We start from the raw sequence: 144179 nt of genomic DNA on the forward strand, positions 1-144179 counted from the left end.
GGAGGTGAAATGAGGTAGTCTCATAGGCATCTTGCTGTGATAGACTCAATTTTCAAGCAAGATTTCAAGGACTTTTTCCATAGAAGACGTTTTCAGGGCAGCTCACAACACAAACTCGACTGAGCTCCCTTGGTCCCCCATCTGACAAAATACACCCCTGACCGCTCTCTTCTTTCTCCTCTCTGCCCTGATCCTAAACCCCTCCCACTCCTGGCGATGACGTCACCGGGGCTGTCTCCAAAGTGTTTGCGAGCGTCCAGCTAGTGCGCATCTCAGGACTCGCGAGTAGCGGTGCACCCAAAACAGCTCGACGGCTTGAATCCGACTGTTACGACCTCGGGGAAGCTCACAGGGAAGACCTTTAAACATGGGTGAGTGCATTTATTTTTTGTATCCATCCACTAGAAACTTGTTCGACTGCGCAAACTTTTTCTCTCGCGCGTAACAGTCTGTTTAAACTTTTCGATTCAACTGTCAGAAATGTAGCAGCGGTGTGTTTTGGAATAGGCGTTGTGTCCAGAGTGGGATTGAGTCGAGGAAAGCGATTAGAGAGATTAAGTGTTGCGGGGTTGCGCCTGTGCGCGCGCTCATGCACTGCTCTCTTCCACTCTTACTGCTTCTCGCTTGTCTTTCTCTCCCACAATGTTTATTACCTCACACTGGATGCACGCCTTTGCTGATCAGTGATTGATCAGCAATGAGATTCGATCAGTCAGGGCTTGATTGTCTTGTGGATGCATTGTTTTGGTCAAGTGGTTGAAAGTAAATTCAACTTTTACAGTGATTAAAAGTTGAATTTACTTTCTGCATGTACTGATGTAACACTGTCACATGGTTTTAATATTATTTGCATATCCCATAATACACACCGACCCACCCACACCCGCACACACTCACTATTTAGCCAACACTGACCAATTATTAATATTTTTTTTATGATATGAAAGAATTCCACCCAAAAAATATTGGCATTATGCTGTACACCAAATATGTATGTAATGTTTGCAAACAAATAATCACTTTATAATGTTAATACATTTAGTAGGTATTTATTGTTAACTGTACTGGGGGAAAGTTTTTTAAAATCTCAAATGTAATGACAATCAATATAGAAAAACAAAAACACAATGAATGTAAAGGGGAAAAAAAAAATCTTAACTGAATTAGCATATATGGAATATATAATTTCATTGGCCACACCCCTTAGCACAGTTTAGTGGAAACCAGTTGATGAGTTGTTGTTGTGTAACCTTGCTAATCCTGGAGCAACACTTGGAGACAGAATATAACAAATACTCAGTGGCATACATTCTTTATCCCCTGTGAAGATTGACTAAATTAACCACTGCTTATAGCTTTATTGTTCTGACCCCCCCCCCCCCCCCCCCCCCCGATGGTTTAAGTGCACACAGCAGAAAAAGCGGCACAATAACCAATGAAGCGAAGCTAACACATTTGAGAAAATTTAACTTTTCTACATTCTATTTATTATTTATGTTTTTTTTTTTTATAAAGACCAATATGATTGAGTGTTTTTTCTTATTAAAATTTACAAGTAAACAACAGCAACAAACTGTCTCGGTTTCAGGCTATTTTACCACAAAATGGCCGCAAGCGTGTTATCCCGTGACCCCCCCTCCGCCGTGCTTATGAGACGTATGTGAGAATATGTATCAGTGCTCATTAATTCGCTGGGAGGCTCCCACAGAGGCGTCTTTGTGCTCCTAATTTGGAGGCGCTCCTTTGTTGCGGCGCCTCCGTTCATGAACACCCAAGTTCGCTGAATCGCGGCAGAGTCTCACAGCAACGTGGCCTTTCAACGGAATCCCCGCAGGCCCCCTCCTCCTCTTCCTCCGCTTTCTTCTTCGTCGTCCTCACACGGTGACCACCATCTTTTTTTGTGGTTAACACAGAGGGAGAACATCATGGCCTCGGAGTGATAAATGCAGGAATTGGCTTCTTGGAGTTCAGACGTGAGAACGTCCTTTCTTGCTTTCATCCGACCAAGTTTTCAGCCGCGAGCCTTCAGGGCATTTCCTTGTGTGGTCACATGTTCCCACCATTTTGTCACTTATGTACTTCAGCTTTCTACCACATTGCCAAAACATGCAAATGAGACCTATTGTGAGTGTAGTTGTTTTTTTTGTCAATACGTGCCCTGTGATTGGCCAGTCCACCACTCACTTGGTTAGCTGTAGATTTGAGCGAATGGGGTTATTTTAACCCAAGGTTGGGTTCATTATTTTATCCCAGAATTGGGTTGAAGATTGAATTTGAGCTGAAGCTGGCTGCTATTTTGGTTTTGTTGTCTACTGACGTTGAAGTAAACGTAATTTCTTTGAAAGTATTGGTGGCGGCGAGATGACTCAGTGGGTAACACCGCTGACTTGGGACATGGGGTCAGGGTTCAAATCCCGGTCAGGGCAAATTCACTTGGCCTTTACACTCTTTATGCTGTTTTCAAGCCACTCCAGGTCCAGAATCTGGATAAAAAAGGGGTGGGCTGATTAAGAAGGGCATCTGGTGCAAAAACTGTGCCAAACATACGCTTGTAAAACAACTGGGTCAAAAATAAATCAAATTAGGTCAGCAATTTGACTCAACTTTCAGGTTTAACCCCCAAAATTGTGTTGCTTCGTACAAACCCAAATTTGGGTCAAATTGACCCAAGTAGTGGGCCAGTCCAATTTTGGGCCTGTTTTTTTTTTGACCCAGCATTTTTTAAGGCTGTATCATGCGAGTGACTCTGGGAGGGGAAAGTTGTTTCTTCTTCTTAGAAAATGTTGATAATAAAATTAGTATTATTTTTATCCACAGTTATACTGATAACCTGGCAACCCCCACACATCCAGAAAAAATCCCCTATTTAAAAATAATATTACAAAAAATAATTATTGCCAAAGAGCAAATGTCAAGCGAACTTATTTAGTCTCCACTGCTGAGACAGTTTGCTGCTGTTTTGGTTAGCAACACCATTCAAATTCGTAACTGTTGTATAAACAATTGCATTATGAACCGTGTTAATTACTGCTACAGTTAGGTTTTTTTTCCCCCACCCTAGGGATGTGTCTATTTGCGTATCTGGTTGACACACCCAGTTACTAATTGTCAATCATGTCATGTTCTTCATTTATTTAATGATCTTAAAGCTCAATATGGCACACAACACATTAGAGCATCGGTGCTACTATAAACACATTGATGCATAAGCTCTACATAGACTTTTGTATCACTCAGTGGCGTCATTTCGGTTTGTTTCGCGAGGATTCCATCATGTCACATTTAAGACCTAACTAATCAAAAGCAGCACACCATTTCCATTTGTACTTGGGAGCCAATTTCCGATCATAAAATGTACACTTTTCATCCTTTACGGAAACTTTTCCCGCGCCGTGGACACGCTTTAGGTGTCCAAATCGGGTCCAGATTTTTAGGACATGACATTAAATATGAAGTGAGTGCTTCTCGGCTGACGTTCGGTAATGCCTGGGTGATGAAATATGTTTTCCAGCTGCCTTTGACAGTGCGGAGGCGTGAACGTGGTGTCAGATGTTACAAAGTTCTCTTTGCGATAACACACACGCACGCACGCATTGTGATGATTTTGTGTCTTGGACGAGGAGTCTGCTGTCTTGGATTTCCACATTCCTCCAATCTCAGTGTGTATGTCTGGAAAGTGTCACATCAGCACACACACGGTGGACAGTGTGCGGCGTGACCTAGTATCTCGATGTCGGAGCAGGGGAAAGTTTTTTTTTTCACGGTTAGCATCAATAAGGGCAGCATCTAAATGGTCTAAGCAGCATGAATGTGAGTGTGAAAGGTTGTTTGTCTTCCTTAATCTTCTCCTGAGACTCATTTTAGCCGCAGATAGAGGCCATTTTGGCAGCCAAATGATGCCTCAAATGCGCCAACCTCTACTAACTCCACTGTATGTCCTCATCAATCAGCTCAAACAACATTACGTCTTCAGTTTGTTGTCATTAATTGCAAAAATGATGCTCGGTAATGAGGTGGCCGTCACCAGACTTGCATCATTTCTGGGCTCATTTCCATTTGGAAACCAAAATACAGTTGACCGCATTCAGTTTTTATATGAGGCAACTTTCTTTTTTTTGTTGTGTGGAAGCTCTCAAGTGGAACTCAATCATTTCTGTGATGCTGATTGATTTCCAAGTTGTTCTCATCAAAAAAAAATATTGAAAATAATGGCAATATTAAAAACATTTTCTATATAATAATATTCAGAATATATTTTAATGTAATGCAATAAAGTGTGTGGCAGACAGAATAGCGTAAATAAACACGAGATACCGGTCGTCATATCGTAGCTGCTATGTGAAAAACACTTATGGCCATTTTCTTTTCTTTTATTTATTTTTTACGTTTTTGGGATGTCTGCATTCAGTTTCATCCCAAAAACGTAAAAATAAGATATATTGCATGACGATATGTTGCATAAAATCAACAAATAACCCCATCAAAACAACAGAAAAAGTGAAAGAAAAAAACAAGGCAAATACTGGGCTGTGCTGTAGTGTCACAAGAGTTGCTGACGTATCGCACATGATGATGGTTTGAACTTCCAAGTTTTGACTTTTGTGGCTTTCCTTTTTGTCTTTCCTGCAGCAACTGTGCCGTGCTGCTTGCATGTTAATGTTCTGGAAAGTTCTGACCTGCTAAAGACAAAGCCAGCCCATTGACTATTGTGACTTGTGAAGTGATTGGAATAGAAGGTCCTGACTGGGGATGCCTGTGTTCAAGCATGTGCAATGGCCTTGACCTCTACTCGGAAGCCTGTTCGCTGTGTGTGGATGTGTGTGTTGTTCGAGTATCCACATGGTCCAGATGTCTAACACAGTCAGGTTCATAAACATTGGGCCAATGACGCTATTCTCATCTTTTTGCAGGGTTTCCGTGGTTCATTAACTCATTCACTCCCAGCCATTTTCACTCAACCGACCTCCTTCGCTCCCGGCTGTTTTACTGGATTTTGACTGATTTTGTTCTATTACCATAAAAATATGCAACCTACCAAAAGAAAGATTAGAGTCTCTTCTTTCATCAGGAAAAAAAAGTAAATTTCTATCTGTTTCAGTTTTGCAGCCATTAGCATTAGAATATAGCTAAGTTTCATCCCTATTCACAAATCTGTGTAAAACTGTGGGGGAAAGAGCTTTTTGCAACATGACACTGGTTGATCTCTTATACTCTGCTGCCACCTGTTGGCCGTTTTTGTAATAACAACCATTGCTTCAAACATTCTCTTCAGTTCTGAGGCTGCTTCAAAGCCTTCTGTATGCTCTAGCATAATAACTTCCATTAAAAAAAAACACGCATAAATACGTCTTTGGGAGCATGGTAACGTTTAAAATAGAACGTATGTATGCATTTTTTGGGAGCAAATACGTATTAAGAGTCAGTGTAACACAATTAAACAAATATCAATGTGATGTAAACATTTATATGTATTTGTGGGGACTGGTGGCTAGTTGTAATTTATCATGAAAAAAATAGTCTGGAGGCCACGAGGTGCTTCATGTTTTAAATACCAATTGCTCTGAATTTGAAAAGAAACCAATGTTTCTGTCGCCAACATCCAACATGAAACACTAATGCCATATAGTGGCAGAAAATTACCTCAACACAAATGTATGACTCAATGTTTCACACTCCTTTTAACCGTAACTATCAACTGTAACTTTATGACCACGTGGGTTTTAATATATGGTTTCGGCTTTAGATCTTCATCGCAGTGGATTTGAAAAGAAACAAACAAGATTCTGTTGCTTTTGCAGTATATGTCGGATCATTGTCCATCTGCACTGTGAAGCGCCATCCATTGAGTTCCGTAACATTTGGCTGAATATGAGCATTAATTCTGCAGCTTTTGTCAGTAGTCACATCATCAATCAATACAAGGGAACCAGGTCCATTTTGAATTTTGGGTTGGACTTCATTTAGTTGCAGCTACATAAGACACAATCTAACCTTTATCTTGCGCACAATACCTAACCCTCTTGCCACACGCATGCATAATAAGGCTTTTGATTAGATTTTATTTCTATGCGTCCACAATATGTTGGCATCTTGCACGTCTGCTGTTTGCCAGTGGCGTAGAGGTCCGCGTCTGTGTTTTTGTTCACAGTCAGATGATTGTTCTGGAAGGCCCGCGGGGACACAATAGAAGCATGCAGCCGATGAGCATTCATTCACACATTCAACAGGCGTCCAAGCGCAACTGAATTCGCATTTAGGCTTTTTTTTCCATACCGCCTCAGTGCAGTAAGTGAGGAAACATTAATACAGAAGTAAATTGTGCATTTTCTGCTGTTAGCCTGCAGTGCTGAAGAGAGTTGAGCGGTCGCCTAGACAGTAAAGTCCAGAAAGGCTGGTCAGGATCTGGGCCAGAGGCGGGGGGTGGGGGGGGGGGGGGGTGGGGGGGGGGGGGGTTCAACCAGTGGGGGTTGAAGATTGAAGCTCTTACCTTAAGTCTTTTAGAAAAGCAGGATATAAATGAATAATGATTCAATACAGGCTAATGAACTGAAACATTCATTGGCGTGATGCGGTTGCAATTAGACTAGCAAGCAGTGCTTACAGCAAAGGCGTCACGAGGAATTTGATCACTTGACATAGTGGCCAAGCTGTGTTTTTGCAACTGTGATCTCCATCATATGATGCACTGTAGCCTAAACAAGGCTAACGGTTATGCTCTTATTTTTATGGTGAGTGGAGTTGCGATTTTTTTTTTGCTGAAGTCACTTTATTAGGCACACTTCCATAACCTAATGCAGAGTTTCAAAGACATACTTTTCATGCATTATCCAAATCTTGACCTATGAGCTTAATTTGTTTAGTGACTACGCTTGCAACTCAAAACACTTCTATCTCAAATACTATTTCCCAATCGAAATGAATACAAAAGCCGCTAATCCGTTCCAGCCCACAAAATAAATACCAACAAAATATTTGTGTTTCAATGAGAAAAATAGCACATCATTTACTTAAAAAAATAACATAATTAAATACAATTTGATGATCATGATTTCACCCTAGCGACCAAGGGGGCAGTATAATACAGGAACAAATAAATACACAAAGAAGACAGTCACAACTAGGTTGAGTAAACAGCAGTAATAAGTCATTTTTCACAGAGGATAAAGAAATATATTCTTGTGAGTATTGTTATATGATCTATGTATTGTTGCATCATGTGTTCCAATTTATGTTGTTTAAAATATAACTACACAAAAAGCAATGCTAGTTTTGTTAGGCTGTCTATGATATTTTACATCGCGTGTTAGCATTAAGCTAGCGGACTTTCATAAGGCCAAGTTTCTTGGTTTGCAACGTGTAATTCTCTTGGTCCACAATGGCAGGAAACATTTCATTCAATGGTGCTTCACACCTCATTGCATTTATTTATTTATTTATTTAAAGTCATTCTTTATTGCCATATTATGAAGTCGGGGCTCACCAAGATGATGCCCAGTAGCCCCACCAGCCAATGGGCATCTTCTAAAAATAGCTCACCAGTGAATGGACATTGTGATTTCCTAGTATTGTTGTAGGAGTGCATATGTGTGTTCATGATTGCTGTTTATTTGTAAAATCAGTGTTTATAAACATTGCCAGAAATAATTAACACGATCACTGTCTTCACATAGATGGATATCATTAGTTGTTAATAAATGAACGCCAATCAAAAGTGAGCAAAAGTCTTGATTCAGCTCTTGTATCAGATCTGCCCTGTCAAGCTCGCAGCCTTCGAGTGACCCAACACCTGCGTGTGATTCTTCCTTTCAGCACCACCAGTAGAAATGAATCGCGCAGACGGAGAAGAATCCCTTCCAGCTAATTTCTCCCGCAAGTTCATTTGCGCTCGTGTGTGAGCGAGAGAGCAGAATTCATTAGTGCGCTCCTCCACTGTGGGACCCTGCAAGGATTGAGCTGTTGGCCTCGTGCCCGCTCGAGTGTATTCAAGTCGCCACAGATAGGCCTTTGTGTTCGCCGCTTTCTGCGCCGCTGCTAAATAACCGTAAGACAAAAGCATGTTGGGGGTGCCGATGAGAAGTGCTCGGTGCTTTGTAGAAAAGTCTGACAGCAGATTGAGGCTGGTGCCAATGTAAAATTAAAGCCCGCTGTATTGCTGCATCTAGAAGTAGCAATAATGCCGTTTTTTTTGTAAAAATGTATGATATGAAATTTGGTAGGCACATCTATATGTTGACCCACGAAAATGTTGGAAGAAGCCATACCTTAAAAGACACAGGAATTTTGAGAGGGACTTCAATTTTGTCTTGATTGTGACAGAATTTGCACCACGTAAGAACCCCCAAATTGTAAAAGATGTGAATTGTCGCCGTTATGTGTGGGCGGAGCATGGCGCCAAAGCTTGATGACTCATCCTGATGTTGTGCTCCCAAGGCTGCCAAGTTAAAGGCCACTGCGCACACCTGCTTTCTCTCTCACTTGTTTATATGCGAGAGCTCTCATTGTCTGCTTGTAATCCTCGGGAGGAAGGCGCGATAGGCCCACAGGAAGCATCTCTGCCAAGCTGTTCGAAAGTCTGCAAAAGTTGAGCTTTTGCGCAGCGACAGATGCTGGCTGGGAGGCAACGGCGGAGCGGGGAGGGAGTCGATTGCATGAACAGTTGCATTTTTTTTTTTTTGAAGAGTGCAAATGAATGATGAGGATCTGTAAGCGCTGTATGTTTAAAAAAGACAGCAAGTTATGCAACAGGGACCGTTTGGCAGCGGTCTCATCTGTTTGTGCTAAAGAAGAAAGAGGAATGGCAGCAAACAGCAGCTTTGGGGAAGGGGGTGGGGGGGGGGGGGGGGTTGAGGGGCAGGAAAGCTCAGATGGGTGACCCCGAAACCACACGCGGACCCAAAGAGGGACGTGTGCGTGTTATGAATATTACATCAATGTCTCCTAAGTCATTTTAAGCTTTTGACCCCCACTGCATGGGAAACGACTTCTGCAGCATCTGGAAAGTGTTCGAGCTACTTTTTACGACTGTTGTTAACTTGGAGAATTTGCGCACGTGATCGTACACTATATGGACCAAACCCTAGGGACACACCTCCCAATCAATCAATCAGACCTATAGGTGGACTCTTTAAATCTTAATTTTCAACTTTTTGAGAGATTCAGAATATTTTTTGCTTTTTCTGCTCCCAGTGCCCAAAGAAAGGTCCAAGGTTTTGTCTAGAGCCTTCCCAGAAACTTTTATTGCACTGGCAACATACTTTTGTCCAAGTTCAAAGGTTGATAAAGGTCAAGCTGTCCTAGTACTTTTGACTGTATCATGTACAGAAATTGTGTAGTTTAATAAAGTCAGTAGGGCAAGATACATACATTAAACAAACTATTGAATTCAAAGACAAAAGTTGGAATCAATGGTTAATTATATTTATTACAATTTTTTATTTTATTTATTTATTTTGTTTTATTTTATTTATGTAGTTTACACAACATATGTGTGCCAATATTTGTCGGTATGATGACCGTAAGCAAAAATATTGCGGTATCATATTAAAATTCCAGCTCTAAAGTCACCTTTAAAAATATATATACATTTGGCTAACTAAAAACAGCCCCCAAACCCCCCATTCAACATAGTCTATTTTTAGAACAGACCCATGGGCTTCTCATGATGTCCTTGGGGCTAACTAGTACTCCCTGCCACTTTTTTTTTTTTGTACAATGCGCATTAATCAGCAAAAAGGCATCAGTTTTTGCAGTATCTCGTCTTGATTGGAGGTAATCCTCATTTACTGAACTCTGCAAGCAGCCGATCTTTTTGTGCCCTGCTTAGATTTCCCCTAAAAAAAAAAGTAGCGCATATTAGCGGTTATTAAAGCCTTGACTTTTTAAAAATCATCCGTCAAACCGGCCCATGCCTACTTGTGTGACATTAAAGAATGATATTAAAAAATCATTCATTTGCACTGATAACATTTATTTAATTTTACTTCTTAATAATACTGCCAATATAAACTACATAAGATTTATTATGATATATAATAATTCTCTTATACCTTATGTTGTCAAATATGTTATTCCAATTCTTAATATATTGTTAAAAATTGTAGAAAATACTGTAATGTAATGAAATGCTATTTTACAAACACATCTGTACAAATAAAGGTCTCCTCTAATATATTCAATGCCTTTAATAAATACTTGGTTCTCTGCAGTTGAATCATTAAGCACCCCTTGCCACTATTTTTAAGAACTAAGCCATAACATCGAACTGGCATGCGCTCATAATGTAAACAAACAATGACACACTGCATTCTTGTTATTAATGATATTACAAGTACAACTGTCAGTGTTTATATTGCTCCTCCACTTTAATGGATTGTGCACACGGTGCGAGTTGAAAGTCTGCGTTACACAAGTGAGTGGAGTCCCAAATGGCTTTCACTTTGCACACTGGATGCTTTTGGATGACTGGCTGCCTGCAATAAGGCCATGGATTGACCCACTCTCACAGGAGGTCAGTACACAGACACAAGCGTCCATCAGCCACTTGTTACGATCCCCTTTGCCCTTGTTTGGGTCCGGCTGGGATTGTTCGCGTCAGCTTCAGGTTCGGTTTTTGTCCATCTAGGATCCAGAACCAGGACGCGGGATTTGCGCACCAATGATTGAATTAAAGAGATATGTTGGGCCACTTTGCTATGACAGGTTGTGGGGATTGGGGGGGAGGGGGGTGTTCCAGGAGGGTTTGAGACAGGGCCAAGTGTTGGGTCAGGGGTGAGAGGCTGACGGACAATAGCGGAAAGAGATCCCAGGAGGGAGGGCTGCGTTCATGGGAAACACCCCTCGACACCCCGCACCCACTGCTGTCTCCATTATGTCTATTGTGTGTGCGTGTTTGTGCGTGGGTGCCAAGGTGAGCAGCTGGACTGTGAGAATGTTAGTTGAGGAAATATTCATATGGAGTGAATGATGTCGCCGATGGCAACATCGATCAACATTTTTGCCTTTTTAAAAAATGGACTTCTTAAGCTTTTCAAAAATAAAGTTCATTATAGGACATTTAAGAGAGCATGAGTTTTAAAGAAACACTTTTTTACATTCACTGCCATTGACGACTATAGACGTCAACAATTAATTTGAACTATTTCTATTAGTTTTCTACTTTTTCCACTTTTGTTAATAAGCGCATGAAAACCTAAAAAAATATATATATATTGTACATTTAGAACATATATAAAATGTGTGATTAATCGTGAGTTAATTATTGAAGTCATGTGATTAATTACAATGAAAACATTTATTCACCTGACGTGATTTAAAAAGAAGAGATTCTAAAAAATTGGGGGCGTCAGGCGATTACAATTTTAATTGTAATTAATCGCATGACTTCACTAGTTAACTCACGATTAATCAATCTGTTCTAAATGTACAATACATTTTTTTTTAATAGAAATAGTTCAAATTAATTTTTTACGTCTATAGCCGTCAATGGCAGTGAATGAGTTAAAAATAGTGCAACCTCATCATTTTACACACTATTTGTTGAACCAAGAAGTAGACATGCAAGCGAACACAAATCACACCCCACAATTATTTGACCACTCTTGTTCAACAATTTGGCATGGATGTGCATCCTGACATTGGAAGTGCGGTCCAATTCCAATAGCTCCGGTCCAGAAGAGGCCTGCATCAGTTTAAACTGTCATCCGTGAACATGGACTCGGCGTGTGTGTTTTAGTGTTTGGCAAAGGACTGCACGTGCTTGTGGTCAGAATCAGCAAGGGGTGAATGACGGTTCACGCTGCACGACCATGTAAGGGATAACAGATATCGGTCCACTGTGTCAACACATTGTTCCTCCATAAAGGGGGAAAATATCTTTGATTGTTTTTAAAGTAGCTTTCATGATTTTTCTCACACTGGCCCGACTTTAGCTAACTGCATACGTTGTTATTCAAGCTTGCTGATTGGCTGTCGCTCTGAGCTAAATATAAAGATGCTTATGGCAATGGTGTTGAGAGCATGGTAAGGGATTAACCGCACGGAATGGGATTTGCTGGCAGGTAACGCTTTGAGACATGTCATGCTGTTTAATGTTTAATTGAAAAATAAAAACTATATTCAGACGAATAATAATAATAATAATAATAATAATAATAACAATAATGATAGTTAAAATATATTTAAAATAAAATAAAAAATAATTAATGTTAAATATATATAAATGTCATTTAAAATTACTCTATTTAATTTTTTTATTTTAAAATAAAAAATAATATTCAAACAAATTATTAAAAAAATATTAGTTACAATATATTAATAGAATTTTAAAAAGTAATGTTGAAATATATCAGTAATAAAGATTTTTTATGTGTTTAAAATTATTTTCAATTTTTTTTAAATAATTATCTTGTGTCATTAGTAGGGATTTTTGATACCACATTTTTTTCAGACAGATACCAATACAAGTTCTCAACTCTTGACTAGTCACCGATACCGATACCAAGTACCAACACCACTCGTACTTTTCATACATAACAATGACAGAACATTTTAAATAAAGACCAACATATCGCAATGAAATTATTGGTCATTTTTTATTCTTTCAATTTCTGATTTCTAATTCCTGATTGCAAAACAGCCACAATACTGACCGCTGTTGCGAGTACAGACTCCTTGAAATAAGGTCAGGTATCCGTATCGGCCTGATACTGATACCTGGTAACAGTACTTGCCCATCCCCCGTCATTATATTTGTACATCTTATATAATTAAAATACAAAATAACATATAAATGACCATAAACAAATGCGCTTGTGAGTTTTTGAAAATAGTTTTCCCGTTATGGCACTTTTCAGTGCTGTGTGCGTAATTTGGCGTCACATTTTTCTGTAATGTAAGATCAATATGAGTTGGAAGCAAAGCAAGCTTATTACCCTCCATTATCCTAAGTGAAAAATAGAGTTGTTGTTTTTTTTTTGCAGTAACCTTTTATTTTGGTCAGCTTTTGTAAGATGAGCTCTCTGTAGCCCGGAAGCATGAACATTAAAAATAATGAGAGAAAATGCAACGAGCAATCCAAATTTCTCATTGAAATGAGTCAATTAACATCTTACAATTGTCATTTTGCTCACTGCCACATCTTTCCAAGCGTGCCTGCAGTAATTTGGAGCATCTGTCTCACACTTTTCCTGCCACGTGCCGTGAGCCAAAAACCATAGCGCCTGTGGATGAGCCACATATTCAGTCTTTTTTTTTTTTTTTTTGGAAGGACGACTGAAGAAAACATGGCTGGAGACCGGTCCCAGACCTAATAAGACTGTAACACAAACATGCAATTAGAATGGGAATGGTGCTGAGTCAGGCACTGTTGTTTGGCCATTGTTTGGTCAAAGGCTCGTTAGAACAGCAGGAAAGGATTGAAATCTGAGGAGCACACTACTACTTTCGTGCTGCAAAATGTTCCTCTTATGGGGATACGCCTGTGTAGGAGTACTTTGATACACCAAACACATTTGAATCCACACGCGTGGCGACCTGATCTGCACATGACTTTAAAGACCCTATGAAGTGAATTCGGAGATTTGTTTCTACATCCATTATACATGTTAGAAAATAATTGCTGAAATCATGTGCGAAAGACTGAGAACTGTTTGGTACTCAATTGTGTAGCCCCTCCCCCACCACTGCATCTTAATTTTGCATCAGCGTGTGACCTGCACTTGAGGAGCTAGCTAAGCCTACAAAATGCACCTTCCCTTTGGGTAGTACTTTGCTGCTTTAGAGCGCCTTGTTGTTGTCTATGAGCGTACGTCGTAGTAAATAGTAGCCTATCCCAGCTGACATTAAATGGATACTTTACTTATTTAGCCTTTTTCAGCAGTAAACAGTTCATATTTTGTCTATAATTATTTTGATAACTTCTGTAAAGTTAATGTGACGTTCAGCCGTGATTTGTTGTTACTTGAGCCCTGAGCACATGTGATGTCATTTTCTATCCACAGGAAGTGGTAAAATGTGTTTTTTAAAAGTATTAATTCTACATGAAGTTGTCGAATTAATTATAGGCAAAATATGAAAGTCTTACTGCTGAGAATGGCTAAAAAAGTTAATTATCTGTTTAAAGCGATGGGCTACTATGTTGAGCTACGTGAGTATTACAGTAATGTTTGCTACTATAGGGTGGAGCAAAATGCATTGCTGGTCATTGGTTGATATAAAAAAGTACATTACAAGGAGATGGTCTAAGTAATCTAATAGTAACTAATAAAGTAATAGTCAAATATATTATCTAATGGGAAGAATTGTGCAAAATACTGTGCATTGTGATTGAACGTGACAATAATTCGTAGGGGTGGGAATCTTTGAATGTCTCACGATTCGATTCAATTCCGATTTTTGGGTTTGTGATTCGATTTGGAATCAATTTTCGATTAAGAATGATTTTTGATTCAAAATGATTTGATTGACAATGATTTTTGCTTCAATCTATAGATGTGCAAGGAATTGTAATGATCTACTCCAGTCTGACTCGCTAATGCTAACTAGTGCGCGACTCGCGGCACTTTCATCACTCAAAAGAACGGCTCCACACTGCAAAAAAACAACTTTTATTGGAATAACTTGATCGTGACTTTTTTCTTCTACTCTCTAATGTGGCTACAACTTAACAGTGTAATAGACCGCGTGGAACCACACTGCCCCTCAGTGGCCAAACCGGGTACAACATGAACAGCGCTCCAAATAAAGGCGCATACAGACAAAAGCAAGACAGTATAAAATAATTTAAATAAAATCGATTTTGGGACATTTAAAATCAATTCTGAATCGTACTAAATGAGAATCGCGATTCTTATGAGAATCAATTTTTTGGCACACCCCTAGTCATTTGTACTTCTCCATGTATTTATTTACCCTTGTGCAAAAAAAGTCTGGGATACCATATCGGTTATCCTACAGTGTACCAGGGTTATTATAGTTCACGAAAACCACAAAATAACTTAAATTCATTTTTTAAATGTTACACTCTATAGAGCATTTATTAAAAAGATCCAAATGAATGCCAAAACTAATAAAAGCTCAACTAAAATGAGACATTTTTGAAAAATGAAAACTAATAAAAACTAACAAGCCCGCTCTAAAAAGTATTTAAAACGAACTAAATAAAATGTGTTAAAAAAAAGTCACAAAATAAAAAAAAATCCAAAACTATTCTAACGTTGCCAAGTGTACAGTATATTGTATCTAACTATATTGGTAGCGCGCAGGCCTGTGCCAAGTAACCTCAGTTTAGACCTCTGTGAGCTTCTGACCGCTTTGAAACAACACAAGATGATTTACAGTCATGCGATGTGAGCGTAAAACGCGTTGCAAAAGAGCCTTTGAAGGCATTCAAGCGGAGAAGGATGCATTTCTCTTTTTACGAAGCCCCGAAGAGGCATGAGGCTTCATATAAATCAACTCCTTGTGGCGTTTCCTCTTTCCTCTTCTTTCTTCCTGCTTGGATACTTTTTATTTTCAGACACTGACCCCCCCCCTCAACTCAATCAAGATCGGTTTGTTTCTCATTATCAGGTGAAACTAATGGATAACCCTCTGTTTTTGTTCTGTTTTTCACATATTGAATTTGTTTTGTCTGCGATAAGTGGGTCAGTAAAGCAAGTGAATGGATCGTTGTAATGACTTTGTGTCCTGTGCTTTTGTTCAAGCAATCAATGAGTTTGATTGGAGGCAGACAGTGAGTGGTATTTGGAACTGTGTCACTTCACTACACGGTATTCACCAGTGGACCACTGCCAGTGGACCACACCCTCAATGCTTCTTGGTTCTGCTGCTGCTTTTGTCCCGCCACGTTGAATGGCACCAAACCGGCTGCCTGAGAACCGAGGGTGCGGGTCTTTTGTGGCCGACTGAGGAGCATTCAGTGTCGCCAAGCTAGCTGTGTGAAAGCCACAATGAGGCCTTCTCTGCTTCTCTGTTGGGCCTTCATCCTCATTCAGATCAAGTCCTGAGTGTGCGACTCTCACACTTGGCTAGTAATACTTTTATCTTTTTTGCTTCTCCTTACATTCCAATTTATTGATAATGACAAGTTTAGACTATTGCCACCTGTTAGCCTGGAGACATATTGATATTTCCTGTCATGCTGTAGGTCCACCTTTATTGCTTGGACACAGGGTTGTTAAGGTAAAAATCGCTGTTTGCCTAAATTAAATATATTTTTTATGTAAATGATATATATTTTTTAACATTCACCCTATTTTACTGAGCAGCCAGGACAGGGATTGACGATAAGTGCAGTTTCCTATTCTTTTATTATGGTATTTTGCTATCACTTATATCCTTCTTTGAGTACTATGGAATTTAAATCATTAAATTATGTAAGACATTATTTTTATTTTATTGATTTTATTTATTTTATTTATTTTATTTATTTTATTGATTTTATTTATTTATTTTATTCATTATACTTTATTGGCCAAGTATGTGACACTTTATCGATCAACGATAGTTATGCAAATATGTAGAGGGCTGAAGCTGCAATAATCAATACAGTTATACTGTCACACGGGAATGTGCAAAGTTGGCACACAAAAAAACCGCATCTATGGAATTTTTTGTCAATTTTTAAGGGAATTGATGGCAAAAGGGGAAAAGCTATTGGAATGTCTGATGGGGGTTTATTTGTGCATAGTTCAATAGCGCCTACCTGAGGGAAGGAGCTGGAAGAGGTGGTGACCCGGATGTTGAGGGTCTGAGATAATCTTGCCTGCCCTTGCCTTAGCCTCGCCTGATTTAGGGTGGCAGCGATGTAACACAAATTCATACTTAGGTGAAATCTTGTAGTGGGTCAGACAGTAAATGTAACGCAGTAAATATAAATAAATACAGAACAATAAATATAAACACAATACAATACAATACAATAGAAAAACATTTATGTGCGTCTTGTGCCAGGTGACCACAAATTTTATTGCCGCTGCTCATTGTGTTTGTAACCATGAAACCATATCTGTCGCAAACTTCAAATAATCCCATTTGAAATACTTTTTCCATGTTTGCAGGTTAGTCTCAGTACTTTGAAACCCGTCGTTTTAATTTGTTTTTGAACTCATGCTACAATTAGAGTTGGGCTATTACAAAATAAAGGTTCAATAAACATCTTAATGCGACCATAAAAAGAGTTCAAACGAAGCATCTCGTATTTACAAGCATGATGTCAGCTCTCCCGGTGTTCAACAGGGCCGACAATGAAAAAGAAAAAGTCCGAAGATTAGTGCGGCCATTTGTTGTTGTGTTGTGGGATCCCTGCTAAGTTCGCTTCCCTGACCCCTGAGGCCTCCCCTTTTTCTCCGAAGTCTGGTATCCGTGAGAAGACCCCAATCCAGCCCCCCCTCGTCCCACTCCCCGTTGAAAGGCCTTTCTCTCATTAGCATGCCCCCAAGGGCCGCTCTCCGCGTCGTTGCCAAGATCCCCCCCTCCCCCCCGTCGCCCCGGTCATCCCTCGCCGTCGGCCCTCGCCTGTCTGTTATTTTTAACAAGCTGCTTTGTGTGCGCAGTCTAAACATCGCCGCCTCTTCAACTTCTTCAGTGTTTTACCCAAAAATTAGATGGAAGATCACAGCAGAGACAAGCAAACCATCACCAACACCTCGTTTGACTGACCTCACACATGGGAAACGCCGAGCTTCTTGACACCTCAAATTTGGGGTCCTATTTGGGTTCGCCCCACTTCCATCAGAAATGTATATTCATGGTGCTACTTTGGTCTCTGGAAAACGTCTGAAAGTAGCTCAGTTAAGGTCACAAGTATTTGGACAAAGGTTATAGGACTCTGGATTGGCATTGCAGTGTACTCGCCTGGGTTCTATTCCCACTCAGTGATGGTGTGAATGGTGCCTTGAGATTGACTGGTGACCTATGGGTGTACCCGAAGTCAGCTGGGATTGGTTCTAATCCACCCAACCCTGAATTGGATAAGTGAGATTGAAAAGGATGGATTTTGCTTTTATTAGTCGCCATTATGGATTTGATGAAATTAAATAAAAAGTAAATACAGTGTGACCCTATTCAACGGACAGAAAATAGTACCCAGTCCACTCAGAATGGCACTTTGTACAGTAGCTTTCAAACTTTCATAATTGGCCACAATCACCACAGTGCTAGTAAACAACGCTGACTTGTCACGTTTTTCAGTCTTAAACTGCTCTCATGTCATAGATGAACAGAATTACAGTAGACTAGAGCAGGCAAAAAAGTGCAACCAATGCGGCAGCCATCTTGGTAGGGGCATATGTATGTACATATGTGGTGGCCATGTTAGCCGTTCCACCAAAAGTAATGAAAAGCATGGCCATTAGCTTAGCATCGGCATGAGCATGCAGTTCAAAAGGAGCATGTCACATCTACTGATTCTGTCTTATTCTATAATACATTTACAATAATTTTGTATTGTCCTGGACATTTTTAGGTTACAAAAAGAGTACAAAACAATCATTTTCTGCTCTTTTGTTTTTAGGCCACGGAAAGAGTATTTCAATGTAGGACAACAGGTTCTAAATGCTTTTCCACCAATTATGCTGTAAAAAAAAATATATATATATATTCTGTTAAATCAAGTTTCCACTGAATGCCATTTACCATTCATTTAGGAATTACAGCCATTTTATGCAGTACAAATCGGTCAATTGGCCATGGGCCCATAAGAGATGTAAACAAGGCAGCAAGTGAAGACCGGACCTCAGACCGTCCCAACTTTAAAATGATTCTTTATTTGCGACTTTTTTTTTGGACAACTCTTGAAATAGAGATACCAATGGATGTCAATTCATCCAACCAATCATTCATTTTCCGTACCCCTTCTCCATTTCAAGGTTGCTGGGAGCTAGAGCCTGTCCCACCAGCTGACATCAGGCAAAAAGCAGACTACACCCTTGATTGGTCGCCAGTCAATGAGAGGGCACAAATAGAGACAGACAACCATTCACACCGTCACCGATTGGGAATTGAACTCACTACAAACTGACTTTCACTATATTCAGCAGCCCGTTACCATGGTTACCTACTGCTGCGCCACCCAGCTCCACAGTATAATTGTTGATGCGTAGCTTCTCTTGAGACATTTCCAGCTGGTAATCCTCCTTCGTCTGTCATCTTTCTTGCGTCACGTCACGTTTAATGACAACGAGGCGCTCGCACGATCCGTTCAATCTAACCTCGGGGTGCGTTTCAATGGGTCTTTTGCGAGGGACGAATGATTAATGAGGTGGATGAGAGGAGGCGCCGGGGACAAAGATAAATGACTTGTCTTGCAAACAGATTGCTACAAGTACCATGCACACTAAAGAGGAAAATATATAGCGTGAACTCGCTCACCCGTGTGGTAGGAATCAGCAGTGGGATTGAATCGTTAGTGGTTATGTGCACATTTGTAGATACATGGAGGAAATAATGACATATTAGGAATACAGAAGGAACTTTGGCAGTGGTAATGCAATACCATAATAACAATATAGTACATTTATCATTGTGCCTTTGTGTATCACTTAACATTGTGATTCTCTAATGTGTGGTACTAGGGGTATGTGGGCTCCCTCTAGTGGCACGCAGAAGAATCACTATAAGTACAGTTCAGTTGTATTTAACTTTTGAGTCCAGTGTTTTCATTGTGAATGTTCACCTGTGGATGGATGAAGTGCTGTGAGCGGCTATCATCGGGACAACTGGTGCTTGCCGTCTCAGCAAAGTAAACAAGGAGGCCACTTTTGACAAATTTCCTCTCACTCAGACTGGAACTTGTCTCTGGAGGGAGGCCATTAGAGCCATCATCGCTTTTTTAATGCTCGCCCCTGGATCCAGTGTGGAAAATAAGACTCATAGATATGTTTGTGTTTTGGCAGCTCTGCCCTCAGAGCGCCAGCAAACAATAGTGAGCTGTAAACAGACACATCTGTTAGCAATGAGGGCAACGCATCAGATTAGAATGTGGATGGTGATTTTTTTTATGGCGATAGTGGCTTGCGGGGCTCAAGGATGATATTCAACTTGTGAATCCAAATATGTTTAAATGACGATCTAATAAAACAGAAACAAAAACACACAGAAAACATTGTATGTTAGGATGCCACTGTTTTTGTTTTTTTAATACTGTAGGTTTAGAGATAGTGGCGCATCTTTTCTTGTAGTAGTGATGTAGTAAATAATTATTTTTTGCTTCACAAATTAGTTGAGGAATGCAAACAAAACATCTCTGCGGTCCTTCAATGTTGTTTTGGATGTTAAATTCAGAAATTCAGCCCCCCACCCTCACACAAACACTTTTGCTCCTGAAGTGTTTTAAGCTTTTAATATTTTAAAGGGTGCCTATTATGGTATACAGTAATCCCAGCTCCATTACGGGTTCGTGGTGCCGCTATTTTACTGATTTAATAACTCTAACTTGGTCCCTCGTCTGTATCGGGTGTAATCCTGCAATCGACCATTAGATGGCAACACACCTGTTTAGTCTGAGATGGTGTTAATTTGAAAGAAGAACAACAATAGGAAATAACTGAAAGTTCAGCAGAGCCATTTTTTGTTTACAACTACAGAAAGTGATGCTCTAAGGTTAATTGTTTAATGTATAATTATTAATAAAAAAAATTTAACCTGAGATGGAACACCCAAAGCGATGCAGCAGTGTGATAAGGTGATATTCAGTATGTATTCATTCTTTATCCTTTGTTGTATTTTGAGAGAAGAATATATCAGAGACCTTTTATTAAGACACCTGAGAACATGTCTGTTTTACGTGACAGTGCCAGTCTTGTATTAAGCTCCTCATTTTCTTCATCTAACAGTAAAGTAGTTGCAAGTGACTCAACAGCACCTCCGCTGGTTGCCTCCAAGTAGTGCACGCCAATTGAATGCAATTTAGATTTATCATTCACAATCAATAAATCTATTGTTGTTTAAAAAACATTTGATTTATAAAGGGGAACTAGTGACTAGCATGTTTGCTCCACAGTTTTTAGGTTCTGGGTTCAAATCTCAGTCTCTGCGCTATGTGGGTTTTCTCCTTTGTATTGGAAAAAAAAGAATGGAATTCTGACTTTATTGTCATTGCACATGTCACAAGTACAGGGCAACAAAATTAATGTAACAATTAAGTGCCCCAGGAATGTGATTGTGACTGACTGGTGACCAGTCCTGGGTGTACATCAAAAGTCATCCAGGATGAGCTGCGGCTCACCCCCGGCGGCCCTAATGAGGACAAGCACAATAGAAAATGGATGGCTGGATTGTGCGATAATTCCGAGGGTGCCCTGTATTTACGCTTCCCAGCTGTTAGAAGGTTTTTAGCTTTGTGGTGATGACAGGCCGCAGCCATGTTGTGGTTGGTGGTGATGGATGGATGGATGTAGAGGAGGGGGGTTTACGGGCCGGGGTTCCAGCTGCAGGATTGTTAGTGCGATGACATATAAAGCAAAGATGCCCCTCTGACCCATCCTCCTTCCAGCTAAGAAACACTTTTTTTCCTTCTTTTTTTTTTTGTGTTAAGTGGTTTGGCCACTTGAGGCCAAGCGCTGCGTGTTAGACTCGGGTTGGAGCCCAGCGGTTGGCCGGAAAAAGCTTTGCCGCGGTTCTCAGCGGAGCTCTGAATGAACTGGACGTGATGGAGAGCGGAGAGTCGCACACAGACACGTCTTTGTTTTCAAACTTCTTGGCCTCTGCCTCTGTTTTTTTTCTCCTTTCTTTCTCTCACACAATGACACAAGTATCTCTCTCCTTGTGATGCCAGCGTGACAAATGAAAGCTCAACACAAACAAGTTGTCTTCCCCTCCTCGTCCTCCTGTCGCCTTCACGAGTCTAACCCGAGCAGGAGTGTTGTACGGCGGCGAGATCGGAACCATGTGAAAGTCATCAAAGGCGGAGGGGAAAAAAGTTGCCAATGTGATTTCTATTATGGCCGACGGGATTTGTTAGCTGTCAAACTCAATAAGAAAACATATATACTGTATATATAGAAACATTTAAATGCATAGGCGTGCATGATATTTTGGACACTGCACATGCAATAAAAAATTTAAGCAAATTTTCCCATAGTAAATAATAAAAAAAATACTTCAGAGGGTTTAAAAAAACAAAACGTCATTAACTAATTATACAGGCAATGTTTTAAGTAACATTTTAGCATTTGTAGCAAGACAAAGGCAGGCAAAATTCTCCCAGACCCTGCACATCCGGGTCACCACCTCTTCCAGGTCCTTCCCTCAGGTGGGCGCTATCGAACTACGCACACTAAAACCAGCAGACATTCCAATAGCTTGACCAATTTTTACATACTTGGCCAATAACAATGATTCTACCTCTGTTAATATTGATATAAAACACTACAACTACAACTGTAAGAAACCTTTGGAAAATGTTCACAATATGGAAGACAAGCGGCTTGTGGTTACATTTGTACGTGCTTTATGGCGGCCATTTTTTGCACTCAACAGCAGTTTTGTTCATTTTTCCACATATATATATACTTTATTATTAAATATATATCTTTGTCAAACTCACGCAGCTGCATAAGCCATCTGCAGTATAGATTTGACTCTGGGGGGGAAAGAACGGTATTTGTGTAGGACGACTGCTTGTAAACTTTTCAGACGTTCAATACAGAAAAGAGAAGCGTCGGCAGGCGCCCCCTTTGCGAGGCTGATGTTTTAAACACGTGTGTGTCACACACACTGATTACAGAGCAGCCGGCATGTCTGCTCTGCATGAAGAAAGATGCGTTTAATCGTATTTTACCGCCGACTAATGAGCATTTAAAGGTTGCTCAATCTGAAAAAGGCACATGTACCATATTTCTGACTAAGCATCACGTGGGCCTATTTAGAACAGTAGCAAAATAGAATTCCAAAGTCCTTCCTTTTGTTTTCTTACATATTGTTTGCTTTTCCATTTACATTTTAAAACTTATTTTATACAGGAAATATTTCACACCAAGTTGACATTTAATAAAATGTCCGAATTATGATTATCCATCCATGTCTCGATGTTTGCTTCTCAAGCCGCTTGATGGATCTCAGCCAATATACAGTGATGTATCACTTCCTCCTTTAAAATAACTCAGATCACTTTGCAGCTGGGTTCAATATCCTGTGTGAAGCCCGAACACCTTTTTTCCTCCTACGGTACGTGTCCATCAGAGACATTGACAAAGTGTGTTCAGGAAGTGTGCTAAAGTAGCTGTCATGGCATAGCCCAGGAAGTTGCATCAGGAGACCATCTGTTTGCATTTATTTCTTCTAGAAGTTGATTAAACCTTTATGGGCTATACAGATGATGTTTTATGTAACTTTTTAACCATCTTAATCATCATACCGAGCTAGTAGACTACTTGGAGATGTATAGGCAGTAGCACAATAGTGATGTGGTCAGCGTATTTAGTATTAGCGCTAGCATTAGCGTTAGCATTAGCCTCAAAGCTGAGTTTTGTTGTTACAAAAGTAAAACCACGCCTATTTGCAGACTGCCTAACCTTGACTTTAACCTAATCCAAACAATGTCTATGTTAATCTAATTGAAATTAAAAATATATATATCGTAGAACTGTTTCCATGCACATTGTACTACTGCATCCATCCATCACAAGCCCATATGTATTTACATCATCATGTCAAAAATGTCTCTATTCTTCTCAAGCAACTCTTTTTTTTGTCATTTATACTTCTATCTATCTAGCTCACTACAGCCTGAGCCAACATATCTCAATCTCTATCCTTAATCAGCCTTTCCGTCTCTTATCTCTTTGTCTGGCCAGCCTGTAAAGCTCTTTCTCACTTTTACTGTCCAACCTGGCACACATGTCATCACATGCCTCTTGTTTGGCCTCTGCCTCACTCTAAAAACAGTTGGGTCAAAAATACCCCAACTATGGGTCAAAAATGAATTCATCCTCTACTTGGGTTGATTTGACCCAACTTTGAATCGAGAAATGGGTCTTTCAGCGTAAAACAACTCATAAATATTGGATCATTTTGTATGAAACAACCCAGAAAGTTGGGTCAAATTGACCCATAAAGTGGATCAGTCCATTTCTGATCCATAATTGGGTTACTTTTGACCCAAGTGTTTTTAGAGTGCACCTCCACTTTTGCTCTATGGCGCCTCCTTGTGTTTTTGTCTGATTTCCTCAGTCCTCTTGTTGTCCTACTTCTTTTTAACTGACTTAAAATGGATGACGCAACCCTCTGCATTTACCTGAGCTTGGACCGGTTCACCAGTATGTTCTAAAATGATTACTTTACGTCAAATCCAGTATAAAAAAATTGTGTCTCGCTTCAGCTCTTCAACCCAATTTGCTGGGTAATCAAACTAACCTCTGGGTTAGCTAACCCAATAGCTACCCAGTGAGTGGGTTAGGAAAACAACACAGCATTCTTTAGTCTATGAGTCCGCATATGTGAGTATTTCCATTTAATGAAAAATCAGAGCAAGTTGCTCCTCAGATTTGAAGTTTTTCCTGCCAAAGAAAAATCCTCTACCCTGCGCTCTCGACCAAAGAAAGCAAATGTTTACACCTGCTAGTATTTCCTGTCGGATAGTTTGCTCCAGCAAAACAGAAAAGCTCGGAACACTTTGTCCCACATCTTTTCAGACCTCGGAGACGCCTCTGATTCCCAGCCTGAGACAAATATTTTAGCATCACCCCGAACTACACAAACAGTCCGGATGAGCGGTCGAATTCAAGTGCCGGCGGTCGGAGAGCTGCTTAGAAGCACTCAGCCACTGAACATCCAAACCATCAAAGTCTCATGGAAAAAAAGCAAAATGAAAATCAGGACTCGAAAGTTGCGGTCACAAGAAGCAAACGATGTAGCGCACATGAATCATCATTGAGCATCTTTAGAGCATTTTGGATGCACGCGCGCTTTCAAACATAAGCAGGACGTCCAAGACGGCACAACATCCTGTCATACACACACACACGCAGGAGATGGAAAACACACCGCAGTTGGTTGGTTTGAATGTGATTAGGGCCTCACGCGACCACCCGAGAGGAGGCGACCCTTGTGGGTTATACTTCATGGTTCTCCATGGGGGCTGCCATCGGTTTCAAATACATGTGTGTTTCCATGACAAGCCGCAAGGACATTCGCAGCTTTTGATGTGTTTGACGCAAAACCAGATGAGCTTTTTTGAGACATGTTAAATAATATAATATGTTAATAGGCCAAGCTTAGCTATGCCAGACTTTTGATGGAGCGTATGAATTCATAAGCTGAAAGCAATCATTTTGTTGTAAAGTTATTTATGAATTGGTTTTAGTATAAAGGTTTAACTTTAAATCATGTGATTCAATCTTCTTTTTTTTTCTTCCATTGTATGTTAAGTCAACTTTGCAGACTAGGCTGTTGCTAGAGTTTATCGTCATTATTATTTTTGGGAAATTAACTCATTCACTGCCATTGACGGCTATAGATGTAAAACAATTCATTTGAACTATTTCTATTAGTTTAACATTTTTTTCCATTTTTGTTAACAAGAGAATGAAAACCTAGAATTTTTTTTATTGTATCTTTAGAAAATATATAAAATTGTGAGTTATGCGATTAACTACGATGACAAATTTTTATCGCCTGACGCCCCTAATTTTTAATAATCTTTTCTTTTTAAAATCTTTTTTTTAAGATTTTTTTTTTTTAATTAGGTTATCGTAATTAATCACATGACTTCACAAGTTAACTCACGATTAATAACAAATTTTATATCTGTTCTAAATGTGCAATGAAAAAATTCTAGGTTTTCATACTCTTGTTAACAAAAGTGGGGGGAAAAATGTTAAACTAATAGAAATAGTTCAAATGAATAGACGTCAATGGCAGTGAATGAGTTAATGAATACTTTACACACATTTTTTGTTTATCAAAAACAAAACTAAGCGGAAATTAAATAATCAGAAGTTAATGAATGATCCCTCTCAATATTTAGAAAATTTGATACATTTATGTTAAATGTTTTTATGGTAAATCATCCTATAACATAAATTTCAAGAAAAAATAACAATAAAAAATACAAGACCAAAATACAAGACCACTCACAGGATCTAATTAATAAAACTATTAATGATGGATATATATATATATATATATATATATATATATATATATATAAATTCCCCCAGTCACATTTATCCTATATATTACATTTTTGAGCTCCTAAAAAAGCAGTTACTCTTTTAAAAAATGAAGAAGAACATTTAAATTTAGTACAATGACAACAAATGTAAACAAACATACTAAACATTTCATTTTTGAGGCAGATGATTCGCTGATATCTCAAATTGCCACAGTATAACACCAACTACTGCCAAGGAGGACTTACTCAATGTCAATTTTTTATTGTCTCAAGTATCGGTGGCTGGTATCGGTATAATACTGTATATATACTTTGTACTTTGTATAGACTGATTGCGTTAAATTCGATTTTTTTTGTTATGTTTTACTCATTACGGTCCTGTTAATGTTGTGAGTGACACTTTTTTTCTGACGGCTATATTCCGTTTTTGCTTTGTGTTCAGGTTGCTTCGAGTGCTGCATCAAATGTTTAGGCGGCGTGCCGTACGCGTCGCTGGTGGCGACCATCCTGTGCTTCTCCGGCGTGGCGCTCTTCTGCGGCTGCGGTCACGTGGCGCTAACGGGAACCGTCAGCATCCTGGAAAGTCACTTCTCCAAGGTCGCCAGTGATCACGCCATGCTCACCGACGTGTAAGTGGGATAACGCACTCGCTTCATGTCTGAGTACATACAGGTGCATCTCAAAAAGTTTGAATATTGTGCACTCTAAAAACCTATTTTTTTTTTTACCCAAGTAAAGGATCTGACCAATATTTACGAGTTGTTTTACACTAAAAGACAAACTCAAAGTTAGGTCAAATAGACCCAAGTAGAGGGTCGGTCCATTTTTGACCCATAGTTAGGTTATTTCTGACCCAACTGTTTTTAGAGTGTAGAAAATTTGATTGGCAAATTGGTGCGGCAATTAATTCACGTCAGGCACCTGAAGTGTTTTTTTTTTTTTTTTTTTAGACAGCACTCACTTTTGAAACAGGAAATCATGCCTTTAAAAGTAACACATTGCAGCTGGATAACTTTAATGTACTTTATTTTGGAGTCAGCCAGCCTCTCCTCAAACATTTCCAGTTGATTAAAATTATTGCCACTCGCCTCTTAACACACAAGAGGGAGCATCTAACTTTATAATGAGACTCTGCCTTTGTTTTGAGTTCGTTTTTTCTTTGTTATTGTTGCTTTTATTTTATATTTTTTTATTCATCACTTTATTTGAACTTTGGACATTTTTGTCGTGCTCAATGAATAAAAGTGAGTTGAGTGGAGTGGAAAAGTTCATTCATTTTAGCAGTTGCTAATAAATGAAACTTATCACTTTATTTCTTATGTAATAATAAAATTTCTTGAGATTTGGTATAATAATAATAGACAGTTACAAACTGCATTGCATTGGCAAAAGTATTCAATAAAAATGGAAGTAAATATGCAGCAGGTACCCACTTTTACTCACTTTTCCCTGCCAGGGACCATTTCATTTGACTAAATGCAACATGTATTTAAATATAATATTTATTGTTTTTTTGTCATTATGACCATTTTAGGTTCAAAAAGCGCAGCTGTGACTTTAATGAAAGTTAGGCGGTATAGAGAATGGTTGCCATTCATCACAATCCGTTGCATGGAATCTTTTGTCTAAATATAGCGCCGTAACTTCTCTGCATAATGTCAATCTATAAAAAACACAAATCAAGTCTAAAACTCTTGTTAACCATGTCTTGTTGCCTTTGACAGGCTCAAATGTCAGGCCTTGGGCGGGATGTTTCCGATTTTCCGGTTTTCTGGAACGCAACATTAGTTCATATTGGAACAGAAAAGGGCCTTTTCTGAACCGTTTCCACAAAATTGTAAGCGTGCAGTTCCCCAAACTGTCTTTGCTAAAGATAACAAAATGAGATTCATGGGTCTTGCTCAACTCCTGATTGGTTAATTAATTGATTTAGAGGTGCATGGCAATGTTTGAATCCACAGTGCGCGATGTAATCTTCCTCAGCCGGTTCACAGAAGGCCAAAGTAGAAATGTACAAAAAGCAAACTCCTTTAATGACCTTATTCTGGCTATTTATAGTCGGCAGAGTTTTCCAAATACTGGACCAGAGCTGTCCTAATATGGACCTTGTTACAAAGCGTCCATTAGCCTGGGTAATAAAAGAGGAATGACATGTTTTGGTGCACGCGTTGATTTAGAGGCCTCTGTTGCTTTGCAAAGTTCATCCGGCTCCGCCAGAAACATCATCATCATCATCATCAAGTGAGCAGCCGCTCTGCTTCATCATCTGGTTTCAGAATACAGCTGATGCAGTACGTCATCTACGGCATCGCCTCCTTCTTCTTCCTGTACGGCATCATCCTGCTGGCGGAGGGCTTCTACACCACCAGCGCCGTCAAGGAGCTGCACAGCGAGTTCAAGACCACCATCTGTGGGCGCTGCATCAGCGGAATGGTATTTTTGTAAACAGCCCGGCGGCGTGTGGCAGCTGATTGTTGGGAGTTGAGGAAAAAGATGAACTGTGGGAAAGTCAAGCACCACCTCATGGTTGCTTATGATCTAGGATCGAACCAAATGAAAATTAGAACCTGATTAGATGAGCCATTACAAAAGATCTGGAGCAAACCGGATTTTATGGCTTCGGAGACCCACAGACACACTAAATTGCAAATATTTGGACCTTATTATGACTAATCATGACCCTTTTTTTTTTTTATGTCTATATGTAGAAAATTAAGCCAGTGCTGGAAAATACTGGTGGCCACACAAAATATTGAAACTCACTTTTGTTGCCAGGTGTTTATATGAATGGGTGTATCATTTACACATACATAAACTGTACAATGACTATTTTTCATTGTCTCAGATTATCTTCAGAAATATGCGGGCTGTGCTTAGTTTTGAGAGATACTTAAAGGCTAAAAAGCCCAAAATATACTTTTAAAAAAAAAGAGGGAAAAAAAGGTGTATATATGTACACCGCTACATAAATTTATTTTATATTATGGCTTTGGTATTAATACTATATATTTCGGATTTTGTTGATGTGGATTCACACCCAAATTATTATTTTTTTAATAACATTTAACTATGATGATGTAACATTATTATTACTCCAATATATTAATACAAGCACATTTATAAATCAAAATACTCTTTTCTTATAATAATAATAATAATAATAATAATAATAATAAATTGATTTCTATATAATATTATCACAAACACTTTTATAAATCAAAATTTGTATTTTTATGATTATAATAACAACCTTTTGTAGGCTCCCAAAAATGTACATTCAATGTAAAAAAACAAAACAAAAAAACATAATTTTTTTAATTTTTTTTTATTATTTCATTATTTCATCACCTAAGACATTATCATCATTATCGTCATTGGTATACAGTACTCATAACGTAATGGTTAATTAAATGTAAACTGTTGACAATAAACAACTACAAATATTATATTACTATTACTATGTACATAAATGCACATTGGTCATAAAATAATTTTAAAGCAAACAAACAAAAAACAATTTGTGTGATGGATAGAATTCTGATGTTGCGGGTGTGTGTGTGTCCTCAGTTTGTGTTCCTCACCTACATTCTGGGCGTGGCCTGGCTGGGCGTGTTCGGCTTCTCCGCCGTGCCCGTCTTCCTCTTCTACAACATGTGGTCCACCTGCGCCACCATGAAGTCGTCCGTGTCCAACCTCACCGACATCGACTCCATCTGCGTGGATGTCCGTCAGTACGGTAAGATGCGGCGGACATCTTGCCAACCGAGTTAACGGCTACCAAAAAGCCCTCCGCCGAGATTTCGAAATATTAACCAAATCTGACAATGCTAGGTTGTGTATGTAACCCACTCATTGGATAGCTGTGGTTTTTGGGGCTACTTTAACCCCAAGGTTAGATTTTGAAAATGACCCGTAGATATGTTTCAGGAATCATCCCTTGGACTGCAACACCGGGGAAGGCCTGCGGATCCACGCTAGGCGACATCTGCAACACCAGCGAGGTGAGACGCAATCGACAGCAAGTAACAACATTATTATTGTTGTGGTTAGCATTTTTTACTGAAGCAATGTTTTCTTTTCTTTCTTTTTTTTTCTCCAGTTCTACCTGTCATATCACTTGTACATCGTAGCCTGCGCTGGAGCCGGAGCCACTGTCATCGCTCTGGTGAGAAATCCTTTACACAAAAATGTGTTGTGTGTAAATGTTGCGGGTTGTACTCATTTCATTTTTAGCAATTCATTTGTAAGTATGCTAGCAATGTGTTCTCATGAGAAGTTAGAAGGAATTTGTACAAAAAGCTTGGCATTGGACAAAGTCAAAATTCAAGGAAATATGATCCAAAAGCGGGATATCTAAAAATGTATATCTAAAAAGCAATCATATCAGTGATGTTTAGCCAAAAAGGAAATTGTCAGCAAGGGTTAATTGGATGTAGTTTTCTATAACTTATCAAACTTATTAATGCACTTATTGGACTATTTAAAAATATATATATTTATTGTTTTTAAATCCTCATAGTATTATGGTGGCTGAGGTTAGGGTGTTTATGATTAAAGATAAAACATTTTAATCAGATTAATTACATCTTTTTGATTAATCACAATTAATCGCTTAATTAAAAAGGCTTTTCATCAAAATGTTTTGCCCGCCAAATTTGAAGAGCACCCGTTATGTGTTAATTCTTTCGACATTTAATGCTATGAATACGTTTTTTTTTCCACTTTACACTCTCATTCTCCTCTTTTTCTAATCAGTTAATTACTTGCATAATTTAAAATGAAAAAAAAAAAGATTCCAGTATTCAATACAATATTGTGAATGTCATACAATGTCAAACATTTATTAAATGCTTTACTTTAACGCAATACAACCTGTGCCACCTTTAACGTAACCATCCGCTGTCAGCTAAAGGATAATCTGTGGTCAAAATGAATAGCGCGATTAATTTGCGTTAACACATGATTAATGCAATCATTTTTTTGTGATTAATCAATGAGTTAACGCTTTGAATTTCCCTGATTTTGTGCAATTCAGAATTTGCCAAGGCAAATGGTCTTCACTTAGCATTTTGTTGCCAGTCCCTCTTTTAAGATAATTGTAATAATATCCGAAGTTTTTTTTTTTTACCTGTCTCTGATTTAGAAAGTAATTATTCATCAATTTGTTTTGTGATTACGTAACATGAGGCGATCATACGTTTGGGTTCACCGTCAAAACGACGCTCTTAACTACAACGTGGCCCACGGCAAAAATGTTTTTGACACCCCTGCCTTAGCGGTTCCACTATCATGACAACACTTTGTATATGTAATCCTACTAAATTCTCATGACCTTTGACCCAACTGAATACATGCAAATGTCTGAAAGAGTGTTCCATAACGTTGTGTGTCTAGACTCATGTGCGACCCATTTATTATTCACGTTGCGAGGTGACGGTCCGAGTACGCCGGCATGTTCTCTCACCACCTTCTCTTGTTCTCTTCCACCAGCTGATCTACATGATGGCTACCACTTATAACTTTGCCGTTTTGAAGTTTAAGAGTCGAGAAGACTGCTGCACTAAGTTTTAACCTCGTTTTTTGTTGTTGTTGTTGTTGTTGTTTTTAACAGCGCGGCGCAGCGCTTGCCGCAATACCAACTAAAAACAATAGACAGGAAATATCGTAGAGCGAAGTGTAAATTGCTGACTGTGCGCTTTTTTTATTTTTTTTTAGTGAGGATGCCTAATGACACTTTTCTTTAAGAACGGAGTGTTTAGTTTATGACTAGTTTGGCCCACTCACTGCTAGATGATGTCACCGGATTTTCTTGCAAAATGCACACCTAGAAGACCACGCCAGTGTTATTTATATTCTTTAACATGTGTGAAGACAAGACAGTATTTAGTCATCAGTATTCACTTGACGTCATTGGATCTGCTCAAATGCATCGCAGTATAAAAGTGCAAATTATTGTAATGGTTTACATATTAGACAGGATTAATTTTGAAGCCTTAAAGTTGTCTTTTATTTTTCAGAAAACCACTCACGACTTATGTGTCTTGTATATTTGACATCGAGCGCACAACGGAAAGGCTCGGCTCTCGTTTAAGTCGCGATTTTTTTGTGTTGTTTTAGAGCCACGCTGAAAATAAAATCAATGTTTGAAGAGCTGAAGTCATATGAGAATAATGGTGTAATATTACGGGGAAAAAATGTATATTTTTGAGATCAAAACATCGTGTTGATTTTGCACAAAAAAATAGTCAATTTGATCATTATAGAACATAGTGATATTACAATAAAAAAATCAGGTTGTCGCAACAGTTTCTGCAATCTTAACGTATGGATTTTGACATTGACATATTACAATTTCATTGTTATAAAATTATGTATTTTTTTCAGATAAATCATAAAATTAAAACTTTTTTTACTTGTAAATATATTTTTTTATAACTGATGTAATAGTGTGTTTTTTTTCTAATAATATTACAACTTTATTCCTTTTCTTATCTTTTTTTCTTCTCAAATTGTGTTCTCACAAGCACATCTTTATTCTTGTAACGTCATATAACTTTTTTTTCTATAACATTTTCCCCAGAAAAAAACACATCCCCTCAAATTTTTCAATAAATAAACAAAAATAAATCACCCTTTGTTCTCTTATCTCTAACTTAATTGTTGAAGTATTTTGTTGGTTTCAGTGTGGCCCTAAAACTCTTTGTCATTACTCTTATTATTTTCAGCAAATAGATTAAATGTGCTTTTTTTCTACATAAGAGCAAATGCTGGTTTTGCCTCCGCTATACACTTTTGTCCTTCATTTCCTCTCCAAGTGCCATTAAAGAGCCTTTTTTTATTATCTTAACACTGAACCTGCATGCTTAAAAGTCTGTTTATAGTCACTTATAATTTTCCATATATTTAATTATATTCTACGTTTTTTTCATTTGAAGACTGTAGCCTTTACATTCTATATAAAATAAACATTTTTTTGTTTAAACAAATCTTACCCTGTTTATTTCTTTAAGTCCTGATGAAAATGTGTTGAAATTATGTAAATTTAGATAAACGCACACTCTTTGCACTAACTAACCTCCAAAAGCTTGCAACCTCTTGCTTTCTTTTTCTACTCACCCACATGCCATTACGATGTAATTTCTGTAGTGTTTTAATAAATTAATATGAAGCAGCACCCTACAATAATAGGCCCTTTTGACGTCAGACCATTTCCAAACTTCACATATATTTGGTAAGGTGAGGTATAATTAAATGAATGACGAAAGGTAAAGTGAGGTTCAGTGGCGGAGATTGTTGACATTTCCATTTTTTTAGGTCATTGTGTCAACCTATGACAGTATATCGACCAAATTATTACAAATCTTAAAAGTGCTCATCAAAAGCTTTCGTTTGAGGTATCACTCAATAGTACTTCATTGCAAAAATAATTTCGATCCTATTACGTGAAATTACAAAAAAAAACAAAAAAAAAAAAAAAAAGAAGCTACTTTGCGACAAAGTTTCCCTTCCACCAGTATGTCGGATTACCATGTTCGTCATTGTAGGTCACACGAAAAAAATTATAAACAGGAAGTTGAAGAGGTAGATTTTTATTAATTCAATTTGGCTAGTTTCCATGACTAATTAAAAAAAACAAAATCAACTGTTTACCAAAGTCGGACTGCATATGACAGATGACCGACAATAATTCCTAAGGCTATTTTTTTGCTTAAGCTGTTTAATGTGGGCCAAACATGGCGTTGAGGTTTGATCATCATTTCAGGGATTCTTGGAAAGTAAAAAAAAAAAAAATGCCACCATTAGATACACACTTTAGACACCAATTTTACTAACCGACACAAAATTTGGAGTACACGTCTATTAGGTCAGGACTCTCGAAAAAGATGAACTGGAATTTAGCTAATGTCGCCATTTTCTGCACAATATAATAATAAAATACAATGAATCTCACTTTACCTTTTACATTTATGCCACACCTAATTGATAAACACAAAAAGCAAAACGCTCATAAGCAGAGCTGAACTGGCACAAAAAAGTCAGCCCTGGCATTTTGACTCAGCCCGACTCTACGCCTAACATGTAATTCTGCCACTGATGTTTCAGTTTGCTATCTATATTTGAAATGAATTGGTCCCTCCAAATGATGTCTCTTAGGGTAAAAATGTCCCAAAAGGGGCTGACCCGCCGGGCATCTGCCCCGAATGCCAGATGGCCAGTCCAGCCCTGCTCAAAAGCAAAAAGGGTCTTATCGCCTTCCTCTTTAAAAATGTGTGCGTGTATTGTTTGTGTAATGTGCAGTGGACCCCCACATACAGAGCGGGTGTCCACTGCACTGTAGTTAGGGACTCCTTTTAGTAGCTTTTGCTTTGCCTCTTCTTTCTGACCTGCTCACCGGCCACCCACCTCACTCCTTCTCTTCCAGATCCACTTCCTCATGATTCTCTCGGCAAACTGGGCCTACCTTAAGGACGCCAGTCAAATGCATGCCTACCAAGACATCAAAATGAAAGAGGAGCAGGAGCTGCAGGACATCACGTCACGCTCCAAGGAATGCCTTCATTCCTACACATAAGGGCAATCGCACACGCGCGCACACACGGCCGAAACCATTCCGGCCCGTCGGGAACTATGCTGAGCTACAATAACCACCCGTGCCGGACTAACAGACTAACACACTGCAGCTTCTGCACTAACTCGCCATGCAGTATTTTTGCTTCTTTGACACGCCCGTTTGGTTGTCTTGATCGTTATTTTGTAACCACTTTTTTTTTGCAAGGTGACGCTTGAGACGTTATCACATTATTATTGAATTGTGACAAGCTTTTGAAGTGTTGTATCCACCCCCCCCCCCCCCCCCCGAGTTTATTTAGTCTGCAAAATCCATTCATGACACGCACAGAACTGTGAATTCATTTGGACAGGTTTAAAAACTAGAAAATGTGCATGGAGGCAGTTTTTTTTTTTTTGTGTGCTTTTGTGTGCAAACGTATTAACTTGATGGCCTACATTAACTCTACCTCAAGGGTCTGCTGGAGCTGGATGAATATGGAAAATGGAAAGCATGTAGCCTACTGTAAAGCTATCGTTTGGTATGTGTTCATTGTAAAGTTCATTAAGCCACAACATTAGGTAGACCTGTAAAGTGGACTAAAAACGAGTGCATTTAATAAATCAGAATATCGTCGAACATTTATTGCAGAGGTTCAATGAAAAACTTGAAACTGATGAGTGATATATTTACATAATTCAATTTTTTTAATAATTTGAATGATTACAGATTACAATGACAACCCTAAACTCACTATCTCGAGTAATTAGAAAGGCTTTGTGAAAAGTATTTCCCTATGTTTTTAATATCTATTGGAATAAATGGCATTTTCTATGATGTTCATTTATTGAGATGCACTAAAATACAGAACACAGTTCAAATGTTATACTGTTGCTACTATTACTGTTATTGTCAATTTTGTCCACTTTGGCATAAAAAGGGCTTCAAATTCACTCTTTTAGGGAAAGTGTTGGTTTAACAAGGGTGATTAAGACCAAAAATACCCATCTTAAAAAAACAATTTTTTTCATTCTTTTTATCTTAATGTTTAAAAAATAAAAGTTGTCTTTATTTTTCTCATGTTGTTGTGCCTCCCCCAAAGCTCTCACAGTTTAAACGGACAGTGTGTAATATTTAGCTAGGTAGCTAGCTATAGCTAGTGGTGAACTAATAATTCAATCATTTTAATGTGGAAGTCAACCGTAAACATTTCTTGACAATATTATGTTATATGTGACCACCTTAGTTTAAACATGACATTCTGATTTATATTACATTTGTGGAATATGAGTTATGAAGCAAAATCCAGCCGTTTTTATCCATCTCGGGCGGCGGCCATTTTAACACTTATTGTTGACTGAAGATGACATCACAGTTGCTCAGGGCTCAGGCAACGGCCAATCACAACTCACCTGTTTTTTTTTAAGCTGAGCTGTGATTGGTTGTTAGCTGAGACCTGAGCAACATTGATGTCATCTTCAGTGGACAGCTAGTGGCAAAATGGCCGCCCCCCTGAAATGGATAAAAATGGCTGGATTTTACTGCTTAAATTATATTCCACAAATGCAATATTAACCAGAATACCATAGATTAGTGGAGCTGCATAGAACATATTATTGTCAATAATTTTGGGGGGGTTGACAACTTTATAATAATATATAATCGTATTATGTTCGGACAGAAATTTCCATACAGTTCTTGTATTGGTTCACATTAGATACCTAATATTGTGGACAATTGCATAGCTTAAGTCACACTCTGCATGCGACTGAATTACCATGACAACATGCTTGCTAAATATGGACTGCAGCCAGATCACAATTGGAGTCATCACATTTGCTGTTTTAGCTCTTGTAGCGACGCTACAGTGTTAGCAAACAATGGAACAAGTTTGGATTATCGACAGCTTGAAGGTGTGACCTGTGTACAATTGCTTTGTTTTTTTTACTTTTTTTGTCATCATTTTTCTATAATTGCATCGGAATTTGATGTGCTGTAATTACTTTTGTGTCATCTTTTTGTTATATTAGTTGCTGCGCTAACTTGTTTTTGTTGCATGATGATTGAATTGAGTTGATACACGGTGACATATTCTGACTTTGTGGTAGTAGGCAGTGTTTGCCGGTTCTTGTTTTGTTTAATACAAAGTGATTAGCTCAGTATTGTAGATGCCTTTAGGTTACTTGATCCTACTGTATGTAAATCTTATTCGTAAACATTTTCTACCAATCTTTTCTATGAATGTTGAAGGGCTCCCCCCCCCCCCCCCCCCCCCCCTTACTGAATTGTAACTCATTTTACAACGTTTAAACAACCATTGACATTTATGGAATGGGAATGAGCCAAAGTGTGGATGGCAAGTGTCTCCGTTTGAATCAACCAAAAACATGAACAAAAAAAATGCTACCTATCAATTATTCAATAAATCAGCAGGAGGACAAAAAACAACTACATCTTGTTTCGGTGAAGAAATAAAACCCACACACAACTGGCCTGATATTTTTATTTTTTAATGATTTTATTTTTTTTAAACAGTGAAAAACAATCTTGTTTAATATTTCATCTGATGTTATAACAAACTCACAAGGTAATGTGTTCATGCATTCATTTATCCATACTGTAAAAAAGCGTAAAAAGAAAAAAAGCCCAGCAAATTAGCAATTCACCAAAAATCCTCCTCAGCATCTTCATCCTTGTGCGAATATGCTACAATGCTGTGGAAACAAAGATCAGCTCATTAAGGGGGGACTTTTCTTGGGCAGGGGGCAAAAAAAAGAAAATCGAATGAAATAGGAGAAAGCAAAAAATAAATGAAATGACATTTAGGGATGGATTGTGGAGGATTATATATGTATTATTCAAATGGATAAGGAAAGCCTTACCTATTATCTTTCTCTTCAGACAAACTCTTGACCTCTGGGCTCACGTGTTCTTCTTCACCTCCAGAGCTCTGACACAAAAAGAAAAAAAAATATATATATATATATTTAAAAACAAAGAGAGTTGAGCATAAGCATTTTTATATTATGCAGTCCGACAAAACTACCTTAAAATTCAGGCTACAGTATGACACATTTTCCACAACTTTAACGTAAGTCTGCTATCTTTATGCTAACATACAATGAAATATATTATAGACATGCTAACAGAAATTGGGATTGATAAGGCGGTCTCTTGAAACCATCAAACAAACTGTTGCTTTATCAACACGGCAAATCCAATATCTCTGCTCTGTGGAAACAATAAGAAGTGCTGACATTTAGGTGAATGACGTCATCAATCAACTCTACCTGTATCACACTACTGCTAGCGTCAGGCTAAGGTGTGTGTTTTCAATGTTGCGCAATTAAAAAAGAAAAGAAGAGAGCCATGTAAAAAACAAAACACACTTGTAACGACCTATTAGATTGAGCTTCAAGGCCAAAATTATTTGCCATCATTATGATTCAGCGATAGTGATGAAAGTCACACGATTCTTTGAGAGATCACCAGATTTGATGTAGTGTTTTATTTTTATTTTTACTTTATGTAAAAGATGGCCAAACACTACGTCAAGTAACCAAACATAAAAAAAAACATGTGAGCCGTGACGTTCGCAAGCTGAGCCCATGGGCACGTCAATTTCCGTCAACAGCATGTGGACACCCAGAGATGAAAAAAAAAAAAAAAAAGTGGCATTTTCCTCTTAATTCACATTAAAAACATTGATATTTGAAAATGAATGGTGCATTGACATATGTAGACAGTCAATATAAGAATATTCACAGGCATACATTTCTTATCTTCAAAAAAATGACTAATATTATTACTGCAGTTTACTTAGTTATGAAACTCTTCTTCATGTATTATGATTGTCTGTATTATACTACCCCCTGGTGGCAAAGGCACATATGTCAATGAAATCATGTTGACATTCTTTTTAATTATGTATGTTTTTATAAAGTGCAATACTGTAGAGTGCCATTTTCCTAAACATTACACCATTTTTTGTTTTTGAGGGGCTTGAAATGATTAATGGCATTTCCATTTATTTCGAGGGGGAAAAAAATGTCTGCTCTACTGCTACTTTTAAGGGGAAAAAAAAAAAGTGATTTACCTTGTCTTGTTTCTTCTCCCTGGCCTCCAAAACCATCTTCATGTATTTCTCCAAGGGGTTTTCATTCGGGACGTCTGCTTCCTGCCTCTTGTCTTCATCTCCTCCCTCACTTTTCTCCTCCTCCCCCTGATGTTGTTGTTGTTGTTGTTCCTGCAAGAGCTAGGCAGGCACACGTGCAGTCAAGGAATGACACAAGTTACAAACAAAAAATACAGGACTACTAAGTGAGTTACAGTTTCTTTCTCCAGTCTTTCCGCTTCCTGTTGTTCTCTCTCTCTGGCCTCCTCTTGCTCCCGTCGCCTCACTTCTTGCCTTTCTTTTCTCTCTCTTTCCCATCGTTGCTCTTCATCCTCTTTATCTTCAACCTCCGAGGCTGTTGAGATTTGGGAGGATTCTGAAAAAAATAAAAAATAAAACTATGATATCGTATGCACCTCACGGTACCTGTCAGCTGTTCTTGTCACTCACCCACTCGGCCCTGTGAGTCAGTCGCGGCTTCCGGGAGGTCCCGCGGGGACTGTGGGCGGGGGACAGAGGGGCCACCGGTGGCCTCGGACGAGGAGAGTGGGACGGCGGCAGTGTCCAAGAGAAGCTCTGGAATGTGGCCGGGTTCTAGAGAGAAATACGCACAAAGGGATCTTTTATTCTTTGCCCACCGCCCTCCTGAACTGGGCCAGAGAAGCCGCGCAGAATACATAATCAGAGGCCCTTCATCTTGGCCACTGTGTGAGGCTCGGGTCACACACACACACACAAACTCATGAAAACGGCCTGTACGTGATCCAAAACCTCATTACAAGGCATTTTACAATTTTGAGGAAAGCCACAAATGAAACTCTACACTAAAAATCCATATGTATTCTAGTCACTAGACTAGAGCATGGAGGAAAAATACATTTTCTTTATTTTTGGGATATTAAACAAACCATGTTTTAAATGTTATTTTAAACCAACATTCTCTTCATATTTTGGATTTGAATTTTATTATTTATTTATTTATCTGATAAACAAAACAAATGTTTATTTTCTCATTTTTTTACCTTTTCACCTAAAATTACGGAAGCGCGGAACTGCCAATTAAGTAAACATTTTTGACTTGCATTATGTTCTAATTTAGTTTAGAATACGTTCGAACGTATTTGCAAATACATATAAACATACTAGTAAATATGTTCCAACATACCTGTAGGCTAAATGCTAAAAATTTAGCACGTCAATACCCTGTGGCATTATGGGAAAATTGCTATTTAGAAGTATATTTGAACATATTTGCAAGTATGTTTCAACTTATTTAATTACATTCAAACACACTTGTATTTGCCAGTCAAAAAATGTTCTTCCACATTGGCAGTTCCACCGTATATAAGAAAAGAAAAAGGTGTACATCTCCAAATTTTCTGAGATTGTATTTTATCTGAAAAATAACAAAAAATACTTCTCTTCATTTTTTGCATAACCCAATTATAAAATTACAATTTGAGGATTAAAAAACTAAAAACGATGGAAACATCCACTTTATAAGAATATACTTTTTAGACTAAAAAAGGTATTACGTTTCAGAAACCTAAATTATGAAATCAATTTGTTATTATTCTGAATTTTGTCAAAACTTTACGTCTTGAGATCTTTTTGTTGCTAACTACATTTTGCAAGTAATTATGATGACAAGCCGGTCAGTATCATGATAAAAATGAAATTATTCTCTTAAAGTGTACAAATAATTATTTGGGGAACATTTTTCCTGCATAACACAAACAGTCATGTTCAATCATCGTCTATTGTCACATAAAGGTTATTAGTGACAATAGTGTTACTGGATACATTTTAGAGACTGTGTCATGTCAACTCCCACACTTTTATGCTGTGTGTGGAAAACGTCAACAAAATTAACAGAGTGGTAAAAAGAAGCACTACTTGAGGCTACCTGGTGAAACGCCAGCGAGATCCTCAACATTTATCTTCTCAGGCCGCGGGGAGGAATGCGAGCTGGAGGAGACGCGTTGTCGAGTTGGAACACTGAAAGGAAAATAATTCACACACAAATTCACATACGCACACATGCATGCATGCAGGTCAATGCAAAACAAAACAAACAAAACAGAACAAGCAGCGCCAGTCGGTACCTGCGCCGATCTCGCACGGTGCTCTGGAGCTGAGGGCTGCGAGGGGGGCTCAGTTCGGGGGAGAATTCACCTGAGCTGGACCCCTCGTCGCCGGGGGCCGAAGGCAGGCGGCTGTCCTGTGAGTCCCGGAACAACGACGACGAAGTGACTTCTGGCAAGAGCGAAGAATTTAAAGCATTAAAATGCTTAAATGGGTAAGATGTACAGTTGCTGGACACAGTATTAGGTTTCTGAACATTTTGGCCGTTTTCGTTTAGTTTTATATCATAAACATTTCAGCTGGTGGTGTGAAACTGAAATAAGGAATTTGTGTTTATCGTCAACTTTTTTATTATTATTTTCTGATAATTTCTGGAATCATAAAGAACATTATATTGAACTATAAATATACAACAGTAGCTATAAGCATTAGAACGATTACGAATAGTTTTGAATGTGGAAATTTATGGCAAAATGCAGAGGTGGCAAATCCAGGTCCAGAATGTAAAAACTCTGCCACATTTTGGCTTTAGCCCCTGATGCTAGCTAGCAGGTAATCGAGCACCATAGGAGCTAGCTTTGGCGCTAGCTAGCGAGCTAGCACCTGGGGCTAAAGCCAAACTGTGGCAGGCTTTTTACTTTCTGGACATGGATTTGCCACCTCTGTCAAAATGTAAAAAGTATTTAAATCATATTAAAATATCTCATCTGTTGGCCTTGTGTCATTTCCAGTTAAACTCATTCATTCTTTAACTAAAATCGCTATTAACGAAATTAGGCAGTCAGATAATACTGAAATTCCTGCATTTAAAGGGATCATCAAGTCAGAAATGTTCTTTAATATGTTCTATTCTCCCCCGCTCGATTAAACAAGGAGTTCATATTAATATTGTGTTTGTAGAATAAGAATGAAGCAGAAAAATCCCGTCATTTTTATGCGACTCTAGGGGTGGCCATTTTGCCACTTGCTGTCGACTGAACATGACCTCACAGTGCCTAAGGGCTCAGGTAATAAACGTCACGGCTCACCTGCTTTCTGGGTTTGGTCATGAGTTTGTAAGCTGAGCCCTTGGGCACTGTGATGTCATTTAGTCGACAGCAAGTGGCAGTACAGTACAAAATGCCCCCCCCCCCTCCCCCGAGATGGATAAAAATGGGTGGATTTCGCTGCTTAATTCATATTCAATAAACACAATATTAATCAGAATATCGTGTTTAGACTACTGGGGGAACATAAAAGATATTATAGTAAAGAACATTTTGACAAGCACATTTTGTATTGTGTTAAATGTGACTAAATTGACTGGTTGAAGCTAATAAAGTGTTCCGTAAAGCGAGCTTTTAATACCTTCTGCCACATCAGGATGAAGCTTCCTCCTGGTGGGGAAGGACAGATGTGTGAATGAGTGTTGCTCCTTAAGGAGGTCATCATGTCTTGTAGACTGAAGGTCTGCCGACGAAAGGCTGCTAATGCCATATGACTTGTGAAGCTGATCTTGATAGAAGGTCACTCTGTGTTGAGCAGCTGGGAAGGAGTTTCCGGCGTCATAGGCGACTGGGGAGGGGGTTCGAGCTTTTTTAGGAGAAAGCGGCCTAACAAAGGTCTTTGACAGGTGGGAGATGTAAGGGTGGGAGAGGTCAGAACTCAGCAGAGGAGAGTCGGCCCGACTTGAAGGCGTTGCGGGACGCCTCCGGGAGACGTTGGAGCGTGCTGCCCTCTGCTGGTACTTCATGCATTTTTCCTCCAAGCTTTCAGACTCCCTCTCCAGCTCTCGCATGCGAGCATTACATTTGGCCAGAATGTCTACGTCGGAGTTGAAGTCGTGGCCTATGTCGCCGACGTGCTCGTAGGTCGAGTGGGGCCTCAGCGCCGCTTGGTCCACGTAGATGTCGGGGGGGACCAGCTTGTCGCCGCTGAAGTTCAACACGGAGCGGTCGACCAGGGACGGCTTGGGGTTGAGCAGCACTTCGCTTTCAAGAGCTGTGGAAGAAGAAGGATTTTTTGGGGCGGCCGTTAAATTAGCCAATTTGCTGGCTTTATTATCAGAGTGAATAGATTCATACATACCAATAAAGTGTAAATTATTTTAAAAAGGGATGTCAACTCCCCAACAAATTCTTGACAATAATATGTTCTATGCAGCCCACTAGTCTAAATACGGTATTCTGGTTAATATTGCGTTAGTGGAGTATGAGTTAAGTAGCAAAATCCAGCAGTTTTGATCAATATCAAAAGGCGGCCATTTTGCCACTTGCTGTTGAGTAAAAATGACATCACAATTGCTCAGGTCTCAGGTAACAACCAATCACAGCTTAGCTTCAGAAAACATGTGAGCTGTGATTGGTTAGCCCTTAGCAACGTTATGTCATCTTCAGTCGACAGCAGGTGGCAAAATGGCCGCCCCACGAAATGGATAAAAACAGCTGGATTTTGCTGCTTAATTCATATTCCACTAACACAATATTAACCAGAATACCGTATTTAGACTACTGGGGCTGCATTGAACATATTATTGTCAAGAAATGTTTAAAGTTGACTTCCCTTTTAAATCCAGGTTAAAACGATGCTCTTTTTCCATATCTATGATTAAAGTCTTTCAACATACATGTATTTTAACAATCATGTTTTCAAAAATATTTTTCTTACACTGTACGCTTTTTCTTTTCTTTTCTTTTTTACAAATTTTAGTATGCAATTTTTTTTTCTTTACGTTGCTTTTAAGTGTCTAACTCTGTAACTGCTTTTAAATGTTATACTTTTAGTCACAGTATGTGAAGCATATTGAGTTACATTTTGTATATATATATATATATATATATATATATTACAACTTACTGCCAAGTAAAGATCTAAACAATGTGAAAAAAATTCTTATTAGCACCCTACATAATACCACCCCCTCCATTTTGGATTTTTGTGTGTGTGTGAATTTTTTTTATATTATTCATGGAATTTCACAGTAGTTTCCGTGTCTTTGCAGAATAACATGTTACAGAAAAATGAGAAGTTGTTGTCTTATAAGGAACTACTGCTGAACTGTTGGCCTCAGCCTAGAGTGGTGATAAGCAGTGTAGTAGGTACACCCAAAAATAAAACAAAAACAGACTATCCTTTTCAAAACATTGTTTTCATACATTGAATCCCATTTTGCTTTGTAAATTTAAGAGCCAAAGTAAGCTTCCTTTGTGCAAGATACCTTGTTGGGTTTGGCGAAGCTGCATTTTGAGGTCCTCAACATGAGCGGTCGTCCACTGCAGCTTCTCCTCGCACTCCATCAGCTGCACGTTCAGCTGACCGCCTCGCTCCACCTACCACAATTCAGCACGGGTAACTCCATGGTTAATATTGAACCCGACAGACAAGTTTCAGGCTCGAAGGTGAGTTACCTCTAACTGGAGCTGTTTCTGCAACACGTGCTTCTGATTGGCAAACTCCTCCTCATCCAGTTTGCAAGCGCTCTGAAGCCTACGGAGCTCCGCCTGCAATGCCAGCTGCTCGTCGGAGGGCTTGCCCAAGTCTGCGAGAAGGGAGAACATCCAGTGAAGACAAGGGCCGATATTAGATTCTAACCGTAAGATAACCGTGAGCAAAAATATTGTGGTGTCACAGTATTAAAATTACAGCTTTAAAATAAACTTAAAAAAAAAAAGGGTAAATAAAAATAACATTCCCCACCCCCATTGAACACAATGCATTTTATTTTTTAAACAAAACATAGAATATCTAGTACAGACGAAACACAAATCATGTTAAGTTTAAATAAATAAATACATGTGAACATTCTTTGTCCGTTTGCATTTTTCTTTGTAAGCCACAGTGACTCATCAATCATTGGTGATCTATTTTTAGAACAGACCCTTGGGCTGTCTTTGGAGTTTTTTTGTTTTGTTTGTTCTTTGGCTTGGCTGCTAGGTGGGGCACCCTCTACATACCCGCATGAAGACGCCGGTTCTCCTCCTGGTCCTCCTCCAGCTGTTTCTTCAGAAGCTTCACTTGTCCCTGTAGGTGTGTGTTGTCTTCTTTCAAACTGGAGAAGTCGTTCATACTTTCCAGTCTTTCTCTCAGCAGTTCATTCTGCTGACGGAGTAGACAAGTTTGCTGCTGTGTTGCATCGAGCTCCCCCTTGAAGAAGTGAACATCATTGAGATGATTTTAAATGGGCACCATGCAACTCCGTAAGTAACATTGTATTTCCGTTACCTGCAGCCGCTTCATCTCTGAACAGGCTTTATTGTTCTCCTCCAATTTGGCTTTAATTTCAGCGGAATCTTTTTGAATGCGAATGCTTTCCTCTAATAAAGGATAGGAACGTTAACATGAACTTAATGCTGGAGAGGACATTGAGAAACTTTGGATTCATTCAACAATTCACCTTTGTTTTGCTTCTCACTCGCCGTTAGTTGATCTGTTCTCTTGTTGTAATCCTCCTTTAGCTCCAACTGATAACTAAGGTCACATGCACATTGCACAGTACACTGTAGTTATGACCTGGGCCATTTCGAACATGCAATGTACGATTGTCTTAAAATGCAACAAAAAACGGTTTCCAATGTCTGAACAAAGCAAAAATTCCCAAATTTCATAGCCACAAAAATCATTATACATTTTAATAATTTTTTTTTAGAAAAAGAATGACCAAAAAGGCAACTTACCTGGAAAGTTCATTTTTCAGCCTTTGTTCATACATTTCTTCCATGGTCTTCACTGCTAGTTCTCGCCTCCTCAGCAGCTCTTCGCCGGCCTTAACTTTCTCTTTGTGTATTTGACACGTCCTAGAATTTTGTCAATATTGTTTACATGTGTGTTTTTACTGTAATGGATAAATAAAACATACTCTTCAAAAGACTCCATTCGCAACTTGAGCTCATTTTCTCTGTTACGCAGTGTGTCGATTTCCTTTAGCACCATTTGCCTCTGCATGTACACGTTTTTTTCCTCGATCTGAAAGGACAAAAAGTTTCCACGATGGCATCAGTGCAACTAAATTACACATAAAAAATAGCTTTCCTTGCATCTTTACCTCTTGTTGTTTTTGAAGTCGTTCAATGGCGTGTTTCTCCCTGGTGCTCAACACCTTCGTTTTCATCTCATAGGTTCTCTCCAGTTCTTGTTTGAGCTTGTCAAACTCCTTCTGGAACTGCACTTTCTCCTCCATCTTAACTTTGGCGAGTTCAACCTCTTTAAAATGCTGCATCTTATGGGAATAACGACAACACTGAGGTCACATTGGTGGCTAAGAGATTTTAGGATGGAGATTTTTTAACCCAATACCTTTGTGCTCATTTCAATCTGCATCTGGGATTCTATTTCTCTCTTATAGGAAGCCAGTTTAGACTGAAATGAAAACCACTTTTCCCCGCTGCAGTTCACATTCTCATATTCTTTGTCAATCATTTTCATCTTCTCAACTGGGAATGTAAATAAAGAAAGGGCACATTAAAAAAATAATGCATGTGCATTGAAAAAATAAGAATAATAAATCATACCGAGAGACTGTTCATAACTTGCTGAACTTGTTGTCTGCGTGTCGGCATCGCGGTGAAGACCAGCTCTGTGATGGTCAGTAATGTGTGACACAAGGTTGATTAAAAAGGCTGTTTGGAAAATAGGAAACATATTACAAATATGACTTACTTGTACAGAAGGAAAATAATATGGTCATTCCTCAAATACTGGCACTTTATCTAATAGGCAGTGCCTCAATTAATCACCTGCTGTATTACAACTACAATTGACACCTCTCATAAATAATGAGGTTTTTATTCTAAATACTAATACCATGTGTTACAGTAGACGTCTTAACCACAACATTCAGCCCTTGCTGAGCATAGATGACATCTATAAAGAGAAGAAAGTACATTACATACTTAAAGTACTCTACCTTTATTGTCATTGCTTGGGGACTGTAAGAGAAGAAAACACATTCAAACTTAACATATAAACAAAACGTTTCATATTTTATTGTTCCTTACCAGTGATTTGTAAAGTAGTGACTCAGAGCTGATTTTAAGAAACTCAAGGAGATCTCCTTTCTTGAACAACTGTCACAATCCAACAAAAATATTATCATACAAAAAATAATGTGATTTTCAATTGTCAAGGCTTATGATAAATTCAGTGCTACCTTCTCTTTGGACAGGCCACTCTCTGGGCAGAATACAGATAAGGAGTATTCATAGCCTGAACTGTGAAGATAGTCCGCAACTATGTTGTTGCAGGCTGACACAAAAAGTGAATCTGATCTCAGAGATGGTTCTGCTCCGCTTAACGGTGCAGGTTTTAACTCATGGATAAGTTGGTTTCGCAGCTGAGTCTACACACACAAAGGGAATAAGTAAGTAATTGAACATAAAATCAATCATTGACTACAAACTAAAACACTGATGACTTACCTTAAGTGTATCCAGCACTCCCCTATCTCTCAGCGTTTTATAAAGCCTCTTCCTCAGCTCGTCTGGGGATAAAGCATCTTCCTTGGCTGACATTTTTTGTGTAATCTACACGACGACTTCCGGTAACTCCTAGCGCATTCTTATCCGATGTCAGCGGTTGTCAATATTTCTGTGCGATGTTACGACATTATGATAAATAATTTCAGGTTTGTTCTTGTTGTTTTGGGTTGTTTAGGTTGCGCTTGGAGACTGAAGCGCGTCTTCATGACGCAGGAGGCGTGCCCTGAGATTTAAATCCGTCAACGGACATCCGGCATCGTCCAAAAGTTATAACGCAAAAAATATATTTAAAAAATTTATGTAAACTTATTTATGGAATAAACTAAGCATTTTCCCATTTTATTAGTATCATACTTATAATTATAACAACCGTGGAAAAAAAGATTTAAAAAAAAATCCACTGTAAATGTCGTCATCTACATGCGACTACTGTCGCTGTTTACCGGAAGTAACAACAGCAGGTAAACAAACGTCCCGTACCTATAATCCAGTCCGCGACTTTTGTAATTTTATGATATAATCGTTATATTTCACTCTTGCTTTGTTGGTGATGACTCTTTTTTTTTATCCGTTAATTCATTAACCTGAAATGCTATATCCCTTTCGTTAATGTGCTTGAACGGACTAACTGTTGTTTTCGCTTGGTGTAATTCTACTGCAGGGACAAGCAAAGGAAAACAATGTCTGGCAGTTTTTACTTTGTCATGGTTGGTCATCATGACAACCCGGTGTTTGAGATGGAGTTCTTACCATCTGGGAAGCCTGAATGCAAGGTAAGATGTACCTAATAATTTCAGTAATTCGCCAATCGCCAGTTTAACCCGTAAATAAAGATGCTTGTAATTTTAGTGGGTGATACTGATACGGTTTGTTTGTTTGTTTGTTTTAAAACACAGGATGACCACCGTCATTTGAACCAGTTTATTGCACACGCAGCCTTGGATTTGGTGGATGAAAACATGTGGCTGTCTAACAACATGTACTTAAAAACTGTGGACAAATTCAATGAGTGGTTTGTGTCCGCATTTGTTACCGCAGGACATATCCTTTAATATGGTGTTTTTATTGTTTCCCCTTTCCCACTGCAGGCAGATTGTTCACAGACATCAATTGTGGTCTTATTTCTTTAATTTCTTGCCATACATATAAGATTCATCATGCTTCATGACGTGCGACAAGAAGACGGAATCAAGAACTTTTTTAATGATGTGTATGATTTATACATTAAGGTTAGTCACCTATCATCTAATGGTCCTCAACAGAGAGTTTGTTTGTGAGTGCATGTCATGTTTTCTTTCCCTGTTTTTCAGTTTGCAATGAATCCATTCTATGAGACCAACGCACCAATCCGCTCCACGGCTTTTGAGAGGAAAGTGCAGTTTCTCGGAAAAAAACATCTACTTAATTAATTGTGTCGCATGCAAAGTGGTTTCAGCGTGTTTATTAATGCAATTTTGCTGTCTAGAATGTGTGTTCTTTTTTTAAGTGTCTTGTGATCAATAGTTATGTATTTCTAGTGCTGGACGATTAAACACAATTTAATAGTGATTTCGATTTTGGCTTCTCTCGATCATTAAAACATAAGGATCGAAGAAAAAACAATTAATGTGCAGAACGCAGAGTCACGTTTACAAGTTCCCTACGTTATGAAAGTACCCTGAACGCACAATGTAGCTTGTAGCAAGTCCTTTAAGCTGTTAATGACACTCCAGTTGGATTTAACTATTAAACTAAACACACAATAAGGAGAATTACATACAGTGTGTATTTAAATACAAAACATGCTTCGTTTTAAAAAATTACCAGCCTAGCGCTAATGCAAAAGAGCATGGCAAATCCCTTTGGAATGCTAACAGTAAATTAGCATCAACTTCGGGAGTAATAGTCCTTCAAATAATAACGAATATTCATACACAAATTCTGTGGAAACACATACCTACATGTAAGATAACACTACTCAAACGCACAAATTCTTCACAATTTGTTAAAAATTAGTTATTTATGGAATTCAATCACAACTTTCTTCTGTTCTCATTGTACACGTGTACACCATTGATGCACGGCACCACACTGCCCCCAAGAGGCCAAAAAGCACAGGAACATCCAGTATTTGTTTTGCAATTACTGTACAGTACAGTATTTCTATTTGAACCTTTTTGGGGTTTTTTTTGTTTAAGGAATCACAGATTAACCCCCCCCCCCTCAAAAGATACAAATATATCCAATGACTTTTTTTGGGTCATACCAACACACATTTCCTCATGACGTAGCACAAAATGCAACCCGTGAGATCCCAGGATAGCCCACTAAGTCCCCAGACTTGTGAAAGATCAAATAAATATGATAAAGAGGGTAATGTAATGCTTAAGTTTGAAAATGAAGAATGAAAATGCATATTGGAATAACTTGATCGTGACTTTTTCCTTCTACTCTCTAATGTGGCTACAATTTAACAGTATTAGACCGCGTGGAACCACACTGCCCCTAAGTGGCAAAATCGGGTACAACATGAACAGCGTTCCAAATAAAGATTCTGAGAATTAATTTTTTTGGCACACCTCTACAGTTCATCCTGCCGAATATTAGAAGCAGATGACGGAAAAGGCGGGAGACATGTGTGACATGTAACAAATTTCTTCCATTATGTTTTGTGGAAAATAATTTCCTGTCCATCAGGTAGGACTAGGAATCTAAAACCAGTTCTTTTGAGAAGCAGTTACCAGTTATTTGAGTCCGGATTGTTTGTTTGCTGGCCCAACAATTCTGCCTCACTAAGTTATTACTCTTACATCTCAAAGGAGTGACGATGTCACATGCAAGAAGTGGTTCTGAATTTTTTCAACATGTCAAGGCAGAAGTAGTTTATGGTTGACTGTTTTTCCACGCAAAATAATAATACCACGGCTACTTGCAAAGTGGGCAGACTCCTTCCAATATGCAACAGAAACATCTTATGTATAAAGTAGTGTATACCATATCATGATAAGTGACATCAATTATATGATTTCATTTCCGTCACCCACTGTAAATCGAGAATAAGCTCAATAAGCAGATACTGATAACGGAATTGGAATAGTTGAATATTTATTCATTCCCATCACTACTGACAACAGACAACAGTTTTATTGTTTCATCTCAAGGACTGTTGGCTAGCATGCAGGCTATTATCCTTCATTCTGTTAAGGTCATTATTTATTAGCCACACAATGGAATACTTTGATGAATGTCACAGAGCATTGTCTTGCATAAAAATCAATCTTCTTGCCAATACCATTGCTTGTAGAAAGTTTATTTAGAAACTGTCAGCAGTTTTGAGAGTTGATTTTTCCGTTAAACCAGCAAAAGTCCAACTGTTTAATCTTTGCTATCAGCCCAAACCACCACCACGAGTCAAAGCGGAGCTCTGTGCCTGTTACTGACGGGTCTATCAATAGTCACTCTTATCTCAAGTCGATAAAACCTTTGAAAAATCTGCCTTCAGACATTTCTCGGCCCTATCGTGACGCTGCAACTTAAGTCTTGCTTTCATGGTGGTCGGAATTTAGCCTTCCTTATCTTGGTCATGCCTCACAGCACTTAACTGTATTTTCTGGCTACTCGAGGTAGGTTGAGGTTGATATGGAAGCACCGGAGGGAAATGAGTTCTTGGTAGCTTTGCGTTTGATTCTTCTCAAATCTTTTGATAGTTCATTTGTAACGCTTCTTGCAACCAAGGTTACTAAAAATGGCTGAAGAGTCACGCAACTCTATGATTTTTTTTTTGGGGGGGGGGTTAACAATTCTGGGCCTGATTAAATGAAGGTGCTTATTCTCTCCCGATGCCAATCACCTTTAGTCTATTACATCAACCTTAATTCCAATAAACGTTCATTGCCATTGATGGATATAGATGTCAAAAATTCATTTGAACTATTTCTATTAGTTTAACATTTTCCCCCCACTTTTGTTAAGAGTATGAAAACCTAGATTTTTTTTATCGTACATTTAGAACAGATATACCATTTGTGATTAATCGTGACTTAACTAGTGAAGCCATGCGATTAATTCCAATAAGAAAATTTTATCGCTTGGCGCCTAATTTTTTATCTTTATTTTTATCGTGTCAGGCGATTAAATGTTTTTAATTGTAATTAATCGCATGACTTCAATAGTTAACTCACAATTAATTGCAAATTTTATATTTGTTCTAAATGTACAATAAAACCTTTTTTTCTAGGTTTTCATACTTTTGTTAACAAGTGGGAAAAACATTAAATATAAATAGTTCAAATGAATTATTGACATCTATAGCCGTCAATGGCAGCGAATGAGTTAAACAGCTTAAGAGTAGGGCAATACAAAACACACTTAAGACAGATTCCCAGACACTTTATTTGTTGGATGGCATATGAATAATGAACAAGGAATGCAAATTAGCATTTGATTTCATTTTGAATAGTAAAAAAAAAAAACCTTCCATTGAAAAGTATAAAATATTAATAACAGGCTTGATGTCGAATCTCCCAAAACCAACCAAACCCAAAAGTGTTTTTTTCCCCAGTAATAACCAGAAAACTACTTTCCTCCTCTCTTAATTTCTTGAACGAGTGATTTAAAAAAAGAAAAAGTATCCAGTTTTGATGTTAATCTCAATGAGGGAGCATCTGTGCTTTGAGAACTTAGTAATAATCAAGTCGCAAGGCAAAAACGTGCAAACGGTGTCAACAATCAATTGATTTGTTAGTAACATATGCCTAAGCAATAAGAAATATTGCAAATCTTAATATTAACATGATTTTCATTATAATAGCACTAATCTACCGATTGGCATGTTTTTAGGTACCCACACAAAGCGAACATGAAATGCAGTTAATGCATTCTTAAAATGTGACCTTTGAACCAAGTCAAGGATTCAGTGCTTTTGTGTTTATTGTTAATAACACGCACTTAGTGCTTCCCCTACTAAACTGACCCCATCTGCAAGCAAACCCTGATAAGTTCCAATAAGGTGTTAATGTAGCCTTGTCACAATTTAACAGCATTATTTATGAACATTGCGGACAGCCATTTAGACGTTATGAGCAGCAGGTGGCGGCAGAGCGAGGCTTTCTGTGGAGCTTGACCGTGTCCGTGGGGATGAGGTGGTCCGCTCGCTCGTCCATGGCCAAAACCCTGCGCACCGCCTCGTCGAAGGCCCCCGCTACGTTCGTGGCGTCCTTGGCGCTGGTCTCGTAATACGGGTGCTCGCCGTTCTCCTGGCACCACTGCTGCGCCTCCTCGGTGGACACCTGTCTCTCGCTCACGTCCAGTTTGTTGCCCAGCACCACAAAAGGGAACTTCTCCGGCTCCTTGACGTCCGCGTAGTAGATGAACTCCTTCTTCCAGTTGCCCAGGTTGAGGAAGCTCTGGTTGTCGTCGACGCTGAAGGTGAGCAAGCAGCAGTCGGAGCCTCGGTAGAAAGGAGTCCTCAGGCTGCGAAAGCGCTCCTGGCCGGCGGTGTCCCAGATCTGCAAGGTGACCTGGTGGCCGTCCACCTCCAGGTCCTTGTTGAGGAACTCCACGCCGATGGTGTGGAAAAGGTGCGCGTCGAACTTGTTGGTGACGTAGCGGTTCATGATGGAGCTCTTTCCCACGCCGCCGTCGCCCAGGAGGATAACTTTCAGCAGGGACGTTTTGGTCGACATGGCTGCTTGTGGCAAAATCACTGTTATGAAGGGATGACCTGTTGAAAAGATGCAACACGTCAATGCTTTGTTCAACAAACATAATGCTGTACTTCTCTAAATAGTAGCCTTCACTCAAACAAATTCCGTGTAAGTCACCGGATGTGTCGTCTACTTGAAACAAGTAAGGTCTCAGGCGCCTTCTTTTCTTCCTACACATGTAAACAGTTAGCTGTCAAGCCTATTCTTAAGCTGTTCAGTCATTTTTATCAAATTAATTAACTGTAAAGAACATAAATGTAGTTATTTTTAAGTATTACGGTATAGGACAATGCTCAGTATTAGGCCAATATGGAATATTTGAGGGGGATGCTGATATTTTACATCACAGCTGCTAAGGTGTCAGGTAATGACCAATCACAGCTCAGCTTGCGAATGTCATATGACCAAACTCAGGAAACTGGTAAGCTGTGATTGGTTGTTGCCTGAAAACATTGTTTTGAAGATTTGTCATAAAATTGTATTTCCCAATGGATCGAGTCCTTGAGTCTCATTGAAGTGCAGGTAAAAATGATGCTGAGATTGTTTTCTAATTATTATCTCCATTTTCTATATCGCTTATCCTTGCGAGATGGAACCTATCCCAGCTGACTCCAGGCAAACTACACCCTGGTCTGGTCGCCAGTCAATCACTGTGCACATAAAGAGACAGACCACCACCCAGGCTACCTCACAATCATTGAGTCACATAATAAAACATTAAAATGCACACAAGCAACACACAGTGATGGATACAACATACAGACCTATGTTTCTAGTGCCAAATCTGCCGTTTGTGGTGCGAATTTCTACGAACTACGTTGCTGTAAAACAGGTTTTTATTGACATACTTGAATAGTCATCTAGTCCTTTCTGTGGCGGAGTAAATAAATACCCCTGGCAACTAAACACATCAAGTCGTTTTGATACAAGACTATCACAAGCAAATGAATTTTCTACTAAATCACAATCACGAGGTGTAATGGCTGGTTGGAGACTCACCACTGATTGATTTAGGCTTCCTCCACTGGTCCAGATCATGTGGCGCAGACCCTGCTACTCAGTCACATGCTCGTTTGTTCAGTGTTGGTATGGACGGCCATTTAAGCTCCACTTGCACTGCCTACAACACAGCGGTTTGCTTGTAAATGGTTGGCAACTTAGCAAGAGGCGTATACTACCTCAGCTGGGCAGCTTGCAATGAACGTATAAAAACGTACAACATAGAAACACACCCAATATGCAGTTGTATCATATAATGTCATAGCTGTGACGTGAAATGTACATGTACGTCCGTAGTGTGCAGATGACATACTACGGTACAGGATAATACCACACACACATTAGCTCTTGTATGACAAATAATAAAAAAATAAGCAGCAAGAAATCCGCACAGATGAGATTATGAGGCAAAACAGCATTACTAGTAATGTGTCGTTAGCCAAGTTCACTTCAGAGCAAAAACGCTACATTGCAGTTTGGTCTGTGAAACGCGCCGGTTTGAACGCGAAAAGAAAGAAAGATGTGTAGCGTATTTGTGTGCCGCCTTCTTGCCTTTTTTTCGTGGGCCGAGCTCAATAATGTCAGGTCGTTTCCTGGAGACTCCGAAGATTCGATGCTAGCGCCGCTAGCCTTTTGGGATGCTAACGATAGCGAGCTAGGAAGCAACGGGCAGCCCCGGTCACGTGACGGGATGGACCAATCAACGACTCGATATGGATCACCGCTCTTGTAGACGTAGCGACATTTTGATTTGTGCTTGCTCCATGCCACAAGATGTAGCTGTTTGACATCCGATACACATGTTCATGTCATTTCTACGCTACGGTAACAAGTAAGGAAAACTCATTTGGATTTTACAACAAAATAATGTGTAAAACGATCAACTAAATTTCTTACGAATTCACGAATCCCCCCCTGGTGGAAGCATATTAACATTTACCTTACCTGACTCTACTGCAAAGTAGCATCATTTAAAAGTTGTCAGTAATTGAAACAATAACTCAGTAGTCCAAAACAGTGATTACTCATCTTTATTGAGCCAATCTTAGGCCATTCCACCAAACAAAAATAGCACAACAATGTTTTAATGTTTTTGTTTGAATGTTAACAAAACTCCTTAGTTTAAGTGTGGGCCTATTAAGTAGAACACAACTATTTCTGTTGTATAAATGAATAGCAAGTGGATACACACGTTATATGTACCTTCTGCCATCTAGTGGAAGAGCACTTAATTGCTCTGTCTGTCACTAGACGCCCCTTCATTGATTAACATTATTTTAACTAAAATCAAATTCAGACCAGTTGGGGAAGTTTGCAATTTTATAACAACCCTGTGCAGCATGGTGTAATAGTGGTTAAGGTGCCTGCCCCAAAGTTCTGCACTTTGAGATTTTAATCTGCCCTCCTATCGTTGTGTAGGTATTGTACGGGTAGCTACTCAGGCTTTCTCCCAAATTCCAAAAGGGCCATTGAAGACTCTAAATTGTCCACAGGTGTGGCGGCCATTCCAGGGTGTTCCTCGCCGCTTGGGTACAATAAGCTGGGATCGGATCAAGCTCTTGATGAAAATTGCTATAGAAAATGTATTGATGGGTGGATGGTTGAACAGACTAAAAATGAATTAATAGCACATGTATGGTCAGTGGGCGGTACGGTGGATCGACTGGTTAGCCTGTCCGCCTCCCAGTGCTGTGGACGTGAGATCGAGTCCGGGCTTTGGCCTTCCTGGGTGGAGTTTGCATGTTCTCCCCGTGCCTGTGTGGGTTTTCTCCGGGTGCTCCGGGCTCCTCCCACATTCCAAAGACATGCATGGCAGGTTAATTGGGCACTCTAAATTATCCCTAGGTATGATTGTAAGTGCGGATGGTTGTTAGTTTCTGTGTGCGACCCTTGTGAGGAATAAGCTGTTAAGAAAATGTATGTATGTATGGTCAGTTACATTCAATTAGTAGACTACAATTGATTATTGGTATTAAACTGAGATTGTGCTCTATGTAATGTATTGTATTCACAGTACAGTCACAATGAGAGACTGAGATAGAAAACAAGAGATTTAATGTAAAACTACAAAGTAATGTGAAAGCAGAATTTACAGCAGTAATGCACAGATAGTTTCGTTAAAACCATGTAAACTAGCCTGTCTTCAAAAACTATTGATGTCACACCGAGTTTCAAATGACACAATAAGAAATTTCATTTAAAGCAATCTATTATACATAATGACTGAACACGACCATTAAATGTTGGCCTTTTAGTATTTTAAAATCTTTATAAAATCAGGTAATGACATTTCAGCTAATTTTTGATCGTTAGAATATGGTAACTTCCTGAAACATTGTTGATATGACTTTGGTATAGCTGATTCTTAAAAGATTGGAGAATCATCTTCTTGACACGGCCCTGAGGTCAACACAACACCGTCCAGCCCGATCTCCCCTCCAACGCCTCTCCCGCGCTGAGCTTCAAAGATGATCTGTAAGACATTCATTGGTATCATCTGCAATGTTACCTTATGTGTCGTATTATTTTTTTTGTCACAAAATCCTTCTTGCTGATTGTTTTGAATTGTGAATTGAATATTGATCACCAAATGACTCACTGATTGTGGTGCTTCCTCTTTCCAGGCCACAGTGAGGAGCTCCGTCTGCCATTCCTGATTCCTGCTGTGGCTCTGCTCCCAAACCGGGTAAGCGTTGTTATCCAGCAGTACCCTGAGCGTGCCCACGTTATGACCAACCACACGGTAGCTGAATGTCAGGCAGAAGCTGCCCTGTGTGGTTCGATCACTGAGCAGCAACTTGAGCTTGGCCACGTCCTCCTGCTCTCCTTGCAGACCACTCATAGACATGTAGTATTCAGCACCTGAAAAACAACAACTCTGGATTCATACTGTTGTTCTGCAACCATTTGCCAGTGAACAATATATGTTTAGTATCTTGCTGCATGTTGCATGAGCCTCTATGATCGAGGAAACTGAACAGCACCTTTGTTGACATTTTGCAGCTCTATAATAGTCTCTTAGTTTTAAAATCCAGTTTTGCTTCACGGAAATTGGAAATAAACAGTACTAATACCAGCACTGTCTTCTATCTAATTGAACTAAATAACTGGTAAAGTAATCTCAGATCACTATTTGCAAAAATACGGCATTTGTCATTTTGTTACCTCTGCCATGGTAAGCTACGCTCCAGTCCATGTCATCACTCTTGTCTTGGACCCACTCACATGCTCCCTGATCAAAGTTGCAGTCCATGATAAACTCTAGTGTAAAGAAAGACAAGTTATGAAATTATCGCATTTGTCAGATAAACAGTCATTATGCAGTGATATAATTTAGGAGAACTTTGAAGGTGGTTTTGTCGAACAATGTAGTCTCATGAAATGGGAATATTTTAGTCTTTTATATATATATGTTTTTGTTTTTATCTATTTTTTATTAACAGTAGTTCTTTCATTTGTACAGTTGGTATAAACAATATTTATAGCTACATTATCATTGGATTTTTTATATAAAAAATGGTCCTATTTATGTTACACTTTTAAGTTGTATGTAGTAAACATGTCATTTGTATACCTTCCTGAAGTGGTGCGGTTTCAAACTGTATGACTTCTCTGGCTGGACCAAAAACTGATTCAAAGTCCTCTGATGCTACATTGAGAGATAAGTAACAGGTATTAGTGACCGTTTATTGTGGTCTCATTAGAAAAAAAGATGTACATGATACACGTAAAATTGGTCATTTGACTTTATCACATGCCCTGGATTGGCTGGCAACCAGTTCAGGGTGTACCCCGCATACTGCCCGAAGCCAGCTTGGATAGGCTCCATCAATCCACGACCCTTGTGAGGACTAAGTGGTTAAGAAAATGGATGGATGGATAGACTTTACCACAACATATATGACTTGATCATACAATGCAAAAGTCATACAGTGTCTTTCAACCAGCAGGTTTGGACCTGCCCTGCTGTCACTCATGCCTTGAGTGGACAGGAACTATACTTTAGGATACAGCCCCCAAGCGTTGAAGGTCTCTTCTTGCAAACTACCCCCAAGGCAGGCGGCTTTAGACATTCAGACAAGTGACAGCTGGGCTTATTGAACCTGAACACCCTTAAGTGGTCTCGTGCAGTGAAAGATCTCCAGCGCTGATGACAGACCTTCTTACTAGGCGTCAGTCTGTTTGCACAACAGCTGTTTTGGGGAAAGCATAATAAAAGGCCTCTTAACCTTCTCCCAGGGTATGGGAAGCTGATCCAGGACGAGGTGTATCCCTCAGCTCTCACTTGCCAAGAGTAAAAAAAAAAAAAAATCCTCTCCAGTAGGTGATGGATGCCTTGAGGCCAGTCTCTTGATATGTAACGTCTTTCGCAGACTTTTCTGTTTCCCTAAAGATTTTGGCTGAAATGTGACCTATAATAAAATGCATACCTCTTGTGGACCACACTGTCCACCATTTTCTTAACGATGGCCTCAATTTCTTGACAATATAAATTTATCATCTTGCAACATGTGACTGTCACAGCAGAATTCCTCCTGTTCATTGGTTCTAGTCAAGACATCAACAAAATCAACAAAGCACTTTCTAAGAAATGAAGTATTTTGATCAAATTCCCTTTCCCTTTAAGAGCAATGAAGGTGGTTTTGGAAGGACAAGGAACAAGACTGTCTTACTTGGAGCAAAAACCTTAGGCCTGGGTATCTGGATGATTACGGGTGTGCCATCTAAGGCGCCTTACCATTCAATTCACTTTCAGGGTGATGTGATTTGATTACTCAAAAATGATCATCTTATTAACGATTATCACAATTATTGATTCATCTCACTTTATGTCTTCTTCTCAGAAACTCTCTGTCAGATTGAATTTCTAAACTCACCCTTTAAATCAATCTATAGCTTGTTGTAAGTGGACGTACAGTTACAATTTACCACGAACAGGAGCCACTTACCGAAAACATCTCCTCTTGGATTGAGCTGGTTGTCTTCCACTTCCTCTTCTTCTTCTTCCTCTTCTCCTTCCTCAGGAAACTTGTCCACTGGTGTCTCAATTGGCTTGCCAATGTGCACCTCTTCATCATAGTCAAAAGGCTTCTGGCGAATTCTCGGATGCGGGGTCACAATTTGTTCAGGGATAATGTTTTTGATGTTCTCATTCTGAAGTTTACCTCCCAGATTTCCTGCACTTTCTTCGGAGTCTGGTATGGCTATAGGTAAAAAGAGGAACCAAATGGGACTTCAAACATGCGAGGGACTCAACAGGTGTTATGCATCAGTACATCTTCGGAGTACCTTGCATACTACCGTTAACAGCAAAAAGCAAAACAACCTCAATCATCACCATGCAATTGAAATGTCATAATATTAAAGCAATTCAGATTTGTTACCTGGTTACAAAACATTCTATCACACAAATATTTGTACATATATGCACAAAGGTCATGCATTAGTTTACAGGCCTGATATCAAACATAATGTGCTGTGAGACAACATAACCAGCCATGAGCAGTCAAGAAGATGCGTTCTCGGGAGGAGTTGAGAAAGCAGGTAATTAATGGAGTTGCCGGGTAGGGAGCTAGCAGTGAAAGCAGCGTCTCGGATTCCACACAGTCTCACCATTGAGGACATGATCTGCACTGCCTTTGTTTCCATTCCATGAGTGCTGATAAAACGGCTTGACTATAAGAAATAAAGGCACCTTCATTCACACCAAGATCCTCCGCCTGACGGTCGATTACATAGCTCACACTGTAAATAAAACATCACCTGGACAAAGGCTAATGAGTCTTCCCAATTTTCTTCAGTTGCCAAACAGTAACATATTTACTCAAGTGTGCTGACAATCTCTGGCTCTCTCCTCCTAACATCTGCAAAACTTTACTAAGTGCAGGAAAACAGTCTTAGACAGACTGATGATGTATTAATACTCAAACTAAAAATATGCAGCCGTAAAATGTCTGTCAATCCAGCAGAGTGACAGTGAAAGAAAGGCATCTGTTGTTGGACACTTTGCATGAAGATTTAGGACATATCAAATGGAAGACTAGTTGGTTTGCAATTCTGTATAGCATATTATATCTGGGATCTCACCAGAGCATTCAAAGCCATTGCCTCGGAAGCCTGACTTGCACCTGCACTTGTACGATCCTTGAGTGTTCAGACAGACAGCTTGATGACTGCACTTGTTGGTGCTGGATGCACACTCATCTAGATCTGGAAATCAGAAGAAGAAGGTTTGCACCTTTAGGACCGTAAACAACCACAGATGTTAGCCCAGAATGATCTTAGTTATACCTTACCTACACAGTCGTATTTGCCATCGACATATTTCAGATCGAATCCATCCTGGCACTTGCAGAAGTAGCTGCCGAATGTGTTCACACATTGCCTGTTATATGGACAAAGGTTGCTTCCAGTAGCACATTCATTAATATCTGCAGGGAAAATCAAACAACATGACAAGTCACTAGACCAGTCATAACATTTACTTCCCCAGATCAACTGGTTAAGATTTGTTTCCTCCTCTTGAAGTTGATGTGGACCAACTGCAACCTATAAATTGCAGCGGCCGAGTCGGCTATACATGCAGTAATGCTGTGGAAGTTTCACATTTCTCATATGGTCTGCTTTTGTGGTGATCCACAAGGAATAGACTTTCATCTCTTTGCTACAAGAAACATCATACTGCCACAAAGGTATAGTTCCTTGGTGAATGTCTATCCTTTGTGGGTCACCACCATATATTTTACGATTGCTTCGTGCCAGAAAACTGGACAATGGGAAGTAATTGACCGCCAACCTGGACTGCTTATAGCCTGATTTCATGCATGCAGAAATCTCATGTCATGCAATATTAGGTCGCAACAGGGATACAGTACTATATGTATATGTATTTATTGGTTATTCAACACATTGTCAACACTGTACTAGCTTGTTGAAGCCATCAGACATGTTTTTAATTGTATGTTTGACTAGAATATTTTTGATATTGTATGGTCTGGGCAGGCTATTTAAAAAAAAAAAACATGTAGCATTAGCGTGTGCATGAATTCAAAAAGACAGTGAGACAGCATTTCCCCCCTCATAAAAAATGCTATAAAGACAGTGAGACGGCTACAGTATTTTGCCTTCAGGTGAGGTACTATTTGTCCAGATGTTTACTGTCATGAGTGCATCTATCTTACAAGGTTTATGCCTTGTAAATGCCTGGATGGTAGCTAGGCTGAAGTACGAACATGTACAACATTTTTGTTAATGTTTGTTGGCTCGGTAAAGGTTCTGAAATGTGTCCAACTCCTTTATCTCTGTCCCCATGTTTTAGTAGTACCCATGCCAAATTGGCTCGGTTTTAGCCCAGGAAGCGCTGTTGAACTACAAACCTAATTGCCTCCCTTTGATTTACCAGCCAAGCATGCAATAGCCTCAAAATAGAATCTTTATAAAGTTGTCCACTATGCATAAACCCCCAATCCTCAATGCATTGGAATCAAGCCAAAGTCAATTCCTTCTCCCCATTTGTATCCTGAGTTTCCTCTTCTTTTCCTACATCTTACTTTGGTCTGTCTTTGATTGCACCATATGTTAGACAAATGCACAACAGCCTCTTTTAAATTGCCTTCTTTTCTCACCTACGCAAGTTCTCTCATCTGGTGCCAACTGCAACCCCGCAGAGGGGCAAAGGCAACGAATCTCCCCCTGAACTTCCTCACAGCCATACTGACAATGAGCGAGCAAGCAGGTCCTGGAATCTAACATGCATGTTCACAAAAACACAGAAAAAAAAACCCGTCATGAAAATCTTACACATTACTATGTGCGAAGAAAGTAGTTGAATGAGACTCACTGCCGCAAGATCCATCAGACATCAGGGTGTATCCGTTGAGGCAGTAACACTTGTAGCTGCCATGTGTGTTCATGCAGCGATGTTCACACGGCCGAGGGATCAAGCCACATTCGTTCAAATCTTGAAATGAGAAGGAAGTATATATTTTTGATTTCTTCCAATGTAAGCAGCGCATTTAAATCCAAAACTCATGGCCGAGCATGCATATTCACCCTGATTGCATGTTTTTCCAGTGTATCCCAGGAAGCACTTGCATTTGTTGGGACCAACACATTCACCGTGCTTGCAGCCTGGCTCGCACTGAGCTGGGAAAACATTTAGCATGAAAAGCAGAGAAATGGATGGATTCAATTTAAACCACGTAGAGTATTTCCATGGTTTCAGACAAGGTTTAAGAAAATAGACTTTTTGCGTAGATAAAAACGATAATAAGAACCACAACTCTCAGACTTTAGAGTCTGTCTGTGGATTTTTATTGGACCTTAGGGATGGCCTGACTTTCACTCAATCCTTCACCGCTTTGATCCAGAGATGGTGTAAAATTGCAGCATTAGAGCTGTAACAGAGGATAATGTAAATATATTGATCTGCGGAATATCGCAGCAGTTGTGTTTTCACACAATGATTAGATGTTTGACAATGTGAGTGGCAGCATCTGGTGTGTGTATATAAAATACTTGGAAACAGATGGATCGACTTTGTTTCCCCCATTCTGTGTTGGTGCCGTTTAGACAGAAGAGGGACTCAGAAAAAGAAAAAAAAAACAGTGGAAATGATGGCTTTTACAGGTTGTCTGAAAAGGGTTTTTGTGGTTGGATGTGGCTGAGTTTAAATTCTTCCGCACCAAATTCCAAATCCACATCCTTTATGGACCTGCTTGTTCATTGAGGCACAGTGTTCACAGAATGGCTTATACCAGATGGTACCACCAAGTTGAAAGCATACAATTGTCTACAATTCTTTAAAAAATTTAGGATTCTGTTCAATACGGATTTTGTTAGATTAAGGAAGAGCAACGTTAACAAAACCCAAACCCTGATTGTTTATGATTAGGAGAGCGGTCTTCATAAATATATCCAATGTATCTTATATGAAGATAAGACATAGTGATGATAGCTTGGTAACATGTTAGTGAATGAATGAAAATGAATATATGGATCAATCAACCTTGACCTTTCTTACCCTCACACTGGCCTCTGCGATTTTTCTTCCACCCATAGCAACACTCCAGCCTTCTGCCATAGCGACACACACCTGGTTGGTTTCCAGTAGAAACTTGTCTGAGCTGGCTACATAGAGGAGCAGAGAGGTTCAACGTAAGATGTATAATCCTATTGTACAGTTTGCGTTTGGTGCTTGGAAGAAACTGTTCTCTGGACAATGAAACATGTGTAGCTTAGTGGTCTGTGTAAGCATATCGAAAGGAGAAGAAAAGAAGGATACCAACACATCCTCGTGGTAACTAATTTGTAGGTTTTCTTTTGTTTGTTTTGTTTTTAATAATTATAGCAGTGGTGTTAAAACACAGTTAAGGCATCTCCTTACATGTTCCCTTTGGTGATAAAAATAGAATTCCCCATGGAGAAACTATCAGCTGACAGGATGGTGGTTATAGAGGGTGAAAATCACCCTAATTAGACTCTTCCTGCTTCCTGCACTTTGACACCTTATGCACCATCTCATTACCTCTGCCTCTACCTCTGTGTTAGTTTGTAAGTTTGTACATTATGAGCAAAACTATAGATTTTGGTGCAGAGCCAGGGTTTTTATTAAATATTGTCATTGTGAAAACTGATCAGCGGTAGAAGTTGGTCACGCAGTATGATGGGTGGTACAGGTTCAGCCTTGGTGGATGGAGGTCTTCATGCATTTTACTGAGTGCCACTCTACACTCCAAAAAGAGTTGGGTCAAAAAGGAACTGATGCACTACTTGGGTCAATTTGACCCAACTTTCTGTTTTTGGGTTTTTCCTTTTTGGGGAGTTTATTGGGTTTTTTTTTGTGCAAAACCAACCCCAAAATTGGGTCAGATTGAGCCAAGTAGCAGGTTGGTCCCTTTTTGACCGTACTGTTTTTAGAGTAAAGTGTATGTTTTTTTTCTTTGTTTTGGTCAACAGTAAAAAATAATTTTAGAGTGTACTTTTTTTACTTTTACTTCATCAGTCAATCAATCAGAACCTCCAGAACCAGAACAGTTGGGTCAAAAATACTGTAACCCCAAAAGGGTAAAAAATTTACTTTTTCATAACCCTAAACGTTGGCTCCAATTAATAACCCATAACCCAAATTGGATTGGTTTGTAAAATGTCCTGTCCATCCGTTTGTGGCTTCTCGTTATCTTCCATGAGCTAAAAAGTTGGCTGTTAACTTGCAAACAGATGGACAAACAAACTCGAGTAATGTGTGCCATGATTTTATGGCCTTGGCGGAGGTCTATGTTCCACTGAGTGATATTCTAGTGTGCTCTGTTTTTGTCCGTCGGAATCTTCCTTCACTTCTGTGCTGGCATCAGCATGTCAGGCATCACATTTAGAATAATGTACAGTGCAAAGAGATCAGATTACATTACACGTGTATATTTATAGCCTGTAGTAAATAAAGTTACACAGATATTAAACATCTTAAAGAATGCATAAGAGTTTTGGGGTGTCAGGCAGCAACCCCCTAAAATCTGACTCGGCTCCGGCGGGACTTGAGGAATCCGAGACAGGAGTTAAATCAACCAAAATAGCCCATGGGAGAGTGACAGGTGCTCTTTAGGTATTCACCTCCTTTGCCCCATTTAACCGACAGTTGAAACAGTGTAAGCATGTAAACATGCCATTATAATGATACAACATTTTTTAATACTGCTGTAAAGAGTTGAAAAATGGGTTGGGAACATACCAAGTTTGGGTCTGTTTCTGATTTGACCCAACATGGTATTCTTAAACAAAATAAAGCATCAGAGTTAATGTTGTTTAAAAGAAACATCTAACCCACAAATGCTTGATCAACTCACCTCTGTGCTTCTGTGCCTTGAGTTGAGATGTGGAGCAGGAGCAAAAGAGCACTGACCACAGTGACTGGATTCATCGCTGGGTGTTCTCTTCCTACAGACTGGCTTTTGTGTTGCTTTTAAGAGGTACACGGCACTGCTCCTGTGCATGCACGGATCTCTCGCTTTTCTATTTGCACAATGTATCGCATTTACCTCCACAACAAAGGCTCTCCAGGGAAGGAAAAAAAAGTATTTCTCTTCAAAGCTGCAGCAATACTCGGTGTCTCATTTATTTGCTCTTTCCTCTCTGGAAATATAGGAGTGAGGAGGACTAGGTTGGTTGTGCAGTAGGGGTGGGTTTGTAAGCGGGGTGGGGATTAGGTCTCCTCAGTGAAACTCAATACACATACCACATGGAATTCCTACTGCAGGTCTAAAGAGAGGGTGAAAATAACTCAAATTGATCCAGTTTTTGTCTTACCTGGGAGAATGTTATATGCCTTTTTGCCTGACTAGTGTTTGTGCTTGATAATGGGATCAGCTAATTGTTGAAGTAACCCCACCCCTCTTACACAAACTCACACACAGGCCTCACAAGTTTAGTCCAAAACCTTTTTAATGGGCTCTCACACGTCAACATCTGGTTCTCTCTAACCGCAAAGATGAATGAATTCATGATTTAGTGGTAAGTTGGTAACCAGCTTCAATGGTCATAGTTGTTGTAACTTGTAAACCACATCATTATGTTAAGTAGGGCACTGAAATTATTTCAGAGCCATCAACATCTGTTTTACCTGGCGGCTGTACAGAGCAGATGGAAATAAAATCATTTCAATTTATATTTACTAGAGCCTTTAAATGATCTATTCAATTTTAAATACATTAAAAAATAATAAAAAGAAAGGTTATTTATTGCCAATATTAATATTTTAAATCAAGTAACTGACACATTGATGACTGAATGATCTGTTTAATTGACCTAAACTCGTTCCAATAATTTTGGCACACAAAATAATTCTCACAGCATACAAATAGTTTTTTTTTTTATTAAGCATGAACACATTTTTTTTTTCATCATCATTGATTCTCACCAAATATGAACTTGAAAATCCTTGTAAGATCAAAATCTCAAACTGTTGATTTGTGATGACATTATTTTTTAAGAAATGAGAACAGCATGGATGAGATTATTAAAACGCTGTGAATATAAATTTGTGGCGACGGGGTTGGATATTTGGTTGCAAGAAAGCAATTCAGGGTCATGTGAAAAATGTCCTGTGTTGCTTCAGCAGCTATGTGGGGTTTTGTGGCTTGGCCCCACAATACCTTAAGTGTGGCTCCAGTGTAATTTAAAGGCTGCTAAAAGACATCTGGACACCTAATTTCATGTTGCCAAAGTTCACTTCAAGGGTAGCTCGGAGAAGTAAAACTGTCAAAACCATCAAAAACTTACCATCAGCGACTGACAATAATTCACTTAGTTTTAATGAGAAACATAAACATGAGTCTTGATAGTTTGACAATGTCCAGTAAAATAAAATAAAATACTACTACTAATAATAATAATGCATGCATAGTGTAGTAGAACCATTTTGGAACTTATCTACTGAAGCCAGAAGGTTGGGGAACCTTTTTGCATTTAAGCTTATTGTACTTTTGCTTTAAGCAACTTCAATTGCACAGCTTACTGTTAACCAGTAGGGGGAGACCTGTGCCAACATGCAAGAAATAAACCAATTGTTAGCTTGTTGGGTGCAGTGTTTTGTCAAATGGGTGGCAAATTTGAGAAAACATGAAACTAAATGATTTGACTGTGGACCTGTTACAGCTTTTGTATTGATTTTGCTTTACAGTAATTATTATGTGTGATGTTAATACAGTTGCAGTTAAATTTCTTGGCAGGGAACTTTTTGTTTGTCACACTTAATATTTCTTTGTACTGTAGGCTATACCATAACTGTCCAGTGAAACGTAGGTGTCTACAACAACAACAAAAAAGTGGCAATACTATGCTTTTCAATGGACAGCATCGATTTGGTTCAGGTAATTTACTTTATTGCAAAGAAAGCCGGCCATTGATTGATTGTGTGTCGTTTCCTGTAGATGCTTTAAAAGTGTTCGATTAAAAACCTCTAATGCATCTGCTATATAATATAGCTCATATTTATCTGCGCATTTGCAAATAACTTTGTAGGCCTCGTTAAGTTAAGCATTACATAGTGGGCACCCCAAACCCTCCACTAGAACTCATTCGGACAATTGCAGTGACTTAAATACACCCCAAGCTTCCAAACAATACGTTCTAATTTGATAACGCAGTGGATGGCATTATCGGACTCTATGCTTCCCAGTCAACATGGAGACGCACTCATCCGCTCTGAATGATCAAGAGCAAAGCTCTTACTATAAAAGGAGACACATGACAGTTGATGGGGGACTTTGTAATGTGCGTACGCAACCACATCCTGCTCTCAGCGGGAGACACGCACAGTCTGCAAGACCGTCTGAAATAAGAGTGTGCTAATAAAATATACTTAGAGCTTTTATACTTTTATCTTAATGGAGGCTGAAGTATGTGTCACGTTTTTATCTTTTAACTCCCTCCCAAGTGTGAAAAGTTACATTTCGATCAGTTAGTTAGTTAGTTTGCTGGCTATTTGGAACGATTACGCAAAAACTACAGAACTAATTTCCATTAGCAAATTTCGCTGTTACAGTCCACATGTATTGGGGCGAGTGAAGCAGTGACTAACCTTGGTTAGGGTACCCTATCCTTTTTATCACGCCCCTGGATGTGTGGTGCACAGGTCAAGAAAGAACCAGTTACATACTGGTGAGATATAAATAAAGGTGCAGACATTCAGGAAATTGTTTTCCCCCGTTTTAGTCAACCACTAAGTTGTACACTAGCTAAGAAACATACAGACAAGCAAGACACTCCACATTCCTTTTTGTCACTTTTGTTAACAATTTGGCCTTGGCGGAGGTCTGCACGCTAATGATTGGCATTCTAGACAGTGGAGTAGCAGGTACAAGTCTAACAAATTGTGAAGTCATACAAGCTAATGTGTAATGTAGTCTCAAACTTTGTGCAGAACTATATATATATATATATATATATAAAAAAAAGGCTTCTCGAATGGTGACAAGTCAGAGTGCCTTTTAAGTGGCTTTAAACCAGTGTGACCTGGGAGCCCCCACCCCACCTTTGGGTATCATGAGGTCATCCCTTCCCCCACTTTAAAATGACTCCTGTGATGCCGTAAGTGCACTCTGCGTTTTGCCCGCAGCTGGACGTCGTCCGCCTCCTCTCCTCGCATTACAAATACAGCAGCAAGCACAGTACGCCGCAGGGGGGGATGAAGGGCTGATGAGGAAGTCTTCCACTCTTCCTGGGGCTTGTTGAGTGACTCATGAGTGACTTTTTTTTTACTGGCTTTCCCGAGCAAAAACATGAATTAATATTAATTCTGTCCAATGCCTAGTGGTAACACGACTTGCCTCCCCCCCCAACCACCACCACTTTTTCTTTTTTTGTAAAGATGTTTGTGTCATGAGTGATGCTGACCTTTACTGTCTCACTACAAAACAACAGCAAATGTATTTTGGTGAATTGCCTTTCACTTCCTCCGTTGCGCTTCCTGCCACATCATGGCACATTGGAACCTCAAAACCCGAATGCCTCAATGGTCGTATAATATACAACACAACCGAAAATATGCCTCAAAGGTCGCACAAACACATAATAATTCAAGTAAATCTCATGAGACGTCTCTGGAGCTGAGCTCAGCAATAACAAAAGATTCATTTGCTTTTTATTTTGGCAACGCTCATCATCAGTAGTACTTGTCCCCATTAGGGTTGTGGATAACTGGAGTGTATCTCAGATTCCGAGATGTCTTTGATTGAGAGCACTCTGGTCTGGTCGGCAGCAAAGCGCATACAGACAAGTGACCTTTCTCACTCACGTTCACACCATTTGACAATTTAGATTTCAATTGTCATGTCTTTTGAGATGTCGGAGAAAGATGGAGTACCCCAAAAAATAGCACTGGGGTACTAAACATGCTCCAACATCAGCTTAACTTAATGCCTTCATTATTGTTGGAATCATCGGCTTCTCGGCGTGGCTACATTGTTTGGTTTTAAGTGTGTGTCCATCAACCAAGCCTTATTGAAAATGAAAAAAGTTTCATTTCCTGTTTCTGGCTGGGGCTGAGTTTGTTGTTCTTGCTAAACTGAGCAGTATTATCTTTGTAACGTCTGAATTTTTTGATAAAGTTCCTGCACTAGATAGATACCCATTACATTCCTTTTTAGAAATTAAATTATTGAAGTGTTTCTAATGTTTGTCAGGCACTTGAAATAGCCTTCAAAAAGAGGGATGGTCATGAAGACAGTAGTCACAGTTGAGCAACTTTGAACCCAACTACATTCTGATGCCTTACACCACCCCCAACATGTGCACACACACCAAAAAGAAAAAAAGGAAACTTCTTCAAGTATTTGCAAAGCATCGTACAACGCTGTCAACATATGCCTGTGCTCATCATGCGCGCTTCTAGTTTAGACATGTTGAATGCAGACAAGCACATTCTTCAGATGGTCGGCTTGCACACACAAAAAATGTGTCACTGAAACATAGCTGCACATTTTGACATCATCTGCAAAATAAGGCCCACTTAAACTGAAATCGAAGCATTTACAGCAATGTCAGGTGCAAACATGTATCGGTGTATTATTTGCACATTCACCACTACTGTTAATTCACCAGCTGTGCTTTACATTTCGTATAAAGCCTTAAAACCCACTTCCCGTTACGCAACATGTCCGTGTGCAACAGGCATATGACTGAGTTGTATGCTTGCACCATGAAAGAGTTGTACTTAAATTAAGGTGAATGCCTTACTAAACATGATATTTTTATTCTAATTGTGGTCCATTGCAGTGAAATGAGGAGTGTCTGAATCCATAAAAGTTATATTTGGTGGTGAACAAAATAATCTGCCTGTTGTTACAATAACAATTATATACTGCACTGTATGCTAACTGGCGTCCAAATACGATAAATTTAAAAATTCAGACAGAACAGTAATACACTGATTTGACACTGCTTAGAAATAACACTATAAGGCTCATAAAACATCTGTTTTACGGGATGCTAGTCGACCTTCAGTTTGGTCATATTACTGACTAACATCTCATGTGACATCATGTATGGCCGTGCATTTTTAAAATAGATCACAAGCTGTAGGAAAAGAAAACACTAACCTAGAGGTTATCTTTTGACATTTGATGAGCTAAAGCCCCATGAGATTTGCAAAGATGACGATGCAACATGACAGCAAATTCCTATGTTTTTTCTGACTAAGAATATTTGACTCCAGATGTTCCCTCCACCCACTTACTCATTACTCCATTATGATTAAAATATTTATTGAAAAGAGGATAAACATCAGCTACTGGATCTGGCGGGGCACTGCCCCATTGGCCTCCGATGCAGAGTGCTGTGCCTGCTGATTAGTAAGTGAGATAATCATTGAATCTGGGATAGGGGATAGGAAGGGACATGTCGAGCTGCGAATTGCGAAGATCCGTGCACAATTGACGACCATTGAAATGCATTGGAGAGGGAAACAAAATGAAATGTTGCTTCACTTCAAGTGTTTCCCACACCATGTTAATACTTGGGCGGGCCACCCAAGTAAATTGGCCACAACCCAAGTAGATGTAAAAATGTAACAAAAATATATCCCCAAAAAAGTGTCGCGAGCAGATATACCGCATATAACATTAGTTCGCCGTCACTCACTTGTGGATCATGAAGTTAGAGGAGACGCAAGTAGCAGGACTGAGAACACCCCACTATTTACAGCATCCATGTGGAACGCTCAGTAGTGGTTTCCCCATTCTCCATACGTCACAGATTTCACATACAGATGTGTATCGTTTTGTTTTTTGGCTCTAAATTATCCCTCACTCTGGCCGCCACAATAAAAAAAAAAAAAAGCAAGTTATTGTGCAATTAAGAAGTCCAGTAAAGTGTTGCATATCTTGCGGCATCTGGTGAGCTCCAGCTGTGCCGCCAGACTTCCCACCAGGCGTTTGCATCAGATTCATTCAAAGGCGGTTGTAACTGATTTATTCTATTTCCATGTATTTGAATGGGAAAACTTGCTTGGGCTCACATTTTGGTTAGTTCCGGAATGTGTTAAGTTCATGAATCAATTTTCCATTGTAGGCTGTATTGCATCACCTGCGTTATAATCATCACCTGTAGTGCATCACCTGCGGGCAAAAGTCAAAACTTACAATTTAAATGCTCACACAGACCACAATGTCAGTCACGATATGACCGGTTACACTCGTTTGGGTGGATCATTACTTGTATGGAGGACCAAAAGTGCCAAAATTTAATAAATGAATACACCATTAAATAATGAAATAAATGTGTGATTCTTCCTCTTTGCCAAAAAGTCTCAGAAAATATTTACCTGATAAGCTAACAGCTAGCCTAGCTTCTTTTTCTTCTTCTGGGTGTCCTGATGTGACTGTACATCAGGTTATGTAGTATGGACGACAAGGTTTTTGATTGACAATTTGTTGCTGTGCTGCATTGGTCATCCAAGTACACTAAACACGATAGGAAAAATACGAGAGGCGTCTCTCACGATTGAATAAATCACTTCATCTGATGTTAGGTCGCAGATACTATAGAAAATCGTTGTTACTCAGCGATTTTCATCATTGACTAGTCCCAATATTAATAAATCACTTGCAGGCTGCCAGGCACAATAAATCACTTGGTCAGTGTCGGCTGCAGAGGTCACACATTTACATCAATCAGCCTGTCAAACGCACCATATTCTACAAAGCCCTTTCTTCACTAAGGAAAAATCACATGATCAAAACCGTCCTGCAATCTCTGTCTTCCCCATTTTGCACACAGGGGCGTGATCGCCAGCTCACTTCCTTCTTCTGTCTTTCTGTCAGGCCCGTTCAGTGCTATTGTTTCTTGCTCAAGCTCAAGCTTGAAACACTTGCTCTAGTCCTAGCACACGCTTGTGCATACTATATGGAGACATTAGTGGGGGTTGGTTGCCGCGTTCACAGCTGGAGAGCTACTGTGCACACCAGGCTGATGTCTCTCTCTCCCTCTCTCTTCCTCTTTCTGCTGAGAGGTTGCATGCACATGTCACTTTGAATCACACTACACTGCATTGCCGCCAGGACACATCTGCCTAATTCATACTTGGATTGCAAAAAAACATTCTAAGAGCAACTCATAAAGAAGCCGAGTTTGTTAGCCTCCCACTAACTCGTGTTTCAAAATGTTGCAAAAAAAATGTATTCTCATATTTTAGGTTGACATGCTGAAGTATGCGGATACAGAATAGTATACAGAATGTGTGACCCATTTCATTTTAGGTTCACGTTTACTGAGGCTGCAATGTAAAAAAATGTTTTTGCTCACATTTCTGCGCTTAGATAATGTGCGTCCCTGCTGAGACGGTTGAGTTCAGCTTCAGTTTGTTCCTGTTTTCTCATATACGCTTTCTGTTTTTTGTTACTTTCCATAAGCTTCCTTTTTTTTTGTACTATCATGTCAAATAAATGTTCAATTGCGCTTTTGACTCAGAAAAACATTGTCATTGTACTTGAAATAAATACAGTTAGGTTTAGTGGAATTTGAACTCTATAGGACTCTATTGGGCCGGTGTCCAAACTGTGGCCCGTGGGCATTTGCGGCCCACCATCCGATTTTCAGCGACATGACAAAAAGATACAGAAAAAGACTCCTAAAATCTTAAAAAAATAAGAGAAAACTGTTATGTCACAGTTTATCAAATTAACTAGAAAATACACATATCAAATAGCTGGCTTGATTGATTTTAGCATGCCTTAAAACATGACAAAAAGAAAATTACAGTGTTGACTTGTGTCTTGGGAGCAAGGTTTGACAGTGTTGTCATCTGGTCAAACCTGTTTTGCTAAATGCTCATATATGTACCCTTAGGGCAGTGGTTTACAGCCTAAGGGCTGTGGCACCTTAGTGTGTCATGAGAAATCATCAGCAAATTATCGAATTTCACTTCTTTATAATATTTATTATATTATTAATTATTATTAATTTCAAATGTATCTTCATTTATCTCTCTATAATAATAATAATGCATCGTATTTCCATAGTGCTTTTCTAGACACTCAAAGACGCTTTACAATGGAACACATACATTATTCATGCAGGCACACATTCGCACTGTGGTGGCGGTAAGCTACTTAAGTAGCCACAGCTGCCCTGGGGCAGGCTGACATAAGCGTGGCTGCCAGTGTGCGCCTACAGCCCCTCCGACCACCGCCAAACTGTTGCACCTCCCATACAACAATGTGATTAGCACTGGAGGCAATGTGTGTGAAGTGCCTTGCCTAAGGACACAACGACACATGACTTGGGGAGAGTGGGGATCAAACAGCCGACCTTCGACCGTCTTTACACCCTAAGCCACGGCCAGCCAGCAGTGTCTTGTGAAAGGCAGAATAATTAAATGCTCTTCCATTCGCATACAACCATACAACAGAATAGATCATGACTTCCTGCGACCCGGACTCCATAATGAGTAATTCAGTTTGTTAGATGAGATGGTCATTATTTCAGTCATTTTGTATGGCGGTGACTTAAAGATTTGGAAACATTGCCTTAGTGAATACACGTGCCAGGCTTTCCATGCTTGGGCCTGCTTGACATCTGAAGTCCCGTATGTTTCATTAGTGCGAATGCTCTGTTGTGTAATCAAGTTCGGTACCCGTCCCCTCCTTTGGCATCCGCTTTGAAGAGGTGGGGCCATGGCCCGGCATGATAGGTCATGCACTCTCATATGTGCAAGCACAGACAACTCATGTAATGCCAGCTATTCATGATAACTGATAACATTGAATGATATAAATCTATACAATGACTGTAAATAATCCACATATTCAGAAAAGTTCCCTCTGCGCTTTGTCACATCCAGGCACATACGCACATGGCATATGAATAATGCAATCACATCTCTCGCTTATATTATTATAATAACAACTTGAAATGATGCAAAACAACAAATGTGATGGTTCTTCTTTTGAGTTATTCCTGATAACAACCACCTTGCACAAAAGATAATCCATAAAGTCAAGGAAGTTGCAGTAATGCAGCAAGTAAGTGCCGGTATTTGCCTTGACATTCCAAGTGGCGGGAGGCCTATGGAAAAGGGTCTCGGGCCACCATTTGTACCGTATACAAAGCCAACTTTTTGCTAGACGCAGTCAGAGGTTAGTTGGTTTTCATTTACTTAAAAAAAACAGCTTTTAAGATGTTTAAAGACTCTTTTTTTTTTTTTAAACAAGTTGATATGATTCAGGGTTTCGGAATGTCCCGTCTCTCCACAGACTCTTCCTCCCTTACTTAGTGAGTTCTTATGTTTCACATAACAAGCCAGAAAGCCCCTTGGCTGTTCGTCTTGCTATGCACTTCGGTACTACGAAATCCACCAAGACAAGAAGTAGGCGTTTATTGTCCATTATGTCAAGCAGCCTGTAGATAGGAACAAACTGGTTGGGCAACTTCTCTTGTGGATTGAGGTAAAACATTTAAAAAAGCTAGTTCTTATCAAACTCAGTACTAAGGTCATTATTTGAAGCTCTCTAGTGATATGTCTAAACAAATCTTTAATTAAACCTGAAATAAAGCACTAGGAATGTCTCGGTCACACAAAGCCATTGTAGTGACTGGATTGGAGAGCTCACACCCTCAACTTTTGTGTCCACCAATCACACAATAGCGGCACAGATTTTTCCCACCACCAGTATGATAATGAAGACAAAGAGGGATTGTTCTGTTCTTGGTGCAACGCTAGCGACAGACAAGACAAGAATGCCTTAGTTTTGGATTTTAATCACACCTTCGCAATATGTTGCAAATATGGTTCATCTTTAATGTATAAATAAATTGTAGTGGCATCACTGCATTGCTGCGAACCACTTTGACTAGCGGTAGTTCTGTAGATCACTGAACTTCTGCTGTCTGCAACCATTTGTTAAATTATTCCTCTGGATGTGTCTAATTGGATAGAATTGAATTTTTTCCCTTTATTTCCAATATGTATTTAAATAACGATCAGTGACTCACATGTGAAATTAATCTGTAGCCTATATCCTATGTCTTGAATTCCTTATTGTGATGGTTTTTGGACTCATTTCCTTAGTGTGTTTGTCTGACTTCCTGTTCCTGTTCCTGTTCTAGCTTGCAGTTCAAATAACTTTTAAACAATACAGAACACTTTTGTTAATCTATGTTGTTGCGTCTGCTTGATAGTTCAGATTTTATTCTATTTGGGAAGTTGAACAGGTGATATTTGCTGTGTGTGCCATTTAGAACATTGCTGTTTATTTATATCAGGCAGTAAGAGAGCGGACTATTGTCTTGCCTCAGTAGCTGGTTCCTCACCATAGGCATATCCCCCAAAACATGCCTTTACTGGAATAACATTCTTTAGCTGTACCGCCCCCTTCCTCCAAACTTCCCAACTTTGGAGCGAAAGTTTCTTTCAATCAGCTGACCTGCAAACCACAAAACCAAGACGGCTTGTTGGGTGTTTTTAGAACTTTTATTTCTCACTGCTCGGATTGAGTGTTGATAACACTGGCCAACCCCCCACCCCCCGAGTGGCAAATATATTTGAATGGTTTCTGGGTAATTTGGGACTGTTGAATCAGAAAATGACATCCGTTTTATTTGGATTGGCTCTAGTTTGAGAGATATTGATATATTTAAAAAAAAATAACTTATTGATAAATAATTTGGCGAAATCAAAAATCATGTTTTATGCTCTACTAAAAGTGAAATAAGCGTGTTTAATTTATATATATACATTGAAGAATCTAGTTCACATCTCATACATTACATTTGTGTCTGCAGCGGGAGGAGATCTCAGCTGTGTGTACAGGGAAGGAATGGTGAGACCTTCCGCTAAAAATACTACAAAACAAAATTTGCCCTCATACCCATTTCAATTCCAAATCTGACTTTAGATTAAATCCAGCCCGCATGGGAACAAGGATGAATGGGAATCTGTGTCGATCTCACAGCAGAGCCTATTGTAAAAGGCACAGCTGTTAACAGGCCTGATGAAGTTACATAATGATCCGATGCATGCACATGATGCAGCTGTCTGTCATCATTTATTCTCCCAACAAATTTCCCCACCCCTTAACACAGTAGTGTAGTTATTAGATAGCCTCAAAGCTTTTTGCAACAAATTATGAGCCCATTGTATCACATCTAAAATACCTTCTTCCATTGTATCGTTTTCACCATTCTTCACACCAAAAATTTCATCCAGTCCAAGTCAGATACAACTGATCCATTACACTTTTTTTTATTTTGCATATTTAACAAAACATGCATTCCAGTTTTACAAAAAAAACAACCAGATTTCTATGGGAGCATTTTCAGGAATTGCAGAGTGGATTTGCACACCATGAGGTGTGTAGTTCCACTCTTTCTACCCCAGGAGATGCCTCCACAGAACAAAACGACAAAGGCCATGGACCTGTGTTAACAAGCCATTCTTCACTGTGCCAAAAGGTGATTTAAAGCCAAGTGATGGGGCGGCGTTGGCCAGTCATTGCAGGTGGAGTTCAGCTGAAGGGCTTGTGGAATGTACAGCACATTGGATTGGTCTTGCTTTACGCCGCCTTCTCCTGGTCGATGGCTGCAAGAGAGACATTTGCTCAATATTGATGTGCAACAAACATTTTAGTGAGAAAAATATCCACGCACTCTCTTTAGTTGGCAGAGTGTTCTTTTCATGGGTCTCAGTCTTCTTCAGCTTGGTCTTGTCAAAGGTTGTGACTTCCTGGATAGCGGGTTTGTCAGCCATGTTGGCGTAGACTAAAAATAAAAAAATGTTTGTTGCATTATTGAACTGGAGCCTTTGAGAAATTAAGGAAACAATACAGCATGTGACTGGACAAAGACGCTTGAGTTAAAACGTGCAGATGCGAAACCAACGCCCTTTATGCAAGCTACCCAAAAGCACGCTTTCGAAACTCCTAAACTACACAAACACGCACAATATTCAATTCACGTGTATTTGTGCATCATTTTAAACGTAACTAAAGTCGACTTCAGCCAAGCTGAACATGATATAAAAATAGCCTTTATAAAACATGCACGCACATACAACGGACGTAGCACCAACATATTAAAATACGAGAGAAAAGAAACCAAATAATTACAAAACGGGCTAAAAAAATTTAAGGCTTAACTCACCAGTTGTAGGACGATGCAACAAGAAACACGCCGAGCTGGGGTAGGAGAAGTGGCGTTTACTTCCGCTAGTACCCTTTAAATACGATGCAATATGCAAACGACCCATGACGTCACGACATAGCTCGCCTTCAAAAAAGGCATATTGTTCGATTTTAATTCTGGATTCAACACTCTCTTTAAACCCAATGCAAAGTGTGAACGTTATTGTCCAGGTTTCGTTATTGTTGTTGTTTTTCTAGCCGTCATTAAACGAAATCATATTTAGCATATTCTCTCTTCCTCCCACCCGAATTTAATTAAACATATATGATCGTCTCCGTTGTACCAAAGGAAATGTTTTTATTTCATGTCCAAATATTCTTAAGTGAACGGCGTTTTATGGTGTCAAACATTCTTGCATTGAAAAATGCAACAGCAGTGACACCGTGTGGGCGAATAGAGTAATGGCGTTGTTGTTTTTCACAAGTGAGGAGTGTGGACTTCTTTTGTGATTCATTGATGCGATATAAATGAAATCGAATTCAACTGTGAAAAAAACATCCATTCACAACACTATGCCATACATTCAGTGGCTACTTTGTGAGGCGCATGTACACAATGCAAATGGGGTCTAATAGTAGTGATGTGGCATCCCATTACTGCTAGTCTACCTTGAAAAGGACTAAAGGAAAAAAATATATATATAATGAAATTATCAAAAAATTATATCTACCTATCTATCTGTCTATCTATCTATCTATCTATCTATCTATCTATCTATCTATCTATCTATCTATCTATCTATCTATCTATCTATCTATCTATCTATCTATCTATCTATCTATCTATCTATCTATCTATCTATCTATCTATCTATCTATCTATCTATCTATCTATCTATCTATCTATCTATCTGTCTGTCTGTCTGTCTGTCTGTCTGTCTGTCTGTCTGTCTATCTATCTATCTATCTATCTATCTATCTATCTATCTATCTATCTATCTATCTATCTATCTATCTATCTATCTATCTGCCTTCCTGGCAAATCAGTTGCCTGTTATAAAATATATGTAATTTTTTTTAATGTTCTACTTTTGTAAACATCTAGTAAAGAGCACAGGCTTGACATGCATGTATTTTCATTTATTTTGTGACTATAATTCTGGTTTTAAAAGATCATAACAAAAAGAAGAATGAACATTATTTTGGAAAATGCAAGATATCAAAAGAGTCTCTACAAAGCTGCCAACAAGTCGCAGACCATTCCCTCGCTGTCGTGGTGTCCAAAATGGTGTCCAGGAAGGATTGCATTATCTATTTGTAAAGTACATGGAGTAGGTCTTGTTGTACATGGCCTGATTGTCCACTCTGATGACATTCCGCAGGTTTTGCCAGAACCATGGCTCGGCGGCCGCCGTTTTGGGCCACTCCACCACACTTTTCCCGCACAACCTCCTACGGAGCCGCAAGAAGTGAGAGTGTTGCAGCACGGGCTCCAGCATCAGCAGCACGATCACATCTATGTTCTCATCCAACAGCCGTTGATGGGCCAGGTACATGGCCAGCCGGAAGACCCCGGTCTTGACGTAATCCTCTGTTAGGACAAACATGGTTTTGCGGCTCTGTCGGATGCTGTGAAGGAGGTTATCCATCAGGGGCACTCCAGGAAGCCAGTCCCTCTGCTCCAGACACAGAGGAAGATGCTTTTCGCCCTCCTCTTCCAGCTTTACCCTTAAGCTCCTCATCACCCACTCGGAAACTTGTGGATCTTTGGTGTCGTAAGTCACAAAAACATCATAAGCATTGTGGCACGAGTTCAGGGATTGGTACCCCATTAGTTTAGCTTTCACATAGTGTAGGATGTAGGAAGCGTCCCAATAAAATAAGTGAGCACTCGTCACCACAAACGTAAAAATAAGGATGAAGGAACTTGATATCAAGCAGAGCCAAAAAGCATAACTGCCATTCACACACTGGTTGATGTCAAAGTAAATGAGTGCGTGACCCATTTGGTTTTCTGGCGCGTCACATGTCAAATCAGTAGTTAGTCGGGGGATGTGCACACCACTGGTTTCAATCCATAGAATGAAGTCTAACATGTGACAGGTGCACTGAAATGGGTTATTCCCCAGGAACAACTTTTGTATTGGAGATTCCGGTCTCGATTGGAAGGTTGATTGATTAATGAGGGTGAGTTTGTTGTAGCTGAGGAAAAGAGTGGTGAGGCTTTTGGCGCCTTTCAAAAAGCCGTCATTCAAGTGGTGAATGTTGTTGTGACTCAGGTCCAGGTAGATCAACTTGATGGGAGCATTGAGGTCGATACCTGTTACATCAGATATGGCATTGTAGCTCAGGACCAGACTTTGAAGCTGAAGGAAATGGTTTAGCTTGTCCCATCTGAAGCCTGTTAGGGAATTGTGACTTAAACGTAGCATCGTCAGGTTTTGTGGTAACGACTCATACACCTTGTTGGGAAGTTTGGCGATATGATTATCAGATATATCTAATATGGTCAAATTTGTTAGATGTCTGAATAGTGAGATATATGAGTGATCCCCTTCTTTCCATAGACGCCCGAGATGATTGCTTTGAAACTGCAGTTCTGACAAGGAATTACTGTACATCATTTTTGTCGTCAATGTGGAAATAGAGTTATGACTCATATTCAACACTCTCAGGAGAGGCAGTTTTTGTAAAAAGTTTAGATTATGTGTTATACCGTAGGCCTGGAAGTAGTGAGAATTGTAACTTATGTCCAGCACTTGTAATTTCTTCAGCTCACTGAAGGCATTGTCGTAGGCCAGATCTACCTTGTTGAAAGACAAGTCGAGATACGTCAGCGTTGGGATTGAGGAGAACTCTGTGCCGTTAAGCGCTGACGAGAATCCGTTCCCCGAGAGGTTGAGACATGTGATGTTGCCGTAGCCTTCAAACTGCTCCGGGGAGATGAAAAACAGATTATTTGAGCTGAGGCTCAGGACCCGCCCAGAATTGTAGCACTCTTCTTTGATATGGCCGTATGATATCTCAAATAGTTGTCGATGGCGGCTTGCAAATGTGGAAACCGAAAGGTCGCCCTCATTTGAATGCGTCACACTTCTCACCTCAGTCGGATACAGACGGTTTTCTGCAAGATATATAATCTTCAGGTTTGAGAATTTGCTAAATATGCTAGGATTGGAGTGAATGAGAAAGTTGGTGCCCAAGTCCAGTTCAGACAGGTTTTTAAGATCGTACAGCGGTCTAAATGTCTCTGTGCCAATTTCTTGGAATACCAAACCCCCCAAATTCAAAGTTTGGAGGGACACGAGGTGTGAGAAATACTTTGAAAAATTTAATGTTTGGGGATAGATCTTCAGTAAAAAGTTGAAGGAGATATCCATTTTTTCAAGGTTGGGAAGGTATTTGAGAAACGTAGCCTCACTGGTGATAAGTGTTTGTAAGAAGTTAAATGAGAGCAACAGTTCTTTAAGTTGGTTTAGATTCTTGAACCAGGATGGGTCCATATTTCTCAGCGAGTTTCCTGCCAGACTCAGAGTTGTTAGCTGTACAAGGTCATCAAAGGCGTGCGCATGAATGGCAAGGGACTCGTTTTTACAGGGAACACATGGATAGGGAGCATTTTGACATCTCGGACAGTTCCCTTGCAACTTGAGGACTTTCAATCGATTCATGCCACGGAAATCATCTTTAGATATGTACTCAATTTGATTTTGTCCCATCCTCAGAATGTGCAGGGATGAGGGAAGTCCTTTGGGAACTTTGGTTAGGTTGTTAAAGGACAGGTCCAAATTCTGCAGTTTGGTCATTGGTGCAAAACTGCCTTCCGTGATGTTTATATTTGTCCCACAGGGGTTCCAGGAGAAGCAATTCTTGGCTAGCAATAGTATTGTCACATTTGTCAATCTGATAAAGCTGCTTTTATCCAAAGACAAAATCCTGTTGTTGTTTAGCTCGAGGACATTCAAACCAAGAGGTAGTGTGACAGGCAGTGCCGTCAGGCTGTTGCCATTCAGCTCCAGCACACGAAGGTTGGTCAAGTTTCTGAATGTATTGTCATCGATCTTCACTGATTGCCTCTTGTTTGCCCAGCTCAGGTAGATGTGAGTGAGGTTCGTTAGACCGGAAAAGGAAGCATATTTAATATGCTTGATATGATTTTCTGCTAGGTTCAGCACTGTTGCGTTACTTGTTATCCCAGGTGGTATTTTTTGCAGTTTACGCCCTTTGCAGTTAAATATGACCTCTGTGGTATTCCGTGCCGTGACAACACAAGGGAACTGGGGTAACATCCATTCAGGTTTACTTGCAGCAGGCCAAACACAAGCACAGAGCAGAAGCAAGTGCACCCAATATGTGGCAGTCTGTAGATTAGAACAAACAAAAACAAAGTTAAATCAGCAAAAATAGTTTGAACTAATTCCTGACCTTACATTTTATTTCACCAGGTAATGAACACATGTTTGAGTAGTACCAACTATGTCCAGTAGATGGCAGTAGTATTTGACATTTTGTTTTGCCCATCCAACCATCCTCAGTGACAATTAATGTCACATGAAAGAAAAATAAAAAGAAAAATAAAGTTCAAATTCTAAATTAAGCCTAAAAATGTCAGCATTCTAACTTACATTCGTACACATTAAACATTTTAAATAAAAAGTATCGTACTTCCCCTTGAGCTAGAGCGGAAGCACTCACACACTAATAGCAAGTGTGGCATAAAAATAGAGTACTATTAAAAACACACACAAATATATATATATATATATATATATATGTATAAACTCTTTCGTCGCACGCCACACTGTGGTTACGGATTCACTCAGAGGCCCGAAATAACTGAAAATAATACATACAGTAATTGACTATGCATAAGGTAATGTGATACATTTTTAACACCTAAATGAATTGGCAGTCAGAAGTGATAGAAAGTAGTGACAACAAAATACTTCAGTCTATGTTGTTCACCTTATTTTAAGATGGGGATTTGGTGAAAAAATGCTTGCAATGTCTGTTAAAATTGAACAAAAAATGAAAACTTGAGATTGATGAGATTTTCCGTCAAATTATTAGGAACACATCCGAATAGCAAGAAACAAAGTTGATTTTATTTGCTTTTGTGGGTGACATAAAAAGATGTGGTGGCTCGGATCTAGCCGCTGGGCCTTGAGTTTAGCAACTAAGGTGGAAAAGTTCTCAGGAATGGTAGTGGCTGAATAACTACGACATTTTCTGAGTCATTTTAGTGGAAGCTCCTAAATTCTCAGTACAGTAACAGATGCATGTGGCTCTTATGCCACGTTTTATTGCACAAAGGTCTAAAAGTAATAGATGGATGCATTCACAAACATTTCTGCCTGCTTGGAGGAGACATTCAAAATGTTAAAATGTATTTAGAAAAATTTGGATCTGTGACACTCACCATTGCGGATGCTTCACTGATTCCTTTGGAGTCCCAAATGCTACAAAGGCCGGAATCAAATGTTAAAAAAAAAAGTTAAAGCTTATATTTGTATTTATTGTATTCTTTTTACAAAACTTACCCAATTATAGGTTCCCGAGCCTCAACCAGGCTCCTACGTTGAGTTGTGAGACAGAAATAGAAAAAAAAATGCAGAAGTGCATTAGTGCACCACTTCCCTGTTTCATAAAATGTTGAACAACTGAGAAGTGTTTTATGTTTGGTGCAAAGAAGCATTCCTGCCACAACCGTGTTGTTTTATTTTAATTTTAATGATAGAATGTTCACACATTGCACTAAACATTATTGTAGACGTGTAGATCTTCACAGGTCTGTTTTTCAGCATCTCTTTGAAGAAGTTGTACTGACTTTCAGGAACAATTGGATATTGGCGCTTCACAGGCTAAAACACAAGAGCTGTTGGTCTACTTGAGAACAGAGCATTTATACAGCCTTTAACAGATCAGAGAGGAAACGGGTGGTGTTTGCAGTGCAATACTGGTCATACTGGTCTATTTTACAGTGTCTCTTTAAAGAGGCTGTTGTATTGCTTGTGGCTTTCAGTGGCCAAAACGCTTCTCACGCTGAACCAGAAGTAAGGCTGAGCTTGAGGGTTTGTTGGCCACTCGAGAATGGAGCGTTTGTACAGCCTTTTCCGCAGTCTGAGGTACTTGGAATTACAAGGCACTTTCTCCAAGAGTATCAGGACGATGACGTCGTTTTTCTCATCCATTAACCTTTGCTGGGCCATGTAGAAAGCAGTCTTGAAGTTACCGCTTTTAATGTATTTATTGGTGAGAACGAATACAGTCCTCTTGCTCTTCTGGATGCTCTGTGAGAGATTGTCAATCAGGGGGTAGCCAGGAATCCAGTCTCTCTCCTCTAGACACAAAGTCAGCTGGCGATCTCCTCGTTCCTCCAGATGGACGCACATTTCCTTTGTAATCCACTCACACACGGCAGGATCTTCTTTGTCGTACAACACAAAGGCATCAAAGAGAGCACTCTGGGAGTATAAGCGGCTGTAGCCCTTGAGCTTGGCCCGGCAGAAATAGTAGATGTACCAAACGTCCCACAGGAAGAGATGACTGGAGATGCACAGGATGAGGAAACTCAGGACCAGGGAAGCATTGAGCATGTAGAGGATGATTGACAAGTCATTGTGTTGACAGGCCAGCAGGTCAACCGAGATCACGGCCCGACCTCGTTGTGTCTCCGGGGCGGCACAGGTCACATCTGTGGCTAGTTTGGGGATGGGCACCTTGGTGCTGTTGAGCCACATGACTAAAGAAGTGACATTGCATGAGCACACAAAATCATTGTTGTGCAAAAGTAGCATTTGCATCTGATTGACAACATCATCGGGAAAGCTGGATTGCTCAATTTGTCGTATGTGATTAAAGCTAATGTCCAAATATGTGACATTATATGCGTCCTTGAGGAAATTTGGGGTGAGGGCCATGATTTGGTTTTTTTGCAAGATGAGCTTCTTGAGAGATCTGGTGCAGTTTGCGAGCATGCTTGGAACGGTTGTTAAACTGTTTCCACTGAGATCTAAGACGTGCAACGATTGTATCAGTTGTAGTTTTTCCCATGGAAACGATTTCAATCTGTTGTTTTTTATGTAAAGCTTCAACAGCTTGTCTGGCAGACCGCTGAACACTTGATACGGGATAAAATTGAGGTTGTTTTGAGAAATGTCGAGTACTTTCAAGTTAAGCAGTTTCTTGAAGTAATTGACAAATCTGGTGTCCCCGTCTCTCCACAACATGTCCAGTCGATTACCTCTGAACTCAAGTATCTCCAAAGACTCACTCTCCATCTCAGTGTTTGTCGAAGTAGAAATCTCGTTGTGGTTCATGCGCAGTGTCTTGAGTTTTTTTAGGTTCTTTGTGAAGTTCAGCATGTGAATGAGACCTTCAGATTCAAAATAATGTCCGTTGTAGCTAATATCAAGGACTACGAGATTTTTCAGCTCTTGAAAGGCAGTAGCGAAATGCAGGTCGAGACGATTGAATGTGAAGTCTAAATATTTTAGATGAGTCAGGTAGCTAAATTCGGAACCATTCAGTGTTTGGCTCATTGCATTTCCTGACAGATTAAGGCACCGCAGCTCGGACAGATTAAAAAACCCAGCATGCAGAAAAAAAATATTATTCCTGCTTATATCCAGGGTTTTTCCAAACTTAGTGCATTCCCTTTTGGCAAACGACTTAGCAACTCCAAATTCTTTATCTTTATACCTGCAGCTGCGTGCTTCTTCATCATATCGGAAGTACCGCATTTCTCGCACTTCCTTTATTTGGTAGTCAGTCAGCATGTGAGGCTTCTCCTCTCCTCCAACGGCATTTTGCTGTTCAGATGAGGCAGATATTTTGTTGTCAGAGAGACTGACCATTTTGTAATTTGGCAACCCCATTAGAATACTCAGGTTTGCCATTTTAATAAAGTTTGTACCCAGGTCTATGACTTCTAAGTGTGGTAGGAGCTTTAACGGAGCAATGCTCTCGGGTTTTAGCTGCTGAAACACAAAGCCTTTTATCCGAAGGATTTTAAGGGACTTCAGTTCGGAAAAATGTTTGCTCAAAGTTAGAGTTTGGGGATATCGCTGTAATTCATAGTTAAATGAAAGGTCCAATTCTTCCAGTTTGCTCAGAAAATGTGGGAAGTCTGTCATCCCAATATCTCCTGCTAAAAGGTTTGACGATAGATCAAGGACTCTCAGCTCTCTTGTACCATTGAACCATTCAGGCATCACAAATCTCAAAGAGTTGCTGTGCAGACGGAGAATTTTTAGTTTCCCCAACATTCTAAAAGCGGTCTTTCTGATCTGAAGTGGAGAATCATTCGGGCAAGGTGTGCATGGGAAAGGAACATTGTAACATCGTGGACAGTTTCCGCTTAAGTCAAGAATCTCCAAATTAGCGAGGTTTTCAAAATCATTTTCTGTGACCTCCTCTATTTTATTGTTGTACAGATACAAGTTCTTCAGACTGGTAGGCAGATGAAGTGGAATAAAAGATAAGTTATTTGACTTCAGAGACAACAGAGTTAAATTGCGAAGCTCTGAAAAGGCGCCATCTTCAATTTGATAGGAAAAATTGCACGGATTTCGATAGTAGCAGTTTTGACCAAAATAAAGCGTCTCAACACTTTTGAGTGTGGAGAAATTTGTGCGAGCAAGTTGATAGATGTGATTGACCTCCAAGCTCAACAGGACTAGATTGGAAGGCAGTCCTTTTGGTATGCTGCTAAGTTGGTTTCCATCTAAATAGAGTGCTCGTAGTTTCCTTAGGCTGGTGAACGTATCTTCCTCTATCACCAAACTCTCGGTGCAGATGTGGTCTTTGGATCCGATTTTAATGGGCATGCAATTGCACCTCATGTCAAGCTCAGTCAGGTTCTCCAAGCTGTCAAAGGAGGTAGAGTTCAACTCGGGTATATGGTTGATGGTGAGCGTCAGATTGGTGGTGTCTCTTGGAATGCCTTGCGGGATGGCTTTGAGGTTTCTTGCACCGCAGTCCACCAGCACCACGCTCCCGTTGACAAACTCACTTACATCACATGGCAGAGTTTTGGGGTATGAAGTGATAGCTGCCGCTTTGGATGGACAGCAGAAAAATCCTTGAAGTGCCACGCACATCTGTATGGAAGCACATAAAGTTCTCAGTGAAATCTGTGCCAGAAAGAAGGTCATGTGACAGTTGTGCCAAACATTCAGTGGCTTCTTTGTAAGGCGCATGTACATAATGCTAATGGGGCATAATAGTAGTAGTGTAGCATCCCATTGCTGCTAAAAAAGACCAAACATTAAAATAAAATATAATGAAATTATTACAAATTATATCAATCAATCAATCAATCAATCAATCAATCAATCAATCAATCAATCAATCAATCAATCAATCAATCAATCAACCAACCAACCAACCAACCAACCAACCAACCAACCAACCTACCAACCAACCAACCAACCAACCTACCTACCTACCTACCTACCTACCTACCTACCTACCTACCTACCTACCTATCTATCTATCTATCTATCTATCTATCTATCTATCTATCTATCTATCTATCTATCTATCTATCTATCTATCTATCTATCTATCTATCTATCTATCTATCTATCTATCTATCTATCTATCTATCTATCTATCTATCTATCTATCTATCTATCTATCTATCTATAAGCAACACATACTATAAAGTTATGTTTTTCAAGAGTTATTTTTTTTTACGGTTTAATATTCAGCATTAAAGTAGCACTAAGGAACTTTTCAACCTTAATAAAATATTTTCATAACTTTTCTGAATCGACTTAAAACAAGTCGAATCGTACCTTTGCCATGGATCTGTATATATTTTACTGGCAATAAGCAACTTTGAGGAGGATGGTAGGAACACTGCCACACAAAAAACTACAAATGTGCTGACTTCTTTCCCCTTTGGTTACAAAGATGGAAGTCAATTTGAATGTGTGTGAGCTCAAAAACGACGCAATGCACTTGTCCTCATGGGAAATGTGGTCTTCCTTCAGGTATAACATTATCGCTTTTGTCCATATGCGCCGCCATAATTAACGTAGACTAAAGGTTTCTTAGTGTTGCTTTAAAGGGGAAGTCAACCTTAGACATGTTTGGACAATAATATGTTATATGTAACCTCACTAGTCTAAACCTGACATTCTGATTAATATTACATTTGTGGAATATGGTTTATGCAGCAAAATCCAGCCGTTTTTTTTCCCATCTCAGGAGGTGGCCATTTTGTCACTTGCTATTAACTGAAGATGACATCACAGTTGCTCAGGGTTCAGGCAACGACCAATCACAGTTCACCTGTTTTCGGAAGCTGAGCTGTGATTGGCTAAACTTGCTCTGCAAGATCAATTCTCACGGTACACAAACTCTGGAGAATGCATCTTGTACCGAGCACGTTGATTTTCACCGATTGTGGTTCGGACCAATCACAAAGCGACATTGTGTTTGGGGCGGGATATGCAGCTGTGACGAAACCAGGAAGCGCGGACACCGTTGGAAACAAACTAACCTAACATGGACGAATGGACGCTGCAATTAATTATTTTCTTGCAGAATTACTCACCATTACCTTGTTGAATGTTGAGCAGCGAGAGTCATGCATTTTTAACTGATTATTTATGTCCCCGCCCAACGACGAGAACGAAGACGACATTTTCATTCATGGCCGTAATTGGTCAAAACGAAAGTTAGGTAATATTGTTCAGAATTTCACCCAGCAAATCACCGTGGAGCAGTCTCAGATTGATATTCTGGAGAACTACCTTGAGTGAATCACAACATCAATCTGGCTATTGCCAGGTTAGTGGCTGGCTGTAACCTGAGACCTGAGTAACTGTGATGTCATTTTCACTCGACAGCAAGTGGCCGCCTTCTGATATTGATAAAAACTGCAGAATTTTGATGCTCATATTTGACTATCGCGTGCCCTAGATTGGCTGGCAACCAGTTCAGGGTGTACCCCGCCTACTGCCCGAAGCCAGCTGGGATGGGCTTCAGCACCCCGTCAATTGTGAGGAGTAAGCGGTTCAGAAAATGGATGGATATTCTACAAAAATACCGTATTTAGACTAGTGGGGCTGCATACAACATATTATTGTCAAGAATTTTGTGTGTGTGTTGACTTCCCCTTTAAGCATTTTCCTTTAGATGCAATTGTTTATTCTCTAATAGTCATACAATTTGGAATTACTGTTAATGAGTTAATAAAGGTTTTGTGATGGTGGCTATGACGTTCTCATTGTAGATCATGAGACATTGCTACAATTTTGTCACTATTATTTAGCTAAATACTGTAGCCAAGCAAGCCAAATATTAGAAACAGCTGTCGTGATGGATGCAGTGCTACACCCCAATGAACTACAGCCGCAACAGGAAACTGTTAAATTATTTTGTCTTTGATAGTTAACCAAAATAATCATGAAGACAGAACTTTTATTTGGTGAGTATTCCTTAGGCCAGTGGTGGGCAAACTCGGTCCTCGAGGGCCGGCGTCCTGCAGGTTTTGGAGGTTTCCTTGCTGCAACGCAGCTGATTCCAATCAACAGGATTGTTACCAAGCTTATGCAGAGCTTGCTGATGAGCTGATCATATATCAGCTGTGTTGGAGAAGGGAAACCTCCAAAACCTGCAGGACTCCGGCCCTCGAGGACCGAGTGTGCCCACCCCTGCCTTAGGCTGTATCAGTCTGTCCATCCAGCAATCCCTCTAACCTGCCACTAGGGATGTAACAATAACTGCAATATCGTGATATCGTGATATTATAATTGCTATAATATCGTCGTTGTCATGCTACGATATTTAAAATACCACATCTCCATTAAAAAACTACTTTTTACCTGCTTCAGCCAAGCACAACATTATGAACTACATAGACAATTATACTTTACGCTGCTGAGCCAATAGTAACATACACTATGCATTGTTTACGAAGTAATTTATAGCAACACTAAGGAACTTTCAGTTTATGTTGATTATGGCGGCGCCATATGGACAAAAGCGGTAATGTTATGTCTGAAGGAAGACCACATTTTCCATGAGGACAAGCGCATTGCGACGTTTTTGAGCTCACACCAATCAAATTGATTTCCGACTTTGTAACGAATGGGTAAAGGGATAAGTGACGTATGCCATAAAGCAGTCAGCACATTTGTAGTTTTTTGTGTGGCAGTGGTCCTACCATCTTCCCCAAAGTTGCTTAGTGCCAGTGAAAATGATACAGACCTTCTCAGGCCATGGCAAAGGTACCATTCAACTAGTTTTAAGTCGATATTTCATCAGAAGTGGTATGAAAATATTTTATTAAGGTTGAAAAGTTCCTTAGTGCTACTTTAAGATGGTGACAGGCGGCGACCATACTGGCATAGTGGCATGGATAAAGCAGAAGACTCAGAGGTTAATATATATAGTATTATGAGCTTTTTTTTTAAATTTTTTTATTGCCAACACCACCACAATAACGTGATAATTATCGTTTCGTTAGTATCACATCAGGATAATATTGTATTGTGACATTTAGATATTGTTACGTCCTTACCTGCCACTACTTATAAATCCAAATTTTACAGCTCAAAAGTAAGACTAAAGGTTGCTTACCAGATGAAAGAACATGATGCTCAGAAGACATCTCTTGCAATAGTCGATGAGAGATGAAAGTAACAGCTGCCTGAATAGCAACTGTTTACCCAGTATCACTTCCCTATATTATTATGTTCACATGCAGTTTCCCTTTCTCCATTTATTTGAGCTATTTAACATGATTTGATTGACATTTTGGGTGGCACAATGGTGCAATGATTGGCACTTCGGCCTCACGATTCTGAAGTGCAGGGTTTAATTCTGGCTCTGGCTTCCCTGTGTGAAGTTAGCATGTTCTCGCCATGTCTGCGTGGGTTTACTCCGGATAATCTGATTTCTTCCCACATTCCAAAAACATGAATGGTAGGCTAACTGAGAACTCCAAATTATTTGGTTGTTCGTCTATGTGTGCCCTGCGATTGGTTGGCGACCAGTTGAAGGTGTACCTTGCCTACTGCCCATTGACAGCTGGGATAGGCTCCAGCATGCGTGTCAGAAAAACCTAGTGAGAAATGATTGACTTATTGACTTATTTTCTTGGAAAAATTAAACATAGTTGTCATAATATAATAACTTATCCTTCAATGTGATCTAAATAATATAAACCTATAAAAAACCCTATACTAAGTTATAATATAAATTGTTTTATACTAAAAACACATATCTGACATAAAATAAATAAATATATATATATATATATATATATATATAATATATAAAACAAAATACAACACTACAATATTTTCTGCCTATTAAATGATTATAAAACACTTTTCATCTACTTGATGGTACATTTCTGATTAACCTACATGGGAAAATGAAAATAATTGCCTTGTGAGGATGAGCAGTTTCATAATGTAGTATCATAAATTTAGGATTTTGATACAAATTCATTGCTTATCTAGGTTGCCCGTTGCCTTTTGAGGAATTCCACTGATTTTGCGGATGATTGCTTAGCTTTAAGTTAACCAGTGCCTGCATTTGACTGGGTTGATTTGGAAATAGAACAAAACAACAACAACAAAAAATCCCTCCAACCTCTTCTCTTCTCAAGATTGTTATGCAACCAGGATTACATAAATATATGGAAGAGAAACAAATGAGTTCAATGAAGCACCACTAAGAAAGTGTACTGGCTTTTCATTTTTTCATTTTTGATTGTACAATGTTAAAATATTCAAAATCACCCCCCTGCTCAGACCCTCATAGTAGCTCCCCTCCCCTTGCCCTCAGCCAGACACGTTAACATTATGCAATGTGCTTGTCTGCTCAGACACTTAACTCTGAACAGTCATGCTGAAGTAGCCCGCCATCATCATCACTAATTCAAAAGGCATCACCAGCACTCAAGCCAGAGTAAATTGTAAAAGCATGAATTATTTTTACATAGTTATGAAATTACACATGCCACTGTGTGTGTGAGTAATGCAAATTGGTCAACAAACACTTATGCTGATTAGAAATGCGCATGTGCAAATGAAGTATTACACGGCAAAGTGTGATTTAGTCATACACAAAAGTAAACATTGTAAACTTATTTGAGGTATTTTAAAGTTTTAATGATGTTGACCAAAAAAATGACAGGGAAGTGTACACAGTGTCCATGTAATCACCCAGCCAATGAAAAAGTGCATTGTTTTAATTTAATCGTTTCATGTGCAATTATTGGTCTACAGCTGTACATAGTATTTCTCCAACATATTAGATATTTTTACTTTTTACAAAACAACATACTCTGAGAAGTCTTTGATACAACCGATATATAATTTAAATACTTCTTATAATATACTATTAAATACTTGGGTGGAGGTCTGTATGCATTATCTTAGAAGGCTTAAATATTTTTAAAATTCTGTGATTCAAATATTTCTACATTGTTTACTAAAATATAGTGTACACAAGGCATTTTTTTTTCTCTCTCACAGCAGTTCACATTGGTAGTTATACCCATGTCTCTTATGTTATGGCTTCAAAATCAATAGTTGGGATACGTTATTTGTTGCACAGTGTTGTCATTAAGTGGATTAGTGTGTCTATGATGGCAGACATGTTGTCAGAGTGATGCGTCAGTGCCTTTACACTTGGGTCATCAGGGGAGCTGACCAATGACGTCTCGGCAGCTTTCAGCAGACACACGTAGTTGATGAGCACCTCATCCACCTTGGCTACCAACTGCCGCCGCTCCGTGTCGCTGCGCAGGCCTTCCTCGAGGGACATGCAGGCCTGCGTGAGGCAGCAGAGTGTATGGAAGCTGTGCGTCAGCGTGAGCAGCAACTCCTCCGGGCTGCCGTACTCCGCGGCCATCTGGGCGCAGGCGCCGCTCAGCGCTTTAGCCTGCGTGATGAGCAGCTGAGACAAGGTCTCTGTGTCAGCGTCGCCGGCATCCGTGTTCTTACCTCTGGACGTGTGACCGGAACGTAGCAAGCTAACCATCTCGAAGGCATCCGTCCGTGCAAGCGCAAACCCTGTACGGAGGCTGTAGGTTTTTCCCTTCATTGAATTTACATGAGCCAACCTCTCCTCCAGCCTCATTTTGGCTATGTTGCTCTGCTCGGCTGTATCGCCTGCTTTCTTACCACCAGTCAAGACGACAGAGAACCTGAGCTGGGAGGGCTTCCTCTCATCATGCTCAGTGTTCTTCTGATTCCAGGTGAAGCAGCAACTGACCGGCCTGCGACATCTTAACACACCTGCATCCAGCCGTGCTGCTGCTGACTGCGGCAGCCGTCCGCATGCTGAATTTAAGGTGACCGAACCATGTGACAAACTTTTGGTGACAGTTTTGGCGTACAGTATGCGCTGAGCTTTCGAGCGATGTTGTGACTCTAATTTCTGACCAGCGCTCTTCCCTGTGAATGTGGCTTTGGTCCTCTCTAATAATGCCTCAAAGCTCCGGGAGCCTGGCATTATGGTGCTCCAGCTTCTCCTGCGCATCGGAACCCTGCGTGGCTTCCTGAGGCTGCCTTTGAGAAGGTCACATGAGGATCCGCTTGAAGGGGAAGGCAGGGCATGTGGGCTGGACTCAGGTCTGGCCCATTTTAGCCCACTGGGCTCTGTGCAGCTTGCTAATAACAATGGTGACATGACTGTGGTGGAGTTGCTGGTCTCATGATAGAGCGCTAAAGATGTCTCTTCTCCAAGTGTCCTCTGCTGTGCGCAGGCTACACTAGGGGGAGGAGGAAAACAGAGAACCGTTAAGCATCCACCTGACAATTTCAGTTTTGAATATTTGTTTTTCTTGAAGGTGCGGCTGAAACAATAAGCACATTTTTACTTTACTGGGTGGAAACGGCAACACTATAAAGGAGGTTCAGAAAACTGTACACTATCAATAATAGCATTAAAAGCAATAGTGTTGTAATGTAAAAATTACAGTAAATAATTGATAAAAAAAAACACTGAGGCTAAGATGTACAAAAAAATTAGTGCCAAATTGAGCAGGGAATTTTGCTCTGAGATGACATGCCAAAGGCGTAAAACTAATATGCTATTTGAATTTGGCTCTGCAAAGTGCACACATTACTTTAGAGTTCTCCAACAAGCATCAAGCAAGTAAATCAGTAAGTAAAACGACACTGCCCCAAACAAGGAAGAATAGACTAGATTAGACACGGAAATTTGGATGCGCCTGTTTTTACACCGAGCGCATGTACGCCCCCAGTTTACTAAAATAGAACCCAAGGAGTATATTAGATTAGAACATGTACCTTAAACTGGATGTCAAGGACATCGAATAAACGGCTTTCCTTATACGCAGGTATGGAAATTATTTCATTGTGCACCGTTCGTAACATCAAAACGCTTGCTTGTGTATCAGAACCCAAGACCCAGACTGTTGCAAACTAAGGCCTTGACCCCCAGCATCTTTCAAAACACTTTTTGAAAATATCTGTCAGTTATGTAAAAACGTCCATCTTATGTGTTTGTAATTTATTTGAGATTCTTGTATAATGCATATGTATTTCAAGTGGTAGAAGTGAGTTAGCGGCATGACATAACTTAGTTTTACCTGTGGTTTCTTTTATCTTTGATAATCTGTGACCACTGTCCCGGCTGTTTCCAAACCCAGAGTCTGCACTGGTCGTTGCCTGGGTCTTCCGTAGTTGCGTGGGCTCCTTATTTTGGCCCTGGGGGACATAGGCCTTGTCCTCAACACAAGTTACATAACTCAAACCCTTCAGCGAGGACTCGGTCAGCACGTGCGTGTTGTCCGTGACACAAAGGGGAGAGTCCATTGGAGTGACACAGCTGCTGCTACCCGTGCTACATCCGGCATCAATAGAGGAGCATTGTGAACTTTGGAGAGAATGAGCCCCCTCACTTTGCAAAGATGACATGCGCTTGCTCAAGTGGTATTCGTATAGCCTTGTGACATCTTGCTCTGATGACGTCGTCTTAATCTGCTGCTCCCCATCCCGTGAAGCGTCAACCCCCTCCGGTCCTTTGGAGGGAGAGCGGAGTTGGGCATTTAACGGTTGGGTTCTTTCATCAGAGTCCTGTTTCCCTCCCTTCACTGTCAACCTGTCTGTGTGGGAGGCCTGTGACTCATTCACATATTCTGGAGAGAGAGCTTCCTCCATTTTGTTTCCTGGCGTTCTGTGCAGCCATTTTTTATGACGGTCTTTGAGGGGAGTTCGACCTAGATCAAGCTGATTGACATAATAGGAATCTCTCACTGTGAAGGTATTATACTTTCCAACAAGATGCAGGGGCTCTTCTTTGGCTAGCTCTTGGGAAGTCACGTGCAATCTTTCTGAGGGGTCGCAGATGTCTCGTTGATTTCTGTTCTCTAGGTCTCCTTGTTTTCTCTTGTGCCTGTTCATAAGTGAGCCAACATGCATCTTTGTGAAGTATTCACTGACTGATTTTATTTCCATTGTCTCTGGCTCCATCTCACCACCGTCAGAGTGGAAAAGCTGGGAGGAGGCCGTTGCCGCGGATTTCAGCTCCTCACCCTGATGCTCCTGTACATTCCTAGCTACACCTTCGCCAAGTCCCTCAGTCTTTTCGTCATTCGTGGCGTGATAACCGTCCGTTACAGCTATATGCATCCTTAAGTGATGGTCTGATTGTCTCTGGGCGGTGGCCAGTTCGGAACTTTCCGTCATCTCGGATGAGTTTGTCTCATTGCCAGAATCTGAAGACTCTGGACTAAACGCTCGTGATATTTCTACACCTGTATGCCACAGAAAGACAAAAACGTCATTAGCGCATTCATTGTAGGCATTTCAGAAACGATCGTATCGCAGAATGAGTGAAAGGGTATGAGGGTATGAGAGAATGTATGAAAAAAATAAATTTATTATAACAATACACGCATTATTTATTTTTGTAAAACGGGGGCCTACTTTGAGGTAATACTGAGGTAATTTATTTTGAACAATAAATCTTACAAAATGTGAAAGATTTTAATCAAAGTGGCCAGCTGAAAAGCTTGACAGATGTTTATTTACGATTTTTATTCGGTAGTACGTGCATAGTAGTACAAATAACAACAAATAAAACAGACCACAAAATAAAAACAAATCTCCACATATAAACATCTTGGTAATGAAAATGAACGTGAATGAAGAAACACACCAATGGGAATATAGAACAAAATGGGTTTTATTGGAAAAAAATAAACAGCGACAAATGAAAGTCAATGGCTGGAGTATTTGTGATGTTAATGAATGAATGTTACAATAGTAAAAGGGGAACCTGTGCTGGTCTCAGACTGTGCGGGTTCCTCAGATGCAGCAAGGGCCTCGAGTGCCTGCAAGGTGGACACGACAGCGTCATCGAGGGGCTCCCCCTGGTTCTGAGCTCTGTGGCCTGGCACCGAATCTATAAGGGACACCGGGATATCATTGCACCCCCCCTGGGCCAGACTGCCAGCCTCCTGCTGCTCCTCCTCATCGGAGCTGTCCCTGAAGCCAGGAGGAGGTGCAGCAATGGCCAGGTTTAAAGAGTGCAGCAGCACGTCATTATCCTCCTCGTCGTTACCCTCCGGGGGCGGAGGGAGGGAGGTCAAGTCAATGATGTCGTCACTGGACCCCGAGAGGGAGAGCAATGTCGGCTTGTCAATGTCACTTATCATCATGTCCTCTTCGCAGCTGATGTCATCCTCGTCTTCTGCGTCATCCGTTGTTTCTGCATAGCAGATATCATGTAGCAGCGGCTCCTCAAACATTTTGGTGGAATACTGATACCCGTCGCCATCTTCTAGGGCATCCATCATCTTGTAGTCCTCCTCAAGACGCCTGTACATTGGACTCTGATTGTCTATAATCTCTGAGCTGTCATCCATCAGTCTCTGGTAGCCCAGGTTTTGGGGGTTTACGGTGTCTAAGGGAGGATCTCCAAAAATGAAAGACACCTTTGCACTCCGACAGGGTTCTTGGCCTTTGGTTCTCGGGACATTAAGGTAGGTTTGGGTGGGCGGTACCCTGCAGAACTCCGCCCTTTCAACCATATGTATTGAATGCTGAGCCTGGTGGATCTCAGCCATGTAGAAGGGTTGGCCTTCGCATCTGCCATGGTCGAGGTATTCACACTCCTGGTCTGAGAAATCCTGGCTGCACCTCTGGTTGTTTCTGTCTTCATATCCCTTTTGGGGTGTGCTGTATGTACACTCGATGGCCTGGTAGTTCTGCTTGATCCTTGCTGTGTGACCTACAAAGTGGAGCACAAATGAAGATCAATCGATGGAATGCGGCGAGATGTTCTCTTATAGCCATTGCGGTCATACTTATATCCATACTGTCTGTGTTCTTGGCCACATTAAAGATGGAACGCCGAGAATCCACCAGTAATCTGTAGTATCCAGCAGTCAGACAGGCCAAATTCATTGCATCAACAGACTCCATTAAGAGAGTGATGGGCTGCGAAAGAGGCAGAAAGGTAAACTAACTAAATATGTCATTTTGAACGAATTTATGCCGGGGTAAACCTATAGAAAAAAACCTTAACATCCAGGACATGTAGCTCCACTCGAACTTTGTTTTCATCTTCCGCGTACATCTCGATACGATTGACATGGCTGAAGTCAGCGAGAAGTGCCACCAGGTTGGTTTTGGTGTTAATCACATGGCTGATGCCATATCTGGGCCCAACCAGCAAAGTCACTTCAGTGTGCTTCTCGCCTTGCTGTAAAAAGAGTCAGCACAACTATCACTTCCCCATACTGTGCGGTAGGTTTAATGTTTTCATACCACGTGCCTATCGTTAAAAGTAGTCTGATATAAAGGATGGTTTCACTTACAATAAGTGTAGACTTAAACACCCGACCTCCATAAAGTCTCAAGTCACTGAGATACTTCAGATAATGGACCTTAGCCTGCAAGGCAGTCAGCTGCAATGTGCAACATTAGATCAAGTTAGAAATGATTCATACTGTATGACAATTTCTCAGCAATCTCTTGTGTATTGTAGTAAGACTAAAATGTTTTGTTTCAGATGTGTTAGAGGAAACTCTAGCAGGTGGAAATATAGGTTACTCGTAGCAGTGTTTTTTTGTTCGTTTTTTTTAGAAACAGAAGGTAAAGGGAAGGATAGAGATGAATACGAGTTTTTTGCCTTTACCTTTTTACCAGGTGGAACCAGATTCTGGTTTGTTTTGAGGATGTGAGTGAGCGCTTTTTTGATGTTCTTCTCTTTCATGCTGGACAGCACCGCAGGAGGCAGGAACAAGGCCAGCCCCCACTCTTTCCTGTGGATGTACATTTCATGAACATTACAAAAGGTCAATCAATTGTGAGAGAAGAACAGTACAGTTCTCTCTCTCTCTCTCTCTCCTGTACTGTAGTATTAATTGAGGTGAATTGAGCTAGAAGATGCCATGCAATGGAAAACGGCAGTTTTCGAGCACTATATTATTACAGTACTTGGAAAAGAATAACAAAATGTAAATAATCAAATGGCTCTATACTTTGTAGATTCCCCCTTACGATTTTGGCCCCATATTACGCAAAGTGAAATCCTGTCAACTTACTCTATATACTTGAGAGACACTTTCTGCGACTGCTTGGTACTGATGGTTAGAATGTACATTTGCAGGGCGGCCAGACGTAGGGCAGTGTCATATTTCAGCTCTGACCCAAATCGCTCCAGCACCACATCATTACAGCTCTTGAGACGTAACAGAGAGAGAGGACAAGAGGTTACGTTACTGACTGAACGAATGATTACAAGGCCACAACTCTACCCATAAACATGCATCTAATTAGGCTTGGCGATATGTACCCATAATGTCTATAATATTGATCCGCTCACCTGGACGTAGAGGTATTCAAATGCTATTGCATCTCTCCTAAGCAGCTCTAACGGGTCCTTTGGGACAAAAGTGATGCGAAAAAAACACTTCATCTTGTGTGATCCTGGCCTTTTTGTAACCTAAAGTGTTAGTCCAAAATAAACAGCGTCACATTAAGTCAAAATTCACACACAATATCCCATTTCATCAAATTATAATGAAACCTTTAAAGTTGAATATCCCAGTTCAAAATATCTGAGAAAAATATTTTGGAGGTTTCTCATTTCCAACACAAGCTAATTCCAATCAACAGGATCATTATCAGGCTTATGCGGAGCTTGCTGATGAGCTGATCATATATCGGCTGTGTTGGAGAAGGGCACCATGCAAAACCTGCAGGACTCCGGCCCTCGAGGCCCACCTCTGTTCTAGAGTCATCCCATGTAAAAACAACCCTATTGAATTTAAGACACTAGTGAAGTGTGTTGTCTCACCTGAGATAGCATTTCTTGCTCATGCAAGAGCATGAGTTTGCTGGCCGATCCTTCAGCTCTATGTTCCAGAATTAAAGAGAAGTGTTCGATGCTCTTAATGGACAGCTTCTCTTGCAGTGTCAAGATGACATCCTGTTCAAATACAGTTCAGATTTTAACTGATACGCTGACAACCCATAAGGCCACAGAGAACAGTTTTACTTTCCAAGCAACCCTAGTAAGGATAAAGCGGATTTATGCATATTAAGTCGGTTCAGATCATACAACTACATTACATAGAGTTGCCACCTACCTTAATAGATGTGTTGCTGTCAAATTTAAACGATTTAGTCTGGCCATTCTCCAGGTAGACCTTGAGAACATTTGGCATAAAAAGAAGTGAGTTGTCCTTCACAGTTTCCTGAGAGATGAATGAAAACAAAAGATTCATCAGAGGAAAATACAGAAGAACAGAGAAGCTGTTTTAAATTTGTTTCTGCTTTTGTTTTGTTTTTTTACTGTGGTGTGGAGACATGGGTCATAAGGATAAAGACCGGAAACAGCTCGCCTGTTTATCATTTTGCATTTAGCCGAGGGATAATGAGCAACTTAACCTCCTAACAAGATAGCCTTTTGCAAACTGAACACACACTATTTGAAGTCCTAAGCAGGTAATTAGGAGCGGCAAGTCACCTATTTACTGTTAAACCCACTGAGCATTGATGCTGTGTGAGCCATATTGTGATGTATTATTGCATTGTTGGCATTCCTTACGCCTCAGATGGAAATAGAGTATGTACAGTTTAGTGGACTTTTTAGTGGACCTTAAATTCATTGCTTGGCCCAAGTAGTCTGTTTTAAGGTCAGCCTCCTGTTTGCAGGTTCCAAGTAACACTTTCTGACTCAGCACTACAGATTCACATTTCTATTTAGCCGTCTGAAGTCCAAGGGTTAATGCAAAGTAGAGCGATGTATCAGCCTTTTCAAAATCAGTTCCCTCAGTTACCACACTTCTTGTGACACATTTTACAAACCAGTAAAGTGCTTTGTGAGAACATGTGCCTCCATCTGTCAGTCACGCCTACACGCTTTCTATTCCGGAGTGATGAAAACTAATATTGGCTTATCTCCTCTGTGTCAGCTTTGAGAACACAAAAACGTGTGCGACTTACAGGAACCTGGCCGTTGATGATGACTTCTTCTGCAAAGCGGACTTTAACAGGATTTGTCTTTAACTTGGCCTTTTTGGCTGCGCTGATGAATGCCGACTTGGGTGACTTTGGGAGGGAAAGAAGAAAAAAGGAGTTTTTAAAGGACATCCAAATACACGTTTCCCCATCTTTACCCACACTCAAAATGTATCCTCCTTTGAAACATAATAAGCCCGCTCACCATCAAGTGTGCCATTGAGGCTGCAAAGAAACGTCTGGTAAATGGAAGTAATTACAGACCGGAATGGAAGAGCTGCTTGGTCCTCTCGAGTATTACGAAACTCAACACAAAACCTCTCCTTGCTGCAATTCAAATCTTTCTATAAATTTAATTGCTCATTGAAGCCAAGATATTGTTTTATCATATAAGCCACTGACTAGTGACTAATGCTTCATTAATGGAGAGAATTACAATATTCCAATGATTTGAGCTTATCTTGATGGAAAATCTGTCCAAATAAAACTGACGGACATTTGGCTCAGTTTTGGTCACCATCTGGTGCTTGGTGGCTGGGAAGTGTTAACTTGTCATTGAGTTAATGTGAAGTCTTACAAGACGTTGCAACATGAAAATACTGACAGCTGATGCATTGGCAGCACATTTGGCGGATGGTTCTGGGTGATATATTTTCATATCATTCCTCCACAAATGAACATCTAACTGGAAGACACTCACCGGGTATGGCTGAACAACAGTCAACAATATGGACTCCTTGCAGCTCCTGTAAAATAAAGCAAAGCACATCCGTATGCTTCGAGTCAAAAGGACTGAAAAATATTTTCGTAGTTTTGATTTTTTAAAACAACCAAAGCAACATTGGGTGCTTTTCCCCAAAATGAATTCCATTAATGTCACACGTTGTACTGTGTGGCCACATGCTCACATTCAAGATTTGGATTTCTTGGCCAATCTTTCTGCCCATCTGCCCAAAATCTTCAGAGCAGAGTTCTTATTTTGAATCGTCATCATTGTCATCATTCTAGTGATCACCTGTTACCAGTCAGTCAACGATACCAGGGTCAAAGGGGATTCCTTCTAGAATGAGAGTCAACCTAAATATTTTGAAACCTTTTTCCCTAAATGAAAATAGAACTAACTTATTTAAAAAAAAAAAAAAAAACTTTGCACATAATAGTGGAATTTTAGAGTCATAGCTTTTACAGACTGCTTACAGGCATGTTGGCCAACGTGTTACTACTGCGCAGTAAGCTGATTTGAAGGTTTTGATAGTTTGCATGAAAATGCATGAGAACTGCCTCACAGTGTTAGGCAGATGAGTAAAAGTGTCTTCGTGTGTTGTCCTACCTGACAAGGTCAATAACCCTCTCCCTGGCTGCGGTACTGACTGGCTCATCATTAATCATGATGATCTCGTCCCCTGGGATCAGCTTGCTTTCTGACGGACCCCCTGTTCACACACACAAACAATAATACAAATCAGGCATCATTTTTTTTGGTGTCATGACCAATGAGCGCTTGCTCATTGAGTCTTGATTACATTTTTGAATCATTTATGTAAGCTAACCCGGCCATGGATTTGTCGTTCCTACTTTTATGGAATATTTGCCGTCCTCCGGGGCTAAAGTGTTGATAATTGGATGAGTCACTGTTATAGTAAAAGCTGAGTCACTTTTTACCTGGTGTGACCGAGCGGACCACCACAGGTTTCTCACTGCCTGCCACAAAGCCAAAGCCAAGCACCGGGTCTCGTCTCATCTCCACCTTCCGGGATGCTGGTGGCACAAACTTGTCTCCATCTAGGCGAACCTCTTCAAGGGAGATGCTTTGGCTGAATTGGCTGTGAAAATGAGAGGAGTCTTGGCATTATGTTAAATTACTTTGACTGTGAACTAGTTATTTTGTTCAAATATTGATAATTCAAACTTCAAAGATGAAGTCAATCACGTAATTTTCTTTACAAAAATATGTTGTATGCACGTCAACTAGTCTAAACACAGCATTCTGAATAATATTGAGTTTGTGGAATACAAATTAAGCAACAAAATCCTTCTGTTTTTATCCATCCCAGCGGGCGGCCATTTTGCTACGTGCTGTCCGCTGAAAAGGACATCACAGTTGCTCAGGGCTCAGATAACAACCATGGCCCAGCTTGTCAACAACACATGACCAAACTCAGAAAACAGGTGACCTGTGATTGGTCAGTACCTGAGCAACTGTGATGTCATTGACATTTTCAGTCAACAGCAAATGGCCGCCCCCTGATATGGGTAAAAATTAGAGGATTTTAATTCATATTCCACAAATGCAATAATAATGAGAATACCATGTTTAGACTAATGAAGCTGCACGTATTATTAGAAAAATCTTTGGGTTATATTTGGAATTAAAGTACATACTTTGTAATGGGTTGGTAAAAACCGAGGGGCTGCTTGTTCAATGACAATTTCAGCATTTGTAACTAAACGCAAATTATTTTGTATTTTCCAACCGTAACCTTCCGAAGAGTTTTTTCAGCACAGAATCACAAGCAGAATCTTGCCAGCAATGTTGGTTAATTAAAGCCTTGGACCATGCAGACAGTGTGTAATTCGCATTTATTCTTGACACATGTGCTATTCAACAATAATTGCTAACAATTAAGTGGTCACGAAACAAAGACAGCAAAATCTGTCAGTTGCCAAAAACAAGAAAGAAGGGGAAAAGTGCAGCACAATGCTCCAGTGGAGTGACTTGTCAATTTCTGGATAAGAAAAATATTTCATTCTTACTTATGCACGTCTTGATAAAATAGTTTCAGAGGAGCGTTTCAAGTAAGCACTCTCCGTCTGTATGGTGCTCTGAGTATATTGATATCAAAGTCAAAGATTCAGAACGGTATTTTTTTGTTTATAATTTTAAAAAATTCTACAATTGTTCACTATTTAATCTCCATTGAAGGGGGGTGGGGGGGGGTGCTTTGTGTTTTATGTAATGCTGGGTGGTCAAATATAGCATTCTGGTATTATGCAACTTGGAAATGTATGTATTATCTTCCATTAGCACACTGTTTTAGACAACTATTATTTGGGCTGGAACATGCGTTATGGGGGCCTCTTGAAATAGCTTTTATTCCATTGTGATTATTATTCATAGGCTAAATAAATATTACTAATTTTAGGTCTTTTTCAAACAAAAAAATGTGCCAAATTTGGGGTGGAAGGCGATCTCCAAGTGCCTACTTTACAGTGGCCATCTTATACTTTGTGTGCGCTGATGTCTGCCATTTGGTTCGATGGGGTCACTTTAAAGTCATTTTGTCCAATTCCTTGCCTTCAACAACTAACTTATCCTTGACATTTTGTCCAATTGTGACCAAATTTGAACCATGTACTCAACAGGTGGGTTGTGCTATTTGAATGATCCGCCACAAAACTCAGATGCACCAGGTCAGAGCTCGATCAGTCACCTCTGTACACTGTATGTCATGAAGGCCCCCCCATCCTGAAATGATGATGATGATGCAATAACTCCACTCTTGATGCTCTGATTAACTCCCAACTCTATTCATCAAGTCCATCTGGCGCACCTTTTAATTCACACCTGTCACTGATGGGCATGGGACAGTGAGGGCCTTTTCTTGCTTGCATTTATTTTTTTTTAAATATTGTTCAATCTTGTTATATTTTGCTGGCCATATACACATATTATTCATTGTTCTTTTTAACCTTTCAAATGAGGAACTCACCAGATTGTCAAAACCATATGGACCTGTACTCTCTCTTCGTCATTGTCGGCCACCTGCTTAACATGGCTTCTTTCCCATTGTGCAGACAGCCATGTATTATATGACGGCCCCTAATTATGCACATTAGCAGCTAGCATAGCTTCACAATGATTTTTAGTAAGGCACATAGAGAAAGATGCACAGACAACATTTGCAGTTGTTTTTTGTTTTTGCATTTGGATTTCATTTTGTTTAATGGACTGTGCCCCAAAACCAGACAACCGCGGCAGCATGCCGACAACAGTTGTTCCACAGGAACAATTTACTTTATTTTGGAAAGGACAGAGCAGTGTTTATCTTCTTTCTCTGCTCACACCTGCTTCTTAATTTTTCACTTCAACAATGACTCATGTTCCTTTGCTATTTGTTTGAAAACGAAATTTGTCAACATTTAAGAACAAAATGCTTTTGCCAGAATCTTTAATGTATTCAGTATGGGTAGACTTCCATGGTCTCCTCCACCATCATGCAAGTCTCCTTTTTTAATCCTTTAGGCCCTAAATTTTAGGGACACTGGTACTGCTTATGTGTGGCAATGCAAAAGTACCAAACAAGTCTGTGACATTTTGCATCACTGTCCATTTACACACACATTTCAAATGCAGCTAATCTGTGACTCTTTAAAGGGGAAGTCAAGTCGTTGTATGCACCCCCACTAGTCTAATTAAGGTAGTCTGATTAATATTGCATTTGTTGAATATTTCATATTGTATCCATCTCAGGAGGTGGCCATTTTACCTTGTAGCTACTGCCTACCACTTCCTGTCAACTTAAAGTGACATCACAGTGCCTAAGGGCTCAGCTTGCGAACGTCACATGACCAAAGTCATACAGGTGAGCCGTGACGGTCGCAACCTCATCCCTTAGGCACTGTGATGTCATTTTCAGTTGCCGTCAACAGCATGTGGCAAAATGTCCGCCCCCTGAGATGGATAAAAACGGGTGGGTTTAAGAACATTTTTAGGTTGACTTCCTATTTAAGAACAACAGATTTTTTTTCTGAAGTGGGCTGTTCTGTGACACTCACATTTTTGCATGCTATCATATAGTTTGTTAGCTTTGTCATGCTAGCAAAAAAAATTGGGACTGAATCAACAGTGCCTCTGTTGGTTGCACCCAAGTTGTACACTCCATTAAGCCTCAATTGCTTCAAAATAACGAGTTCCATATACAACTCTCTGAATTAATTCTCAATTAATCTAATATACTATTTCCTTACTAGTGCTTCTTCTAATACTTTTACTGCTATACTATACTAATATCTATTTTTCTTTTTTCTTCTGTTTTAGAAATGTATGCAACCCCACACACTCGCTCCACCCTGCGCTCTCGATATTTTTCATCCTGGAGTTCTGCACCCCCATTCAACCTTAAAGCTGGCTTCACCCCCACAACACTTCTTAAACAGGTAGCGAGATGGGTAGAGAGGTAATAGAGGAAGTGGAGAGGGAGAGGCACGTGATGCAGTTAAAGCGTGCGTTGCATCTCTGAAACCACTATCATTTTCCAGTTACTACAATTTTGTTATTTTATATTTTCTTTACCTCAACATTTTGTATCCCTTTAACTTTGTCTCCTTGGCATCACCCAGATAGTTGGAAAGTGCAGTGCAATAATGCGTTTGCAACAGTACCATTTTGCGTAAGACACCCACTTCATCTGCAATATAAAGATCTTAGAAAAACCTTTGCTATTAGCTATGCCTCAAAACAGGCTACTGGACATTTTAAGCGTATTTTGGAGGAGGAGAATTACAGTTCTTCTCCGTGCCTCATTACTGTTGCAAACCTGCTTTGACACGACTCAATGGCAAAGGGTGAGGATAGAGTGGATTGTATTTTTAAGAATATGTCATCGATGCGCTCGTTTTATTGCCATTCTTTCATTTAAAAACCACAGTACTGACTCGATATGCACTTTCTCATTGAGACGTGACATCCTTGCATTCATTACATTCAGCAGTACTTAATCAAGAAGTCTTTGTCCAATCGTTTTCCTGAGGATGTTCAACACTATTCCTGAATCACTCCCTGGACTGCATCACATCCTTTTAATACTGTGTGTCGTACTGTTAATATTAAATAGCCACTGGTTTATTTATGTGCCCGCTGTCACGCAGACACGTTCCTTTAAGGAATGCTCCCGACTCGCATTGTGCCCCGGCGGCCTCGTCACGCTCAGATGGCCGGTGACAGACACACAAGCGGACATTTGGTTATTCATGAGTCTCTCACAAATTTTGACGACCCAGGTCTGATGCCAAAACAGCCTCCGTGAATCTGCCTCATGCAAGATGCACTCTCTGACTGCATCCAGCACTCTCGCTTCTTATATAACACCTCTCCACATCACGCACGCCGGGGCTACAACCCTTGTGTGACGAGGCTTCACCTCCTCTATGGTGCATCACGTAAATACACAAAAGCAGAGAGGCGAATGGAAGATCAACGCATTGACGAGAAATGTACGATTCACACAATAAAATCAGTTGATCTGTTAAGAAAATCGAAAGAAGTATGCAATACAGTATGTCGTCACAAGTCCAATCTATAGAAGAACACTTTAACATTTGTAAAGGACATCCACAACACAGTTACCTTTATGTGTCAGTTAATTAAGCTGGAATCCTCTGATGAACGAGCCAAGTAGCAGTGCAAAAGCAAATTCCCACACAGGTGAATTTATTTAAAAAAAATTTTTTAAATAAAAAGTCCTCTTCTGCATATGGGAGACTGCGTGCAGAGAGTGTGGTGGGTGTGCGAGAGGGAGAGTGTGGTGTGCAGGGCATGGAGAAAAAGAAAGAAAGAGAGGGAGTGCACAGCAGGGTAAGGAAAAGCGAATCAGTATTCCGAATGCACAGATGGAGATGCCGTGGAGGCAGTGACGCTGCTGAAATAATCATAGCTTTTGCCAAGTGGTCTGAAACATCTGGGGGTTGGTCGGAGCTCCTTTAAAACACTCACTTGATGTAGCAGTCACGCCCCTCTCTATTGGTGCCCGTGTCCCAGCCATTGGGGGGTCCCTGCGAGGTACTCCACGTCCCCGAAGGGGGCGGCCAGCCTGACGACTTGGTCCTGTGGCTGCGGATGATAGAAGGAGAGAGGGCTCAAGTAGCGTTTGGGAAAAAACGAGAGACGTGGCCTATAGGCGGAATTTTAACTCGGACCCAGAGGCTTACGTAGACAAGGTTTGATTTTGAATGGTTTTCCTTTGAGACTTTCAGACATGACATTTCTTATCTATCCATCCGTAATTTTTTTATTATTCTTATCCTGTTAAGCGCACTCTGTATCCTATCCCAGGCGATTTAAGGAGAAAAGTAGGTTGGACTGGATCATCAGTCAGTCAGAGGGCTGGCATGCACAAAATGACATTCTTTTTTACATAAGACCAATGTCTTGGAGTCTGGAAAGCAGTGACGTGCGGATCACTGCTGGAATAGCAATATCTCCGTTACCAGATCATCAAACTATCAATACTTTTTGATATTTCAGTCATTTGAGATAATAATGCGCAATGATAATAAAACATTAGAAAGTATCTCTCGTGAGACGTGTCTAAATGATACAAGGTTGTCGGGAACTAGTTTCCATCCCGCCTCGGGAGATGCGTGATGTGTATGCACAGCAGCATGCCACACGCTCCATCCTTACTCAGTCAGTCTGACTCCATGCAATGTCATTATGGCAGAGTGTGAACGACGGCGTGTTTGGAGCTAGTTCAGCTCCGCAAGCAGCCAAGATGCAGCTGTTTGTGCAAAAAAAACAGTAAGGATTTATGGAATCAACAACAAACCTTTTGAAACACCTCAGGTTAAATCACAACACGGAATATGAGACACAAGGAGAGCACAGTGTCAGGTGCTGCCTCTGAGGCAAGGACAGACGTCTCTGGCACTAAAAGAAGGCAGGGGGAGAAAATGGAGCTTTAACGGGTGCTGAGCATTGTTACTGTTTAAGTTGTTCGAATGAATAAAATATGGCAACAAATGAAATATGGAGAAAGATAGTGAACATGAAGTAAGTAATTACATACATGCTTCAACAAATAGCTGCACAAGTTTAACTTGGTGTAATAATAAAGATTGAGATTTATTTAGTTAAGGTTTCCGAAACAAATGAACATTTAAAGTGCATTGTAGATATAGAGCAATATTGCAATAAAAAAAAAAGCCATGATGAACTCAAAATATTTAGTAGAAAAAAAATATTTAAAAAATATTGTATGTATAAATTATATCTATTATTATCTATCATTGGTCTAATTTGCTTTAAATTGTAAATGAATGGTTGCAAATTATTGTGGCATTTATATTTAATGGCAAGTTCAATTTGAGTCAAAAACTGAAAGGTTCTCCACTACCTTAACTTCCGATTTAAAATGAATGAATAAATAAACAAACAAATAAATAATGATGAAGGTGATGATGATGATACCAATAATAATAATAATGTTAATAAACATACAGGAATTCTCATATTCTTTATGGAACTATGATTTACAATACACAACCCTTTTTAGATTTACCTGACACATTAGGCGTATTTGTGCAAGCTATTGTATCGAATCAGTATGAAATGTACTCTGTATTAGATCAGAAAGGTGGCATTGGACATCTCGGTTAAAAATGCACGTTTTTAAGAGCAACACCATTTCCATTTGAAAATATAGTCTGTGATGATGGGGGAAATGTTAAGGATATGCATATGATAATATGTCACAGCCAAAACAACGATGGCAGCCCTCAGTTAGCTGCAAGCCTAGATAGAAAACTTATAATAGAGAACTTTGCTATGATTATCTCTTGGATGTTTTTAATTAGATTCATTCATTAGCTAAACCCCAAAAATATTCACCTTAAACAGGCCCCAAAATATGATGTGATTTGATATGCTTAAAATACTTGGACTAGGAGACGATTGCGTGTCCTTCCATGTCGCCAGAAGCACAAGTTGAAATGAGCTCAAAGGTGTACTATTTTTACATCTTTCAGCCAGTTGGCAACATGGACATGCGAACAAAAAACAACAACAAACAATAGTCTGCATCGAGATATCTCAATTATAATGGCAATAAATGAGTGGTGGATTTTGGCGGGTGATGAAAGGCTCAAGTGAGAAGCGATTCCAGCGTGATGAACTGGACAATGTTGAGTACAAAAATACAAATCAAATTAATTACATAAGCATGCCTCTTGTTCTTATGGCAGGCATGAAATTGGCTTTTATTTCTCGAAAGTCAGCACATTCTGGAAGGCCAATTCTCCACTAAAGAACTTTTAATCAGATGCACTGAAAAGCACATGCAAAAACTCAAATGGATTCGGTAAAGTTTATCAGAGAATAAAAACTCAGTCTCTGAAGGGCAGTGGCTGTCTCAAGTGGCGATTCATGAGCAACAGGCCACAGGGTCTCGACACGTCATGCCACCTGGGCCCATAATGTCCTTGGTGACGAGTTGCGGATAAAAAAAAAGAAAGCACTTACAGTAAAACTTTTTTTCATGTGTCTTAATGAGGAGAAATATTTAAGACCTTGGATGAATAAATGTTCTGGAAATTCAATTAGGACAACTGTGTTTGAGTGCACAATGACTGGCTAGCTTCATGAAAAACATGTTTTTTTCCCAGTTGTCATACATATTCACGAGAACTGTTGAATTTGTTGGGGGTTTGCCGTAATCTTGTTTTGATCTTGATTTGGTCTTGGCCAACCTTGGTCTAGTACAGGGGTAGGCAAGTTCGGTCCTAGAGATCCACAGTCCTGCATGTTTTTGATGTCTCAGCTGAGGGGCGCCCGCAAAACGTAATTATGAGCTGATGATTTGAAACACCTGGGTTGCAGGCAGGTCTTGGCTTGGTCTCATTCCCTCAAAGTCTTGTCCCTGACTTGATTTTACATTGGCCTTAGTCAGCTCTTTACTTGGTCTCACATAGTCTCAGCCTCAGTATTGAATTGTTGCTCTCTCCTCAAAAATCTTGGTCTCACATTGGCTCATTCTTGGTCTTGATTTGGTCTTGACCAACCTTGGTCTGGTTCTTGACTGTTTTATGTCCTCAAATAAATGTTTCTGACTTTTTATCATATGTATTGATTGTCTCAGCCTTGGTCTTTAATTAATTATATCCCTCACGAGATTTGTCTTGACTCTGTCTCATTCTCATCTTTTCAAAGATTCAATCTCACATAGACTCGGTCTTAGTTTTGATTTTGTCTCGTCCCCTCAAAATGTCTTTTGAAATTGTACACCCCACTAAATTTGGCATTTTGTGACTGCTTCCTACTACCTCACACAAGTTGGCAAAACAATTAATACCGGTAATTGAATCATTTCTTTCTTGGTGTCTTCCGCGCGTCTTTGTATCCGCACACGGCTTTCGCTACGAAAGCAGTGGCAGTAAGTTATGTCACTTCAAAAGCTTGTCTTCCGTGTAACAGGGCTCTTCGCATCTATTATTCAACGCCTCCCCGTCTCTCCCTCTAAATGCTTCCCTAGTTATTGTAGCAACCATAATAAGTGCATAATGTGTGCAGTGCTCTCGCGTCTGCATGGGTGGGTATGTCAATGCGGCCTGTGTCCGCTAGCATGCCCCAGTCGCATGTGCGCACGTGCCGGCGCCATGAGATGTGAATAATATCTCATCAGCACCACAGCAGTGTTTAGCCACAAAATACATGAAGGCCGATGAGAGATAGCGTTTTTGCCTCGGCGCACGCTATTCTACGAGTTCATGTGAGGCAACGTGGTTGCTTTCCCAAAGCAACAGTGTGCTTGCTTGCGGTGTATGTGAGTTTCCAGATGCATGGATTTATTTGACACACAGCACATTTGCTGGGAGAAGGCCTCGGTGGTGTATATTTAGAACAACATTTCCTGCAGCTCAAATGATAAGCGTGGACACGAGAGCAAGCTTTTCGAGTGCCAAAATTTTTATCTTTCATATTTGCTCATTTTATGAGAAGAAAAATATTTGAAATCTGTCAAAAAATAATAGTACTTTTTCAATAGGTTTTCAGGATTGTGGCTACATTTTGAAAGAGTAGAAAATATCCTGAAACCTGCTATGTGTTAATAAGGAATTAAACATTTCTAATCTGCTTATCTTATTTCCTTGATTTAGTTGTATTTGTAAATGATACGTAAATCAGTGCATTAACTAACAAAACAAAACACATGCCGGGGTGGCACGTGCTCAAATGTGATTGAACCCCGCAGGCGCCGCACGTCTTGCAGTGCAGTCTGCCAGCATGTTTATCAATCAGACACCTACTAATTGTTTTGCCCCTCCTGCAAAGTAGCTGGCGCTATTGACCACAAAATGTTGAAATCCACCTCACTAAGAGTCTGGAGAAGAAGAATCTCCCGAGTCCAATCAAGATGACATGTTTTTGGCAATGTCATGTTGGTTTCCCCGTGAGACGTAAGTGACTGTTTAAAATAACTTTTACAGTATGTTCAGATAGATTGTTTTGGCGGAACATCAATAAGTTAATATTGTTTTGCACAAGTTAAATATAAATGCATGAGCTGAATGACAGAGACGTGAAACAGGAAACAGAACTACGGAGCAGCCTTCCCAAATTAAAACCATAGATTTCAAAATAAGATACTTAAACATCACACACAAAACAGCTTGAGGAATACTTAACACTTAGTATATATATGCCCTAACGTTTTTAGTCTGGAATTGGGGGATTTAATAACTTTAACAACATTATGTGGCTGTAACTAAAGTAGTAATACGAGGAACACATTCATTTTTTTTCATAGGTTGAGTGGAAAACGAAATAAGGGGACAAAATGTGACTTGTTCCTTAAATGAATTAAACTAAACAAGTGTATGTGTTAAAATTTCATTCATGTTAAACGCTGATGTTAATTATTTCATAGACTTTGAATGTTTTTGCACATTGTTAATAAACAGCACTTTGTGTGCAAAAATCTCCTGCATGCTCAATATGTAATTAAATATATTTCAACATTTACAGAATCCAATTGAAATTAATTTATTATGAAACAGATTATTTGGCATAATCTTTGGATACCCTGAAGCATCTTATTTGCAGATTTCAAATAGTATAACAATAAATAAAATATTTTTATTTTTAAAGATACTTATTTATTTATTTATTTTAGCCGACCAATGGCCATGAATGTTGATCATTTATTGAAAGTTAACTATTATTTAAAAAAAGAAAAGAAAAATCCTGGAGTTTTGCGACCCCATTCGAGGCATTACAGCTAACACAAACAACCAGTCGATAGAGCACTTACAGTTTCAGATGATTTGCCCTCCAGATTTTTCCTCCAATTGACAAAGTGTCTCTTTAAATCCATTTTTTGTTCGCATTAGCTCAAGCGCCAGGATCCCATGATCTTTGACTTCTTGTTTTCTTTTCCAGAGCACTATGCCGTTGAGTTGCAGGACTCGGTTTGCAGAGTCACTAAATAGGGTTCACCCTCCGCTGGACGGTGAAAATGATCTTCCTCCCGTTCACATGAATAAATGATGGCTGCATGGTCGCATCGGACTAGTAGTCGAGAGACATGTGGGTAAACCATGCTGCACAATTCATGAACAGGTTACCCAAGAGTCACAGTGTGGACAATTGAGAAATGTGTGTGCCTCAAGGATGTTTTTTATGTCAAATTAACAGTGAGCTTTTTCAAATACTTGTTTTTGTTTGCATCTTACATTACAACCCCAAAAGAATCCTTATAAAAGCTGAGCCACGATGAATAAAAATGACTTCTTCCTCAATGTGAAGGTTAAAGGAAGCAGTTGCGCTCATGAGAGCTCTTTAAAATGTGAAAGTCAGATCACAATCAAATCCAGTCGATTAAAGCTTGAACTTACCAACCACATCTTAATGTCTCCAAAGTTATCAGTAAGTACAATTCAGAGGGAATTACTTTGAGTTATGCTTTGTGGGAGACGGGAACGGATCACTTTTCAGCCCTTCATAAAATGTGCATGACCAACGTGATCCTTGCTTTATCACTGTAGTTCACTTTCGCTTTCATCTCTTTTGAATAGCATGAAGACTTGGAGTGTGTTATGAAACGCTGTAATCCTGTTCATGTGCACGGCGACGATGCATTATAGAAACGCCACACGCCGAGAGAAGCGCGCCCCAACACACACACGCTCAGACTACTTAATAATAATTCACATTGATTATGCCCATTAGGTGTATGTATATGCAATCAAACCATGCAAACTCCTGCAAGCATTTTCCCCCAGTTTTGTTTTTCTTTTTTGTGAAATCATTAGTGAAGTGTAACTTTTCGACTACCTTTTGCACTTAATTTTTTTTTCTCTTCCTGATATTTATGTGCTGTGTCAGAAGGCTCAACTCTTTTCCTTCGGCTCATGTGGCTTTCCCAGCATGCACCGCATCAAGCCAGAGCCATATTAATCTCTCTAGTCTTTGTTTTAGAGGTGCCACCATCAATCAAACACCACATTACTCCTGTCATTTATATCACAGGTTTGGCGGCGTGGAAGCTACACTATATGCAAGTCGAAGGCCATAAAATGTAGGGGAATATATTTTTGGAAAATCTAATTATTTACAGCTTTTGTTGTTTTGTTGTTGTTTTTATTTATTTATATTTGTTTATAATTTGTATTTATTTTTACTACAAAATACTTACCATGTTGTATTTTTTTTAATCTATCACACAAGAAAGACATTAAAAAAACTAATACTAAAGCTAATAAAAACTTCTTTTTTATTAAACCAATAAAAACTATAATAACAAATCCACTAATTAATTAGAACGTATTTAACTCAAAAAACTAAACTCAAAACAAAATAAAAACTTGCCATGTGAGGTACAGACCAAAACGCAGACAGGACACGGAAGATGGGAAACAGAGAGTCTTAATATACAAAAGTAAAATGTAACCACAGGGAGCATGGCTGGACTAAGCAGGGCTAAGAGACCTTGACATACTGACAAAAGTGTCATTCAATAAACCTTGTGAGGACAATGCACAATTCTATATGACAGAATAAAGGCCTATATGACTAGACAAACTAAGCGTGACTAATTGCATAACTGTGACAACATTTGTCACATTATTATCATCAACATAAGGAACATCGTAACTGCATAAAACCTGCCAAACTATGAGTGGCTACTACGGCTAAAACATCATCATCTCATTATCATCATAAGGGATATAGTAACTGCATAAACATAATGCATCCATAACACGATGACCCCTAGACCAACCCTCCGCCATGCCCCACTGGCAACACAAGCAATAGATTTTAACCATCTTAAGTTCGACCATTATGTGCCTTACAATGATGTTATGATAGACAAAAGCAAAAAAAGGCCGAATTGGATTACAGCGTCATCCACAATGCAATTTATCGTTTTTAGCATTTATACATTTGCACATTTTGGTATTTTAAAATAATTTTGTCCTCGTTTTACACAATATCTCACGAGGCAGCATATCTTGCAAAACTTACTCGACTTCAGTTCAACATTTTTTTTTTTTTTTGCATTTTAGGTTGAGTGAAAAATTGCTAATAGGTGTGAATTTGAGCATGAATAAAAAAAAATGGTGTCAGTCCAAGCTGTACAAAGTCAGCTGGGATGGACTTCAACTTCCTCCCATGATAAGTCCCCTTTCGAAAATCCATGGCTAGCTTTTCACCAAATGGACTGCCTACGTACTTACTGAACACATCCTCCCCATGCAGCTCTTATCATCGCATGTGCGGCATGAGTGACATGAAAAGATGCCGTTCTCGACCTCTAATGCGATTCTGTTTGGTTGTGAAAGCTGCGGAAAGACGACAGATGAGAGGAGCGCCTCCCGCGATGAGGGCCGTGGAGAAGTGGCTCAGACAGAAAGGAACCTCGCCGATTAAAGGCTTTATTCCTCTATGACTCCTTTTTAGTTTTAGAGAGCAAACATATATTCTTCTTTCCCTCCCCCCCACATAATACAATGCTTATTTGTTGTTCCTCCCACTACCTTGTAGCTAATTCCCCCCCGGTCAGGGTGAGAGCGTGTTAGCAGCAGCTTCATTGTGCTCTTATATATAGCGCAGTGCAACCAGGGGATTCATTGCTATTGACTGTGTTAAATGTTTGGCTAGAGCTGAAGAGGAGGCCTTAAACCTGCACTCCTCGCCATGTCCAGCAGGAGGCGACCACACTGGTTGGATTCCTTATTCACTTCAAGGATTCAAAGCAGCAACCTGTCAATCAGTGATCTTCTCCGTGTCTGCCCCAATCCGACAATCACTTCATTTGAATATCTCTACGAGAGTCGAGGCTACAAAACGTTACTACTTTTGGTCAAGAAGTGTCCACAAATGACCATCTCTTAGGGGCAGTCTATAGAGATGGGTCACAATAACCCGTGTCATAGCAACAACCTAAGTTCATACACACGCTCAATGGCATTCTTATTAAATCGTGTTCCTGCTCAATAACGTGCACGTCAATGTTTCTCTACTTTACCAGATGAATACTGTTTGTCTTTTATTAGCACTGCTATTGTTGCCACGGGCAACCTGGGTATCCCTCAGTAGCTCAATATATATAGAAAGAGGTTGTGTGTGTGTGTGTGTGCGTGTGTGTTTTGTTAGCTAATCTCCTGTGGGTAGGAATAATACTGCATCAGGGAAGCATCCCACCCACGATGAGCCCCGGATATTTAACTGTCAGTAAGTGAGCCTCCCAAATCCCGCTGCCTCACTTGGAGTCAGCAGAGAGAAGAAATTAATAAACTACACTAGGTCATACTGATTAATAAAACACTCAACATTATACTTACAAACAGACAATTATGTTACAGTATATAATGATGTGAATGTTTTACAATTTCCTAATGAGCTAAATTCTCATTGGAACAAATCCGATATTTAATTCATAAGAGATTTTCATTCATAATCTTCTTATTCAAGTATTTAAAAAAAAAAGATTAAAGCCATGCTTCCTGTAGCATAGCATGGATGAAAGGGGAAGAAAAAAAAATACAGAGTTGTTATTATCTCAGGGCATCAATGGTATTGTTCACACATAGACAGTAAAAAGCCCAGTTGAACTCCATTGCTAACCATAACAGCAGCACCTGTAGCAGCACATTAACAGTGTGTCAGATGAAAGATCTTGCCTTACTAAAATCTTTTATCATTATTATTGGGGCTGTTTTTCAGACCGATACCAGGAAGAGAACTCCTGAGTAGATGCACGATCCAAATACCACTAGTACACTCTAAAAAGAGAATTGTTGAAGCAATACAAGATTACAAATTGAATTGTTGACCAACTGAATAAAATCACTTCAATAAGTAACTCACGATTGAATTAAGTTCATCCAAAGGGAATATATTAAGTTTAATTAATTGAGTTAATATAATTTAATGCCGTATATTCACTTTGGATTACCTTTGGATTAACTTAATTCAAGTGAATATATTAAGTTTAATGAGCTCATAATAAATTAAACTTAATATTAGGGATCTCCTCAACCCCTCCCCTCTCCTATGATAGTGTCGCATGAAGATGCATCATGGCGACATGGCAGTTGCCAGTGTGGGCTTTCTTTACTGTGTCTCCCCAAAATGTTGCCCTCACAGTTTTTTGTGACTGTTTTGTTTTGGCAAACTCAAATTGAGTTACTGGTTGTCTTTGAAGCAGAGAAAATAAAATTCAATCAATATAAATCAATAAAATTCAGCTTTGTGGTGCTTTACACAATGTTTCAATGTATTTATACATGTTAGACTTATAGTATATTTGTATTTAAGTTAATTTTGCAAACAATTATCGGCTTACTTATCAGCATTTGCACTTTCTAAACCAATAAATGTTTATCGGTATTGTTTGAAAATAGCATTATTGGACATCCCTACTTAATATATTCACTTTGGATTCACTTTTTTTTTTTTTTTATTGGTCAACAATTCAATTTAAAATCTTAAATTGGTTCAACAATTCTCTTTTTAGAGTGTACTTAAACTCTAATACTCTAATAACCCCCCCCCCCCCCCCAGCCCCAAAAATAATGAAGAAAAAAAGACCTATGTATGCCAGAATATATTTCTTCCTTAAAACTGCATTAAATTAATGCCAATTTTCTAGGCTTTTAATTGCTAATATTTTGTTCCTGATCATAAAACGGCCACCAGAGTGTGCCTGATACTGGTATCGGCAGCCACCGAGAGTACGATACCTTGAAATAAGATACCGATACCTGGCATCGGAATTCGCTCATCCCTAATAATAGCACATATGTGGCAATTATGAATGCTACAATGTTACTTAAACCTGGAGTTTGCAATTAAAAAAATTTTTTTTAAACAGCCACTTAAAACACTCGCCATATCTCGAACGTCATGATCTGTGCAAAAAAATTGCCATCACAGACCCCATCTAATGCCTTTAATTTGATGTACAAGAAACCGAAACGTCAGAAAAGAATCAACCAACAAGGCACAACTTAAAGGCACACTTTATTATTGAACCATTTCAGTAGTAAAACGTTTATATTTTGTCATCGATAATGAATTTGATAACTTCATTATTTTTCACATACAATTAATTACCTTTAAAAACACATTTTGCCACTTGCTGTCGACCTGAGCCATGTGATGTCATCTTCAGTCGACGGCAAGTGGCAAAATGTCTTTCGTCCACGAAAAATAACGAGGTTATCAAATGAATATATTTTCTTGAAAAACAAAACAAAACTGAAATGATGTTGTATTATTATCCGACTACGGCAACATTTTTTTTCTTCTTCGTATCAAATCTTATACCATCGATGATCGCCCCCCCTCTCGTCCCAGCCCCAAGCCACGTCACTGCGTTTATCTTTTGTTTCTCCCTGTGATGTCACGGGTGCAGCAGTGCACCTCGCTGTGCTCTTCACTGGCTTTGCCGCTGAGCACTAAAGCACAGAACAGACTAAACGCTTGCCTAAGACCTCATCCATCAGCCAGCTGGCTCCCACTTCTGATCTCCTCCTCCTCCTCTGAGATTCGGCTCTCAACGACACAGCCTTTAGCCCTTGCGTAAGCTGACCAACATTTAGGCTAATCAATAAGAGTCCGCACCAGCGATTTACATTACATAAATATTGCGGGGAATGGATCACACGCACACATGTTGCAGAGAGCGGACACACGTGCACATGTTCTTAATGATGTGTCGAAATAGACTTGATTTATAACAGGTGATGTACACTACTCAGCATCTTTTTGGTTCAGAACCCCCCCCCAAAATAAAAAATGTAATCACCCACAGCATTTATCACAAAGGATCATTCAACAGGAAAACCAAACCGTTTTAGATGTAGATGTCCGTAATAAATGCAGACATTGCCCATTAAATGCTCCATCAAACCTGAGCTAAACAGCTTTCTGCTGACTTCAATTCCAGTTGGCGGCTAAAGGGGGGTTGGGGGTAAGAAAACCAAAACCCCCAAAAATGTCGCTGTTGCAGGTAAGGCTGCTGTGTGGCACTTATTAACGCTGACGGTCTGCAGTGACGTCGAGCGGTCCACTGGGAGACGCCTTGTAAACGCCACGCCACACAGGAGCATCACAGAAAGAAGCGGGCAAAAAACAGCACGCACTAGAAATGTACTTCTCAACCAGTTTTCTATACGCATTCACTGAAACATTGTTTACTGAAAAATAAAATGATTGTTGTCAAATTCAAGACATAAGTTTAGGGTTTACTGGTGAACTAAATGAACAGGGAGAGTTGCCTTTTCATCAAATCTGGTTCTCTTCACCTTGAATTCAGAAAGCATTGTGATCTTGTATTTCCCATCTCCATGTAGCTTAAAGAGATGTTCCTTTAGTTCTGCTCGATGGCTAGTTTGTGCTGCACTTGAAACTTGCAAATTATGCAGTTAGGATGCGGACTCCCATCACTCAACTCAACTTTATATTTATAAAACAACAACCGATGTTTCCTTAAGATGGAACCCAGGGGCAATGGACACAATGGAAACAGCAGAGGCCCCAGAATTGTACCCTGTGGAACACCATACGTTCCGTTACAGGTTACATGTGAATTCAAATTGCACATGTTCGTCCGACACCTTTAAAAAATTAAATTAAAAAATTAAAAACTTCTTTTTTTTTTGCTTGACATTTTTAGTATGAAGAAATTACAATAATACAGGAATCACAAGGTGTACCATCACTGCAGTCATTCATCAATGACTAATTCCCTGCAGCACAGATTGGCCAAGCAATGTAGTGTGATCACCTGCAGCCAATGGTGGCCAAGCGGGGACCTATCATCACATATTTATGTGTTCGGGTGTTGACTCATGACCTCTGCCGAACCTGCGAGACTGACTCACCAAACCCCCTAATGTTCAATCAAACCCAGGTTAAAAAACACTGCACCAGATGTATTGGGACAAGTGGTCATGATACCTTTCAACAACATTTTGAAATTGCTCGTGACATTCAAAGTATTTTGAAGACTGATTGGTATTCTCTGGTGGGGAATGCTTTGAAGTGTGGTTGCCACAATGTTACATTTCTACAGAATTTGAATTGATGTGATTTACATAAATCATTATTGTGTTTGGTAAGGATGCTCGATACCATTTTTTTTCCAGACCAGTACCAATACGGGTACTCAACTCTTGCTTCCAATAGCAATTTTTGTATTCTTCTAATTTCTAGTTCCTGATCATAAAACAGCCGCAAGAGGACGGCAATACATGTATCAGCCACCATCGTGGGTACGATACCTCATAAGGCCGGGTTTCGGCCCAAAAATTTATTGTATCGGTACTTGTCCATCCCTACTGTTTGGAATTATTATATCATCGGAATTATTATACTATTTAGTTGACTATTTTGACTAATCTCTGCAGTGGATTTTTGGCCTGTTTTCCTGATGCTGATCATGATATTTAAACATCACACATAAAATGTATAAAAAAAAAGTGCATGCAATCACAGTATGCTGCATCCAGTACTTGGTGCAATCATACAGTTCCATAATAAGAACTAAACCTTTGGAGCTAATTTACTTGAATTTGCGAATCACAATTGGTGCCGCCCACATCCTACACCGTGAACTCAAAACCCTCATAATTGATGTGATGAGGGCTCATTTGACTGCATTATTTATTTGATCTATTTAACCTTTATTCATCCAGGCATTTGATAACAGATTCTCATCTGTCGCCAAAGCAAACAGCAGAGTGAAACTAAGCAAGATATCAGCAATTCCAAACATATAGCTTTTTGCTTTAGACCAAAAGATTTGAACCCTGCTGTTTATTTTCGGGTACGCGTCCTTGGGAACTTTGATGTGGGCGAGCAGGTTGCATCCCGAACCACTAAATAGGCCAGGATACATACTTTTTGAGTTTGTTATTGCCTCATAAAGGTCCTTTTGATGAGTGAGTCAAGCAGATTCCTATAAGGCGAACAAATATACTGTATTAAATGATGTGTTCAATTTTTTTGAGGAATTTTGTCTGGTTTTAAAATTGCATTGTAGGCCAATGCACACGGGCCATATTTCTCACGATCTTTATGCCACTTTCTTCAGTCATTTTTCCCAAAAAGATACTCATTCAACGTATGAAAATGCACTTCAAGTCAATATTGGGTCAGGACGTTAATAGTATTGTTGACCTTTAACACATGTACTAACTTGCATGCTGAGCATTTGCGCTACCTGAACTGCAGCATCTCTCTCATCCGCCCCCACTCGTATCTTCTAGTTCACCACATCATCACTTTTCCCTCTGAGCAACCATTATAACTTGCAACTAATTTTTTTTTCTCATTGTTATCCGTATGTCCAAAATGCTGCCGGTGTTCTCGCATAGCACCTAGTGACAGGCGCAGGCACATGCAGCATCATCAGCATCATCAGCAGCAGCAGCAGACTCACCCTGACAGCTTTGGTATCTTCACAAAGCTGAACACATCCATGGCAAGGCAACAAATGTGCCAACTGCTTCACTCGTGCTTCATTGTCCGAACACCGTCTTTGACAGCGGTGGAATAAATAATTCAAGAACCCCCCGGAAAAAAAAAAAAGTGGAGCTTCCACAAGTCAGGTGGATAGATTATTCCTGTTGTCTAGGCTTCTGCATGGCTGAGTGATTGCTGTGTCCTCGCCTCGCAAATCCACTACAGCGCATGGAAACGGTTCTGGCAGTGTGTGTGGAGCTTCCCCCCCACCCCTGCACCCCCCACTCTCCCCGCTGGTTACATCCTTCAAAGCATGCCTGCGTTAAGCCACCTTCATTTAATTTCCATCGCGGCGGAATTATGTGCGGGAGCCGCGCAGGAACAACGGCTTTGGAGGGAAGCGGGGAGAGAGCGAGAGAGAGAGAGAAACAGAGAGAGAGAGAGGATGGATGGATGGGAGAGAGGGAGGGAGGGAACGCGGGAGGATCAGGGATGGAGGAATGTGAAAGGGTGTGCGTAGGAACCACGGCAATTCTAAAGGATGTAGTTGGCTATGTAAAAGTCCCCACAGGCTGGTGGCATCAATCAGTTAGTAGGGGACGCAGTGTGGTGTGCAATATATTGTTGCTGGAAAAAGCAACAGCTGGAAAGCAAGCACGGACTTCATATAGCCCCCCCCCCTCCAAAAAAACAACAACCCCTACTTCTCCAACTGTGCTCCCAGCCGCACATGATAACTCAAGTCTGCATTTATGATTTTGACCTTTCAAAACTGTTGAAGCTTCCGCTCCATCGCACTTCATCACAATAGGGTTCCAAACACTTTCGGATCATTTTGGGGGGGGGTCACAAAGAGACGATAACATTGTGTCAAGGGCCTTGAACAATTTACGGAGGAACGTCAAACACAGTCCGCTCCATCCATTCGTTAGGGGCCGAGATGCGATCGCTGCAAGGTGGTCCCTTGTTGCTGTAGCAACACGCCGTTCACCAAGAAAACAGCGCTGATTTCAGGGTCTAAACATGCACGGAAACTCATAAAACTTTGTACACACATCAGGCCTGGCAAAAATCTGCAATATTTTTTTAAATATATTATTATTATGCCATAAAAAAATGCCTCGTTGTACGTTTAACAAAGATCTATAAAAAGTTGGAGGTATACAGTATAATAGTGCAAGACCTACAAAAAAGCCTCTTGGCGCCATATGCAAACAGGAAGTCCGCCATATTCAATTTCCTTTCAAATTTGCCACTACACCTGGTCTGACTTGACCCAGATGATCATATCTTGTTAAAATGTCACACATTTGATGAGAGTCCAAGCCTGAAAACTTTTTTTATCACCATGCTGGCGCCACTTACTGGCTAAGGAAAATTCACGTTTTCATCTTTGACTCCGCCCCCTACTGGGTTAACCACAGCTGCCTAATATTTGGTCAGAAGAGTGTTTAGTTTGTTATATTTTATGAAACTCTTGTTTCAGTGGCAATGCGCCTTTTGTCCAGAAAAAAGTATTTTGGCTGCTTCCAAGAAGTTGTACGGCGTTCTTGATGAATTTCTGGGATGTCAGTAATCTTCAATACAAACACTTGTATTGTATATTTTCAGGAATTTTCAACACAGTTGAAGTCCCAACTAATAGATTAATAGATGATTAACATTCTGGGTCGAAATCCAGCCAGAATTGAGACCGGCTTGCCAACAGTTTTGAAACACGCTGTGAAGAAGTACGACGAGTCAAATCGTAGCTCTCAGTCAAACTGTTCTGTGTGTGAGCATTTCACTCGTTAGCGTTTTACTTTCTGCCGCGGGCAATTTACTCCAAGTTCGAAACTGCCACTTCCGAAATTGCAGTCTGTACACAGCTTTAGGTGGATGAGAGTTGACGTTCGACTGCACTTTCATTTAATAGTTCTTCATTTCTCAATGATCCCCATCATATGGTTGACTTAACTTTCTAATTTGCTTTGGGTTTCGAGGCTAAAGCTGGGTTTGCGCTTTGTTTGTGTTTTTGCTCTCACATTGGCTGCATGTAGTTTTTTTAAAAGTGCAAACATGTAACAGTTGCAAGCAGTCCGACAAATCATGAGAAAGAAGGAACACTGATGCTGAAAACAACTCAAACGGCAAATCAGTGGTTTCTCTTATTATTTCCGCATGGATCTTGGTCAAAACACTCTTTATATTGTGATGTGAGTAGTTATTTGTCCACTTGCACAGCGTGGGAAAGCCCAAGTGTTCAGAGCTCAAAATCAAACCTCAAGGACATTTCCAGAAAAGGTGCAGTGACAACAATGGAAAATCGAAGAAGGGAGGACCGATGGTGAAGTTGAGTTACTGCTGAATAGCGCACTTAAATAGAAAAACGCCGCAAACCAAATCACTTAAGCGAAGGAAATAACAGTGTTCTCTTTGAAGTCGTACGACGAGGCAAGAAAAGGAACAACTCAGGTTTTAAACCTACATTTTGATAGAACAGGTTTCTTGACGGCAAATGAAGAATCACTGCAGGTATGTTATCTCAAAAGAAGAAAACGGAGCCTTCATAAATCACCACCTTGGCCCACTAACAGCCAATTAGCCTCATCTAAGGTCCAAGTAGGGCTGATATTTCTCCATGCGCCTCGGACCATTTTTTGGATGAAAGCGGCAGCGCTTCTAAAAAGGAAAGCACTCTGCCAGAAATCGCTAACATCAAATATCTGACTACTGAGAGCATCTGCCCCGCTGTGGGCAGCTAATTAATGTTGGCAAAAAAAAATTGCCCGCGTAAAAATGGACTTTCATACTGTGGACAGATATAAACAAATATAGACTAAAATATGCCATACATTTAAAAAAAAAAAATCATGTATAATCCAGGCGCGGTGGATTAGCACATCCTCCTCACAATCTCAGTTGTGTTAACCCTGAGTTTACAACCATCCCCCCCCCCAACCGGGTACTTCAGCTTCTGACCACATTCGAAAAACATGCATGTTCAGTTCATTGAAGACACTAAATTTACTATAAATTGAAATATGTGCGTGCTTGACTATCTTAAAGCACGCACTACCCTAATTACGATAAGGGTTGTTCCATGCCAAATTAATCATAAAATTATATAAAAAAAATTACCAAACAAGCAGATTTGTATTTTAATGACACTTGGTGTACTTGTTGATAGTGACGGGACAAGACAAAATCTCAAATTTGAGGTCAATCGGAGCAGGGATTTGGGCTTTTTGTCAAAATGGGGAGTGGCCGACTTCTCTTGATGACTTACATCTCGGGAACTACTGGGTCAATCTTCACAAAACAGATATTGTTGTAAAGGGAATTAAACAAGGATTCCAAATCTGTAATCATTTTTAGTAACCTTTTGACCTTTTGTTTAAGTTAAACCTGAAACGTATTGATCTTGTGGATGATGTGACCTTGACAACATTTTTCATGAAACATAATCTCTTGCATGCTCTCTAAAACATATAAAAGTTTCAGAGATGTAATTGTTCTATTAACCAGCAATAAAGAGTCAAAGTATGCATACCCTCAGATATTCATTGAATATTGATTGACTTTACGAGTATACTTGGCAGATTGACAAACAAAATCCAATACTAACAAAAATTTATTAGGAGGTCATAGCGTGACCAAACCTGTTGTTGACGATGATTTTTACTAAATTGGTCACAGCTGGTGCTGACAGGAAATATTTGAAAAGTACAGGTGTCATAACCTCCTCATTTGCGAGTTTTGGCGAAGGTAGCGAACGCGTGCTCCCGTCAGGGTTCGTTCAAGGTTTTGGAAATGTTCGCTAAACGTTTGCCAAGATTTTTAAAGGTTTTTCTTGTCGCAAGGAGTTTTTTTTAATATGTTCCAAATTTCCTTTTGACAAGAAAAATTCAAAACTCTTGGTCTATACTCTGGCAAACGTCCGGAAAACGTTGGAAACTTGAACGAACCCTGGTCGCTAACCATTCGAAGACAGAACATCAATTAAAAATAGTTTAAGTTGAATCATTGCATGTTTGTGGACCATTGCGACAGATATTGGCTTTTGCCGCTAAATCGTAATTTCGCTCCTAAACTCGGCTCTCCCCCAAAATTCATATGGTCCTGGCGTTTTCATTTTAGCGGCGCCGCAGTATGGTAATAGCACGCCTTAAGTTATTCCTCCCAGCTGTGTAATTAGTGCAAATCTATGCTGGGTGCTGGGCAGACTAATAAGCATAATTCAATAAATATGTTAGATAATAATGGATGACTAAACGCAAATAACTACAAAAAGAAAAGTGGCGAATGCTAGCGGGCGATTTCCCAGCCGCAATTTGTAGCTGCCTTCCTCAAGTTAAGAAGCAACCCGCCGCTATTAAAGTGCCACAACTTGTAAGCCTTTGCTGCCACTGATGCGCCCACTAAAGAATGTTGTCTCTCTGACTCAGGGTCAGTCTTTTTTATTTATTTTTTTTTGGTTTTCAGGACAGCATCACAAAGCCAAGGTTAATGAAAAAGATGAAGCACGCTTTTTTTTTTTTTATCTTGATGTCCCAGATTGTTGAGAGACAAAAAAAACAAGATAGTGTATTTGCTCGAGCAGAGGGTACAGGAAAATGAACCCAGTGAATGAGGCCGGATTTGCTTTAAATATAGCAACAGTGTCCTTTGGCGCTAGCTTTTGAGAGACTCAGCGCTTTCTGGACAGTTGTGTTTGCCCATTCGGGCTTGCGGGCCCCGAGCCAACGCGAGCGGCAGCGGATACTAAGGTCAGACGGCCGCGTGATCTAAGGAGAATATGGCTGAAGCTTTACGCATCCAATCCTGCTGCCCCGCTGATCCCGTACTCGACCCTCCCAAGGTTACTTTCGAATCGGCTGAATGCAATCGTTTGGGAACGCTTGGCCACTTAAAAAAGCCAACAGTGCTTAAATTTTGCAAGACCCCGCCGTCGGATAACCGCACGCCTCTAAAAGCTGCAAATAAGCAGAGTGCAGCCGTTCTGCATGAATTTCAAACCTCGCTAAACAACAGGGACGTGATTGTTTACTTTGGCGCATCAGTTGGGAATCGACGCAACCTTGGATTGTTGATTGTGTTTAATTAACGTTTTGCGCTTTATTGCGCCGCTGATCGTTGTTGCTGTCGCATCACTTTCAACCAAATGTGCAACTAAGCACTGCAAAAAAGATTTTGATAGTAGGCTACACGACTGGCAACCTTGCAGCGCATATTTGACCCTTTTCCAATATAATTTGCTAGCGTATCCTCGTAGAATGGGGTAAAAAACAAAATAATTCCGAATTAGGTGTTTGCAGGAAATTATCCAAGTTCACTTATTCGCTCCCGACAAAGATCCAAAATTACTATATAACTATACTACAATACTTATGTTAAGTACTTTTTGTACGTTTCCGATTCAATCGACTTGAATGAAGATAGCTTGTGATTTTCCGACATCTGTCTGCCATCACAGCACCAAAAGTATTCCATTTTACACATGCGAGGACAATTTTGCTGATGTATTCATGTATTTAGGAGTGAGACAGGCAGTGATGAAGTGCTTCCCGGTCGAGTAGTAATTTTCTCAGCAGCTGCTATTAAATTCATCGTGATACTATTTTGAACGTGGGTCACCGGTGGAACAAGTGTGGTCCTTTTTTATCTCACGTTTCCGCGCGTCAAACTTCTCCCAGCATGATGTGTAATGTTTTCATCCAAACAATACAGGCAACTCACTGCACGTTTGATAAGTTATGCATGCGAGACACGGACGTCGTAGCCTCGGGCTGCAAGCAGCGACTTGACTAAAGAGGTCTTTTCCTGCTCTTTATCTACACCGCCCCAAATTTGAACTCTCCATTGAAGGCTCCATAGGCCATACTAATCACTCAGTAATGATGATAATGATAACGTCACGATGCAGGGACTATGCGAAGAATGCAAATAAACAGGGATGCAGGTTAAAAAAATAAAAATAAACATGAATAAAGGGGCTTTTCCACAAATAACGGGATAGGTTCCAAAAAAAGAAAAACCTCAGCAAACTGGTGAATTTGCAACTGCCGAAATGTGCAAGTGTAAAAATGGTGGGCTGACTTAAAAGGGTTAAAGCTGCATTTCACAGGAATAAGGTCATCATTTTATCTGAAGTGATAGAATTAAGTCATAATATTGTGAAGAATAAAGTCAGACTTTTATGATGGAATAAGAATGCATTTATAAGAAAAAAGTTGTAATTTTATTCAAATAAAGTTGACATTTTCTGGAAAAGAAGTCACCATTTGGTAAGAAAAAAAAGTATAGTTTCATGAGGAAATATAGAATGAAAATCAATCAAATTGTAAAATTGAGAGAATGACATAAGAATTCATTGGTTACTTCCAACAAAGTAACAGCGACTGGCTCTTGTCTTGGAACTATGAAGACAAAATCAGCAAACTCACAATCAAAGAGGAGCAGCAACCATTAAGAAAGCCCATAAAAAGATCGCTTTTCATCAGTCAGTCACATGGAAGAAAATCGCAAGATTCATCAAGTGCGTATTTACATATAGCTGAACATCGGCTAGAAACAGTGCCGCTGCCGGTTTACCGATTCTGTACTGTGAGAAATGACAGCAATAACAGCGTGCCTGAACTGGTCCTGCAATGTTTGTTTCAAATTAAAACCTCTTCTTAACGAGGACAACGCTATCCATTCACAAAGGGATGACAAGAGTCGTAAAGTCAACAGAAGAATGAGAAGCCATGCTAATTGCTAAGCTAAAATTGACGTAACGGCTGTTACAGGACTGGAACAGGAAATGAATGACTCGACGTTTTGGCACACGTCAGCTGGGAGGTCTGACCAAAAGGAAACAAGAATTGTAGTCTTTTTTTTTATGACAGTGATGCTATTTATTTGTTTTTACAATCTTCTTTTCCTTTCGGCTTTTCCCTTCAGGGGTCGCCACAGTGAATCAGTTGCCTCCTTCGAACCCTGTCCTCTGCATCCTCTGCTCTCACCCCAACTACCGGTACCTTCATGTCCTCTTTAGCAACATCCATAAACCTCCTCTTTAATATAGTCCTGAATTTGTATTTTAACTTTTGACATCTGCGCAATTAAAGTTCACCTAATTCCATTACAGTAGATCTTATCTTTTATTTTTATTTTTTTATCAGTTTAACCTTGACCATACATCTCATTTAGAAATATTACGTTTAAACGGAAATTTATATTTGTGCTTGAAATTGTCCCACTGAAAATGCTTCTCGACAAGAAAATAGTTGCTGCTATGCACAATGTAAATTTAAAAAAACCCCATCAAAAACTAGATTATTTAAAAAGGAAACCAACTCTCATACTCCTCTTTTTTCTAATAAGTTAATTACTTGCATAATTTAAAATGAAAAAAAAATGACCCCAGTAGTTTGACAAATATTCTGAATGTCATACGCAAATTTTTTTTACTTTAGCAGCACTAATATATATATATATATATATATATATATATATATATATATATATATATATATGTTTTATTACACACACACATAAACAATTGATCGTTTTTCCAATATCGTGCCTATCCTAACACTGGTGCTACTTATAATATCGTGCAGCAGCAAGCGTCTCGCTTGATCAAGTTATATCACGAGACAAACCAAAACGCCACCGGGGGACTACTCACTGAATGACAGTGAAGATGCCGAGTTCGTTGTCGTCCGGGTTCATCGTTGCTGGTTCTCGGCACGGGCGCTCCTTCCCAGCGTTTCCCGTCAAGGCATTTAGAGCCCCCCCCACCCCTCGCACTGAAAAGCTCTCGGCCGCACTCCCCCGACTCGTCAAAGTTTGCCACCCTCTTTGCTTTTATTTAGACTTTTCCTTTCTTGTCAGACTGAGCCCCGTTCCCTTGTGATTGCTCACAGTGGCCCCATCCGAGTGACTGGCCCCGTGCCCCCGGGGAGGAGAGCGGGCTTGTCGCTTCTGCCCGGGCAATGAAATAACATCACATTCCAGGCCAGTGCATCAGAAAACAGAGGGATCAATGGCGAACAGCTGGACTCCAACGGGGCGTCGCCCCGATGAGCACGCTGTTTGGGCAAAATTCACCTTCGCTTCACTAGGCCCCGCCGGCAGGGAAGTGACGCAGTTTAGTGGGGGGGGGGGGGGGGGGGGGGGGGCTACAACTGCGTTAAAGGCGTTATTTACGTTATTTCTGCATACCGATTTGCAATAGCTGACATAGAAATCTGATCCCGGTATGGGGCTTTCAAAGATGGCATGTGTTACAGGCAGGAGAGCTTAAAATTAAGCTGAAAACGTAATCCAACTCTATCATTATCTGCCTGCCAACTGTCAACCTTAAACGAGCCAAGCCGAAATCCTATATAAACCACCCAACTGGATCTTAACCTAAATGTGGCAATCATTATTTCATCCATATTTGATCATTTGAATTCTCCGTTTAAAGGCATTCTCCTCATGGCGTTTTCACATCTTGACTGTTCACGCTGAATTATTCCATGCAGTCATCCATGCACGGATGGTGTACACAGTCTTCCATTAGTTATCAGCAGAGGCACGGGCCTTTGCCTCTGCAAGCAAATGGACGCGCTTGCGTAACACAGCCACTGCATGTACACGCAAGAAGCCTTTCAGCGCTTGAAAAGTTCAGCTCACAACTTGGGACTCCGAGACGCGGACGTTTTCGTTTGTCTTTTTCTATCCTTGTGCAGAAATATGACCGGGGACATGATGAAGACGAGTATTGAGAATTGAGTGCTCATTTTGTCAATCAAACTTTAGTCAATTAACACTTGATTTAAAGAGTGCTTCTCATACACGAGTGAATGAGAGTGAAGTTAGTAAAAAAAAAAAAAGTTAGTACCACAAGAAAATTGTCAATTTTTCAGTACTAATTTAAGTATTACCTCATTTCATTTTACAAGAATAATGTCATTTTTTTGTAAGGAAAACAGCCTAATTGTTGAAAAAGTGCAATAAGCTATAATTGTAAGAGAATAAAGTAATCATTTGCAGATAATAGTCATTGCATTACTAACGTTAAGTTGGGATCTTATAAGAATGAAATTGTAATTTTCTGAGAATTAAATCCTGATTTTGTTCAAAAAAAAAAAGATCAACATTTTCCAAAGATGAAATCAATGTTGTGAGAATCAAGTTGTTATATAATGTGTAAAAAAAAAAAAAAAAATCCTTATTTTCCAAGACTAAAGTCATCACGTTGTAAGAGTAAATATTGCAATTTTAGGTCTCAATATTGCAATTTTTTTTTTTTTTTTGAGAAATAGCTACGAATATGAATCAATGACGTAATATCACAATAATTAAGTCATAATATTAACAGAATGAATTCATCATACATATATATTTTTAATATTTTATTATATTATATTTCTTTTTAACAAGCCCTTTTCCGTTTAAATTTTTTGGGCTATGACTTGTTTTTCGGAAAAAGTTAAATTAGGAACCCATTTTAATAGTTTCGGGATTCTAATAGTAAACGATATCCGCATTTGATGTCCAACTCCAGACACTTAATATATGTGCAAGTGCTTAAGCAACGAATTGGGGAAATTATTGTAATTTTCTGAAAACAAGGACATAATAACGTGGAAAAGTTGTCATTTTACAAGAATTAGGTCACATAATGTTTAGAAAATAAATTCAAAATGTTTGTGCATGTAATCCTACAATTTACTCCTTGCTTGTATCATATCTGATTACGGTTCCATGAATTCTGATTATTTTCACAGTTCACATGCTACGTTAGCATACGGTTAAAGTGTAAAGCGGACAAAAGCAGACCTTTTTCCTGTGAGCAAAATCCAGCACACGAATCCATCCAATCACGGGGCCCGGTACACGCCCCGGGGCCACAACACACTGCATCAGTGGCCTGCTTTTCTGTGACACACAGGTCACAGCATTTGGAGGGAGAAGAGATGCTGTGCACTCACCCTTGTGCCGATAGTACATGACTAAGGACCACATTTAGCATGTTGTCTCGGGGTCATAATGACGGCAATTGAAAATGAGGATAATAAGGCGGGAGTGTGTTATGAGACTCGTCTGCTTTAACGGTCTGCTTGTTTATGGAGGGGTGGGCGAGTCATCCAAATTCGGGATATCCAAAATCAAAATAACCAAGATGCCATTGCAGATATCCAAAGCGGACAAATATATCTGGAATCAAGTTCCGTGGATATCCAAAACGGATATCCGAAATGCAAACTTACATATTACATACAAGATGCAATTCTGAATATCTGAAATGCCGTTACGGATATCGAAAATGCTAGTAAACAGTAAAACAATGGGCCCATTAAAATTCCCATACTTTTACTGACAAACATTCAGTAGACCTTCACGGCTAACTTGCTCTGATGATTTGAACCGAACATCTCAACTTGCAATCGTCAATTGTTCATTTAGATTTATTTCAGGCAATGACTTACATTTAAACACAGGAACAACAATTCATACTATGCACAGAAAAAAATGAGAGAGAAAAAGAGGGAGAAAAAATATGATTTTTACCTAATAAGGGAGTGAAAAACCAATTGAATTGAAAAACAATAATGTGATTTCCGTCACTGGTTATCTCAGTAAAGAACATACACATCAGTCACTTTCACCTACAACAAGCTAACGTTAGCTCCTCCCCTACATTAGCTAACCACTTTTTATAGTTGCATGACATGCAAACTCCAAACAAATCGGAGATGAGCTTTGACGTGCTAACCAGCCGGCCACCTTGCTGCTCTGGTTTTTATTACAGAAGTTTGTTACTTTTTGACTGCTGAAATGTTGTACAGTTGATTAAGTTGTTATGATTGCAAATACATGCCAATAGACCAGTGCTGTAAACTACTTTAAAAATGCATCACAGCTGAAGCAAGCAAGCAAACAAAAGGTGCAATTAATTCCAATTGTGTGCCGTCGGGGGTTGGGGGGGGGGGGGGGGGTGAAAGTGCTACACAAATTTATTTTCAGTCTATCAGCAAAGATGTGAGCAAGGAAATACAGTTTTTTTTTTCTCTCTCATTATTTTATGATGCACAACAAGCATGCAGCGGATGCACTGATTTGCATAAAATGATGAGAGTGGCTCTATTCATATGGCAGGAAAAACTCGTATTAATAAAGAGAGCATTTCTGTTTGGCCGCCATTAAAAGGTTGCAGTCGTGTTTTGGAAAAGCTGGGACGGGATTTGCATCGTATGGTGCCTGTGCAGATTTTTTTTTCGAATGAAGAATGCCAAATAGGACATTAATCATCGCTAATTAGTCAGAAATCAATTACCAGGGACTTACACTGCTTGCACTTTAAATCAAAGGTTAGCACTAATTTAAGGACACTCCTTCACAAACTCATCCATCATGGTGATTTATTTATTTATATATTATTTATTTGTATGCTGACCAGGCCTGAGCGACGTCAAAACAAACCAGGGATACACTGAAAAATATGCTCCATCCGTAGGCAGGAAGTGCACAGGAGTCGGTCAATTTCAATCAATGAGATCACAGGATATCACATTCCTCAAATCAGTGTCAACGCGGCTGCACAAGCCCCTCCCCTTTGCTGCTGCCCCCTGGGAAGATAGGATTCACAGCATCCAGCCATTAGCTGTAATGTGGGAGAAAAAAATCAATGTGCCCCGTGTAAAGCCGGCGAAGGTCATCGGGCCAACGCTCAAATTCAGACGCCGCGTGCCGCTTCGGGCCCCGACTGCGGTCAAGCTTCATTTGGGATGTCATGGATTAGGATAGGCGAGATAACTCACTGGCTTTAGTTGATCAAAGGGAAAGTAGTCGCGAAACAGTCGATTCATATCAACAAAATGGGTCAGTTTGCACACAGTAGTTAACACAAAATTGGCGCATTAGAGTCATTATTTAATCACCTTTAACACAAAGTTCATCGAAAAACAGGATATTTACGCATCTTTCATACGGCAACACGGCATGAAATGCTAGCTCAAAACAGTAGGCCACAATTCCATTTTTTTTCCTCCAAATCTGATTCAGGCTTTTTTGTACTTGGATATAAATTGGATATGTATCCGAGGTAACATAGCCTTTATCTGTAAGCAATCTACGCTAATACAAAAAGAAAAGTCATCATTACAGCAAATATTTGTATGAACACGGCAGCGAGCCCTGAGCTCAAGTACCGCAATGAGGCTCACTAAAGCCGACTTATTGCAAAATTCACCCACAATACAACAAAATGAAGGGACGTTTGTTGTCAAATGCTAAATGCTAAGAAAATAAATGGCGACAAGAAAAACTGTGGGACCATGTTACCATTAAACTAACCTTTCTTAAAGAAATGTTCACTCATCTTCTGTTCAACCTTAAAATAGCGGAAAAGTACAGAATCTCCCATTTTACTAGTTTCCTCTTAGATTCGACGTATCGGTTCTTCCAAGTCAGACGATAGTTTGACTCCCAAATATGAAGGAATGATCCAATGTACCTCTGCGTCTCCATGTTGTTGTCCGGTATGCCGCTTTGGTCATTTTCATCTCCGTTAACGTCCATGTCTTCTTGCTCGTGCGGATTCTAACAACTGCAGCTACTGCACAAAAGAGGCAACCGGTCTCCGCGTGAACTTGAGCTGCCGTCGGGAAGGCCAGAGGCCTCCTTGAGACATCGATAGCCTGGAGTAAATTCTATCAGCGGCAAGGGGATATGGAGAAAAATGAGGAATCAATACTTTTGCGGCTGCTTGTGTCTTTGAGGCGCCGAGCTGAGTTGAAACGCAAGATGGCGTGGCTCGAAGCTGATGCTTTAATCAAGTGTTTGTCTGGAAACCAGATTGCGTTTTTCCTCCCTCCATTACTGGACATATGATGTGATAGCAAATATAAGAGATGGCGGGAGAAGAAATGATGTGAAATAGCTGCACTCAAGCGAATACGGCAATTGGCCGCGTTCGACCGGATGTGCACAAGGACGCCATTCTTCTTTATGAATCCCATTGAGTTGTGCAAATATTCTTGAAAAGGTCACAAATGGATGCCAAAAGAGGCAACGTTCCACCAGTCATTTGCTTACATTCTCTCTCTGGTGCTTTTCTGAGGTCATTTCGCATCCGTAATGCTCGTTAGTGATGGTTCACGGCACTTCGATGCCGCGCTTGGCTGCTTGCCTCAAGTCTGTGCTTCATTTAGCTCCTGAGCACACACAAGTGGCCTATAGATAACACTGCATGTGATTTGCAGCCCAAAAGGCAACTTTTTTTTCTTTTTTCTTTTTTAACCCTGACAATGGGGTTCGAAACATAAGGCACGCGGGACACATACGGCTCACAAAAGTGTTTGATCGGGTCCACCATTCAATTGTAAAATTGTGCTTTTGTCCCATCGCCGAATCAAATGCAGGTCTCTGCAAAATGTCAGACAAGATTAATTGTAGTCCCGTACAATCGATTTGAACAAAGCAATGACATTTTTAAAGAGTTGTTGAAACAAACTGTACTCTAATATTGAATCAGTTTTGTTGCAATGCACAAGTATGACTAGAAAATATCAGATAGTTATTGTTATCAGCTTTCTTCTTGAGAGTTCCTTAACTTGTCTCACACTGTGATCCGATATTTTTATTTTTCAGACAATTAATAAAACGAGGAGGAATTTAAGAGAAGGCTGCTACAAAATTTAAATAATACATTTATTAAGAAATCTATCATTTTATTGAAATAAATAGAAATATATAAATCAATTTATAATTCATACAAACGAGGAAAAATATCAATTATAAAAATGTTCCAACATACGTTTAAAACATAAGAAAAATATGTTTAAAAACTTAAAATGTTTTGATTGCCCACTAAATATAAATTATATACAAAGTGTGTCAAAAAGGTTTCAGCACTTCAGCCAAGCAAACTACAAACTCAGAGTTTTCCCCTTTAACTCATTCACTGCCATTGACGGCTATAGACGTCAAAAATTCATTTGAACTATTTCTATTAGTTTAAATTTTAATTAAAGTTTTTTCCCACTTTTACTATTAAACTTAACTATTTAAGTCATGCGATTAATTACAATTAAAAAAAATAATCGTAATTAATTGCATGACTTCACTAGTTAACTCACGATTAATCACAAATTTTATATCTGTTCTAAATGTACAATAATTTTTTCCCAGGTTTTCACACTCTTGTTGACAAAAGTGGAAAAAAGATAATAAACTAATAGAAATATGAATTTTTGACGTCAATGGCAGTGAATGAGTTAATGTAGGCCAGACGATCAACCAGCGCATCAACAAAAAGATCCCGCGGTGTTTGCTTAGTTTTATGTGCAAAAAAAGCCAAGAGTTTGGCAGGCCAACTTTTGGCTGCTTCATTATATGACAAGCCCTAAGCATCTGATGGTTCCTTGCTGAGAAGAACATTACTATGCTGAAAAAACCATAGGTGGGCACATCACCTTGCCGTCGGCCCCGTCGTTAACGGATGCCCACATTTTCAACGGGTGACTCGAAGCCTTGAAAAAATACACGGGCTGAGAAGGACTGTCTGTACTGACCCGGATCGACGAACGAAAACCTGCTTTAGCCGTTGCTGTGTATTTTTCGCTGATCACATCATAAAGCATTTGCATTCAGCATCCCGGGTATTATTAATTTTTTTACTGGCCGAGCTTGGGTCATCTGAGAAAGACTGGACTGCACAGTTCGTGTGCTGAACTGTGCTGACTTTCAGGATGGCGTAATAGCACCACCTAGTGGCCTTGTCCCTTTAAACTAATTTTTGGAAAGAACCTTGCATGACTCATAAAAATAAAAGAACAAGAATTCAACAGCATGTCAAATAATCACCAGACAAAACTAACTTAATATGGCCAGCTATAATAACATGTTGTTTTCATTTTACTTCCAGTGAACAATCTTTGGCATTTATTGTTGCCAAGAAGAAAAGAAAATGGAGACATAACCTCCTACATACATAAAAATAAGCATCCAAAAGCAGGCTGCCAAAAATGCTACATCATCCTTCATAATACTGCTGTCCAATTGTTATTAAAAGCAGAAAATCTCATTATATTATTGTGGTTATTCAATTGGATGTTCTTTCTTTGCCTTCCTGATGGCAGCAGTCAAAGCTGCACTTGATAAGTGACACAGTGGGAAGTGCAGTGAGAATCTGCTGCGAGTCCTCAACATGGCCACCGCCAAATAAGTGGATCAAACACAAAGCCGACCTCTTATCGCCACTTCCCCTTGTCTGTTTGGTGGACCCGCGTATCTGATGGACCCTTATCGTGGCCGTACAGCGCCGGTTCACATGTCACGTTATCACACAGGTCCTTTCCCCGGGGCTCCCACAGGAAGACCGTGTTCCCTGGGCACCGCATGCCAGGGTTCTGGAGCGCCCTGCTAACCACAGGGAGTGTGTGGGGTGGGGGATGGGGATGGGGTTGGGGTGTGGGGGGTGGGGGGGCAGGAGAAAAAAATGCAGTGCGGCCCAAAGGGGAGTGGGAATGTATACCAGTGGAAGTCTGTCTAACATTCCTGTCGTGCTGAGTGGCTAATAACACTCAAGGCAAGTCGAGGCCTAATTAGGAGAAAGTCAAACTGAGAAATCCGCGTACAGCTGATGAAGTACAGAACTTCGAATGGTATCACCACCACCACCATTCATTGTAATTGTCTCAGAATGATAGCTTTTGGTGCCATCTTGTGGCACATTTCGGGCATTTTAGAGACCACGAAAACAGCAAATAGGCAAGGTTTAAGCTAATAATGGAGGATATCCTCATTGAGACGCTAATCATTTAAAAAATGTTAAGACATTTTGGTAATGGTGTCATGTTCTTCACCTAAATTCCCCTTGTCCACTCCTCTTGCTGAACTGAGCTCTTGCATGATGTCAGTCATGGCGACGGTCCATCTTTTGGAGTAAGCGTCGTCATTATTCTTTTTTTTTAAAGCCACAAAATCAAAAACAGGCCTCATAACAAATGCTAACGCTAATGTTTTAATGTTGACGCCCCACTATGTATTACAGAAAAAAAGTCTGAAAAATGATGCAGAAAAAAACACACCAAAAAGCAAAAAAAACTCATATGCTCTCTGATCAGAGCTCTTAAAGGGGAAGTCAACCTTAAACATTTCTTGACAATAATATGTTATATGTGACCTCACTACATGACATTCTGATTAATATTACATTTGTGGAATATGAGTTATGAAGCACCCATTTTTATCAATCTCAGGGGGTGGCCATTTTTGCCACTGAAGATGACATCACAGTTGCTCAGTTCTCTCAGTAGCAAGTGACAAAATGGCCGCATTCTGATCTTGATAAAAACTGCTGGATTTTGCTGCTTAACTCATATTCCACCAACTCAAAGTTAACCAAAATACCATATTTAGACAAGTGGCAATGCATAGAACATATCATTGGCAATAATTTTTTTTATGGGGGGGTACTTCCACTTTAAGAGATGCAAAATCTTCTCATGTAAGTGTAATAAGAAGTTAACAACTGTAAAGCTTAAAAAAAAAAAAAAATTAATTGACTGTTCACAATGGGTACAATCCCTGCAAGCCTCTGACCAATAGTTTTCAGACTGAATTCGGGTTTGAATTTCCCGCCCCCTGTCTGCGGATGCGACGTCATGTGCCCATTGTGTACGTGAAGAAGGGTGTGTGCAGTTGAATTTTTCGTCAACAGGTGGCAGTAGCAACTCGATATTGAATTTTCTTAGTTAAAACGCTTTAACTTTTGATAACAAGAAAGGATGCATATGTTCATGTTTGTGTATTTTTTTCACCTTCCTCGTAAAAAGCCACAAGCCAACATGCTCATACTTTCATGCTCGTTGAACTGAGGTTTTGAATTTGTGTCAAATTTCAATTTTTTTGCATTCCAAGTCCAACTCAAAACATTTAATTGTACCTTTAAGATTTATTTATTTTTAAATATTTTTTGTACAACACATTTTAATTTAATTTAATCATTATTAAAGCAAATTCACCCCCTATAGTTAAGTGCACTGTTAACATCTGAAGTGTGTATATCGTTACATTAGCTTACAGCAATATTAAATATGATTTTTTTATGAATTAAACCTCTGTCTTATATTTAACACTTAGGCCCACTGACTACTGTATTTTATTATTGGTCACGGGGGTTGTATGAGGTAGTACTTGGTGTCAAACCTTTGAGAACCACCGGGCTGCCCTAATGTATATGGACAACACATACAGCAAAGGAACATTGGAAATATTTGTGTAGTTGTTGGTGCCAGCTATTGCAATTTGTCATTGGACTTTGTCAGGGGAAATAACTGAGATGAAATGATGGATGAGCTTTGTTTATCTGCAGATCTTTAAAGGGGGGAGGGGGGGGGGGGGGGTTCCGCCTCAGGTCCTGAGTCAGACTGTGTGTGTATGTGTGTGTGTGTGTGTGTGTGTGTGTGTAAAGTGTGTGAGTGTATTTGCAAGAGGAGGGGGACTCTTTCATAATCCCACGCAGGGTGACGAGTTGTAGAGCGTCTCTCCGGGCTTCGTTCGAACTTGTGGCCGCAAGATGAAGCCCACATCTTGTGCACCGTTGCTGGCTTGGTGATCATTTGAGACCGACATGTCCGCTCAGGGACTCTTGAGCAGCGTTTTCTCCTGCTCCCTCAGCCCCAGGACCATCTCCAAACGTGGACTTAGGCAGACCAGGAGCCTGGATCCGACTCTGATGAGGCACTACGGAGCGGAGAAAACGTCCTACCAGGTCAGACGCCTCACTCGAGATGTAACCGTAACTTCTTTGTGATGCTTTGTGTCTGTTTAAGTGACATGGATGAAAAACAGGTTGAAAAAGAACGACTGATTAGAAATTCCACAAGTGATGGGAAGTCCCTCAGGGAGTACAAACGGGGCTTCTGGTAATCTTAAGAGAGGAGGAATAGAATACAATGAGGGCTTTATTGGATACAAATATAGTTAGAAATAAAGTTTCTACAAAATGTATTCAACTGGAAATGATTTTCGAAAAAGGAATCTCATAACAACCAAATAAATAATATAGAGCCAACTTGTCATGACAGTCGGGGTTCCCTTTAACTCAGCAGTGGACTGGCAACTTTACATTAATTAACAGTAACTAGGAGCCCTCTTTTCGTGCTATCATAAGTCCAGCAAAAGTGCAGTGTAGCTGTGTGCAAAGGTAAAAAAAAAATTGGGAACAGCAAGTGTCAAAATGGCCGGCCCCTGAAAAGGTGGATTCAGCTGCTTAATTTATATTCCACAACTGCAATATTAATCAGAATGTCATGTTTAGACTAGTGGCAGCACATCGAACATAGTATTGTAAAGATGACGGTCATGAGCTCAATTAATTCATTCATACAATTAATCAGAGGGTTTGATGCATTCTGTTGTCACATTTATGAATGAAACATAATGACATCCACCGCACATCAGCATCTGTTTGCGCCTCAATCAAATTCACCCAGATTGCATTACGCCGCCTATGCCCCAATTTAGACCTGCTTTTACCTGGTCTAAGGTTTCGTCTAATTTCTGTCAGGTGGGGGCACGTAAAAGAGAGCATACTCAGTCCGACGGCAATATTAACTATCAGTAGTGGTGAATGACTATCGTATAACCATTTTCAAAAACAATGCACATTCCATGAAAACTGTGGAAATCTTTCCTAAGTGAAGGCATTGCAACATTGCTGCATTTTCACAACAGAGCGGCCCTCGTTTGCGTCAGCAGACCCGGGATTCAAACCATGTGTGTGACTTTTTTTGTCAAAAAGGGGTGTGACACTATGGGAACACACTGACACATTTTGCAACTATTTAGCTGGATGCAAATCAAAACGGCCTTCTCATTTCACAACAATTCGGACAACAACAAAAAAAGGTTAACCCTTTGATTGCCTTTTTGGTTATTTAGACAAAGGGAAAAGGGAAGGAAGTTGAATTGGCAATTCATTAAACAACTTAAGCTCAATAATAAGACTTATTATATTGCACTGAAGGAAAAATATATTGCCCTGTATTTTTATTCACCACAACGAAAGAAAAAAAACAACAACATTATTTGATTTATGATCCAGCGCGATGGCCACAAGCGCCTCTTTTCATTAGAGCTAAATCTGCTGTGGCAGTAACGCGCATATAATTTAAGACTGTTTGTTCTGCACAGCCAGTCCTCATGGTAACACTGTTTATTTTGTGCAATGGAACCTTGACATTATAAATAGGCTCGTAATGAAAACCAGATATCTGGACCATCTTATAATCGTCAGCAAGAGAGACAGAGTCGGGGCGCTTATGTAATCGTAATGAAATGGATTGATATTGCAGAAAACAACTTATAGATGTCCACCATCGTTTTGTTTTCACCCATTTTTCATATCGCTGTTCGCTGACTTTGGGCAGCTGCTAGCCAATTGCAACGCACACGTAAACAAACAACCATTCACACTTCAACAAATCCAGCATGCACATTTTTGGAAGGTGGAAGGAAGCACTTGGGAGAAAACACATATGCGCGGGGAGAACATGCACACTCCACACAGAAGGGTCGGAGCCAGAATTCGAACCCCTGAACCACAGAGCTGCGAGGCAAACGTGCTAACCACTAGCAAAATCATGCCAAATGTGTTTTAAAATAGCATTTTAACATTCTTGAGGAAAAAACAAGCACAGCTGACTTAGTTCATGAAATAATTATTTGTTTTGCTTTTTCTTTAGCCTTTCGTGGCATTCTTACAATACTCATTCCAAAAGAGAGACTGTGACGAGTGACATCCCGTGAGATCGTTTTTTTCTTTGCCACACTCATTCCTAAAAAGAATGACAAGCATCAGTGTGGAAATTGAAGGGGAAAAAAATCGATATAAGTGCGATGTGAAGTTTTAAGCTTTTAACACTTGTGTGACAAGCAAGCAGCTCGGTGCACTCGTGTTTAGCATGTCTGTCACACTTTTCACTGTTGGAATCTCAGCTTGCTGTGCTTGAGTGTATTTATTGCAGGTATTCCAGCTTTCTCCCACGTTTTAAAAACAGCCATGCAAGGTCCATTGAAGTTGGTGTGAATGTGAGTGTGAAGGCTTGTTTGTTTTTATGTGACCTGCAAGTGGCTGGCGACCAGCCCAGAGTTTTAACCACCTCACCACCGCAAGTCAGCTGGGAAAGGCGGCAGCTCACCCGTGACCTTACTGAGGATGAGCGCTATACAAAATGGATGGAAAATGAAGTTATGTTACTTAAAAGACTGCCAGAACCGTTTCTAAAGGTGATGATTGTGATAACGGACTCTGGAACGGATACATTTAATTTCTATGGGAAGATTGTTCGGACAAGTTGGATCTCTCTCTTGAACTTGAAAAGAATAACACAGGGATGAGTTGATCACGTGATCTGTCATGCCACTGTCATGTTGCTTTATGACTAAAAGGAGGAATTCATTATAGGCGGAGTGTCAGAGAAATGCATTGCACGCATGTAATAAATGGTCTTGTGCTCACTAGCTGGGGGGTTCAGTAGCCTGAGCTAACGTTAGAACAAAGAGGAGTCATCTGGTTTACATGAGCAGACTCAGCTTTCCATTGTGGGCCAGCATGTCTTGATCCGTGGCTTCATTTTCCTGCAGGCCCATATTTCTTCCCACAGTACAGTGCCCTTTTTTGCATGGCATGGAATTAAGCCTCTGACTTACCAATGCATCGCTATGGCAACTACTCCTGAGTCGCAGGAGCTGGCGGGTGGATGGATGCGTGTAAGCACAGAGGTCAGAATCAGTTCATTCAAATCTCAACGTTTGTTCCCAAGAGCTTATTATCTGCGGCGTGTCAAGTCACAGGCTGTTAAAGTGACAGCGGGGAACCGCATCCAGATCACAGTGTTTGCTTTGAAAGTGAGGGAATAACAGGGTTAACCTGACAGTGGGTAGGTGTATTACCTGTCATGGATTTATGAGGATTTCACTGTACTCTTTCCGTTTGCTCTCTGAGTAGGATCAAACGGTTCCCCTTCTGAGGGTTGTACAGATATTGTGTATGTATTAGCCCCATACAGCACACAGTGGGGGACAAAAAATGATCAGTTCTCCACAAAACCCTGCTATATACTCAAATACTCACTCTAATGACTTAAAAAAAAAAAAAACTATTGTTATGTCAAAACTGATCATTATTATTATTATTATTATTTTAAATAAAATATTTGTATGCATATATATATTTATTTACTTATTTATTTCAAAAATGCTCGCAAATGTGTTGGCCAATCAGCTTCTAAAACTGTTTCCGGGTATTTTTGCCTCACGCTTGGTTCTTCACCATAGCAACAGTATAGCGGAGGCTCATGGGAATTGATGCGTTTGGGGTCCCGTCAATCCGGCGTACAGTTAATTGTACGAGGTGAATAATTCACCCAAACGACGAAAACGCGTAAATACTAACGTAAAATAAAACTTAATAGTAACGAAAACTTCATCTATGTCATAAATTAACTATATTTATGCCGTCTCAGTCTCACTTTTTTTCTTTTAATCATCGCTCTTTTGATGAAGTGCTCCCGTTCGGGAGCTTTCAAAAGGGTCAGTGAACGTCCCGTGGTTTCTTCTCCTGTCAAGAGTTTGGACGATGGCTGAGAACATGTCGACTCCTCTACTTATTTTAGTAGGCAATTTAGTTCGGGGTCAAGTGATTTCGGAATGTTTAATCGAAACGTTGCGGGTTTGAGTTTTCAAAATGGGCGAACCTCGTTTGAAGCGAAGCGTTACTTTTCATGTAAGTTAATTACTATCTTTGTTTCTCAACAATTTGCGCTTCTAAAGTCTGTTCTGTACGTTCTATTTTAAGCTTTGTTGATGATTAGATTATCACCATTAATTATGTTTTCGTTTTTCTCAAAAATAGCAATACTCTAGTGACGTTGTATTTTTGAGCTTGCATGTGATTATTTTTTTGGGAAGGAAATGTATGTTATTTGTTTATTTATTTATAAAAATAAAAATAAAGCATACATATTTAAATTATTACAATTTCGGTGAAAGAGTTAAAACCTACCCAAAATGAAATTTGCAGGGAAAAGGAAATCAAAGTCCAGCTCCATTGAATGGCTTCCTGAACACTGGGGGACTACTCACCGCCCATTTGCATGTAGCTAAGTGTGTTTCTTCAGTATTATCGCATGTTTCGATCTGCCCATATTGTACGAACTACCTCCAAGCTTTCCTGTCTTTGTATTCAAAGGGAGGGCCAACAAAAGCTTTGCATCTCAACAAAGCCTTTTAATTGGGGTTAAAAGGCTTCTCTATGCAAGGAAAAGTGCAGCAGCTTTTTGGTCACTGGAATACAAATACTGTCCTATGCTGGCTGCTGAATAACAACACAACACAACATGTGTTTAAACTAAACATGAAATATAGAAAGAGTCACGTACTCGTGAGTTTCCTATTTTATTTTGCAAAGCACACGTCCAAAGAAAAAAAATCCAACGAGCTTTAACGTTTTCGTAAAATGAACATAAATATATCCTATAAACTTCACACACCACAACCGTGCCAAATTGAAATGATTAAAAATATCCCTAAATAAATCAAATGAGGCTTCAAAATCGTATCATGAAAAATAGTTCAAATACTACAACCTCAATAAATGGTAGCCACTTCCTCAAGCATTTTTCTTATGCGAAGACATAACGACGTGTTTGAGTTGTAAATGTCCTCTGTACTGTAATATTGAGTTCAGCCTTTTTTTTATGTTTTAATGACAAGATTTGATGTAGCACCAGAAGATAACTGACTGATAGCAGGACAGACGCCTCATTTTGTCTTTTATGTTTGTATCTGTGTCACTTGACTGAGTAGCGGTGCACTCGCCTGACTTTGTGCCTGACTCCAGGCACCGTGGGTTCAATTTCGCCTCAGTGACAGTATGAATATGAGTGGGAATGAGTTCAACAAGAAGTCGAATCTGTAACTAACACTTGAGACATTATTGACCTTGAATAATAATGGTAGAAAACTTTCCTGCTCTTGCATCACAGGTGCTTCCAGGCGAGTAGTGTGATGTCAAATTGAGTCACAAGAAGTAGACACACTTGCACAAGCTAACGAGAGCCAACATCACATTTTTGTTCCGAGAAGTGTTCGTTGGCAGATATTTCAAGCAATGTTTTTGTAAAGGGATTTTACTATCTTTGTTAAAATCAGATGATTTTTGAATATTTTTATTATTTTTTATTATTACTTTACACATGAACACATTACAACATAAGACAAAGATAAGGACATTCAACCCCCCTTCCCCCCCAAAAAAGGCAATTAAAAAAAAAGCAAATTTTTGCAGATTTTTCTCCCTATTATCAAGTTAACAAATACAAGTATATAAAGTACCCGTATTGTAAAGCAGTCAAATATTCTCTCTGCTTAATTATCAATTTTTTCAAATAGTCAGCCTATTAATCAGTTATCGAAATTCTATTCTGACAATATCGGAAACAGCATCGGCCTCAAAAATCCATGTTGTTGGACACTAGTTTTTGCAGTATACCTACTGTAATGCCCTCACACGTGGGAAAGGAGAGCCACAGTTGCCAAGGCACTGTTCATCAATTATTAACAGATCAATAAATTTAGTACATATGCAGAAACTGCATTTAAAATGTGTCTCTGTCTATGTTGTGAAAAATTGTTGTGTCGCTCTGGAACGTATCCCCTGCAATAAACGGGGGGTTCACTGTGTATTATTGTGGTTGTCGTAGAACCTTTGGCAACTGTCTCATAATATCGTTCCCAGCAGGTTGTGTTGTAGATCCCTGCTACAGTAGCATGAACTTAATTCTCATTTAATGGAAGCGAGCCACTTTAATGTAAGCCTTATCCTGATAATGAGTGGCTAAGCCTCTTCGGAACACGGCTCATATGATTATCTTGACTTGCGCTGGATGGATCAAGGCGAC

The 144179-nt window shown here is 39.8% G+C and overlaps 10 protein-coding genes and 1 long non-coding RNA gene across 20 annotated transcripts in view; 4 read left to right on the forward strand and 7 right to left on the reverse strand.

The window, feature by feature from the left end:
* The first annotated feature begins 225 nt into the window (after positions 1–225).
* Positions 226–39176, forward strand: gpm6bb (glycoprotein M6Bb). 2 transcript variants are annotated; one of them, XM_086090675.1, is made up of 7 exons: positions 226–371; positions 26553–26739; positions 28387–28543; positions 29678–29846; positions 30038–30111; positions 30210–30275; positions 34533–39176. In XM_086090675.1, exons 1-7 carry the CDS (start codon positions 368–370, stop codon positions 34680–34682), a joined length of 807 nt encoding a protein of 268 aa, XP_085946801.1. In that variant the 5' UTR covers positions 226–367; the 3' UTR covers positions 34683–39176. The 2 variants fall into 2 exon arrangements, with proteins under 2 accessions (XP_085946801.1, XP_085946802.1); XM_086090676.1 differs by lacking the exon at positions 34533–39176 and adding an exon at positions 31601–33096.
* Positions 37153–47524, reverse strand: ofd1 (OFD1 centriole and centriolar satellite protein). Of its 2 annotated transcripts, none has more exons than XM_086090673.1 (22): positions 47250–47524; positions 46982–47170; positions 46830–46898; positions 46739–46760; positions 46344–46451; positions 46129–46265; positions 45878–46051; positions 45692–45798; positions 45510–45629; positions 45230–45303; positions 45058–45149; positions 44790–44979; positions 44244–44374; positions 44054–44165; positions 42205–42837; positions 40878–41028; positions 40679–40770; positions 39223–39366; positions 38988–39148; positions 38755–38904; positions 37541–37608; positions 37153–37372 (listed from the first exon to the last, which is right to left on the reverse strand). In XM_086090673.1, exons 1-22 carry the CDS (start codon positions 47340–47342, stop codon positions 37321–37323), a joined length of 3069 nt encoding a protein of 1022 aa, XP_085946799.1. In that variant the 5' UTR covers positions 47343–47524; the 3' UTR covers positions 37153–37320. The 2 variants fall into 2 exon arrangements, with proteins under 2 accessions (XP_085946799.1, XP_085946798.1); XM_086090672.1 differs by having other exon boundaries at positions 38755–38913.
* Positions 47525–47703: 179 nt separating this feature from the next.
* Positions 47704–48857, forward strand: trappc2 (trafficking protein particle complex subunit 2). The gene is made up of 5 exons (XM_086091271.1): positions 47704–47770; positions 47971–48082; positions 48206–48348; positions 48451–48538; positions 48620–48857. The coding sequence occupies exons 1-5, from the start codon at positions 47730–47732 to the stop codon at positions 48716–48718; spliced, it is 483 nt and encodes a 160-aa protein (XP_085947397.1). The 5' UTR covers positions 47704–47729; the 3' UTR covers positions 48719–48857.
* A 2804-nt stretch (positions 48858–51661) lies between these two features.
* rab9a (RAB9A, member RAS oncogene family) lies at positions 51662–54700 on the reverse strand. Its single transcript, XM_086090550.1, has 3 exons — positions 54545–54700; positions 53993–54113; positions 51662–53010 (listed from the first exon to the last, which is right to left on the reverse strand). The coding sequence occupies exon 3, from the start codon at positions 52970–52972 to the stop codon at positions 52364–52366; it is 609 nt and encodes a 202-aa protein (XP_085946676.1). The 5' UTR covers positions 52973–53010; positions 53993–54113; positions 54545–54700; the 3' UTR covers positions 51662–52363.
* On the forward strand, positions 54372–57028 carry LOC147164589 (uncharacterized). The gene is made up of 3 exons (XR_015096619.1): positions 54372–54824; positions 56351–56467; positions 56617–57028. It is a non-coding gene; the product is annotated as an uncharacterized LOC147164589 (long non-coding RNA).
* Positions 56030–65298, reverse strand: egfl6 (EGF-like-domain, multiple 6). 3 transcript variants are annotated; one of them, XM_086090547.1, is made up of 13 exons: positions 64834–65296; positions 63015–63121; positions 62045–62137; positions 61833–61952; positions 61618–61737; positions 60289–60423; positions 60080–60202; positions 59606–59668; positions 58942–59196; positions 57567–57641; positions 57158–57253; positions 56592–56854; positions 56030–56465 (listed from the first exon to the last, which is right to left on the reverse strand). In XM_086090547.1, the coding sequence occupies exons 1-13, from the start codon at positions 64905–64907 to the stop codon at positions 56358–56360; spliced, it is 1632 nt and encodes a 543-aa protein (XP_085946673.1). In that variant the 5' UTR covers positions 64908–65296; the 3' UTR covers positions 56030–56357. The 3 variants fall into 3 exon arrangements, with proteins under 3 accessions (XP_085946673.1, XP_085946675.1, XP_085946674.1); XM_086090549.1 differs by lacking the exon at positions 57567–57641 and having other exon boundaries at positions 64834–65298; XM_086090548.1 differs by lacking the exon at positions 59606–59668.
* A 10909-nt stretch (positions 65299–76207) lies between these two features.
* Positions 76208–77266, reverse strand: tmsb4x (thymosin beta 4 X-linked). Its single transcript, XM_086090552.1, has 3 exons — positions 77120–77266; positions 76628–76738; positions 76208–76559 (listed from the first exon to the last, which is right to left on the reverse strand). Exons 1-3 carry the CDS (start codon positions 77223–77225, stop codon positions 76534–76536), a joined length of 243 nt encoding a protein of 80 aa, XP_085946678.1. The 5' UTR covers positions 77226–77266; the 3' UTR covers positions 76208–76533.
* Positions 77267–78286: 1020 nt separating this feature from the next.
* On the reverse strand, positions 78287–82691 carry tlr8a (toll-like receptor 8a). The gene is made up of 3 exons (XM_086090546.1): positions 82641–82691; positions 82520–82559; positions 78287–81461 (listed from the first exon to the last, which is right to left on the reverse strand). Exons 2-3 carry the CDS (start codon positions 82520–82522, stop codon positions 78408–78410), a joined length of 3057 nt encoding a protein of 1018 aa, XP_085946672.1. The 5' UTR covers positions 82523–82559; positions 82641–82691; the 3' UTR covers positions 78287–78407.
* A 303-nt stretch (positions 82692–82994) lies between these two features.
* Positions 82995–89715, reverse strand: LOC147164593 (toll-like receptor 7). The gene is made up of 2 exons (XM_086091049.1): positions 89695–89715; positions 82995–86201 (listed from the first exon to the last, which is right to left on the reverse strand). Exons 1-2 carry the CDS (start codon positions 89707–89709, stop codon positions 83076–83078), a joined length of 3141 nt encoding a protein of 1046 aa, XP_085947175.1. The 5' UTR covers positions 89710–89715; the 3' UTR covers positions 82995–83075.
* A 1501-nt stretch (positions 89716–91216) lies between these two features.
* LOC147164594 (FERM and PDZ domain-containing protein 4-like) lies at positions 91217–128031 on the reverse strand. 4 transcript variants are annotated; one of them, XM_086091754.1, is made up of 17 exons: positions 127907–128031; positions 106282–106398; positions 101232–101392; positions 100900–101002; positions 100270–100315; positions 99555–99659; positions 98696–98803; positions 98404–98535; positions 97930–98049; positions 97649–97785; positions 97240–97366; positions 96920–97009; positions 96622–96804; positions 96419–96539; positions 95377–96330; positions 93686–94852; positions 91217–92837 (listed from the first exon to the last, which is right to left on the reverse strand). In XM_086091754.1, exons 1-17 carry the CDS (start codon positions 127948–127950, stop codon positions 91669–91671), a joined length of 4884 nt encoding a protein of 1627 aa, XP_085947880.1. In that variant the 5' UTR covers positions 127951–128031; the 3' UTR covers positions 91217–91668. The 4 variants fall into 4 exon arrangements, with proteins under 4 accessions (XP_085947880.1, XP_085947878.1, XP_085947879.1 ...); XM_086091752.1 differs by having other exon boundaries at positions 96407–96539; XM_086091753.1 differs by lacking the exon at positions 127907–128031 and adding an exon at positions 120230–120526 and having other exon boundaries at positions 96407–96539.
* Positions 128032–137679: 9648 nt separating this feature from the next.
* LOC147164595 (rho GTPase-activating protein 6) overlaps positions 137680–144179 on the forward strand; it is a 17105-nt gene continuing 10605 nt past the window's right edge. The window contains exon 1 of one of the 3 annotated variants that reach the window (XM_086092018.1): positions 137680–137986. In XM_086092018.1, the coding sequence (XP_085948144.1) occupies positions 137846–137986 (141 nt within the window). In that variant the 5' untranslated portion in view covers positions 137680–137845. Of the gene's footprint in view, positions 137987–141850; positions 142004–144179 lie in introns of those variants that run through there. The other 2 variants (XM_086092019.1, XM_086092020.1) reach the window with 2 other exon arrangements.

Source organism: Leptonotus elevatus, chromosome 12 (genome assembly GCF_054856555.1).
Source record: "Leptonotus elevatus isolate MCC_2025b chromosome 12, RoL_Lele_1.0, whole genome shotgun sequence".
NCBI classification, from domain to species: Eukaryota; Metazoa; Chordata; class Actinopteri; order Syngnathiformes; family Syngnathidae; genus Leptonotus; species Leptonotus elevatus.

Coding starts and splice junctions, on each gene's coding strand:
- egfl6 (XM_086090547.1), bottom strand. CDS start 64,907: ATGAATCCAGTCACTGTGGTCAGTGCTCTTTTGCTCCTGCTCCACATC. Junction 61,953..62,044: donor TGGAAAAACATGCAATCAGG/GTGAATATGCAT, acceptor TCTCATTTCAAG/ATTTGAACGAATGTGGCTTG. Junction 60,424..61,617: donor AGATGAGAGAACTTGCGTAG/GTGAGAAAAGAA, acceptor TTTTCCCTGCAG/ATATTAATGAATGTGCTACT.
- tmsb4x (XM_086090552.1), bottom strand. CDS start 77,225: ATGGGTCGTTTGCATATTGCATCGTATTTAAAGGGTACTAGCGGAAGT. Junction 76,739..77,119: donor GTTGCATCGTCCTACAACTG/GTGAGTTAAGCC, acceptor TTTTATTTTTAG/TCTACGCCAACATGGCTGAC. Junction 76,560..76,627: donor CACTCTGCCAACTAAAGAGA/GTGCGTGGATAT, acceptor TCTCTCTTGCAG/CCATCGACCAGGAGAAGGCG.
- gpm6bb (XM_086090675.1), top strand. Junction 30,112..30,209: donor ACATCTGCAACACCAGCGAG/GTGAGACGCAAT, acceptor TTTTTTCTCCAG/TTCTACCTGTCATATCACTT. Junction 30,276..34,532: donor GAGCCACTGTCATCGCTCTG/GTGAGAAATCCT, acceptor CTTCTCTTCCAG/ATCCACTTCCTCATGATTCT.
- rab9a (XM_086090550.1), bottom strand. CDS start 52,972: ATGTCGACCAAAACGTCCCTGCTGAAAGTTATCCTCCTGGGCGACGGC.
- ofd1 (XM_086090672.1), bottom strand. CDS start 47,342: ATGTCAGCCAAGGAAGATGCTTTATCCCCAGACGAGCTGAGGAAGAGG. Junction 47,171..47,249: donor GAGTGCTGGATACACTTAAG/GTAAGTCATCAG, acceptor TTGTGTGTGTAG/ACTCAGCTGCGAAACCAACT. Junction 39,149..39,222: donor TGACTCACAGGGCCGAGTGG/GTGAGTGACAAG, acceptor TATTTTTTTCAG/AATCCTCCCAAATCTCAACA.
- LOC147164594 (XM_086091752.1), bottom strand. CDS start 127,950: ATGAACCCGGACGACAACGAACTCGGCATCTTCACTGTCATTCA. Junction 99,660..100,269: donor CTGTTGTTCAGCCATACCCG/GTGAGTGTCTTC, acceptor TCCCTCCCAAAG/TCACCCAAGTCGGCATTCAT. Junction 97,010..97,239: donor TGGTTCCACCTGGTAAAAAG/GTAAAGGCAAAA, acceptor TGCACATTGCAG/CTGACTGCCTTGCAGGCTAA.
- trappc2 (XM_086091271.1), top strand. CDS start 47,730: ATGCGACTACTGTCGCTGTTTACCGGAAGTAACAACAGCAG. Junction 47,771..47,970: donor ACCGGAAGTAACAACAGCAG/GTAAACAAACGT, acceptor ATTCTACTGCAG/GGACAAGCAAAGGAAAACAA. Junction 48,083..48,205: donor CTGGGAAGCCTGAATGCAAG/GTAAGATGTACC, acceptor TTTAAAACACAG/GATGACCACCGTCATTTGAA.